Genomic DNA, 121,896 nt, shown 5'->3' with positions numbered 1-121,896 from the left:
AAATTTTTTTTTTAGCATTTTAACCAAATGCTCTCCCCTCTTCATAACCATAAACCCAAGAGAGGCAGCTGATCCATGGTTCTTTTCTTTGTAATGTCTGCTTACAGCATAACCCATGTCTCAAGTCATTGTAGCGTGTTCAGTCAGACAAGAATAGTAGAATTACACTTAGATAGACTTAAGAATACAAAATAATGAATAAAAATAAATCATTAAAATTAATTCAGCTTTACAATGTACATGTATTTAACTGGTGCTTGTATTTTTTGTCAGATAAAATTAATCGTTAGATATTTTAAAATGAAATTTTATGTGCTTTCCTTACAGTATGCATGTGTTCCGCTTGAGTTTATTTTAACGTGCTGCAGGCCTGCTTATCAGTTTCCTACAGCCTTCTCTTGGTCTCATAAACGCTGTTTCACGTTCGGTTGTCGGCTGCCCTCGGTTCTCTCTCGTGTCTCATCGGTATTCCTAACCTATTCTCGGCGCGCGCCCCCAGTCCAGCAGCAGCAGCAGCGGCAGCACGCGCACCTCAGGAGACAGGACAGGGCATCTGCAGAGCTCGAGCGAACCTGGAATGACGCCATGAGCTCACACCGTGTGTGATGGAGGTGATGTTTTGGTAGGAACCGCTATCTCAGGCTGCTGTGGCGTCGCGTGAGGAACCTGAACACCACCATGAAGCTGCTGTTTGTAGTGACATTGTTCTTGCGCGAGGCGTTGTGCGGATCTCCGAGCGTCCAGATCGGTAGGAATTTAATTTCTGTCATTGTAACTATCATTCTTATCTTCACCTCTCTCGTTCATCTGGCCGTCTTAATTATTCTCCCTTGTTGGCTTTTCTCGTGCTCCCATTCATCGCTCCCCGTGTCCTCATCCTCCTGATGTGGGCCTGTCTTATCTCTGTCCTCCTTATTCCGCTCTTCATAAGGAGAGGCCTTCTGACTACACAGCGGCTGCTGCAGTGTTCCAGTTATGTCAACATTTTCATTTATATTTGTGTGTGAGCTTATAGGCGCGTACATCTGAGTAGCAGTGCAGTGTGGCGTGTGTGTGTGTGTGTGTGTGTGTGTGTGCGCGCGCGCGCGAGCACATGCGTGTTTGTCTTGAAGGTGTTAACATGGCACACAGCTCAAGGCAGATAAATTCAACACCATTCAAATCCAGCAGTTCAGACATCTTTCCTGAGCCACATTCCTTGTATGACCATACATGCAAGCACAACTACCCCTGAGAGGATGTGCTGGATTTCAAGCTACAGATCACTGTGTTCAAATACATGAAAACGCTATAATTAGATATACATTAACTAAATATGTTAGAATTATAGTATTGAATTTATTTGGTTATCGAAACAATTTAATCTTACAGATGTGGTGTTTTTTTATGATTTCACATTATCACATTAAGCCTTTCTCTTATTGTCAACAGTTTCATATTAAAAGGCCCAAACCAACAACCAACTGCTGGGAATTGGCTACTCATTATAGAACACAAAGTATATCAATCCACCACTGAAAATAGTCCCCACAAAAATGCACTACAGACTACTACTACTGTTTTAGTAATGTTTGCTGAAAAGCAGTGGCCAACTCATGGGTAGACAGGACTACTGGACACATGGCTAGGGGCCAAAGGAGTCATTCGTCCCTGAAGTCAGAGCTCCAGTGACTGATTTTGTGTTGGAAAGTCACAGGACTCAGTCAAACATATTGGTCATGTTTTTATTCTCCTGATGCTGATCTGAGTTCTTTAATAATGAGTTATCTGCCTTTACCAAGTATAATGTAAGAATTGTAGGCCTGCAGGAGCCCCATTTATAAAATTAAACTGTATATTTGTGCACCTTTTTTTCCCCATTATGAACCAATGGGCTCTGGGCTGAGTGCCACAGACAGGGCTGATAAATATTAAGTTGACTAACACATTGTGGATTTTGGTCTCTTTGTGTGGTTTCTGACTTGAGAAAAATATAGACTAACAGTCTTATCCTTTAATTACACCTCTGAAAACCTAAAATTAAACTGTTGGGGTGGTCCCATAAACTAAGCAAATTATTTTATTCATTTTTTTCTTTTATCACATGTCAGAGAGAGCCAACAGTCTGCAGGGTTTCATCCCAACCAAAGCCTCCACCGACTGATTGGCATTCCTAGTAAAGGGGAAGAACTCAGAAGTAACATCACAGTTGGAATGGAAACGTGAAGACTTTTGGCTCTGACACATGGTTGGTTTGACTTTTCCAAACCCACAGCATTGTTGTTCATTCAAATCCTTGCCACTTGGGCAGTGGAGATCGCTGATGCACCCCGTTTACTACTGACAGTCAACATACTTTTCTTTTAAACCATGACATTGACTGTTCTAAAACCTAGATAGTTTTTTTTTTTGCCTACACCTAACCAAACTTTAACCATGGTGGTAGCGGATAATTAAAACTGTCATAAAAATGTCACATGTAATATTTTTAGAAGACAATGTCAAACAACATATTTTGTCATAAGTTTAGAGGATCTTTTAATTGTGTGGTGTTGTATAGCTGTTTGGATCTAGGGGCTGATGGCTTACCCTTTGTTGGAAGTACACAGAAACCCCTGATGGTCAATATTGTTTCACACACTGGAATCCATATTTCAGGCATCTTACAGGTCTATAGAACCATGTCCACAGCACTCTGTTAAAGAAATGAACATTTTGGAAAATACACTTAACTGCTTCCTTTCTGGGAGTGATATGAGAAGACCGATGTCAGTCACGTGTCTGTGTGTTTAATCATGGTTTGGAGTTTATTTTAATACAATACTCACATGCCATATGTACACTGAGAGAATTATGGGTTGCTGTAATCATTCCTCTAAAATGGCTGTGAAGTGATTCCTTCTAGAACGATTACACTGCGAGAAACTGTTATGTATAAAAATGCATTCTTAAATTAAGCCAAAGCTAATATGTAGCTCCAGCAGTCTCAATTAAGCAAATCAAGTCGATGTCTTCATCCTGGTAATTGCGTGTAGGTAAATCGCAACTAACAAGACATATCCTGTTATGTCACACCTCTGTTCATCTCCCTCCACTTGCTCCCAGTGGTGGCTCGCATCAAGTTCAAAGCTTTGATGCTTGCCTTAAAGGCAACAAATGGAATTGCACCTACCTACACTGAGTCACTCATCAGGCTTTGTCCTCTCCCGATCACTCCGGTCTGCAAATGAACGATGTCTGGTAATATCTTTGCTGCCTGATATGAAATCACCATCCAGACTGTTCTTGTTTATGGTTCCAAGATGGTGGAATGAGCTACACAGCTACATACAGTCTGCTGACTCCCTTGGTGCATTGAAGAAATGCCTCAAAACTCAGCTCTTCCATGAACTCCTCAACACTTGAGCCCCCTAACCTTTTAGCACTTTAATTGTCGCTCTAAATTCATGTTATTTATGGTATTTCTGATGCACTTGTCTACTTCCAGTTGTTTCTTACTTCAATAATTATATATTGAAAATAAACCTGTCAAGCGCTCTTTCTCATTGCACTTGTACCTGGTCAGCTCCTTCAGAATTTCTACCACAGCTCTTTCAAAATAACTGTCCTCTGCTTGATTGTCAAGAAGTGTCTGCCAAATGACAAAATGCAAATGCAAATATCCCAGTAACTTTGGAAGTTACCCTCTAGATTTGCCTCACTCAGACTGCTGAAGCTGTGGCTGAACTTCAGATGCATTTTTACAAAGAAGAGGACTAACAATGATCTTTCATTTCCCTATTGTTTTGATCTGATTTTTAGGTACAATGGTGTTGGAACCCTGTTCTATTTTGTACATGCTACACCTTCTAACAGGCTTCACTTTTGGTTTACCCCATTGAGGTTTCACCTCGGCACCCTGAGACAGAGCTTTGCACTCACCACCCATCAGAAGGTAGCAAACACACTCTATTGACCTTAAACAGCCCACCCATTTTCTGGCCTGTTCCATTTTAAATTTTGTCTCTTAACTTCCTGTTGCTGGCCATAGCAAAAACAAGTAAAAAGTTGCTGTCCTGATCGGCACAGCCTAATATACATTTCTCAAAGTTGGGAACACACATCCACATATTTGAGAAGGTCATATGGCCTGACATGACCACATCCACCAAAGATATTGGATTAAAAAGACAATCTTCGCCACAAATTTATGTTTAAAGTTACCTAGCTTACAGCTAGCTGAGCTAGCTTACTTTGTGTTCTAGCTTGTGAGCATTGTGTGTCTTTTTCACAAAGTAAGTCTATGGGAAAAAGTCTTTTTGGGCCCAATAGCATCATGTAGCATTGTAATAACAAGGTTTGGCCACTTTGTCAAATTGGCTTCAGAGCCCATCGCTCTTCCTGGGGACTTGGCTCTGATGCTAAGGTACAATCATGCAGATTATTTAGTTGTTACCATTATCCGCGTTCTTCACAATCACCTAGCCAGATTGTTTTTTAACTTTATTGGTCTGTTATCTAAAATATCAATATAAATTAAATCATCTTTCCACCCAACTATGTAATATTTTATTGATGATCTAAGTTATAATTAGTTTGTTACATAATAAAAAGCCCATGCCACAGAAAAGTGCACTGTGCGTAATAATGCAACTAACCTAATAAGTTAGCACTGTGCACTTGCTTTGGGAAGAAATATGTACTAACACGTTTTGAACGGCCACACTCACACACCTTTTGTTATATCATATTGTTACAAACATGTATTAAAACAAAAATACCAACACATTCTGACTAGTCACCATGACTATTTTAACAGTAACATGGGCAGCTGATCCCAGTGTTGTGTAGGAGAAATTACCTAATTAGTGGTACTTTTCAATATAGTAATTGATGATTCTCAGACTGCTGTAGAATAAAGTCTCTTTCAGCTCTGTCAATCTCTCAAGCTGTATGTTATTTTATAAAATAGGTAAGATATTTGCTTAAATGTAGGCACAAGGTGACCACAAGCATCAGATGTCAATGTACGCAAAGCAACATATCTCCACTTCCGGTGCAAGCAGGAATTTAACAGGTAAAATTAGAGTCATAGCGCTTCCTTGTTGTAATTTTAAGGTCAATAAAGCCCCAGCGCATCCATTGTTTGTCTCCCTTTTTCACTCAGCTACCTTGAATACAGAATATCCTCTTAAAAGTAGCCCATTTATCGTTACTTATTCAGCCTGCTCGTCCCCTCCACTCTCCCCAGCACTTGGGAAGTGCGGACGGTGGCTAACTAGTTGCGGTACCAGTATGACGACCAAGATGACTGGTGCATCTGTGAGAAGGTTCCCACGTTCCCACTGCCTCTTCCACAAAATATTGTACACTTCTGTTCACTGCTAGGCTACTGCTGCTCTGGATGCATTGTGACTTGCTAGTGCTTGCTATTCGGCTTACCACTAACTAGCAACACTGCTTCCCTGGCCCTCCCTTGGCTGGCTGGCTTGATCTTGGTCAAGGTAGTCACTTTGGTTGATATTTACTGCTTGCAACGTCGCATCTGAAGCAGAGGCCTCATATCGCCCTATATGGGTGGCTTCTCCTCTACTCATCTAATCACAGCCCTATGGCTGAGTTTTTTTTTTACCAAGATTGGTTATACCAGCCCCCATAACTCGGGCAGCCCCGCTCTGCCTTGCTCACCAATCACCCTGCATAAAACTGGCATTTCACATGGATATGAAGCAGCCCTTTCCCTGGTTTGACAAGATGCTGAGAAGGGGGTACGTTCTTCTATTCTAGGAAGGAAATGAGTAAAGGAGCCGTGACTGCACTTCCTCATATGGAGGCGCATAGGGGTTTTTTGTTCCTTAGATTTTTCTGGCTCATATTCATTCTGGGACATACATGGCTGACAGTGGAAAGTGGATCTGCCAAAGCATTTGAACTGCTTTGTCAGGAAACAGGTTTTTGCATTCTGTAACATCTGCTGATGCCCCCACCATACAACTGGATGACTGCCACAGATGTGACAGAAGCATATTTTCATGTCTACTGCTTCATCAAAGGAAAGAATGTTTTCCAAGTGTGTAGAAACTGTGCCTTAACCCTCTGAGAGACAGGAGCATGATGACAGGCTGCCCCATCTCTTCATGAAGCAAAAGCCCACACGTCTCTGGTGGTTCGATGTCAAGTGTCTGGATGCTTTCCAGCCAAGCCAGTGAATTTCTTTTTCTTTCTCATCTTGTTCTCTGCCTGATTCATGCTTTAGGCTGCATTCAGACCGAAAACAGCCCTGTGTTAAAACATTGCAAGGGGCTGCGTTGGTGGGGGCACGTTGTTTAGGTACTGGCGAGACAATGTGCTTGTCATCATCATAGTGGTGGCACCAGAGCGCCCAGGCGCCAGTTAGTCCCCAGACCTGATTCAGATGATGGCAGACAGTGCCTCATGGCTTGGGAGAAGTTGAGTATCTTGTGCCTCCAAGTCACCATAGTTTTCACAGTCCAAAATGCATGGGCCTCCTTGATGTGTGTTCACGGACTGCTGTGGGGGCAGTGCCCTCAACCCGTGTTCATGCCTCCTGCAGGATATATATTCGTTTCTGCAGGGTCTGTAATTTATTTAATTATAAATTACATTTATATTTAGTTTCGTCAGAAAAAGATTAAGAAGCATGTGCTCAATTGTTAAAAATAAATAAATAATATGTGAGGTGAAAGCGGCTTTCTTTCTGAAGGGCGTGAGGTCTGGTTGGTGACACTTCATGTCCGTGACATATTCTACAGATATAGACATTGAAACCATAGTGAAAGGTTGTTGCTGGTATGATGTTAATATGACTACAACAGATCATCTTCTCTATCTATTTTTGCTAAGAATGGCGCGCGTCACGCCGAAAAAATAGCCGAGACCCCCAATCTCTAGTGAGGTGCGCATCTCACGCGGGCTGTGTGGCTGTTCTAATCTGTTAACATGGGAAATGAAAAGCAAGAGGTTCCATGATGCATATGCGCTGCTCACGCAGGCTGTGTGTCTCAGGTGTTAGTCCTTTCCTCTGCCAAAAAATCAGGGGATCTGTGCCTTGTATGTGCACCCCTCATGCATGTTTACAAGGATAGGGGTGCAGTGGAACTGCAATTTAACTCGAAATCATTCATTCATTTTTTTCCACAATAACAGAAATCATAACAATAACAATAACAATAACAGCAGCAATAGCCAGGGAAGGACACCAACAGGACCACGAAGGACCACGAAGGCTTGTCCTGCATCCCAGGGTTTTCTGTGAGATGAGAAAGCACAAAAAACTCTGGGGAAGAAGCCAAGTTAGTAACATTCATTGATGGTACATGAATGCATAAAGATGGAGAGCAGGAGGAGGAGAGAGGAGCTCGCTGCATCATGGGAAGTCCCCCGGTAGTCTAGATCTATAGCAGCATAACTAAGGGCGGATCCAAGGCGAGCCTGGCTGGTCCTAACTATAAACTTTATCAAAAATGAAAGTTTTAAGCCTACTCTTAAACGTAGAGAGGGTGTCTGCACCCTGGACGGAATCCGGTAGATGGTTCCACAGGAGAGGAGTCTGATAGCTGAAGGCTCTGCCTCCCATTCTACTTTTGAAGACTGTAGGAACCACCAGTAAGCCTGCATTCTGGGAGCGCAGTGTTCTAGTGGGGTAATAAGGTACTATGAGCTCTTTAAGATATGATGGTGCCTGACCATTAAGGGCTTTGTAAGTTAGGAGAAGGATTTTAAATTCTATTCTAGATTTTACTGGAAGCCAATGTAGCGAAGCTAAAATGGGAGAAATATGATCTCTTTTTCTAGTTTTTATTAGTACATGTGCAGCTGCATTCTGGACCAGCTGGAGAGTCTTTAGAGACTTGTTAGGGCAACCTGATCGTAAGGAATTGCATTAATCCAGCCTAGAAGTAACAAATGTGTGAACTAGTTTTTCTGCATCTTTTTGGGACAGGATGTGCCTGATTTTTGCAATATTACGTAAGTGAAAAAAGGCAGTCCTTGAGATTTGATTTATGTGGGAGTTAAAGGACATATCCTGGTCAAAGATAACTCCCATATTCCTTAGCTGGAGGCCAGGGTAATGCCATCTAGAGTGGCTATATCATTAAATATTGTGTTTCTAAGGTGTTTAGGGCCAAGCACTATAACTTCAGTTTTATCTGAGTTTAGTAGTAGAAAATTGCAGGTCATCCAGGTCTTAATGTCCTTAAGGCACGCTTAGAGTTTGTTTAACTGATTGGTTTCATCAGGCTTCATTGATAAATATAATTGGGTATCAACTGCATAACAATGAAAATTTATGGAGTGTTTCCTAATAATATCACCTAAAGGAAGCATATATAAGGTGAATGGTAGTGGTCCAAGTACAGAACCTTGTGCCCTCATGGAGGATTCATCATTAATGTGTACAAACTGAAATCGGTCTGATTTAAACCAGCTTAATGCAGTTCCTTTAATGCCAATTAAATGTTCCAGTCTCTGTTATAGGATGTGATGGTCAATTGTGTTGATTGCGGCACTAAGATCTAACAAGAAGAGGCTAAAATGAAGGCTAAAATGCCTGAATCAAGAGAAGGCTTCTTAAGAAGAGGTTTAATTACAGCTACTTTAAAGGATTGTGGTACGTAGCATGTTACTAAAGACAGATTGATCATATGTAGTAAAGAAATGCTAACTAAGGGTAAAACTTCCTTAAGCAGCCTAGTTGGAATGGGGTTTGAGAGACAGAGTGATGGTTTAGCTGAACAAATCATTGAAGTTAGTTCAGGAAAGTCAACTGGAGAAAAACAGTCTAAATATATGTCAGGTTTGACAGCTGTTTCTCAGGTTCCTGTGTTTGGGGATAGATCTGTGCCTGTTTAGGGAAGGAGGTAGTGAATTTTGTGTCTAATAGTTAGAATGTTATCATTAAAGAAGCTCATAAAGTCGTTACTACTGAGAACTATAGAAGTGTCAGCACATAGCCGTAGCTCTGCTGTTTATTGTGCTTTATGTCACCATCATCAGCCCTGTATATTCCACTTCTAGTATGTGCTTTTAGTGGCTACGTGAACCGTATTTCCGTATATAGGCTCTACTTGGGTGGCCAACCCAGGTAGATTAAGTCCTGCTCAGGTAGATAAAATACAAATTCCAATTTTTTTTCAATCAAGACGCCAATTGTCATTTCACCATGCACACAGGCCAGCACACAAATGCTGCCAAGAATAAATATCACAACACTGCTAACTGTAGCCTCAGTTTGTGCCTCTCACAGAGCTGCTGGTACAGTTAGTAAGTCTGATAAGAGACAACAGAGAGGCGACATTGTGCTAATAACCCAAAGGGCTGACGAGTGACAACAGAAGGCTAAACATTAATATGATAAACAGCAGGGCTCCGGCTATGTCCTGACACTCTTCCACAGACAAAGACACACCGGAGAGCCTCTCGTAGAGCCACTAACTAAGCCACAACCAAGATACCACACAGGAACTTTTACAGTGCGCCATGAATGTGCTTCTACTGACTGTCAAAGCTCTAGCGGACTCTCTGTGTTTCCAGCGTGGACAAGGAGAGTATGACAGCAGGAGCTGCTCATGGCTGGTTATTTTACTTGCATTTCTACTTTGTCACCTACAATTTGCTGTCCATCTGACTGTCACCAATCTGTTCAGCGCCTCCATAAGGAGGCAGGGGTAGTGGTGCTCTGGTGGTGGTGAGTCAAAGTAGCTGAATCTGTTCTGAGTGATCCTATATTTTAAAAATATGTATCAATACTTGCAATATTGATCAGCAAAAAAAAAAAAAAAGGGGGGGAGACTTTGCTTTCCATATATTCTGTAAAACACTTACAGCAAAGAACTTTTGCCCATGGTCTTAAATTAAAACAACATTCAAGATGTCCAATGTTTAAAAAAATCTTAAGATATATAACATATTAAAGCTCAATTGTTAAATTAAATTGCAATATGAGGCATGATACCTTTCTCCTTTAAACATGGTAGTGAATGAAACTTCATCAAAACTTGATGATAACTTACAAATATGAACACACGTCTTATCCTGCAGCTTAGCTTGTGGAATGAGCCACCAAACAAACATTCACAAAACATGTTTTGGGCAACATTATTCGGCATGTCACGCCAAGGGCGTACATGGAAACTAAAAAGCTTCGCAATTTAGCATGGCAAACATTAGATGTCACCTACCAAATTTGAAGTCGCTCAGGTGAAATCTCTCTGAGGAGTTTCTTAAAATAACACCTGTCAATGGCTTCACTCAAGTTTTAACCATTTTTTTTACATGTTTCTTAAAATTCAAATTTGGATCCAGTGTCACACCAAGATATTTAAAATCAGTGACTATGTTAAGCCTTTCACCTTTGATGAGAATATCAGCCTTAGGAGGTTGTACCATGGTACCCTTACCAACATACCCTTTGTCTTGTTTACATTTAGACTCAGACATGATTGAGCAAGCCAATGCGTGATCCTTTCCAATGCAATTGTTAGCTTATCAGCAGCTAACTCAGCTGTTTCTGCATGTGTATACACGACAGTGTCATCTGCATACATTTGCAGTTCTACATAATGACACTGTTGAGGGAGATCATTAATATATAGGCTAAATAAAAGTCGACCTAACACTGACCTTTGTGGAACACCCATTGTGCACTTCATGTTACTGGATAGTGCATCACAAACTTTAACACATTGTATCCTATTAGACAAATATGAAGACATCCATGCCAGTGCTCTAGATGAGAAGTTAAATTAAGAGAGTTTCGATATTAAAACATCATGATTGACTGTGTCAAATGCTTTACAGAGATCTAAAAATACAGCACCAACTACTCCTCCTTTATCAAGTTTTAATTTGCTCTATTAAGTGCAACTTTGCAGTTTTGGTGGGATGATGCTCTAAAGCCAAATTGCATACAATATAGACCAAAAATGCCTGTGTTAAGAAATGTTGTCAGTAGTTTAATGACAAATTTTTCAGTAACCTTTGAGAGTACTGGCAGTATACTTATTGGTCTGTGGTTACTGGCTTCAAGGCGGTCTCCAGATTTTAAAATAGGCTTGTCAATGGAACATTTCCTGTCATGAGGAAAGGAGCTGTGTTTAAAAGACAAGTTAATTAAATGAGCAATGGGGGGAGTTGAAATATCTTTGTGTGATTTAACAAACATGGTGTGAAATTGGAAAGCATCTCTACTTTTGGAGCTTTTTAAGGAGCTGATGATTTTGTTTACTTGTAACTCATTAGTCTCTACGTTCTCTGGCCCTAATAAACTTAACATAAACAATAGGTTCCTCGCACTTTCAGCACCAGGGGCTGCTGAATCCTGGCACTTTCTTGCTCAGGCCCTGATACGTTCTGATAAGTTCTCTTTCAAACATTCCAAGATATGAATGGAGTAATGTTCTTGCAACTGCATTTATAACCTTTTTTTTCAGCCATATACTAGTGTGGGCCAGAATTGGATCACAGCCTTTCTCTTTTGATTCATACACTACACATAGCACAACACACTGTTAAAAACCATAAAGAATATACAACATACACTAGTGCAAATGGGCAAGTAGCAACAGATAGGTTATATAAATAAAACAATCTTATAAAATGACAAGTGTTCCCTGATGCACTCATTCTGTGTTCAATACCTGTATGGCATGGGGAATAAAAGACTTCTTGTATATGTTCTGGCTGGTTCTTGGGACCCTGAATCGATGACCAGACAGGAGCAGCTCAAACTCTGAGTGTAGTGGGTGTGAGGTATCTGCAGTTATATGTTTAGCCTTTCTGTGTACAGCACTGTCAAATTTGTTTCAAAGTTGTTTTTGTGACTTGCAAATCACCTTACCTGCAATGTTAACAATTTTGGAGAGCTTGTTTTAGTTTTAGTTCTTTTGTTTTTTGTTCAGGCTCCTGTGTGCCATTTCAAGTATGTGTTGGCTAACGCCAATGCTCCTCAGTTCCCTGATTAAAAACAATCGCTGATTGGCTCTCTTAAAAATGCTCTCTGAGTATGTAGAAGTAAGTCATCTACAGGACGGTTGGCCACATTCATTTCCAGTTAACTTGCCTGTCACCAGTCCTGCAGTACAGTGGCCTGGCTGAAATCAGCCTCCTCATGTACAGCATTGTCTTTCAGGAGAAGACGAACAAGGTCCATATTATCAGCATATTTCAACACCTTGACATTACTTCTGTGAACAGTCATTTCATTGGTGTAAATGGAAAACAGCAGTGGTGACAGCACACAGCTTTGTGGTGCCCCAGTGTTTAAAACAGGCTTGTCTGAGTACACCCCGTATCATCAGAACTCTCTGCGGACAGTTAGAAAGCTTCTAATCCAGTGAATGAGACCACCATTCACGTTCATCTTAAAAAGTTGTTCTGAGAGAGTGTCAATTTGCATAGTGTTAAAAACAGACCTAAAATCAATGAGAAGAACACGAGCAAATGATTTTGATTGTTGAAGGGGTCTAGCTATTTGGTCCACTATAGAGAGAGTCACGTCCTCTGTCCCCCTTTGTGATCTGTCAGCAAATTGTAGGGGGTCAAGTCGACAGAGGACTTAAGATGGATGCTGACTACTTTCTCCATACACTTAGCTAAAAGTGGAGTGAGTGTGAATGGTCTGAAATCTTTAAAAGATGTTGCTGCAGTAGTACTGCAGCCTGTTCTTGGGTCTGTTACATCACACCTTCCATAATAGATGTTAAGGTCATTAACAAATTCACCACAATCTGCCATATTCACATTTTGCTTTTTCCTGTCCCTGCCCATCATTATATTGAGCCCCTCCCATGCTTGCTTTGCATTACCTGTACAGAATCTTTCCTCAGAATCTGTGTCCTCACAGAAATTAATATAGCATGTCATCAGTTTGCATGAATCAGAGCACGAGTTAAAGAATATATGCCAATCCAGGGTTTCAAAACAGTCCTTAAGCTCTCCTCTCTGTCATCCGACTTTCCGAGGGGAAACCGGCTCTCTGCCTTACATATTGCTGCAGAGTTGGAAGGTGAGGTGACAGGTCGCATGTGTTAAAATCCCCCAAAGTGAACACTGATTGATCTGCTGATTGGGAGAGCACAGCATTGAAGCTTTCTGTCATGGTTTCTGCTGATTCCGTATTATTCGGCCCTGGACTGTAGACAAAAATTACGGTGATTTGTCCAACTCCTGTGGAAGGTAGAACAGTCTGAGGGATACAGACAGTAGCTCATAGTGTCTGGTGCCCACCCCCACAAGTATTGTCAATTAAGATAGTCCTCCACCAAAAGATTTGTGAGATGACATTCAATTTTGGAGAGCTTGTTTTTGCTCTTTACATTTAAGTTGCCATACCAAGCTGTTATGTTAAATGATAAAATGCTTTCAACCAGGCTCTATAGTGGTCTGCCCTTATGACTGTATAGCCCTCAATGTCAATATTTGTGCTTTCCTCATGGACCCATGTTTCAGTAAAACAGATCATGTTACTCCTTTAAAAATCCTCATCAAGCCTGAGTCACGCTGTGATCTCGTCCAGTTTATTACTCAGTGATCTGACAGTGACGGACAGTGTGATAACAGGATTGCAGTTGTCTGCTTCCCCACCCTCTCAATCTGTTTCGGTATATATGCCAGATTTGGGCTGAGGACCCAGGTGTATATTGGACCAGAAGAAACCAAAGTATGTGGCCCAAGTATATGCCAGATTCATTTTGCTATCTGGGTTTCTGGCCAAGAGTAAAATGTTCAGATTGATACCATTCTTTGTTAAATCAGAAGCTACCATCAGCAGTCAATTAGATTAGCATAATGAAGAGACTGTAAATATAGGGAAACAGCTGGCCTGGCTCTTTGCAAACATAACTATACCCACCACCAGCACCTCTAAAGCTCACTGATCAACACTTCATATCTCGTCTGTTTAAAAGTGTAAAAACACAACATTGTGGTCGTTTGTGGGTTATGTGACTTGGCTGGGCAGTAACTTCCTGAAGTCTCCGCTGGCAGCCTGGTGACATCACAGTGACAACAAGAACCCTGGCGGATTTTGTTACGCTTGGACAAAGCTCAGACTGTTTCCAGTCTTTGTGATAAACTAAGTTAACCAAGTGCTAGCAGCAGACATGAGAGTGGTATCTATCTTCTCATCCAACTCTTGTCACAAAAGCAAACAGGCAAATTTTCCTAAATGCTGACTACTAAGGTTGAAATAGAAATACAATACATACAACACACATACAATACATACAATACAACTAAATACTGTAATAATGTTTTGGGATATTGGTGTTGTAAAATTACATATTCATAATTATATATATATATATATATATATATATATATATATATATATATATATATATATATATATATATATATATATATATAAAATATTCATAATTAGGGGAAGGCTTTTTTATAAAGTGAAATATGAGGTTCAGCCTGCCTCTCCACAGTCCCTAATTCTATAAAAGGATTGACAACAGGCCACGAGATGAGTAGGAGCCAGTGTGATATCCTGACTAAGTCAATGGCCAATTACTAATACTGGCCTTGTTTCTTATGACAGAAGCTCAGCGAACTTGTTAAGACTTGTCAGTCACAGGAGCTAATAATTCTGCCTCACTGCAAGCAGCCATACTTGCCTGATACAGCCTCAGTATCCCTGCTTGGGGCCAAAGATCGTGTGTGTGGAAAAATGACCTCATTCTGCCAGCTCCACCACAAGTGGTACAGCTGAGCTGACGTTTAATTTTTTAAAGTGACATTGTTTAAAAGAAAATCCATTTGGCATTCCCTGCACGTTTGATATGTTTGAAAAAAAAAGACAAGTAAATATGGTCCACCTGTGAACACATGCTCTCATTTGCACAAAATTCCTAAAAAATATATATCTCAGTCAGTGGTTCTTAAATTAAATAAATATAAAATCAATGTACAGTATAATACATATATATAATAATGGTATAATAGATGACATAAATAAACAAACATTTCTCATCTCCTAGTTTCACTGGCTGATCCAACATGACTGACTGACCTCTGCTACACAGTCTCAAGATGCTGTTACTGGGACGCAGTGGGACTGTGGATGCAGTCAGGCAGGCAGTTTCTTTGGGAAGCTGTTGCAGAGCCAAACCTGGAGGCCAGCTATAGTATGCTCCAACCTGACAGCTTTTAGTTTTTGAAAATATCTCAACAACTATTGGATGGATTGCCATGACATTTGGTATACATATTCATACCCAGCTCAGGATTAATTGTAATGACTTTGGTGATCCTTTAAGTTTTCATCAGGTCAAACTTTAACTTTTGTCCAATATTTTGATTTATGACCAAGTACCTGCTGATAGTGAATCTAGAGCACTGCTGGGACCAAAATGGTATCCAGCCAATTGGACCGCTGCATAGTTGTTGTTTTTTTTGCTCCACTGCATGCATTGTGATACTTTATTTTTCTTTCATTGTTTTATCTTTTTTATTTTCCTGTGTGTTGTATCGCCATCTCTGCCAGATATCTCTCAAATATGGTGTTCATGTTACAGAGTAATCCACCAGGAATGTACACTTGCATGTATGTGATTGGCCAACGCAGTGCCCTGTTGGATGCATTGCAGCAAAAGTTGAGTCTGATTGCCAGACGACTGCTGAGTTTTTTTTGCTGGGCTGTGTGTGGTGGCACCCCTGCTGCGTAAACACACTGTCCCCATTCAAATTAATGTAAAGGCTACGTTTTTTTATGCAGAGCTGATGTCAGTCTGAAAACATTGCTGGATTTTACGGGACACTCAGCAGCCACACATTTCTCTGTTCTCTATTTCTCTGTTTAGCGTCTTCAGGTTAGGCTAACCCATTGTTGCTAATTTGGAGCTAACCCCCTTCATTTTTCCCAGCACCTGGGGAAATAACAGACGTGACTTTTCTTGGTCTTGAAGCTGCAGTATTTATTAACTGTTACACTGTAGTCTGTACTGTACATTTACTGCCAGACTGACAACTTACTGCTAACCTTTCTTCTGCTCCACTCACATTCACCGTCACTTTTCTGCCGCTCGCTCTTTCCCACCTGCTATGCAAACATATTATGTACTGCCCTATTCCTTAATGGAGTTATGTTACCAATAGTTTCCCAGGCAACGACACAGAGGTTGACCCATATATTGGAACAGTGCTGCACAGAGGCTCCCAAATACTATTGATTTCCGAATGAATGGATATTTGGCTTTATTTTAGGCATTAAAAATTTTTTAGGAGAAACACTGATTCAGTAAATGTTCAGTACGTTAAGTAAACATTGAGCACAGTTAAACCTAGCAGTCTCCATTAGGTTGGGCGAGTTCAAAGTTGTGAAAACAACGTGGGTGTTTTGATTATGCCGTTTTCACAGGTAATTTATTACTCTGTTCGTCCCACTGCAGGAAATAATGGATTAATCCTGGAAGGCTATTGATGTAACACTTATGAAAGTAACACAGTGATTATTCGACCAATGAGAATTTGGTCAGATGAGAGCATATCGACCAACTAATCTACCAGGAGACTACAGCCTTACAAAAAACACAGATCATTTAGGCTACAAAATGAACACCATACAAAGATAACAACTGGAAATATAAAACTGGCCACTCAGAATATATTTTATTCTTGTCAATGGATATCAAAATAGCCTTTGTCTTTCTCAGGGTCAGCGCCAGGATGAAGTGACTGAGGATTCTGTTAAAAATTCTGAGGGGATAATTTTTTTCATAAAATAAAATTCACTGATTTAATGCAATTGCCTCAGAAGGCTGAATAACAACAGCATAAGGCCACTGTTTCAAAATCAAAGAATACATTTATTAATCAGAGCAATCACAAAAATCACCCAAAATCAGCAGTGTAGAAACAGCTGTTTGCAGCTACCAGCTCTCTCAAATAAAACTACAGTCATGTGTGCTATTATTATTCATGTACAAAAGAAAGAAAAATACATTTGTCTCCAAACTTATTTGGACTGCGGCTTAGAGCTTTAATAAATGCACTACTATTTGAAAACAGGTTTCCAGGTGGACTGGCTGACAGGACACTAATCCTTGCTTAGCTAACAACATATTAATACAATGGAAAATCCCATAGAAAAATGCAAAGCTAGCAGAGTTAGTAGTCAGAGTTACAAGTTACACTATTTAACTTAAAACAATTATTAGATGTGTACACAAAGCGGTCTTTATGGACCCATAATAGCTTTTAAGATGTAACAGGAACATTACCAAACAAAATACATGACAAGGGAGCCTTTAATTAAGACATGACAAACACACACACAACTAAAACATGTGCAGTGAGCTAAACTACATGAAAGATAGCTTTGACCTTCAGGAAGGCCTAGGGGGATGTTTTTTTGGTCCCACCCACTATAAATCAAAATGTGATTGGTTAATTCACCTTCGTCACTTTCTAAACAAACACGTCTATGGGGGCTTCTGTCCCGATTATGAAGTCCTAATCAGTGAGTGACCCAGCTAACCTTTTCTCTGCCTTGAGCCAACAAAAAAATCTCATTGGATAACTCTGTTTTCATGGTTTAAGGACAGTAACACTTTCATTTCTGAAGCAAACTCGATGGAAAATGAGGCTAAAATTAGAATGAGAGGAGAATAATTATTAAATGACAGAAATATGTTTGGCCTTCTCTGAAGGCCTAGAGGGCCCTAATAGTTCCTCTCTGGCTTCAAGAGGTATAGCTTACATTTCTGTTTACCACAATGACATTCCTGACTATCACCACATGGTGCCAAAGTAAAGAATTTCCAAGCTTTATTTCCAATACTACACACAATGGCCGCAAGATAATCTGCAGATGAGGTTACTGTATTAACTACAAACCTATGCTGCCTGATTGTTGAATGACATTAGCGAGCAGGTGCTCAAGCTCAACCTTGAGGCTGGCATGATTTTATTGCGCTAAAACAGTGACTGTCCTTACTGCAGTGATAAAAGTCTCAGTAGCAAAAACCTCAAAGCCTCTGAGACTTTACATTATTTGATTATGATATATAGTGTAGCAGTATTTACAACTGTCTTATTGAAAAACAAAACATTTTGATTTTCAGGTTGTTTGTGAAAACTGTACTCGTGTTTACTGTGTAACCTGCAATTCTTCTGTTTCTCCTCCTATTTTCCTGTTTTCTTCTCTATCTGACCACGGGCCTGTCTGTCTGTCTGTCTGCCTGTCTCAGGTGGTTTATTCCCCAGGGGTGCAGATCAGGAGTACAGTGCATTCAGAGTTGGCATGGTTCAGTTTGGGATGGCAGATTTCAGACTGACTCCACACATAGATAACCTGGAGGTGGCCAACAGCTTTGCTGTCACCAACTGCTGTAAGTATTTGTCTTCTCTTATACTGAACACAGTTGGATAAACTACAGGTGTTATTGTTGCAGCTGTTGTAGTTATACATAATTTGTGCATACTTTTGTTTTTGACACTGAAGACATTTTATTACTATTAGTAGTTTGAGGCTGTTGCAAGTATCAATACTTTAGAGTTAAATGGTAAGTCAGGTGTTATTCTACACTTAACTATAGTAAACAAAGCTCATGAAAAGATGCAAAGCAGGAATGCGCTAGTCTGTCTCTTGATACTTTTGGACCCTAAGAAATATATAGTTTCATTTTAAAATGAGGCTCAGTAATTACCTAAAACAGCTGGCAAATTTTACTTAGACAGGACATTTTCCCCAAATATTTATTGGGGATCATTTTCAGCAGTGAATTAATACACATTTGGTGCTGTCGGATATTTGGTATATCCGACAGCAGGATGGTGTGTGTGTGGGACACAGACACCAGCAGTTTCTCTGTGATCTGTCTTTAAGGTCCATGGTAAGTTGTTCATTCCCTGAGTGCCAAGCCATACAGCACCAGTAGGTTGTTGAGGCCACTGTATGGTAATTACAGGTGTGGTCAATTTTCCACATTGTTTCTAAATAATACTGTTATCACAAAACACATGTCGAAACTAAGAATAGCAGAGTATAAAGGCCATAATATAGTCCACAAGAGATTTGTCGCATGGATCCTCACAGCTACGCAGACATGGAAATCAATTCTGAGCAGGAGCAGTTAATGTTTTTTACAACAATCAAAGAAATATGTAGAAAATGTATAAATGTTGGCCCACACGGAATCTGTGCCTGCAGAATTCTGATGACGCCTCCACAGATTTTAAACGAATAGAGATGTTGCTTGTAAAACTCAGAAAGTTAACACATCTTCACCCCCTTGAGCATGGGTGGGACAGTGGTGTGTTTGTCTTCAGTTAGCATTTAAGACCCTGTGAAATGAAAAATACATTTTCCCAGTTTTAATCCCATGTCCCTGTGTTAATTGTTCATTTATCTCTTGATAGATAGATAAATAGATAGATAGATAGATAGATAGATAGATAGATAGATAGATAGATAGATAGATAGATAGATAGATAGATAGATAGATAGATTTATTTGACAAAATTTAAAACATACATGACAGGCTGATCACAAAGACAGAGTCCACATAAGATGTTTAAAATTATTGAGGATTAAAATCCACAACAAGGCCCTGGGGCTTATTTGCATTATGGTCCTCTATTGCAGTACGAGATGGCAGCTTGAATAAGAAAGTGTCAAGCAAGATTGACATTAGACTTAAAAAACCCTAACAGACAATAAAACATCGAGCATTTGTATATCTTCAAATTATTTAACAACCATTTCTTAAGAACTAATTTAAAACTCCTCTCAACTGGGTTTAGCTTGAGCAAGATAGGCAGCTTGTTCCACTGACATGAAGCTGTATGTAAAATGTATTTTCCCAAAACATGTTTTAAATCTCACAGGAATAATATTTGTTAGACTGCCTCTAGTGTTGTGGTTGTTCTAGATTAAAATTGTTGGAAAGGTAGGGAGGTGCAGATTTGTAGACAATCTTGTGGGAAATACCCACCTTCATTTGCAACACCCTTTTATCCACAGGGAGAATATTTAATTTTTTGAAATGACCTGCATTGCGATGTGTGCAGAGGGACAGCTTTAAAACAACTCTCATTAACTTATTTTGTGCAGTCTGTAATTTGAAAAAAAAACTCACAGAAAAAGAGAGGAGCTACTGTACCAAAAGGTGGCAGCATAATCAAAGTGGCATAACACCAATGTTCCAGCTAGAGTTATTAAGGTTGGCATATCCAACAATTTGGCTTTGCTAGCCAGAAATTTTGTTCTAATGCTAATTTTGTTCAGAGCTTTTAAAGCCATGTCTTCCCCTGATAAAAAAAAATATCCATAATACATCTTAGGTAATTTACTGAAGATTTTGAAGAGACTGATGTCTGACCAATCTTTAAAGTTTATTATCTGAGAGCCACCTCACAACCTTTTGAATCTCTGTGCTCAACGTATCTTCCACCACTACTTTTTCTTTGTTTGATACTAGTAATGCAGCATCATCAGCGTATAAAAATATAAATTAAGGTCAATGATATATAATAAAAACAATAACAACTCTAAAACACTGCAGGACACCACAAGTAATGAGTTTTGACTGGATAATGGCCCATTGACATCAACCCTTTGATATCTAGAAGTAAGATAGGATTTAACCCACCTAATAGCCATTTCATTAAAGCCCAGAGCTTTTGTACATTAAATGCAATGATCTACCGTGTTGAATGCCTGTTACAGGTCTAACATAACCATTCCGCAGAGTTTACCTGAGTCAGCCTCCTTTCTTATTTTGTCTGTCAGAAACAACAGGCGGGATTCGGTAGAGTGAGATTTTCTAAATCCTGACTGAGGCTGAATAAAATATTATTATTTTGTATGTACTTTTTTTTATTTTTTCCATTATTATTGACACACACATAAACAGAAACTGGTCTATAGTTCCCCTCATCTATCTTACTACTCTTTTTATAGAGGGGGAGAACTTGAGCAGTCTTGAGCTCTGTTGGAACCTTACCCTGTTCTATTGACATATTTGTTATATGGGTAACAGATGGAGCAATAATATCTGCAGTGTCTCTAAGAAACCTGGCTTGAATATTATCCAGACCTGCAGCTTTACTAGTATTGAGTTCCTGAAGTCTCTTTGGGACCTTACCGTCACTCACTTTACTAAAAAAAAAGGATCCTGTCTGAATGCCAAATTGCGAGTAGTGCCTCTAGTGTACCTGCTCCTCATTGAATACATCTGAGTGATCAGGGGTCTGTTTCACAAAGCAGGTTTAGTGAAAACTCAGAGTCTGTTAACCCTGAAATGAGGGAAACTCTGAGTTTTCCGTTTCAAAAAGGGAGGTAACTCAAACCAGAGAAAGAGGGATAACTCTAGCCTGTTTCAGAGAGAGAGGTAACTTAAGCTCTTGGTCAGTTACCGTAGTAACAGACTCTATGAACCTAACCTGGTTGGGACCAGGTTTTTCTCAATGAACCTCGAGTTTCCCTCAGTCTCCGCCCTCTTTCAGAGCCACACACTCCATTTGATTTCCTCATTCATTCAGTCAGCAGGCGAGTTTTGGCGTAGCCTAGTTCTGCCGTCTATCATTTAAAAAAATCATTAAAAAAATCAGAGTCAGTATATTAGAAGTCCATTAGGCACAGTAAGTGGCGACTTTTTCACTAACATGGCATGTCCTTTTGATAACGATCCCGTGGATGAAGGTGCAACATTACTGCGCAGAGAATTAAATATTCGTCAAGAGATGGTTATCAGACCGTGCATAGATGTTCTAGCATTTCCAGACAATTATCTTTTTGGGTGGTACCGTTTCACATCACAGTACATCATCTACATACACAACCTAATCCGTACTTACATTTGCAACATTACCAATCGTAGTCATGCTCTCACATCCCAGCAGATATTATGTGTTGTGCTGCGTTTCTTTGCAAACGGAAGTTTTTTGTACAGTGTCGAAGCCAGCCACTGGCCTTCCTAAATTCTGGCTTAGGGCCAGCTCCTCTGCCTCCGTTAGAGGTGGCGGTGCTGGACCACCACCCGTTTTACGGACATCTGCCTTCTTTCTGTTGGCTGAGTAGAAGTCTGTGTTAATTTAAATAGGATTAATTATTTAACAGAACATGATGTAGATGAGAAGACATTTATGTGTGTGAAACCAGCATTATGTTGGGGATAAAACAACTGCACAGTCAAACAGCCACTTAATATTTACTTTACAATGTAAAAGATGATCAAAGTGAGGTACCCCCATGAGATTATGCCGAGGTCTCACCTGTTTGAACAATGTTTTTATATTTCATCCTAAACTGCGGCCAAGTGCGCTTCTCCCTCGCGGGATTGGACCTAAATGAAATAAATTAATAGGCGACCAATTAAGCAGTTTTCCTCTGTAATATTATTGTGATTGCAAAGGACTACATTTAAACTTACGCATTGACCCGAGCAGCGATGTTCTCCCACGTCGTCTCCCTCTCTTTTGCAGCTGCAGCGGTGTTGCACTTCTTTTTGAAAACGTGTTCAAACTCGCCGTATTATCGCATTAAGATTTCTAGTTCTAGTGGGGTGAAAAACGCCGCCCTCCTCTTCTCCGTTGCCATGGCGACTCGTTGAATCGGGGCTCCATTGATGCTGACTTTTTATAGTTGTGGTGCACGCGCTTAACTCCAGGTGAAACTACTCCGAGTTGAATAAACTGACTCAAATCAGCTGTTCTGGAACCGGAAACTCAGAGTTTCCTATCTCAGAGTAGATCAACTCAGAGTTCAGGACTAGACTCAGAGTTTGTTGAACCTGCTTTGTGAAACGGACCCCAGGGAGCGTAGGTACAAGATTTTTAGCTACTGTAGTAAAATAGGTATTTAAATACGCCAATGTTATATGCCAAATATATGTCATAAAATCAGTGTTTTTTTACATCAAAATCCCCGTCTTTTCTCTTCCTGTAAAACAGTCTCAAATGTTTGATGACTCATCCTGCACTCATGGGTTTTTACAAAAGTTCATCCAATCAAATGTGACTTTGGGCAAGTAGCATAATTCATTCATCTCTCCTTTGTCCTCCTCCTGATCTAACAACAGGTGAGGTAGATGTATGTGGAGCAAGCAGTCTTCTGTAGCTCCATTTCTTTCTGCAGCTCCATATCTCAATTTAATTCAACGGTCATTATTAGCATGAAAGTTTTAAAAACTATGTTGCCAAAGCATCAAAGTATAATTTTTCAAATATTTGGACAGTATAAAATAACAGTAATATGAACATTATCACAACATTAAGATTGATATATATTAATTTTATATATATATAGTAAATCTTATGCATGTTGTTGTTTTGTATTTATTTATTGGGACAGTGTACAGTTTTTAAAAGCAAGATTATTTGTGAAGACCATGAGATCAAATCCAGACTCAGTGACCACAGAACTGAGCAGCCTTCAACAGATTCTTCAACATGGTTGTGACTGCACTGATTGAACTGCAGCTCTTCATATCATCAGGCAGGACATTCCACTGAGTTGTGGCTTTCACAGAGAAAGCTGACTGCCCAAATGCAGTGCGACAAAATGGTATGATACAATCATGTATGGAGGATATTCTGGAGGATCTAATAGAACTTAATGAGCGAGTGTACACAAAGTCACATAGTGGAGGAGGGGCAAAACCATTTAAAATTTTATAAACTAGGCACAAATTTGAGAATAATCTAAAATTCTCAAAGCTCAGTACATTGTATCTCTCCAGTACCCTACAGTGATGGAACTGCATTGGCTCCAAAGAGAGACAGTTTTCAATATATCACACCAAGATATTTAAAATCAGTAACTATATCACTCTTTTCACCTTTTCATGAGAATATCAGTGTTATGAGGTTGTACCATGGTTTTAGAGAGAAACATACCTTTTGTCTTGTTTACATTTAGACTCAGACATGATTGATGAAGCCAATGTGTGATCCTTTCCAATGCAATTGTTAGCTTAGCAGCAGCTAACTCGGCTGTTTTTGCATGCGTGTACACAACAATGTCATCTGCATACATTTGTAGCTCTACATCATGACACTGTTTAGGGAGACCATTAATATATAGGCTAAATAAAAGGGGACCTAACACTGACCCTTGTGGAACACCCATTGTTCACTTTTTGTTATTGGACAGTGTGTCACCAATTTTAACACATTGTATCCTATTAGATAAATATGAAGACATCCATGCCAGTGCTCTAGATGAGAAGTTAAATTAAGAGAGTTTCGATATTAAAACATCATGATTGATTGTGTCGAATGCTTTACGCAGATCCAAAAATACAGCACCAACTACTCTTCCTTTGTCAAGTCTTGATTTAATTTGCTCAATTAAGTGCAAGGTAGCAGTTTCGGTGGAATGATTTGCCCTAAAGCCATATTGCATACAATGTAGACCAAAATTGCTTGTATTAAGAAATGTTGTCAGTTGTTTAATGACAACTTTCTCTTTCTCTTTTTTTTTTTTTTTTTTGCCTTCCTTAGTGCAGCATCTCTAGATTTCATTAGTTTCCATATTTGTGTATGTGTGTATGTGTGTGTGTGTGTGTGCTTATGAAGGGTATATGTTTAGGGAAGGATGAAGGGGTACAGTAGCTATATTGAAATTAATCCCCAGATAAAAGTTGTTATGGATCATATGTAGGAACAGGGTAATCCACTTAATAACCATCTCCCCAGTGACATTTCAACAGATCATATCACACTGTAATGGAGTATTAAAAAATACTACTACTAATAAATAGTAATGGTAATAATAATAGTAATATCTTAATGTCTTTATTAGTTATGAATCTTGTAATATCCTTTCATAAACATAAAAGATACATTTTAATTGGGGCAGTGTAGAGTCATGTTATGTTCAGAAGTCAGTGGTAGTAGAACACTGAGGAGAAGCAAAAAGAATGAGGACTCCATGCATGCAGTTTACTCTGCCTTCATCAGAGCATGATGTAATAATGGCCTGGGGCTCAATGCTCTGCTATTAAAGTGCAGTGTATTGTGATAGCAATGAATGCATGGAGTCCTCTCATTCGACACGCTTGTTTTGCACCTATTAGAAAGATATAAAATGTGCAGATACTGTAACTACCTCATTTACTTCACAAAGACAAAATGCCTACCTTAGATATTAAGAAACTGTTTGGAAGAACAGTTATACTCAGAAATTCCTTTATGTTAAAGTCTCAAATTTTTGGTAAAACATGGTATACAACAGTTGCATTATAATAATAAAATGAGCTACAGTTTAAATAAGGAAGAGACTAGAATAAGATTCTACAGGCATGTTTCAATCAATCAATCAATCAATCAATCAATCTTTATTTATATAGCGCCATATCACAACAGAAGTCATCTCAAGGCACTTTTCACATAGAGCAGGTCAAGACCATACTCTTTAATTTACAGAGACCCAACAGTTCCCCCATGAGCAAGCACTTGGCGACAGCGGTAAGGAAAAACTCCCCTTTAACGGGTAGAAACCTCAAGCAGACCCCGGCTCTTGGTGGGCGGCCATCTGCTTTGACCGGTTGGGTTGAGAGAGAGAAAGAGAGAGGGAAAGGGGGAGGGGGGACAGAAGAAAAGCAATGACAACAACAAACAACAACAAGCACAAGCATCGACAGACAGGGAAGGATGCCATCAGGACTGTGAAGGACCGCGAAGGTTCGGCCCGGGAGTCAGGTTTTTCTGTGAGATGAGAAAGCACAAAAAACTCCGGGGAAGAAGCAAAGTTAGTGACATGCATTGATGTTACATGAATGCATACAGATGGAGAGGAGGAGGAGGAGAGAGGAGCTCAGTGCATCATGGGAAGTCCCCCAGTAGTCTAGGCCTATAGCAGCATAACTAAGGGCTGATCCAAGGCGAGCCTGGTCAGCCCTAACTATAAGCTTTATCAAAAAGGAAAGTTTTAAGCCTACTCTTAAACATAGAGAGGGTGTCTGCACCCCGGACTGAATCCGGTAGATGGTTCCATAGAAGAGGAGCCTGATAGCTGAAGGCTCTGCCTCCCATTCTACTTTTAAAGACTGTAGGGACCACCAGTAAGCCTGCATACTGGGAGCGCAGTGTTCTAGTGGGATAATACGGTATTATGAGCTCTTCAAGATATGATGGTGCCTGACCATTAAGGGCTTTGTAAGTTAGGAGAAGGATTTTAAATTCTATTCTAGATTTTACAGGAAGCCAATGTAGTGAAGCTAAAATGGGAGAAATGTGATCTCTTTTTCTAGTTTTAGTCAATACACGTGCAGCTGCGTTCTGGACCAGCTGGAGAGTCTTTAGAGACTTGTTAGGGCAGCCTGATAATAAGGAATTACAATAATCCAGCCTAGAAGTAACAAATGCGTGAACTAGTTTTTCTGCATCTTTTAGGGACAGGATGTGCCTGATTTTTGAGATATTACGTAAGTGAAAAAAGGCAGTCCTTGAAATTTGATTTATGTGGGAGTTAAAGGACATATCCTGATCAAAGATAACTCCCAGATTCCTTACGGTGGTGCTGGAGGCCAGGGTAATGCCATCCAGAGCAGCTTTATCATTAGATAATGTGTTTCTAAGGTGTTTAGGGCCAAGCACAATAACTTCAGTTTTATCTGAATTTAGTAGTAGAAAATTGCAGGTCATCCAGGTCTTTATGTCGTTAAGGCATGTTTGGAGTTTGTTTAACTGATTGGGTTCATCAGGCTTCATTGATAAATATAATTGGGTATCGTCTGCGTAACAATGAAAATTTATGGAGTGTTTCCTAATAATATTACCTAAAGGAAGCATATATACGGTGAATAGAATTGGTCCAAGTACAGAACCTTGTGGAACTCCGTGTCTAACTTTTGCCTTCACGGAGGATTCATCATTAACATGTACAAACTGAAATCGGTCTGATAAATAGGACTTAAACCAGTTCCTTTAATGCCAATTAAATGTTCCAGTCTCTGCAAAAGGATTTGATGGTCAATTGTGTCAAATGCAGCACTAAGATCTAACAGGACAAGTATAGAGACAAATCCTTTGTCTGATGCAGTTAGGATGTCATTTGTGACTTTCACCAGTGCTGTTTCTGTGCTATGATGCGCTCTAAATCCTGACTGAAAATCCTCAAATAAACTATTGTTATGTAGAAAGTCACATAACTGATTAGAGACTGCTTTCTCAAGGATCTTGGATAGAAATGGAAGGTTAGATATAGGTCTATAATTGGCTAAAACACCTGAATCAAGAGTAGGCTTTTTAAGAAGAGGTTTAATTACAGCTACTTTAAAAGACTGTGGTACATAGCCTGTTACTAAAGACAGATTGATCATATCTAGTAAAGAAGTGCTCACTAAGGGTAAGGCTTCCTTAAGCAGCCTAGTTGGGATGGGATCTAAGAGACAGGTTGATGGTTTAGCTGAACAAATCATTGAAGTTAGTTCAGACAAGTCTACTGGAGAAAAACAGTCCAAATATATGTCAGGATTTACTGCCGTTACCAAGTTTCCTGTGTTTGGGGAGAGAACGGTGCCTGTTGAGGGCAGGAGATGGTTAATTTTGTCTCTAATAGTTAGAATTTTATCATTAAAGAAGCTCATAAAGTCGTTACTACTGAGAGCTATAGGAATACATGGATCAGTAGAGTTATGACTCTTTGTCAGCCTGGCCAAAGTGCTGAAAAGGAACCTAGGGCAGTTTTTATTCTCTTCTATTAATGCTGAGTAATAGGCGGCTCTGGCATTACAGAGGGCCTTCCTATATGTTTTAAGACTATCTTGCCAGACTAAGCGAGAATCTTCTACTTTGGTGGAACGCCAAATCCTTTCCAATTTTCGCGATGTTTGCTTTAATTTGCGGGTTTGGGAGTTATACCATGGAGCTAACCTCTTACGTTTTATTATCTTCTTTTTTAAGGGGGCGATGGAGTCGAGTGTTTGTCTTAGTGAGCCTGCAGCACTATCAATAAGATTATCAATTTGGGAGGGACTAAAGTTAACATAAGAGTCCTCTGTAGTATTGAGACATGGCAGTGAATTCAGTATTGACGGAATTGCTTCCTTAAATTTATCTACAACACTATCAGATAGACATCTAGTGAGGACATTTTTATCTAATGGTGTGTAATCCAGTAATAGGAATGCAGCCCTTTGAGGCTGAACATCAGCAGAGCGATGCATTGAGCTAAACGATGACTACCATTTACGCTTCTATTCCATGTATGCCACAGTGGCCAGACTGGGACTAGTTCAATTAACTCTGAAACTACAGAGCCACTACAGCTAACAACACCATGCTAACATGCTCACAATAAAAATTAGGGGTGGGAATCTTTGGGAATCTCACGATTCGATTCAATTCTTTGGTGTCTGATTCGATTCAGAATCAATTCTCAATTGAATTAATAGAAAAGAGGGGAGGGGCCTATTTTCAGTCTCAGTATACGGTGTGCCGAACCATTTTTAGGTGTCCTTAGTCCACTGAAATACAATATGAAACATAACTAGCAGATAAGAAAAATGGTCCGCAGCCTTTTATTTTAAAAAGTTTACTGCGTTAATTAATGAATTTATCTGAAAGCATCCTTCTTGTATGAGAATAACAAAATGAGGTGGAGGCAGAGTGCTCCACTGTGTTATTAACGTCATGTCTCCAGCAGTGGAGAGCAGCCTCTCTGCTGCATCGTTAGCTCTGGGGAAAGACATCACTGTCCAACATGCTGAGCAGCTGTAGGGTTTTTGAGGTGAAACAGACTGAGCACTAGTGTTGGGCAAGTTACTGAAAATTAGTAATTAGTTACAGTTAATAGTGACTTCTCTCAAAAAGTAATAGAATTACCTTACCAATAACTGTAAATAAAAAGTGTAACTCGTCCTACAATCTCAGAGTTCAATCCACTCAGTAAGGGCTCCCTCCGTTTTTTTTCCCCACAACCCAAAATCAGTTCAGTTTTTTTTCCAGTTTCACAAACATAAAGGAAAGACAACTCAAAAGTGTGCTCTGGGTTTTACAGCCGATCCACAACTCAAACCAGGAATAGCAGGGCCAGTTCAGTAACAGGTATTATTTACAATGTATAACATTATAACTCCAGAGACAAGGCTTATGTTTTACCACAAGTTGGCTACAATGATGTGGACTTTACAACGCAGCTCTGAAACACGGTATGGTCAGATGTTGTTGTGTTTGTGTTGTGTGTGTGTCTGTCTGCTGTCTTCTGCAGCTGTCCACTACATTCAAGTACGTAAGACAAAAGTAACGAGTTACGAGCCCATTTAAATTTCAGTAAGTGTTATTGCGTTATTTAATTTGGAGAAATAATTAGTTACATTACTAATTACCACCAAAAGTAGTTACTTTGTAACGTGTTATTCCCAACACTGCTGAGAACAGAGTTATTTTCTTCACCTCAGAGTTGTTTAAGTTGTTTAATGCTGCAGTGTGTGTTTGTCAACTGGTCTCTTTTGTTACTGCTGGAGTTTGCTGCTCCACTAAACGTAAGTCAAAGTCGTCTTGCATAGGTCAATGTTTACTCATTAAATCAAAAAATGCTTTCAACCACTGGCTTTTGTGAAGATGAATTCTATTGTATGCGTGCTGTAGACTGTCAAGGTGCTGCACTGGCCTCACTTGCCTTTTTGTTCGTTAACGTCACATTATTAACGAACATTTAGAAAATGGCTTTGTGAATCAATGCAGAATCGTCCATGTCTGCATTGGGAAGTTTTCCCCCACCCTTTAATAAAAATGTACATATAATGCAAGTATAATGTTTACCATGTTCACCAATTTAGCGTGTTAGCAAGTACAAAGTACAAAGTGTCATTAGCTTTACAGGTATTTGGTCATAAACCAAAGTAGCGGACAAATTAAAATTCTGATCCAATGATAACACTTGATGAAAGGCGTCATCATCTTGGGACCTTGAATATCTGTCCTGAATCTTATGGTATGTAACTATAGTTACCACAGTGGTTTAACACATTACAAGAGGAAAATGGAAGTCTGAGAGAAACCATGATGGATCTTCAGTACAGATTAATTGTCACTGGTATACCTGAAGTCTTGGCTGAAAATGAGAGCATTTTCCCCAAAAAGTCAACTGATAAAAAGTCTGGGCCGGAGCTAGGCAGTGAACCTTTCGGTGTCTCAGAAAAGTTTCCAGAGACGACAATAGAAAGGCTTAAACTGCTTCTACCAATTTATCACCGAGAAAAAAGAAGAGGCAAAAAAAGAAGTCTGACTGACAATGGGCTGTATGTGAATGATGAACATATTTGTTTCAATAAAGACTTGAAGCTTGAATAAGTGTAGGTTCTCAGTTAGGCAATATCAATTCACTTTGAATAATAAGTTTATTTAATGTAGCACAGAAATAAAATTTACAAAGTGCTTCACAGGAATAAAAGTTGAAATTAAGACCATAGAGACATGCAAACAATAAGAACACATGCCACAAGTTAAATTTAACATAAAAACAAAACACAGGTAACAGGGTACCCCAAAAAGAAACAAACAAATGACCAATCACTTCACATCACACACAACACAAGGTGACACAAAGGCCAATTTAAAAAGATAGGTCTTCAAATGTTTTTTTTAAAAGCAGCTCTGGAGAATGCAAACCGTATGTGTAAAGGATGAGAGTTCCATAGTGTTGGAGCCACAATTGCAAAGGCACGATCACTGTTCGTTTTTAGCCGAGAGCAAGGGACAGCCAGTAGGTCCTGATCAGAAGACCCAAGTGACCTACTGGCGATACAGGGATGGAGAAGATCACTGATGTACTCAGGTGCCTGTCCATGCAGGGCTCTGTAAGTGATAACAAGAGCCTTCAAATGAATCCTAAAACGGATGGGAAGCCAATGTAAAGAACTTAAAATAGGTGTAATGAGAGTCATCCTGCTGGACCTGGTTAACAGCCTTGTAGCAGCATTTTAGACCATTTGTAGACAGTTCAGAGATGACTCGCTGAGACAAGTGAAAATGAAATTACAATAGTCCAGCCATGATATGAAACATGAATAATCATTTCGAGCTCTGGTTGTGAGACGACAGACTTGAGTTTTGTGATATTTTTTAGATGGAAAAAACATGTACAAGTCAATGATTTAATGTGCTGATTGAAATGCATAGCCTGGTCAAATATAACACCAAGATTTCTTAAGTTAGACCGAACAGTAGAGGAAAGGGACCAAATCCACTTAGCAACCTTGGGAGCTATACTGTCAGAAGCAATGATAAGAATCTCTGTCTAGTCAGTATTAAGCTGTAAGAAGTTGTCTGACATCCAGTCCTTAATGGTAGTCAGACAGTTGTGCAACACATATAGTTTGTCAGGTTATCAGGCTTAAAAGAGACATAGAGCTGAAATTGTCAGCGTAACAGTGATAGGAAATATAAATAAGCATATATAAAGCAAACAGAATAGGACCCAAAACAGAACCTTGAGGCACACCACAGGAAAGAGCAGCAGTTTCAGACGTGTGAGGACCAAGTGACACAGAAAAACTCCTATCTGAGGGGTAGGAGGAGAACCAGTCCAAGGCGCTCCCTCTGTGATCCACAGAAAGTTGCACTAAGATTCAGCAGCACTAAAATGGAGCACTCACCCACATTGGAAGACATCATTATGTCATTTGAAACTCTGAGAGGAGCAGTTTCAGTGGAAAGCTTCTGACGGAAAACTGATTGGAATTTATCTAAAATGCTGTGTGCAGTCAAGACAGCAGTGAGCTGTTTGGCAACAACTTTGTCTAAAATTTTAGAAATAAAAGGCAGCTTGGATATAGGCTTGTAATTATCGGGAATGTGTGGATCAAGGTTTGTTTTTTTCAGGAGGGGCTGAACAACTGCATGTTTGAAGTAAGCTGGGACACAACCAGATTGCAGGGAGCTGTTTATAATAGAGACCAGACATGTACCAATACACTCAAGTACATTTTTCAGGACGGAAGTGGGTAAAATGTCAACAGGACAGGAGGGTCTCATACTACCCACCAGATCAGTGACGTCTTGCATGGAAATTGGAGAAAAACAGTCCAGAATTGACGGCCGAACAGCATAAGTAGAGAGGGGAATAAATTAGGAGATAATGCTAGCTCTGACATCTCTAATCTTATCAACAAAGAAGGAGAGAAAATTGCTGCAGTCCTTATTTGACCAAACAGACACATCCGGAGGTGCAGGAGTGACAATGTTGTTAATGATGTCAAACAGGACTTTGGGGTTGCGTGTACTGGTGGAGATGAGATTGGAAAAATAAGAAGCCCTGGGTGAACCTGAGTACATGAATAGCTAACCAGCCAGGGTACTTAGCCTGCTACTTAGCTTATATACAACAAATGAATGTATATAATACTCACAGGCATATATTCTCAAAATTTCACAGAGAGAAAATGCTGAACTGCACACTAGCTCCAGTTATACAGCAACTAAAATGGAGACTGGTGTAACGGACTTTATGTAACTTAACAATGACCACCAGAGGGAGCTCAACACCATGAAATTATACCTGGAATTGGACAAATTATATGAATTACCAGCATACTCTTTCTTTCTTTCAATCAATTCAGTTTATTCTTTTCACACAAAATTTAAGCTGCGACTTGTAATATCATAATAAATATTCCTGGATTGAAGAAGAAGGCAGAAGAAACAATAATGATAATACCTGCCCCCTTTTCAAAATAATCTAGATAGTCTACCAGGACTTTTAACACTCATCTAAGACACATGTGGATGCTCATATTTGACCCAAGACTTAACATGAATATTACTCATTTAGTTCATATTATCCAATTACTCTCTCTCTATACATTTTCTTAAAGTGAATAATAGTTGGAGAACATTTGAAATGATTCTTAAGAGAATTCCACATTCCATTTTGACTGTACACTGAAATACACATCTGCTTCAATGTACTACGTGCATACATGGTTCTAAAATAATATTTCCTTCTGTGATCCTCATCAGCTGATCCCAACACAAACAACCTTTGCAAATTTCCAGGCAACAATCTCAAAGTTTTTGGCTCTGTACATAACTGAGTATTTAATCCCATTGAATCTTTCAGTTTTATCATAGACAGTCTATTAGTATGCTCCCTTGAATCCACCTTATTTATAATTCTTGTTGCTCTTTTCTGTGGTGTATAGAATGGTTTTATATTAGTTCCATATGTGTTACCCTATATTTCTATACACTAACTGAAATATGGTAAAATGAAATAAAAAAAATACAACATTTGAAGTGTTTTGTAGTCCAACATGTACTTTACTTTGTTTAGAACTGACATACTCATGTACACCTTTGTCTTTATATAAGCTATGTGAGGTTTCCAAGAGAGTTTGCGATTGAGTCAGATCAAAGCACGGGCTTATGTTCTGAGCAGAGGATATAAATATATACATGAATGTAGTTTATAATAGGCCTACATTTTAATGCAATATTATACCCAAAGAGATAAAACTGAACTTTTATTTCTAGAGTATAGAACAAGGTCAGTAAAATAGGACAACTAAATATAGCAGCAGACACAGAGACACAAAGGACTTCTCTGTGTCCATGCATTAAGTAGAAAGAGGCAAATGTCCCAACATTACAGCGAACGTTTGCCCCCTTTTATTATACAGTAATAAGATAAATATTTAAGTTGCAAAATAGCCCTCTTTCTCACCTTTTCTCACCTGAGAAATTGGTGAGAATCAGGCAAGCCTTTGTAAAATGTAAAAAATGTTGGTTGTGAAGAAAGGTTGAAAAAGTGATGTAGTCCATGATGGTGGTAGGGGGAGAGGAAGGGGGATGACAGTGTGAAAGGGAAGCAGCTGTAGGGACAGGGAGGCTGTAAGGTCTGTGTAGCTAAGGGAGGAGGAGGGGACAGCTGAGGAAGTTGTGCTGAGCCTGTTAAAAAACATATTCATCTCAGTCAGTGTGTTTACATACATTTCTTAAGTAACCTTGCTTTCTCCAGTAAGCTGAACCTTAAACATTATGTAAATGAGAAACCTACTTACAGCACTCAGTTAGGAGTTTAGAGAAACCTGGTTCCCCACCTAGATCAACGATTGATTCAATTATTAATGGAAATTAATTGATAATTGATCAATAATCAACATTCCTAGTGTATACAAAGCCTCCTAGGGTTCATATGGTAGAAAAAATATTGAATTGGAAATCTGTGCTAAATCATGCAAACAGATTGATAACTTAGACATCTTAACACTATTCAACCTCTCATTACATTTAATAGAAGGCTTATAGTTCCCATGAACACAAACTCACTGAGCGCTCCTCCAAATATTTTTCTTTTTTACAATGTGAAAAAGAAGCTCCATGCAGTGCCTTTATGCTGTAAGTGTTAAATGTGTTGGAGGCTTCTTCTGTTTTGGGTCTTAATAGTGTGTTGGTGTGATTGTCATGTCTTTTCAGTCGTGTCATGTTTCTCCAGACAAACATTAACTTGTCTGTGCTTGTCACTGATCTGTATCCAGTCCAGGACTCCAGTTAGTGTTCATATGTGTTGTTTTAAATTATTATTTTACCTTGTTTCAACCTGGCGCATTTCTCACAAATGTGACTATCGTGACTCTATAGGCCATGCTAACTTTGGGCCTTGGTTACAGGTTTGGCTATCAGCAATAATTAATGATTATCAAAGATGATTACTGATTATTAAAATCAATAGAAATTATTAATAATTAATAATTACAGGGAACGACCCTGGGGTCAGGGAAAAGATAGCCAATCGATTGATTCAGTCTCATAAAATTTACTAAGCTATCAGTTTGGAACTCTGATTTATAATTTACTTAACTATAACCAAAATTACCATATCAATAGGTACTTAAGGTTGAAGGATTTTGGAGTTCTTTGCAGAGCAGAGGTTGGCAAAATTCACTCTTGTGCAACATTAAACAGATTATATATATATATATATATATATATATATATATATATATATATATCTAAAAGCATTTATTTAAAAAGATAACAAAAGTAAAAACACACAATATGTAATCTAGCTAGTGCGACTATATACAGGTGTGTGTGTGTGTGTGTGGTGTGTGTCTGTGTGTGTGTATGTGTGTGTGTGTGTGTGTGTGTGTAGGAAAACAGGTGCAAAAAATAAAGGCAGAACTCAGACCATGTGCTGGCTGAGACAAAGGAAAACTACAAAGATGACGAAATCAAAGATGGTGAAATCAAAGACGGTGAAATCAAAGACAGTGAAATCAAAGATGGCGCTGGAACCACATATTCCATTGTGCTGTGAACAAGGGAGGACAAAAGCAAAAGGGAGTGTGTCTTCTTTGTTCTGCCTCCGTGTGTTGAACACGTGTTAGGTCAGAACAAAAAGTGTGTAAATGTATGTCTATGTTAAAGTCAATTTGTGTAGGATATGATGCCAAGTTAGTAAAGAAGATAGTTAGCTGCATGCAAGGCTTAGTCACTGGATGTAACATGTGTGAAGCATGCTAACATCAATTTAGTGGTGTGACTATACAGTAACCTGACTATAAACAGAAATCACAACAATAGAGCTCAATGAATAACCTTAAATCAAATCAATACATGTACATCGATATTGATTAAATTAAGCGGTTCTGTGCTTTAGCCATGTGCTGGTCTATACTGTGCCCAGTATGTTACCAAGTCCATGGAGAAAGAGATACTTTGTTTTGCTGCTTTGATGAGTCCAGCGGGTGAACCAGGCTGGGGAAGAGCTGTGGCTCTGAGGCTGAATGGTACAGGCTTTGCTGGGCTGTCGGTGATCCAACTGTGCAGGGCCAGAGGGCCCAGGTCACTCCTTTGTTCAGTCCTTACAGAGATAGCGGCAAACTAACTCTGCTTCGTGGCTCCTGTGCTTGTAAAATCAGCCAGCAGACCTGTGTAGTAGCCGCTGGCACTAGATAATTTGGTTACTGAGTCTTAGGCAGGCTCTCACATCTTCTGCCACAAAGAGAGAGCTAAGCAGCTGAACTGCTCCCTTAGCAGCAGTGAGGAGAAAGAGGAAGTGGAGAGGGGGAGCTCTGGTTTTGTTAGCCTGGGTCCATGGGTGGAGTTCACATTTGGGTGCGAACAACCAAGGACTCTGGGAAATTGAGTTTCTTAAGGACTCCCTTTGTTTCTTGTTGAAACATGTGGGTGGCCTGTGAGACCCAGCAACAACGTGTTTTCAGGCAAGCTGCATGAGCCTCCTGAAAATGATGTTAACATGAATTTGACATGAATCATTTCAAACGTTTATCTCTGTGTCAGACTGAGTGTAAACACAGAAACCAGCTGCCTTTAATGGCCATTATGGCCATAATGTAATGTTATTACAAAGAGCTAAAATTTTAGAAGGTAAAAATTTTCATAAAGTGATGAACACAAGGACACCCTTCCTTTTTCACTTGTTTAAATCTAGCTTAACAGCATGAGTTTTGTTCTCTCTGCCAGATGTAATTTATCAATGTTTTATTAAAATATTTCTCTCTGTCCCTCTCCCAGTTTGTTCTCAGTTCTCTCGAGGTGTCTACGCCATTTTTGGTTTTTACGACAAGAAGTCAGTAAACACCATCACATCCTTCTGTGAGACGCTTCATGTCTCTTTCATCACACCTTCATTCCCAGCAGAGGGAATGAATCAGTTTGTTCTCCAGATGAGGCCGGACATCAAAGGACCACTAGTTTCATTAGTGGAGTACTACAAATGGGAAAAGTTTGCCTATCTATACGACAGTGATAGAGGTAATGAGGCCATTAATGAATGGACTGTTAAATAGAAATTTGAGTGTTTTTATTGGATTTTCAGAAGATTTCTGCATCAATGTGATGAAGCACCTTGATTTTTTTCTGGTTTAAAATGTACTATATCCCAATATGTATTGCTAGTGTAATAATGAAATTACATACAGTATATTGTAGGTAATTATTTTATAATTGCAATATGATCTGTAAATTACATATAGTATACTGTATGTAATTATTTTAGAAAAGCAATGTCATCTGTAAATTACATACAGTATACTGTATGTAAGAAGTCAGTAAACACAAATTACATACAGTATACTATACACTCACTGGCCACTTTATTACCTTACCTGTGCAATCTAATGCAATCTAATACAACAGCTCTGTCATAAACTCTACATTTACGAGGCCTATACATTTTCAGTTTTTGTTGACATTCTCAGAAAGGTCATAATTCTACTTTATGTTTATTATTGAGGTCATAGTGAGTGGTGGTGGTGTACTGGGGTGCATTATATTGAATGGTGTTCCTAATATTTTGTCCACTCCATTAACATAAATGAGGAATATTGGGAACACCATTCAATATAATGCACCCCAGTACACCACCACCACTCACTATGACCTCAATAATAAACATGAAGTAGAATTATCACCTTTCTGACAATGTCAACAAAAACTGAAAATGTATAAGCTTTGTAAATGTAGAATTTATGGCAGAGCTGTTGTATTGGATTGCATTAGATTGAGACCTAATGAAGTGACTGGTGAGTGTATATAATCATTTTATAATTGTGATGTCATCTGTAAATAACATATAGTGTACTGTATGTAATTATTTTATAATTGCAATGTCATCTGTAAATTACATACAGTATACTGTGTGTAAGAAGTCAGTAAACACAATTATATACAGTATACTATATATAATTTACCATGTTTTTAAATCAGGTGATGGAGATTTTCCTTTTGGCATCTTCTTTTGAATTAGTTATAGTCAAATGCATTACTTTTATTCCCAGTGTAGTCACATTCTTATCATATGATTATTATTGTTTTGTCTACTTTCAGTGAGTGAAAACTAAAGACAATTTGGTTTAAGTCAGCAGAGCTTAATAAAATTTAATTTTTTTATGGCTGAGGCCCAAGCATTTAAGTTCTATTGGGCCATTCATACATGGAAAATGGTATAGGTCACATGTGAGTTGTTGGTCCAACTGGCTGTCATGTGACATTCATTAGATCATATGAATCAAAGTTTGAATGGTCCTATTTTACATCCACAATATGCCATCTAATTATTTTTTTAACCTCTGTAGACTACAGTTAAACTTAAGTATTATGATTCACTGATTGTGTCTTATGTCTGTGTTTTTGTGTGTAGGTCTTTCTACTCTTCAGGTCATTCTGGACACTGCAGCAGAGAAAAAATGGGTTGTCACAGCAATAAATGTAGGAAACCTGAAAGATGAGAGGAAGGATGAAGCCTACCGCTCCCTGTTTCAGGTATAGATGCTGTATTCATACATGCAATCCACCCTCAGTCACACACACACACACACACACACGCACGCGCGCGCACACACACACACGCACACACACACACACACACACACACACACACACACATACACACATTTATGTTCCCCTCTGGAGAATGAGTTTCAATCATCACTGAGTTTGTTGTTGTACTCATCTATTAAACACTTTATGCATTGAAGTCCTCTACAGTTGCACTAGGTTGAACTTCCTTGCTCATTTATTCTCAGTGCATAATATAACCAGTCCCCACAAACTTTCTTGTAGACAGTAGTTTTCAAACATTTTGGGCTGAATAAGCACTCAGCAGTCACAGCTGTGACCAGAATTGTGAAAAAACAGTAGAAAGGTGAGGCACACATCACTGAAGGTAGAAGTTCCTCATTGCACCTCTTAATCATGCAACAGTGTGGGTGTGTTCGATTTAGGTCACTTAAGCTCCATTTGGAACATTACAGGGGGAGGTGGGGAATGAAATATTCTCTATGCTCCTTGGTAAATTAACTCATGGTTCTGGACAGTATTTTAATCATGGGGAAATCACAGGATCTGGTCTGTAACAGACATGGACATTCAGCAGGACAAAGCTAAAGGAGAAAGCCAAAAGCCTCCCCAGGGGGGCGCCAGAGAGTCGAAGTTGAGGCAAAGATACTGCTTGAGGTGAAGAAGAGTCATAAATCTTACTCCTCTGAGTCATAGCTCAGTCAAATCTGAACACACAGACATGAAACCCATATTGATATCATTCAGTGTGACTTACACCTCCAGAGGATATTCAGGTTATTTATGTTCCATACAAATATAACGTGATGATGGTAAATACACACGCAAGCACGCCCTCAACTCCAGTCATGTAGTAGCCAGTGAATGAAGAAAGCCTACAGGCAACACCATGAAATTAGAATGAAAGTAAGGATCCTGATCCTGTGGATCAACAGGAGACCAATAAATCCTGGCATTCTGAAATAGTCATTGACTTTAAATCCAGATGTTTGCTGGAAATGGTAGCTGTCAAAAATGCCCCACTGTGCTCTGTTAAAACAGTGTTGTTCTGTTAAATTTGTTGATTGATAAATGTTAAATGTTATCCATTACTCATCTGTGATTTTAGGACCTGGAAATTCGTAAGGAGAGACGCATCATCCTAGACTGTGAACAAGACAAAGTCAAAGACATCATGGAACAGGTTGATACCAGTCTTACTACTACTACTACTGCTAATATAGGAATATCATCTTTAATATTGAGTGGACTCTGTTTTCACAAGACCAACAGAGGGGTGAATCTTCTCTGGTGAAACCATCTTCCTAGTAGCAATACATCCTAGCCTTAATTTTCCAATTTAAATTTCATATCTTTCATATTTACATATACAGATAATTCAGGCGTGTTCATTTAATGGGTCTAAATCAGGAACACCAGTATTTGAAACATGTAGCTTGTGATTAAGTACTATCAAACTCCTCTCTGGTGTTTCTCCTTCTCTGTTGGGCTTCAGCAGACCTGCGAGCACCAGTTCCAGGCCTGGTATCTGTTTTTCGCAAGGCTCTCTCTGAACATTTCAAACCAATCACAGTGTCCTCAGGAATCATGAACATGGCAGCCTTCATGACAGGGCTACCTGTGCTATGTTGAATCAAATACTTAATTGATTCATTATCTTTGTGAATAGATTATTTAAATCCATCTATTCCTTAATCCATCTATTCATCCACTGGCAGCTGTTTTCAGGTCAGGGTTGCTGACCCATCAATTTATCTTCTATAAGTATAAGCTTAAAACTGGACAGTTTTTTTAAGTCGTGAAAAATGAACATTTTGGAGATGCGTGATATTCATCAGAGAGCCACAATAGGGTGGCAAATGTTAAAAAAACACAATAATACATGATTTTCATGACTTTTTATAATTGTCCCTTGTTTATTATTAACACAGGTTTTACTCTTTTCTGACCAGGTGATCACTATAGGCAGGCACGTGAAGGGATACCACTACATCATTGCTAATTTGGTGAGTCACTGTCTGTCTGCTTCAACCTGACCAAACACTTTGGCTAGTGGGCTCAGTTCCAGTCTGACCAAATTCTGCTTCTGTGTGGCTGATAAATGAAAGTGATGGTTAAAGGGCCAGATATTGTTAAAAAAACATTTTGCTAGGTCAGGTGTCAAATAACAGGTTTACAGTCAACAACCCCAGGGGGCCAGCCTCCTAGTCTGAGTAATGGGCCCAAACAAAAGTACAAGACAAACAATGACATATATAATGTAATGTAATGTATTAAGAGGCTATGTTTATGTCTCAGGACTTAACTGGAAGAGCAGTGAATTTGTGCCTTCTAGGGGTTTGCCACCATGGCTGTTGGGTTTCTGTGTGCCAACTGTTTTCTGTAACCAGTGCTGTTGTAAAACTGGGTCAAATGGGCCAGCGCCCTTCGAACCATGAGCTACAGTGCACGCCAACTCATTGATAATCAACTGAGAACCAAAATAACCAAGAAAACACCCCATGTGTTGTGTTTACTGTCACAGAAGACAAATTAATCTCATGTTCATGTTCAGTGACGATTAGAGAAAAGTCAAAAAACTGAAAACAGATTTGTGTATCAGAAATTTGCTTTTTCTTCTTTCCTCTCCCATTAATCATCTCACAACCCCTCAGATTTATCCAGTGACCCTTTTGAGGGGCCTGGATGAGGGAGTCCAAGTCCCTCAGGAGGTTCTGGTTGAGCTAATAGAGCTGCCATCACTTGTGTTTTGATAAGTGACTGTTGCTCTGGTGTGGGATTTTTCAATTCACCAAGCAAAGTTGTCAGTTTAGTACCCATGGCAGCCTATTTGGCCAATTCATCTGCAAAATTGTTACCTTTTGCCACCAGAGTGACAGATGTGTTATCGCAACTCCATGAGTTATGGGTGTGCCATCAGCTCTCTGAAAACCGCTTTCTTTCCATATGTTACCAAAAATATGACAGACACCATATGCGTAGGTGGAGTCTGTATAGATGTTAACATTCCTCCCTTCTGCTAGTTTGCAGGCTGCTGTTAAAGCCTTGATCTCTGCTAGCTGTGCTGAACAGGGTTGATCAAGCCCTTTTATCTTAGCTTGAGAAACTGCATCGTCATTCAATTTGGTAATGCCATAGCCAGCATGGCTTAATAATAATTAAGAGATAATTATGGATTATGTCTGGATGGATTTTAAATTATGGATGGTGGATAACAAGCGAGCAGGGCGGCGCTATCTCCCACGCTATCTGGCCATCAGATGTATGGAAAACGTGCGTGATTAGGTGGATGTGTAGGCGTGTGTGTGTGTGTGTGTGTGTGTGTGTGTGTGTGTGTGTGTGTGTTAGTAAAAGAGAGGGGAAAGAGAAGGGGGAAGACCGACTCTCGGTCCCGCGACCGTGAGAGGAGAGCAGTGGTTGCTTTTTCTACAGAAATCGCGCGTACAGATGGTGGTCATTACGCACGTTGTCTGGTTGTGAACTGACAAAACAACTTACTTCTCACTCGCAGTGGTACAAACACAGAAATCTAAATGGGATAACACAAACAGTATAGTGTGGTGAACACAGGCTAAACAGGCAGCAACTTAAAAATACTCCTCGGATTACAGCAGCAAACGGGACTTGGCGGTCCGTTAAAACACACAACAACAGTACAAGCACTAAGCTTATAAACACACAAATCTAATATTATCTCTGCCCAGACGACTTCTCTCTCGTGTCGTTCTCCGGAGCAAGCCGGTGTGCGTGTGTGTGTGTGTGTGTGTGTGTGTGTGTGTGTGTGTGTGTGTGTGTGTGTGTGTGTGTGTGTGAGTCCATCAGTGAAATCCAGCAGCAGGTCCTCCAGTGCATGGTACTGGTGGCGCCGTCCGTGGTTTCTCAAGGTTGACGGCGCTGATTTCTCGGCGAGCAGCGGAGAAACACAGGATGGTCGACTCAGTCGGTAGACAGCGGGGCGTAGAAGTTATCCGCGTCTCCGTGAAGCAAATCTTTTCTTCCTTCTGCAGGTAACACTGAGAGTGCTGGGTTGCAACAGCAACTCTCGCGGATCCCGTAATAGTTTTGTCCAGCGAGGGGAGAAGCTCCAAAAGAAAAGGGGGATAAGCACACGTGTACGATTCCTCTTTGATGGTAATCCAGCTGACCGAAAAAGCGAACCTTCTCCTGATCACAGATACGCTAAAAGAGGACACTATAACAAATAGAACTGGCTGTAAAGTTTTCCAGGTTGGGTGAGAGAGACTAAGAACAAAGCTTTCGAATGACTTATAATTAAATTTATGTCTAAGGTTGATAATTAGGCTTGAGTTGAAAATGGCTGCAACTCAACCTCCTCGGCCAGTGTCTCGAGGAATGTGAGTATTAATATGACTGGGGGGATTGGATTCATTTAGGCTGACATATTCTTCATGACACAGTCAGGTTTCAGTAGACGAAATAAATCAATATGATAATCTGAAATTAAATCGTTTACTAATACGGCTTTACATGATAGTGATCTAATGTTTAAGAGTCCACATTTAATTCTCGTATTTTGTTTTACTATTGCAGTTGTGGTTTTAATTTTTATCAGATTTTTATAAATTAATCCTCCTCTGTTTACTTTAGATTTAATTGATTTAAGTGGTCGGGGGACAGACACAGTCTCTATGTGGTTTTGGGTGGGTAACTGCTCTAATGGAAGCGCAGAGAAGCGTGTAGGACTGCAGCTCTGCCTCCTGGTCTCAACTCTGGGTTGTCATGGTTTTGGTCTACTAATAAACTCAGCCATATTTCTAGACATGAGAGCAGCTCCATCCAAAGTGGGATGTATGGTGTCTCTCCTAATCAGACTAGATCTTCCCCAGAAAGTCTGCCAATTATCTATGAAGCCCACATCGTTTGCTGGACACCACCTCGACAGCCAGCGGTTGAATTGTGACATGCGGCTATACATGTCATCACTGGTCAGATTAGGCAGGGGCCCAGAGAAAACTACGGAGTCCGACATTGTCTTGGCATATGTACACAGCGACTCAACATTAATTCTAGTGACCTCCAATTGGTGTAATTGAGAGTCATTCATGTCCACATGAATAACAATCGTCCCATATTTGCATTTATCCTTAGCCAGCAGTTTTAAATTTGTTACAACACAATCTAACGTAAACAACCCTATCTAACACTGTCTAAGCTTCTTCTTTTTTGAACCTAATCAAACTCTTTCAAAGCACTATTTAAATATTGTCCAAACTGTTTCAAAACATCACACCATAGCAGCTAGCACATATTAAAGCATCAGTTAGCACATAGCAAAGCACACCATAGCACATCCCAAAACATTTACCCAAACATTCCCCAAAACATGCATGCATTACATTAAACTCTTTTCTGCCATTTTTGTTAATCACAGTATTTTATAACATCATTAGCTTCTTTAAAGTAGAGACATTTGTTACCTGTTGCCCGTTCAGATGCAATCTGAAGCCAGAAATAACAATGTTAGCAGATGTGGTAATAGGTTCTGCTTATCTTTATTGGTGGCCACTGTTGCCCTGGTCAACAGATGTTCTGTCCAGGCCGCAGGCTCCCTGTGCCTCTCCTGGCTCGCTCACCAATTTTATGTGGTGGAAAAACTCTTCAGATGGGCCAATAAATTTTCAGGTCTCCCACAACATATTTGTTCCAAGAATCAAGCTGTTCCAAATTCAAAGAAATACAACGAAACTGGCAGCGTTCAATGTAATAAGATTTACTGTGTATCAAGTGCAATACAAATAAACTGAGGCTTGGTCCATGGATCAATGACCTGAAAGACCACAAACATCGTCTTAGATACTCTTCATATCTCCTCCTACGGTGGAGCCTGTCTTATTTGATTTTCTAGAACTCCTCCTTGTTTTACCAAATACTGGAATTTTACACCAGTGTTTCCTAGACTCCCTTGTAAACCCCTCCCCTGGTGATGTCACTTCCAATAAAGCTCCTCCCTGAATGACGTCATTAGTGACTTTGACATTTTGGCCATAATTCAAATATGATTCAGTTTGGAAACAGTGGTGTGTCAAACTTCCCTAAAATTAGAAATAAAAATAAGGCCTGTGGCCTTTAATCAAATATCATAAACAATTAATCAAATACCATGAGCGCTAACCTTTCCTTGACTTTCCTTTAAATAATTACCCATCCTATATACTGTCCCTGCGATGATATGCCACTACTCCCTGCTTACGTCTTCAACTACACTCTCCTCCTGCTCACTCTGTTCCTTGGCTGCCCTGTCACATGCCTGCTCCTCTGCCTGGCAGTGGCCATGGCCAGCCACCTCTCCTCTTCCACCTGTTGCTGCATAATGGTGGGTACTGCTATTGCTGTAGATGTGAAAGCCACTGCTGCAGCCCCTGCAGCAAACCTTTTTGTGATTTTTGCACATTTGGCGGCATTGGCATCTAGATTTTTCAGTTATTTGGCCCACACTTCCTCTGCACCCCCCTTCTTTCATTTTTGCTCATCCATCTTGGCAATTGACAAAGATGCCCTCTTTCATGCACAGATGTTTGGCTCTGAGACAGCATCTGACACAAGAAATGGAGGACTGAGGAGGAGAGGCGGGGCCGGCCCAGTAAGAGATGTGATTGGGCCAGCCTAGTGTCATTGTAGAAAAAGAACCAGTGGGCCACTGTCCCTGCTTTATTTGCCTGTCGTTAGCAATCAAAAAATGAATATTAGAAATTTAAATTATATCGTCCCCAAGGTGCATGGGCCCACTGGGAAAATGCCTGGTATGCCAGATTACCAGTTCAGCACTGCCTCCATCAGATTAGTAGAAATATGACAAACATGCACTAAAAGGTAGTCAGTGTTAAGAAAAAGTCATCAATTTAAATGAACGTTGTCTCTGTGTTCCAGGGTTTTGTTGATGGCGACCTCTCTAAAATCCAGTATGGAGGAGCAAATGTATCTGGGTTTCAGCTAGTAGACTTTGATGATCCCGTGGTGGCAAAGTTTGACCAACGATGGGAGGCTTTGGAAGAAAAGGAGTATCCTGGAGCTGATACACGGATCAGGGTAAGATTTAGACATTCATTAGTTCACACTTAGGTTAGTATGAATTGTTCCAGAAATTTACAGTATGCTGTGTGAGGAGGAGCTGGAACCTGCCTGGTCCAAGGACCAGAGAAGGATTACCAAGCTAATTATAACAATAATAATGCTAATAATAATAATAAGAAGAATAAGAATAGTTTAATAAACAAACCTAATACTACAATTCCTAAAATTATATCGTGAAGCACTGTGATGTCTGCTGTAAAATTATAATTGCTTTACACATGATTTGAACAACTTTTTATTAGGAAACTTCATGATCTTGACTAGAATTTCTGTTGGACTTTTAAATGGTGACTCAGCATATGTAATGATGAGCAGCCAGAGAGAGAAAACGTTTAACAGGTCACAGCACCCACAGTGGATGATGGCTTAAATAACTGAATCAAAGGTTCTAATACATCCTATAAGAACTACTCAGCAGGCAGCACAAGGATGATGTTACAATATCTCTTTCTCTGTTCAGCCATAACATGCAGGGTCTTTGTGTGTTTGCATGTTTCAGTACACCTCAGCCCTTACGTATGATGCCGTCCATGTGATGACTGAGGCCTTCCGCTTCCTCCACAAGCAGAGGATAGACATGAGTCGTCGTGGCAACAGTGGGGACTGTCTGGCCAATCCAGCAGTGCCCTGGGCACAAGGGGTGGAGATTGAACGTGCCCTTAAACAGGTAACTGTGAGGAGAGATAGACTGACCCAGTTTTATGAAAGCTGGTAACTGTACAGCCTTTGGTGATGGTGGTAGGGTGTAAAAAACATGAAAACAGAGTGCGACTGAGTCGAACTGTTGAACTGAAAGTCAAAAGCTTTAACTGCACTACTGGTTCTTATGGTTGATTTAAGTTCATTATGAATGCGCAACACTTGTCGTAATAGACCATTTTCAATTTTCAGTTGATGATTTAATGAGCCATTATTTATTGTTTTTCATTTTTCATAACAAATGACAAAAATGTTATCCTAATTTTAACCCTGACCCGAAAAGTGAGCTACTTTTAGAACTGCAGATTTTGTGTACCATTACATCTCTGGTGGCTGCTAAGGAGTCCAGTGAGGAAGAGTTGTTGTTTCAAACAGTTAGTAGTATTTAGAGAAAAAGAGGTTGAAGTGAGCAACTGCAACAGCCACATGTTTTCTAGAGATACCTATGAGATAAATAAAAAATACAGTTTTTATTGATTTTTTCCTTTGTGTGTGTGTGTGTGTGTGTGTGTTTGTGTGTGTAGGTGCGTGTAGATGGTTTAACAGGGAATATTCAGTTTGACCAGTACGGGAAGAGAGTCAACTACTCAGTGACAGTCATGGAGCTGAAGAACAACGGACCTGTGAAGGTAACTGAAGAATCAATTTGACATCATCATGATAGCATGTAGCCATGTGTAAGATATATGATCTATCTGTGTGTGCATGTATTTTTTTAGATTGGCTATTGGAATGAGGTGGATAAGATGGTGGTGACAAAGTCAGACCTTTACCCTAACGACACCATGGGAATGGAGAACAAGACAGTCATCGTTACAACTATACTGGTAATAAACACCATGACACTAATGGGCCAGATGTAGTGAAAGAATGGCAATGTACAAGTGTACGCTACGGTTGTCTGTGAGTTTGCATCTGCAATCTGCATGTATTTAGCATCAGATTTACTAAGACTGCACTGGGTACAGTCCTCCAGTGAGGGAGAGCTCATTCTGCCAGTGAAGGAAAGCTCATTGGCACAGTTCAGCAGCAGGATTTCTAGGATATTACCACAATCTTACTACAAAATGTATACTTTGGCCACAGTTCAACTCCACTGGAAATAAATTCAAAATAAGACTCTTTAGCATATATCTTAATATTAATGCATTGGAAGGCAATAAACATGTTCATGGGAAACAAAAAGGGGATGATGTGACAGAATAAGACAAAAGACACACAAAATACACATAAGCCATCAGTGAAGAGGGAGAGACAGAGCAGCAGGTCCAGCAGTTCAGAGTGGAGCAGGTGGAGGCAGAGGTGTTTTGATATGGATGTTAATTCTGGGGTAAATGCAGCCAAAAACTCACTTAAATGTCTTAACTAAAGAAAGAAAATATAATTGCAGACTATAGTGATTTTAGAATACATTCATGATCAATTTCAAATTGAAGTTTGATGAAAACAAACCAAAACTTCCCATGCTCATTACAATAATCAGATATTGTGTTCATTAAGAAAAGCACCGGGCTTTAGTTATAAGGCAATATGTAAATGCACATTAGATATAGCCTTGTCTTGGCTCTTGTAAATTCCATCTGTGCTCTGTTTACACCTGCTTTTCAGAGGCAGAAGATCTTCCCCACAAACTGCATGATGTTAGCAGAATACATAATCAACCTCTGTTAACATGTTTTCTCCTATTATTTGTAGGGGATTAATTCAAATTTTATGTTATGTAAATCTATGGTCATGTACAGTAATAAACCTTTTCATGAGGGATTGTCAAAGTCACAAAGATTCTTTCATGAAGAATGTGGTGCAAAAATGATGCAAAGTGATGATATTAATACATGTAACGGCTGTGTTTTCTGTACCTTTAAAACCGAAATGACAAAATTGAGGGTGAGGTAATGTTAGTGTCATGTTGGTTTCATAGAAGACACATCATAATATGTTTGCATCACTGTAAAGCATAAAGCTTCTATTATCGAATTGGTTCAGACGAGTCCAGGCGATACCAGTTGGCCAGGAATGCCATATAGTTAGCAATAACTGATAAAGCAATAGAGATTAATCTGTGTGTGTGTGTGTGTAGGAAGCCCCCTACGTGATGCTCAAAAAGAATGCTGAGCTGTTTCAAGACAATGACCGCTATGAAGGTAGGTGTATATGTATATGTATGTATGTATGTATGTATGTGTGTGTGTGTGTATATATATATATATGTAAATGTGTATACTTTTTTTTTAATATTTTATTTTTTATTTTCAGATTTATTGTCAGCAATTATACAGAACACAGAACATCAAAGAAACCCTAATTCCTTTCCTGTATAAACCCAGTTAAAAAAAAAGTCATGGAGTGAAAAACAAAGAGGCCCTCTGGCTTGCCAGAAGTGATCACATCCCTAAGGTGATGTGCCTATATACTCTAGGAAAGGCTGCCAAATTTTCAGAAAGGTATTGTATCCATATGTAATCTTTTCAAGAGGGATACAGCTGTTCATTTCCAAAGACCATCTATCAATGTTATATATATATATATATATATATATATATATATATATATATATACACACATATGTAGACAGGTGACAAATTAAAGGGAAACTGGCTCTGTAATGCTGTGGGGGGTATTTTGCTGACATGGTTTGGGTTCACTTGTCCCCTTAGAGGGAAGAGTTACTGCACATCAATACAAAGTTGTTCTGTGATCACCTTTATCCTATGATGAAACATTTCTATCCTGATGGGAGTGGTCTCTTCCAGGATGACAATGCCCCAATTTACAGGGCACGAGGAATCACTGAATGGTTTGATGAGTATGAAAATGATGTGAATCATATGCTATGGCCTTTGCAGTCACCAAATCTCAATCCAATTTAACAGCTATGGGAGATTTTGGACTGACGTGTTAGACAGCGCTCTCCACCACCATTATCAAAACACCAAATGAGGGAATGTCTTTTTGAAGAATGGTGTTCCTCAGCCTTAGCACTGGTTCTACAAGTCTCTGGAACTCTTCTGGAGGGACATACAATATACAGAATTTGCTGGCAATATACTTGTTAAAAATTGATGTCACCATCATATCCATAAGTTGTTGGGTGTGGAAATACTTGACACAAAAGATGTCATGATCAAGTTTTTTTGGCCTCCAATGCCGACCTTAGGATCGGCTCAGGAAATCACTACATTGCACACATTCCAGAATGAAGATGATTGTCCCCTGTATAACAGAGTGGGCTTTTTGCTTTGTTGTCCTTTGCTGATTATCTGTCTGTGCAACATTCAAAGTAATCTACCCTGCAGTCTGCAGGACAGTAACTGGACATTCTGGGCAGTTTGTCGAACAATGCTGACGTGTCTCTTTGTGCATGTGGTTTGTTTGTTTGTTTGTTTGTTTGTTTTTTTGGGGGGGGGGTTGACTGATGCAAGGATACTGTGTTGACCTGGCTGCGGAGATTGCAAAGCACTGTGGTATACGCTACCAGCTAAGGATAGTGGGAGATGGCAAATATGGAGCAAGAGATGCAGAAACCAAGATCTGGAATGGGATGGTTGGAGAGCTGGTGTATGGGGTAAGATAAAAATGTATTTTTATTAAACAACTTAACAAGATATACTATACAAGATAGCAAGATAAACCGCAACATGTTACATGTTCTTAATTACAAGTAAAAATAAAACAATGAGTAAAACAAGAAGACAGAAGACAAAGAAGACATCTCTTTGGGGCCACACCAAAAAATGAATCAATGCAGGTTGTTCACACCAAATGCGAAGCAAATTTTCGCCTTGCATTACTCGCGCAAGTTTGACCACGGGATCATTTGTGTTCATTTGCCCCAAACAGCCAGCAAGCACCATTAGACACCAGCTAGTGCCCACCCAGACAATGGGAGCCAGCATGATGATGTTACTGATGTTATATGGTAAATGGTAAATGGACTGTACTTGTATAGTGCCTTTCTAGTCGTTCCACCACTCAAAGCGCTTTTTACACTACGAGTTACATTCACCCATTCACACACACATTCATACACTGAATGGGTACAGGGGCTACCATGCACGGTGAAAAGTGCCTTGAGATGACTTTTGTTGTGATTTGGCGCTATATAAATAAAAATTGATTGATTGATTGATTGCACCTGCCCATCAGAAGAATCTAATCATTCACACACTGAACAGCTGTCAGGACAAATTTGTGGTTCAGTATCTTGCCCAAGGACACTTCGACATGCGGACTGGAGGAGTCGGGAATCAAACTGCCAATCTTCCGATTAGTAGACGACCAGCTCTGCCTCCTGAGATTAGAATAGAATCCGGTGTGACTGGTGTGGTGTTCCGTTGTGTGTTTATTCCTCCAGAAATCAGCAGCAGCACCAACGTGCTCCCCGGCTCTTTCCTCCAGAGCTGGCCAGCTCTCAACAGCTGTCTGTTGGCAAGCTGCAGCTCAATCCCCTGCTCCAGTTCCCCAATACATGCAAACTTTTCATTCAAGTTGAATATTTTCAACTCATGCAAATTTTGCCTATACACCTCATTCACGCTGCGTCTATTCACACTTTGCATTGACTTGTATGTATTCCCCCCGTGCAAAAAATTTGCTTTGCGTTCTGTGTGAACACCATAATGATGTTTTACATATTTTTGATGAAGGGTCAAAGATAGATTTCCAAAAATGGTGTTGTTTTCGATACATTCAGAACATATGTAACAGAATAGCTGGTTCCTGTTTGCATCGGTCATATGTGGGATCAATCACATTTGCTACTTTTTCCCCTTTACAGCTTTCTCCGTCATGATGTGATATTGCATGTCATACTTCTTTTATTTTTATTCATGACATTATTTTTAAAAAAAATCAGTGTAAATCAGTTAGATTTTACTATTTTTTAACACTTTATTTATAGATTTTTTTCCATTTATCGCACAAAAATAAGGAATAACAGAAAGAAACAAAGAACAAAACCAAAAACAACATCTGAAACAGACACATCACAAAAAAAAAAAAAAACATAGTGTATTTAAACATTGATAGGACAGACCAACTGTAGAGGTATGAGTTCATAGTTCCAGGCCAGGTAAACTATTCACGTAGTTTATTAAGGGTCCCAGGGTTTGTAAAATCTCTTAATCGAGTCGTTGAGAGTGCATCTGATTTTTTTAAGCTTGATGTTCTGCATCAAATCTTTGATCCATTGGTCGTGTGATGGAGGGTTATATCCTTCCATTTAAATAGAATTGAGTGTCTAGCTAATAGAGAAGAAAAGGCATTGACTTTCTGTAAGTGAGCAGGGAGATTGGAATCATGTGGAACTGAGAATATACAAAAAAAAGATTTTACTATTTTTAAATGCAGAAATGACTGCTGACATTTTAGGAACAAAATGGTTGCTTATTGAATCTTCATATTGTCACGTACATGTGATCCTGGTAATGATCCACAAATATATTTGGATTTTCAAAATAACACACATTAATATAAAATTTAACCCGAACAATCTCTATCAACATGTTGCACAAAATTTAACCAGTAGATCTGGTGTGAGTAATTGTGCCTTGACAATCTGCAACATTATTCCAATACAGACTGCAGATGAGACAGATACAGTACCTGCTGCCTCAGATGGCTTTAAAGAGAGTCACTAGAGTAAAGAAAAGGCTGTCAGTATAGGATGCTAGCTGTTGTGGATGACAGATGCTGGTAAGACAGGGATTTATGCCATTACAAGAATAAAAACTGTCTGAAAAGTTTAAAGACAAGCAAAATGAGATCTCAAGATGACACTGCAGATGGCTGCCTTGGTGTGTCTATAGAACAGATTTTTACTTATATGGAATAGATTTTTACTCATTCTTTATTGTAAAATTTTATTTAAAATTTATATCACCTGTCTTTTGTGACAGGTGTATTTTTCTTACTCTGTACAGGTACTTGTTTTTTCTCTCTCTTTTTTGATTGTCATGCACAAAGGCAGATTCCTTGTAGTAAAAGACTTCCGAGTTGAAATCAAATGAAGTTGAAATCTTCAGCAAATGCATTTCTCAGTCGTGGTTAGTGTGGCTAGGGACTGGGCTCAGGTCATCAGCGGTACTGTGTGCCCAGGAGGCATTGGATCTAGCACATTATCTCACTGCCATTGCTGTAAACAAAGAAGCAATAAACTTGCCGAAAGGTTTTCATCCAGTGTTTTTTTCCCTCAGAATTGTTTTTATAAGCCAATAAACAATGCTATTGAAACTGTAAGAATAATTTCAGCAGGAGCCTTACAAAAGATATCTTACTGGGATTGCTAGCAACCCTTGTAATAATGTTTAATAAAAAAGACCATTTTGCCACTGTTAAAAGTAACACTGAGGGATGTGGGTTTTGGTGGTCTAAGTTCCCCCACTGGCTGATGCCAAGTCCAAGAGATATTCCATTCAATCTGCATCCTGACATCAATAATCAGATTTAGAACAGATTTGGATGTTTGAATATAACCTTCTTCATAATACCTTAAGTGTATTATCTTCAAATAACAAAAGTCTTGTAATAACGTGGTGTCAATGAGCTCCCTGGAATGCCTTGAGGCAAATTGTGATTGTGATTTTAAGACACTCATGCTGTTTCCATTGTTTATTAACACAGTTAATCAGCAGAGTCAATTTTCTTTAGGAAATTTAGCCTTTTCTAGTTTTTGTTGTTTAGTTTTTCATAGTTAAATTTGTCTAGTAGTGTGTTTTCTTTTTTCTCATCCAAAGAACAGACTGTAGTCCAGGATTAGACCACACAATCTTTCTCTGTCTTTGTGTCTCCAACAGAAAGCAGATATAGCAGTTGCTCCCCTGACGATCACTCTTGTTCGTGAAGAGGTAATAGATTTCTCCAAACCCTTCATGTCTTTGGGAATCTCCATCATGATCAAAAAGCCACAGAAATCCAAGCCAGGAGTTTTCTCCTTTCTGGACCCGCTGGCCTATGAAATCTGGATGTGCATCGTCTTTGCCTATATAGGTGTCAGTGTTGTACTCTTTCTGGTAAGTGGGTCTATTTAGAGATGTGTGTTTGCATGTGTGTTGAGTCTGCTTTGTGTGAACTATAACAAAGTAGGTTAACCCTCTGGTTTTGTTCCCACCAGATTTCTCAAGTATTACTGTATATTGTCACCATGGTTGTCATAGGTTCCTAATGACAAACAAATATTCACTAAAGGAAGCATGGATTTTGGGGCAAGATAAGAAAACATTTAGTAATGGACAGTTATGAAGGAGTGCTTGAACACCATTGCTGAGACATAAAGACGAAAAATCAAGCAAATCCCAATGTTAGCTTCAACAGCAACCAGAAAATCAGAAATATTAGCAGATGATTTACTGACGATTTACCCTTTAACATTTTTATCAACTCTGTTCTCTCATCTGCGCTACAGTAGCTGAGCAGTCGGAGGACACTGTTCAGAGAGATTTTAGTGAGTAAAATCAAACTGATGGCAAGTATTGGTATCAACTAAAATAAAGACCGTCAAATGTTGATCCTTTCATTACTGTGGCCTGCTCTACTCTTACTCAATTAGTTACTGGCAACAAAGTAGCACAGTACAAAAAATATCAGCTAGGGCAGGCATCACCAAATGGTGGACCTCGGTCCGGACCTGGATCAAGTGACGGTTCTATCCGTATGGTTGCAGCTTTAGACAGTGGGCACTGCTAATCCAGTTATCAGTTACCAGGTAATATGGTAATAGCTTTATTCAATTGAGCCAATCAAATCGTTTGTTTACCCTGTGTGGCCAGTTCGCTAGCAAGGGCAAGAGAGAAGTAAAAGTGATGACAGCATGGCTTGCTCCAACATAAGGAAAGTTGATGCAGAAAACCAAACTTTTAAAGATAAATGGATGGCCCAATTTATGTTCATTCTTCTGGCAGCCAGTTCTAAACCAGTGTGTCGCATATGTTCTGAAAATGCAGCATTAATCAAAAGCGGCAATGTGAAGCGCCACTACAAGACAAAGCACAAATCTTTTGAATAAACTTATCCGCTGAAGTCCTAGCTGAGGGCATGCAAAATAACCAAACAACCAAAATAAGGTGTGTCAAAGTCAGAAGGCTAACGTTGGTGTTTATAACTTTCCGTTTGCTAACAATCACCAGCCTCACCAGAAACTATTCATGCTTTTGTTACATACTTTTTGGTATCACAACAGTTACGCTCCCTTCATCTGCCAGTAGATTGGTGATGGAATCATCCATCTGAAACTTTGTCAGAGCTGTTTGTTGTTTTGTCGAGATGTCTGATTTGGGCAGCTACATCTGCTTTGCTCTTGCTTTTAGCCATTGTAGCAGCATGGCCCTAGGGATGGCAGTGATGGTCAGTCGGTCCTCCACTTTGGACCAGACAGAAATTTCTCAACATCTACTGGATGGATTGCCATGAAAATGTGTACAGACATTCATGATTCCTAGAGGATGAATCCTATTGACTTAAGTGATCCTCTAACGTCTAACCTTTAGTAACACCAGTGTGACATAATTGGATTATATCTTGACAACTATTAGATGGATCATGGTACAGACATTCATATCCCCCTCAGGATGAATTGAAATTACTTTGGTGATTCCGCAACCTTTCATCTGTGCCAACATCATAATTTTAATTTGTCCAATACTTTGGTTTATGACTAAATATTTGCAAAACTAATCACATTCCCATCAGCCCTAGCTCTACTTTGTACTTTGAAAAATAAGATGGTGAACATGGTAAACATTTTACCTGCTTAGCAACAGTATGTTCATTGTGTGTTCATTGGTCATTGTGAGCATGTTGGCATGCTGACATTAGCATTTAACTCAAAGCTGCTGTGCTGAAGTACAGCCTCCAAGAAAAGCTAGAATGGCTGTAGACTCTTAACAATGTTTATACAGACTGTATAGCAAGAACAGCACGTTAGCAGAGCAGCAGCAGCCTCAGCCCTCACTGTGTCTACACAGGACGCGTTCAGACACCGTATTGAGTAAGGTAACCCGCATGTGTGTTCAATCACACAAATAAAATGGAAGAAAATAGAATACTTGAAATGTAAAAAATACACATTGGGTCACAATAACGCATGTGTAGTGCAGGTAAAACACAAGCTGTTATGTCATCAGAGTGCAATGTCAGTCAGTCAGTCAGATGTGCATGAGATGGACGACTGAAAAAGGGGTGTGTTTTCATACAGGTACACTGCAACAGGGAAATCAGACCAATAAGTAATATGTATTATTTTGTAGGTATCCAGATTCAGCCCTTATGAGTGGACGCTGGAGGAGCCAGAGGATGGAGCATTGCCGCTGACAACAGAATCAACCAATGAGTTTGGGATCTTCAACTCCCTTTGGTTCTCTTTGGGTGCTTTCATGCGGCAGGGTTGTGACATCTCACCAAGGTTGGTGTAGCTGTTAAAGCATGACTCTTTACCCCAGGTTCCAATAGTATGAATTAATTCATTTCTGATCTTTTCTGTTAGACATGATTTTGCTTCAAAGTTGCTGTTGACACTGTTAGAGGTGTTGAATGAACTCCAAAGTCTTTTCACTGGCAACACCTTGTTCCAGTGCAGGAACTGCGATTACCTTAGAACTTAAAAAGTAATTGATGGTTAGGGTACAAAGCACATGACCTGACACCAGGACTAGGATCCACATCCTATGTCATGTTCAGTATTGACTTTTTAAATGTTTAAACAATATCAGAACATTTCCCCAACATCAACCAAATGTTTTAGTTCCCCAAACATATATGGGGAAAACATATATATGTTTTTACCATGACCAGGATGTTTCAGTGACTTAAACCAAGTTCCTTTAACTACCTAAACAAAATCTAAGAAACAAATGGATATTCAAGGAAATAAACAAACATTCACATGAAGAAAGTAAAAAAAACCTCATTCAAAGTCACACTGACATTTGTAATAACACAAATTACTAAAAATCCTGCCCTAGAACATAACCTTACACAGCAAGTAAAACTAGTAAGTCTTGCGGTTAACTCCATCCCATAAGTAAAGGGTCAGCAACCATAGGCTATTTTTTTTCAGCACTGTTTGTTATCATAATTCCGATGAGTAAGTTAGGGCTAATGGAGTCAAAACATATCGTAGAACATATCTTCTGTGTAACACTGTGAAACGAGAAATATAATTGATAGCCTATCCACACACAATAAACACATAAACCTGCTTATTTTTTGGTTTAAGGTATCTGCTGTTATTGACAAAAATCTGATGTATAATACATTTACCTGTGTTATACATCTTGTAAGTTTATAAGAGGTTACAAGGTCATATTTATTTACAGAATGTTGAATTTACATGAGCCTTGTGTTTACATTGTTATCTACTGTAGATTTATAAAGGAAAAACTTCAGTATTTGTTAGGGGGTCAATATTTTTTGTTGAAGAGACAGATTTGGCCAACAGGCTGCTATTTATCTACCACTGCTGTAATATTTCATTTTTTTGTGGTTTTAACAAACACCATTTCCCAGAGTTTTTAAGTCTGTTGGTCCTGCATCTAGGCAGAATATATCTGCGACCAGATGGAAGCAACTTGTACTCACTGAACAGGGAGTGACTATGGTCAGCCAGGACTGGGCCTTCTTTGTGGCTCTGACTCTGTAGAATAGGAAGAGTTCCTCAAGATTTTGCCAGTGATTTTACTTCACATTCTTACAATGCCTTCCAACCTATTCCCGTTTTTCAGTGTAAATGACCCAAACTAGCAGATAAAAGAAAAGGTTAAAACAAACTGAATGAAAGAAGAATAAAACATTTCCATAAGAGGTGTCAACATCAAAACTTCTGAGCTTTCAATAAAAGTACATACACTGGTGGGCCTTTCCACAGACAGCATCAATGTTTGAGTCAAATGTTAATTTTTGTCAATTACTGTCCCCAGATACTTGTATTGTCAGACAACTTCAACAGCCTGGTCATGAATAAAAGCAGGAGGAATAGGTGGGGGCTTCTTTCTGAAGTCGATTATAATTTCTTTTGTTTGAGACACGTTTATATCCAAGAAAGAGTGCTTACACCAATCACTAAAATCATCTACCACTGGACAATGGTCAATGTCATTGTCACTAAGCAGGGACACAATGACAGAGTCATCTGCAAGCTTAATGATGTGTCTTCCCACATAATGACACTGACACTCATTAGTGTATAAAACAAATAAAAGTGTTGAGAGGACACACCCTTGAGGGGAGCCAATAGAGGATAAAAGGACATTGGATAAGATGCCATTGACTGTCACTTTCTGAGATCTATAAGTTAAAAAGTCAACCAGCCAACATATTAAGCCAGGGTCAATGTTGTGGATGCTGGTAAGTCGATCTGCTAAAATGTGAGGTTGGATACAGTTAAAAGCTGAAGAGAAGTCAATAAAAAGCAGCCATACAAAGTTCTTTGCACCATCCAGATGACCCAGGACCTTGTTAAGTAGGGTGTCTGTGGTATCCTCAACACCCCTACCTACCCTGTAAGCGAATTGGAGTGGGTACAGTTTTACCAGAGTTGTACCCAAAATCTCATCTTTTATAATTTTCTCAAAGTTTTTCATAACCAGAAAAGTAAGTGCCACAGGCCGAAAGTCATTGAGGGACTTTGGTGCTTCAGTCTTGGGCACAGGTACAATTACAAAATCCTTCCAGAGGTGAGGAACCCTATAAAGTTGAAGTGACTTCATGGGGATAGAGGAAAATATGTTAGGAAATGACTCTGCACAGTTCTTAAGAATGCAATCACCAATATTATCTGAGCCAGGACTTTTCCTCTCTTTCACTCCCCTGAAGAGTTTAAAAACCATGTCCCCATCAACATATATCTCCTTTTGTTCTGTGCAAAAATTTCTGTACATAGACAGTTCCTTACTAAAATCATGAATATTAAAACGATTATAAAAGATGTTCAGATCATTAACAAGTTCAGGGTTGGACTTGCCAGCAAAGGAAATGGGACTCTTCATAGACTGCATGCCCATGCAGTCTAAGAAGTAGAAAGAGAGCCTGGGGGAATATGACGGATAAGAATTATTTATAATGACATGTAATAAATACTGCTGTGCTGGTAAACCTTATGTGAGCTGTAGCTGTTTTTTACATTTTCTACCTAATTAAATGTTTATTTTTAAATGATAAAGATTTCACTTTTAATAGCAATTGCTGTAGTAGATGCTCATGTATCTTAGAATGTGTAAAGTAAACCCCAGGAACACCTTTTCATTTTTCAGATAAAAGAAATAATCCTCAAAAGCTAGTGGAGTCTGCACAGAAACAGCCCTTCTGCTGAACTCTGTATATCCCCCTACCTTGCCCATACATTTCTCATCTGACTGCTCAACTAATGAGACTGTAATAACAGCATACCTTGGACTGTTTATGTGTATGTGTTTGCAGGTCTCTGTCAGGTCGCATAGTGGGAGGTGTGTGGTGGTTTTTCACTCTGATCATCATCTCATCGTACACTGCCAACCTGGCTGCCTTCCTGACGGTGGAGAGGATGGTTTCTCCCATTGAGAGTGCTGAAGACCTGGCTAAACAGACAGAGATAGCATATGGAACCTTGGACTCTGGATCCACCAAGGAGTTCTTCAGGGTAAAGACTTCACACAAGAGACTGCAGGTTACCACTAATGCAACCTACAGTCTCAACAGGACACATATAAAAGTGATACAAATTATAGGACAAGCCAACGTGCAATGTGTTAGTAGGGTGTTGTTCCAGCACAAGCCTCCAGAATAGTTTAAGTGCTCCTTTCATAAATTCTCTGACTGTGTGGAACTCCACTGGACAGATGAACAGCATTGTTCCAAAAGATATTCCTAATTTGGTGTGTAAATGATCGTGGTCGAGAGCACTGTCTAATTCAGGTATTTTGCTCTAAAATCTGCCATATAAAAAATTTCTGGGATGTAACTTGCCACTTAACGCTTTAATAGTAAATGAGTAAAATAAAAAAAATATTTTTTGTATTTCATGATACTTGGCACCACTGTTGCGGGTTGAGAGAGACCTATGATCATTCTGTAATATTGTTTGGTTTTGCTCACATGTACAGAATCATTGTATCCACTGCTGACACTTTCTATGAAGCCCATATGTATAATGCATAAACCTATTTTTAAACTTACTTACTTGCATTTTATATTGACTTATAAGGTCATCATAATGCCTCATAATTGTTTGGCACTCACTCACATTTTTCTTTGCAACGTTCATGGTGTATTTATAATTCTCATAGTTGTAATACATTATAATCATTTTATAATAAATTATAATCACTGTTTTGATGCATTATAATGTAATTATAAGTAACTATGTGGTCATTGGGTGCTCTAAGTGAAGTAATGAAATTCCTGAGGTATAGGCAGATATAATACATTACAAGATCCATGGCCATTGTTTGTTTTAAGTAAAGTGAATCAGGACAGTAAATGTAGCAGAGTATGGTTTCCACGCCGTGACTTGAACCCCAGTCTCTCAGACCACAGATGACTGCACCAACCACTCAACCAACAGCTCATCTTACTAGCCAATGGCCTGTGCATGTAATCATCCGAGGTCGTGACTCTCTAGAGCAGTGCTTATTTTTTTTCACGTCAAGGACCCTTAAACTGACACAAATTAGATCACAGACCCCCATTTCATAAGATTTTATTCCAGGGTCCCCCATCTGAAAAGATTTTTGCTATTGGATGTCGTGGAAATCTGAAGACGCTAAACGCACATATAAAATAATACACAAAACACTGCTGGATTGAAGATTAAAATATATTATTACTGTACAATAAGGAGACAGAACACACATGATTTGCATCAGTTCATCTGTCTCACTATAAAAAGCCAAACTGACCTTTTTATAGTCTTTAGAGACAAAGAAATCATCATTGATTGGTCAAATCATACAAATGTATGGATTACAGCCAATGGCAAACAGCCACGAGATATACATTTACATGCACATGTATGTCATACAAGAGTCATATTTCCCCAAGACTCAAGAAACCAAGGGCCCCAAGCCAGATATGGTCCTTTTCCCCGTAGCATGTCTTGCTTATACTAAGACCCAAAATGTTGCTTTATTTGGACCTTATTTGGTCCTCTGGCTTAGGTCTTATTTGGACCTAAGCCAGAAGCAAAGAAAGGTAAGCCCCATCAGGAATAGCAAGGTAACATTCCGTCCCCACTCCCCACCTCCCACCTCTGTGCTTCAGCAGAGGCATGAGGCAATGAGTGCTAATTCAGAAATATTACAATAAATGGAAGTGAATGAGGAGCCTGACACCGTGTGAGAGAGCTTGTAGGCTGAAGCACGGGAATGTGCTTCCCGAAGGAGGGGATAATGTCGTGGTGCAGGCCCGTGCCCTCTAGAGAGTAACAAACACAGATGATTTGATGTGCTGGCCCTTAACTAGCAGAATGAGCTGTTGGTTGAGTGGTTTGCGCAGTTGTCCGTGGTCTGAGAGACCACAGAGACCCGAGGGGTCCGAGAGCATCGTGGGATCCCTCCTCCACTACATTTACTGTCCTGTATATATTTACTGTCCTGTTTCACTTTACTTAAAAACAATGACCACTTATAGTGACTTATAGCCAGCTTGAAATGTATAATATCTGCCTATCCCTCAGGAATTTCATTACTTCACTTAAAGCACCCAATGACCACTTAGAGTAACTTATAATCACATCATAGTGTATTTTAAGAGTGATTATAATTCATTATAAAATGATTATAATGTATTATAATTATAATACACTATGATCTTTGCAAAAAAATGTAAATGCAACTATTAAATATTATGACACTATCTTACAAATCATTATAAAATGCTTTATAATATGTTGATTATTGTTATAAAGCATTATGAATATTTATGAGTGATCATAATTTTTTTATAATTATTATAATAATATAATTATACAGTGCTAAAAGCAGATTATACTGCATTATGAGTATGTTTATAAGGCAATATAGACATGGGCTTCATAGAAAGTGTAACCTATCCACAATCTCTAGTGGCGAAATATAAAACTGCTTTGTGCTTAATGTATTATACAATGCAACAGAAGAGTACATAATGGCTACATATACATGTACATGATGAGGAGAGTCATGATGGGCATTCCTGTGGTTTGACCCTGATCCACTGATCAGCAGTTGGTGGCTGTAGCATCCAAGAAATGGAAAAAGAAGACTGATGGAAATAATATTCCAAAACTCATCTGTGCTAATGTTTTATGAGGAAAGAGATGCACTCACCACATTTATTATGCCTCAGTGGTGCACATTTGTTACAGTATATCTTGTAGTACCCTCTGCTTAAGGTATTACATTGTACTTAAAGGTACCCACATTGTACAAACTAAGTTTAGTATCTAATCTGAGTGTCTTTCTGTCTCTCTTTTTTCAGCGCTCTAAAATTGCCTTGTTTGACAAAATGTGGCAGTACATGAAATCAGCAGAACCTTCTGTCTTCGTCAAGAAAACATCAGAGGGTGTCCTGCGTGTCAGGAAGTCCAAAGGGAAGTATGCCTACCTGCTGGAGTCTACCATGAACGAGTACATTGAGCAGAGGAAACCCTGCGACACCATGAAAGTGGGAGGAAACCTGGACTCCAAAGGCTACGGCATTGCCACGCCTAAAGGATCCCCATTAAGGTGGGTGGATCAGTATAACAATGCTAGCCAACCTGCACTGCCATGTACCATTCACACTACTAACCTGCTGCCTAGCATACTGTCCCCTCTCCCCATTCATAAAGTACATTTCTCAATACTCAAAACTTTTAAAGAACAATTTTTAATTGTCAATGTACAGTGATATGTCGATTCAGAATTTCCCTGAAGCCTAAACCATAATGACCAGAACATACTGACTGATTACCTGATCTAGTAGTTAGTAGGATGTACAAGCTGGTGGTAATTAGCCAGTGTGTGAGCTGTGGCTGTGTTCATATTCAGCCCTGCTCATGAAAAAATAAACCACAGTGGGGAGTGATGTAGTCTGGTCCCAAGCCTTAGTGCTGACTGGGTGGTGCAGTATGCGAGTGTGATGAATGGGGCATGGCGGCTTACTCGTTGTTATAATAATCCACCTACCCTGATGACATCATCTCAGTGGTTTGTATTTTTACCATGGTTACCACCTCTGGCCAATGGCTAGTGGTGGTTGCCGTGACAACTGGGGGAGGGCTGTTTGAGATTTCAGGTCTTAAAGAAATAATTTATCACAAAAAATTTTAATGATATGTTGTATTTGATGTAGAGTTAGAATTACGTAGTCTCTTTTTGTGTCATTTCTGTAAAAAGAGATATCATGATACAGCAATGAATGTGAAATAATCCCAGCCATTCTTTGCTTTATCCATTTTAATTAGTACTGATTTCATATTCTTTCGTGAGAGGAGAATTTGGTTGCAGGTTTACTCAACCATTATGAAACATACTGTCAACATTATTTAGTGATTTCAGAAAACCCCCAAATCTTAATGGGGCTCTTTAAGACCTGGTTCAAGGAGTTGTTGATGTCTATGAGTTTGTGACCTGAACATTTTCTAGTGTGTGTGTGTGCGTGTGTGCGTGCGTGCGTGTGTGTGTTTGTGTGTATGTATTTGTTTTCCATTAGAAATATCCTGTATCTCCTAAAAAAAAACTATCTTTGGTTGCTGCTGTCTCTCAGCATTCAAAGTAGCAAGTCTTTAAGAGGTCTGGTTACAGGGGAAAAGGAGGGTTTATGTAAAATTCCTTGGAATTACATTGTTTATACAGGTCCCACATATTTCTAGAATTTCTAAGGAAGTGGCTTTTGTAACTTTAGTTTCTTATGCAGGGGCCTTGAAAGGACTCAAGCGCGTGTTGCCACAGAGGAAAGAAATTTATGATGAGTAAAAAGATGAAGATGATTTTACTGGAGATGGTTTCACAATAGAAAGATGTCTTTCAGGCTTCCCCTGGAAAGCATCACTGCTAATATTGAGCAATTCTTGCAAGAACATTTCTCTGGAAATCAACTGCTTCTTATAAAACATAACTAATTAAATTCTAAGAACTGTCCCACAATATTTTCTATATTTTCAGTATAACAAGTAACAAATTACAAGTGGGTTTTTTTGATGTTGTTGTTTTTTGCCCGGTAAAAATATGCAGGGAAATGATGAGAAAATTAAAGACCTGTTAAATATTAAAATGAATGACACATGAAGACATTTTTTCATGTGCATCGCACATTCCCATTTGCTTAAAGGGTCAAGAAAAAAAAAACGCATTTTCTTTCTTACTTCCCTCAAATGGTACAGTGTATCTCTCCATGCAAATTAGTTTTGGTTTTATTCTTCCAGATTTGAGATATATCTGTGAGATTTCTGCCTCCTCTCATCTAACCTGAATGCTCTTGATAAATATAAAACCTATAATATAAAAAAGTGAATTTTACACAAACCCTTCAGATATTTTCACAGTTAAAAACAAAACATCCTGTCCCGACCCCATACTGTGCAGTCTGTAAGTGGAAGAACAATGATACATCTTTTGGCTCTGCACTGCAGAACATTGTATGTAAAGTCAACATTTAACTATGAAGTTAACCTATTTACAGTTATATTTAGCTTTAAATTGTATGCAGTCAATAGCAGCCTGAATTTTGAGACATACTGTATAAACATCAGCAGAGTTACTACTACTAGTACTTACAGACACCATACTTCATTTTTTATACCTTATATTGAATAATGATCCAGATACATTATGTTTGTATGTATGTTTGGGCATGTGTGTGTCTGTGCGTGTCGTTGAGCTGCATGCTAGTCACTGAGTTTGTTTCTCACTGTTGTGTCTTTTCAGCACACTACAGATGGCTGTCTGGTTCTGTCTGTGCTGCCTTCCCTCTCTCACTCTTTCTAATGTCTCTCTGTGTTGCTGTCTCTGTCGTTTTGCTCCTAAAAGTGACCTTTCTTCTAATGAATGTTTCTAATGCTTATTGTAGTTCACAGTTAAAATTCACAGTTAAAGCTGCATTAAGCGATTTTTTGAACACCAGAGGTCAGTAGTAATTCAGGAATGAGTCTAGCTAATCAAGGTTTTATAGCTGATCTCTGATCTCAACCTGAACATCCCAAAGAAGTCATTCTTTACCATGGCTGGACTAACCAGGGGGCCTGGGACAATAAGTAGCTGCTGGGTTGCTATTGACCCCTGTTCCTCCCCCTTTGATTGCATTGTGTACAATATTCTTGTGCTAGAATACTACATGCATCCAGATTTGCTGTGTGGCCATTTGATTACACCAAAACTTATTTTGGAACATGCACCATGTAAGCACAATATCAATTAAAATGAAGGTCTTTAAGCTAGAATTTAATATGAAACCAATCTTCAAGACAAGGCATCAAGATCAGATGATTAGCAGCACCCACTTTTAATCATGTCAGCTGATATTCAGTGTTTCAGGAGTGCATATTCTACAACAAGTTACAGTCAGTAACATTGCCACACAGTGAACTAGGAAGCTTTGGAATCCTGTAGAAGTTGCCTGTTTTACCCTGTTGATAATCTGATCTTCCAATCAATCAATTTCAGAATTTCAGTCCTGGGCCTTGTTCCTCATATATGACTTAGTTTTAATTTATTGTAGTTTATTTGGCACAAATCTGCATTTCTTCCTTCTACAAAGCTGGCTTGAAGACTATCAGGAGCTGTTGCTACAGGTTCTTGAGCCCAAACTCGTAAAAGTGCAGCTTATTAACAGTTAGGCGGATCATCACCAAGACATATCAAGTTGAATCTCAAACATTTTCTTTTTCAAATTCAAATGAAACCTTTCATCATTGGTATCTATAAGAAATGAATGATGTAGATACAGTATGTAGAATATTGTTATGTCATCAAAATTTTTCAGTGTCACAATTTAATTTTCATGGTAAAGAGTAAAATATCTATGAATATAGGATTAGGATACTATGAGCTAAAGAAGTATGTCAACTCTGACTTTTGATGCCCTTTTCCAAAGAGTGTGATTTTTAGGGCAGTTCATTAGCACTTTATCCTTTATCTAAAACCTGAACAATACACATACAAGGCAAAATTTAACTTTGCTTAAATTCATTAATAATTCTATTCACTCTGAGGTCAATTCTCTCCAGTTTTCCTGTTGCCATAAGATTGGTGCATTCAATCAACAACACACCTGGCTACATGGAAGAGTAACAACAAAGGCATATCACCTTGTTTTTTATGTTTCAAGTCTGTTAAAACAACACTTATATTGGCACTTTGGACAGTGAAAGGACCAAAGGATTTATTGGCATATAGCGGTGACGTTGCAGATTGCAGCCAATTGAATAGCCCCTCCCCTTCCCCGTCCAAGCATGTACGGTGGCCGTGAAACTCACAAAAAATGTGAAAGGCCCTCTCTAGAGCCAGTGTTTGATTTTTGCTGTTCTGGGCTACTGTAGAAACATGGCAGTGCAACATGGCAGGCTCCCTGGAAGAGAACCTGCTCCTTATGTAGATATAAAGGGCTCATTCTAAGGTAACAAAAACACAACAATTTTTATTTTCTTAGGATTATACGCTAATTAAAACATACTCATGTATATTATATTCCATTTCTGCCGTGTCTGTTCTGCTAGATGCCACTAAATTCTACACACTGCACCTTTAACTGTAAAATATAAACACACGTTCTTGACCAGAGGCATGGTGGCAGTTTTTTCAAGCTTTCAGTTTTACATTAAAACCATCATTCAAAAACTGAAGTTGTCTGCAAATTCAGAATCTGACTTTATTTACCAAGTACATTTATACAAGGAATATGTTTTAGTGCAGGTGTCAGAACAGCAAAATGATGACATGTGATAGCAATAAAATAGAAAATTAAGATTAGATACTTGAAGGACAGACTTTCTCTGGAAAAATTAAATAACTGCTGTTTCAATGACCACTATAAAATCGGCCCAGAATCAATAGATAATATAATATAATAATAATAAAGTGACTGTAGATGTAATTTACTAACTCAAAAAAGTTGATTTAATGTTAAGTTATTCTTTATGATCCTGTTGTGTGGTGGTTTCTAGGAATTTGTGGGACTCCACTCTGTTTACAACAGTTCCATGTATCTCCAGAGGGGGTGGAGGGGTGGGATTGTTTTTTTTGTCTGAATTCAGTGATCATTTCCACAGTTTTCTGTGTCTTCCTCTTCAGCTTCACATCTACCTGTATTGGTTTAAAAAATGTGGAGTTCCAGGCCACAGAACTGTACGAAATAATCAATCATAACTGACATGTTTAATGTGCACATAAGCACAGAGGTATTTGTAATGTTTTGCAACAGTCTGGTGCTGGTTGCACAAAATTTAACCAGTGAATATGTTGTGGATAATTGTGCAGACAGAACAGACACCTAAAGCCTTCAGATGGCTGAAGCGAGTCACCACAGTAAGAAAAGGCTGTCAGTGTAGAATGCTAGCTGTTGTAAATGCCAGATGCAGGTAAGAATTGCTCATTAATATTTATTCAGTCTTCCAAGGATTTAAGAAAAAAAACTGAGTGGAGAGTGGAAAGATGAGCAGAATATGAATAAAGGGGTTTGCGTGACTTCAGAGAGGTTTATATGGGTGTGCCTTCACCAAATAAAGTGGCAAAATAATAGAACATGTGAGTGTGCCAAGGTTTCAACCTGCTCTTAGCAGGTGAGCAGTGGATGGTGCTCATCCTTGGCATGATGAGTTAGGGAATAACCTCAGTGTGAGCAAGCAAAATAACAGTTCCCCAATGCGACCCTATGCATCACACTCTGCACCAACATAAAAACAGGGCCGTTCATTTAAGAGATTAACTATTGTGCAGCTGCTGTAAAAAAGTACTCTGTACCATAATGATACCATTGTGACATGTCAGCCAAACATATGAATGATCAACACTCATCCGATTATGAACACTTACCATGGTTTCAATTATCTTCTCATGTTGCCTTTATTTCAGAATAAGAGTATGCAGTTATCACGATAATTAAGTACATTAGAAAAACTAAGTTAGCTGGATGAGACATAACTTAGCTACCTAACATCATGCTACGCTGGATTAGTTAAACCATGTTTGAAGAACAGGGCCCAAGTTTGAGCCATCAACTCCTGCGAAAAAAATATTTGGATCTCTTTTGCTCTCTAATTGCTTAGCCATTGGTTGACTTTGGCTTTCCCAGAATTTTTTTGTTTTTTTTTCCCCGAGACAGGCATCATCCAATCAACTCATTTGAATTTGTGAGTGAAGAGTGGCTTCTATTGGGTCTGGTTGTTATGGGTCAATAAGAACCATTGGAGTGAACTTGTTAACCAAAGCAGTGAGTTTAGAGAAACTGAATTCTATAGAGCTGCAGATTTGGGTGTTGACTCTCAGTGAGACTGGTGGCACTAGTAACCCTTTCAGATGACTTGACACAATTTTAACACCAAAAATATCGCTTAATGGAGCTTTAAGTCTAACCCTTTGATAGTTCTATTTTATGACTGTTGTACTATAACATGCTAGAACCAGAGACACATTTTTTAATTTCTTCATCTTATAGTCAGGAGAACTCCTAATTTGTGAAGTGAATACCACTTGAATTATTCACTGAATTCCTGCAAACATTATCTTCCAGTTTCTCCATGTCTCTGCTCCTAGCATGATCTTACTGTTGTCATTTAATGTGTTTTCCTTGTTGCTACTATTGAAGTGAAAGTCGATGATTGATGTTATAATGTCCATGGCGGGTTCAGTTCAGAAAACCCAGAAAATTCAAGTTCTCAAAACCCTTTGGCATGTGAAAATCATTATATTCAAATTATGAAACAAAAATATAGCCATGATTACTCAATCAATGACAAATAATTTGCTGGTATATACAGTATTTTCAACCACTCAAATCTGAGGTGAACTGAGCCCAGGCGTGGTTAATGGCCACATTTTCACAACACATAATATACAGGGTGCTTTAGATGTCTTAAAAACATTAGCCTCCATTCATCACTACATGATACATGAAACCTAATACATTGGATTCATTACTGACAAGCTAGCTTGATTTACTGGGGCACAAAATACCAAACATCGTTAGCAACAATTTCACCACCCATTACATCATTATTATTATTTTAAAAGCTCTTCCTGCTGGATTGTCTCCTCTCCTTTTCAAAAGTTAATCAATTAATGTAGGTTCTTTTGTGTCATCTAGCAATTAAAGACGGCATTAGCAGAGGTCACTAATAAGAAATCTAATTAGCAGACTAAATGTGTAGTTATCTAGCATTGAGCTTTGGTTCTATGACAAACAAATTTGGTGATATTAGATAAAAATGTTGTGCAGGGTCCAGATGGCATTCGATTGAGGTTTAGTTGTATTAAAGGATTTGGCTGGCCATTTTCTGTATTTTTCTTATTGTCAACAAATCTCATATGCAGAGCCTGTAGATCTCCATTGTTGTCCAAAGTTTACTAAAAACATGTCAGTGAGCCACTCCGCTGCACTGGGTGACATGTTCCTTCCTTCCTGAAGACAGTGGTTACTGTAACTTGTTTAAAAACATCTTCAAAGAGTAAAAACAGCGATAAGATAGTAACCCTCAGGAGTGAGGTTTCTAGTAAGACAGATGCCATGGCACATGCATGGAATCATGGTTCTGTTTACAGAGCTTCATTAGCTTGTTGTGCTGCATATCACAACCTCTTGACTTTGTTCTACATTGTAAATTTCTCAAAGAACGGTACAAAGTCAAGATGTTGTATTATGTAGTACAACAAGCTAGTTAACATCTGTAAATGGAACCATGGCTTCTGTGCATGTGCAGTGGTGGGTTACTATCTTAACGCTATTTTTACTCTTTGGAGCCGGTTCTAAACAAGCTACACTTTCTTCAGGAACGAAGAAACATGTCACTCAATGCAATGGTGTTTCTCAAGCACAGAGGAATACGATATATCAGACTTTGGATACACACAAAATACTTGTAAGTAGGATGAGTTCAGTGTTGGTTTGGCTGTGCATATGAGATGAAAAATATTGAAAATCACTAGAAGTGAGGAAAAAAAGCTAGCCAAATTCTTTAAATAATAATAACATATCAGGTACATGTGTTCAATTGAGATTTAAGGTGAGTGCAGGGAAACTTTCCTCCTTCAGCAGGTCAATGTGAGAACAAACTCTGGACATACATACATCATTCTGCACACTAAAGGTCACATTCAAATGAAGTAACAATCAGCAAGACACATTTTTGTGTGGAGGGGGACTTTATTCTTGGTAACTAGGGTTCTTTGATAACAGAATGGGGTGTTTCACTGTAGGAATTGCGTTGGCCTGACCAACTATGTAATTTACATCATGTCTGTTAGTAAGAGACTGGTTGAACTGAGCCAAGTCATTCTAAAGCAGTTTCTTTCTGTATGGTAGGAGGGAAGTGATAGTAAAACACCTCTCTCTGTTATCAAAGAACAAGGGTTTACGTTAAATTACCCAAAGTTGTTTTCTAACTATATTGGTGTCTCACTATGGGAGATAGACCACTCTAGGATTGCATAAGCTCTTCCAAAGCCATATAGCATGTTGACCAGGGTAGGGATTGTTATGCAGACCCTGATGTGTGGGCCTCCAGCAATGCAAGTGCCAAAGATGGCTCCGAGACATCTAGCCTGTAAAACCATGGCATAACCCAGCTCGTACTGACCCTCCCTTTAATGAGGCCCAAGAAGTGGCTATGTTCCTGGTGGGTCCTGAACCCTGAGGGGACTGTGAGCACTTACACATATAGACTAGAGCAGGGGTGTTCAAAGTCTGACAAGTCTGACTTTTCTATGATTTCTAAGTGGATTTGTGGACATGTATTCATTCAGTGTCTAAGCATGTGCAACCACCTCCTGGTCTAGTCAAGTGGCACAAAATAGATTAGGTACAAGTTAAGTTTAATTAAAACATATTAGAATTTTAAGCATACAACTCCTATGTAGTTTTCTTAAAAGATACCAATACTGTGACAATGTAGAACCCAAACTGAATAAATTTAATAAGACTGGCAAAGCTACATAAGCCAGAATGCTCCACCACACAGCTAATGATTAACCATCGCTATCATGATCTCAAAACGAAACAGAAAGTGAAAGAGAAAGAGAAAGAAAATGACACATTGTTGAGATTGATGGTTAAATTTGATCACTTCTTGGCTATTAAACTATGAAAGATTGAAAATGCTTATATGAAAACAAATCAAACAAAGATATTGTGAAATACAACACACATTCTAATATGTATTTCTTTATGTATTCATTTACTATGTCATAATTAAATGAAAAAATACAGTATGTTTGAAGGGCAATTAATAAGCTTTTGGTAATTAAAAAAAAGAATTTAGTTGTTTTTCATTGTGACATTTCCATGCCACTTGTTTTTTTGGTTTTTTTTTAATGTGGCATGGAAAATTCATGTCACAATGAAGAACAATTCATTCAGAGTAAAAAGCTAACATGTGTTTTTCATGTATTATGACACAGTAAATGTAAACATAAAAAGGAAATTTATACAAAAAGGACATACATATAATAAGGTGTGATGTATTTGACTTTTAATCTTCCACATTAAACATATGCCATGTAGTTTTCATAGATACAGATGGATACTCAACAATCAATTAATTTATAAAGTCATTTGTAGACAATTAGATTAGGATTCCCCCCAACCAACTGTTAGAATATTCAGACTTTTTTTCAAAACACATTAAATAACTCATTGTAATTTAGATGGCTTTACAAACAATACTAAATACATTTAAAATGGGTCTGTATAAGCAAATTCAGTCAAAATGGATTTTTCACTCATGTGAAAAAGTGAAGCAGAGGTGCCATGATATCATAAGCATGTGGCAAGATTGGCCTCATTTTTTGAAAAAAATATGGTTTCGTTAACAACAAATCTTTTGAATTAATTCAATTACTTATTCAAAAAACATAGATGGACCTTTCATCATAGTGGTGTTTAGTAATTCTCACTTGTAGTTCCTGCACAGTCATTAACTAAAACATTTCCAAATGATATAGTAAACAAGCTTTAGCTAATCGTCATTTAACAGGTCTGTTCACCCATATTATCAAAGAAACATTTTTCTCACTTACTTCTAGTGATATTCAGCCATGCAGATGCTTTAGTATTTCATTTTCTTCATTTTGAGATATGTGTCTCTGGGATGTTTACTTCAAATTCAGTTCGTAGGTGAATGAAATTTAAATTGTGCTGCTCACTGAATTTAAAAATTACGCCAGAAACATTTTTTTTACTGTCACTATTACTCTGAATAACCCAGAGAAACTTTTCATGAAAACTACTGTACATCTGTTTTCTGTTGGTTATCCAAAGTAAGAGGGGTGCTGTTTCTGGAAACATATGACAGTGAGTTCCATTCACCTCTACTGTACTGAAGTGGCAACAGAAATATCTCTAGCCATTCCTTAGATTGATTTGGGTGTCAGAGGAACTTAAAAAAAAAGATTTGCTTTCAATCCATCTGCCTCACCAAAGTGTACATGAACCTGTCACTTTGCTCTTAGAGAACAGTTTGAGTTACTCCTGATGTCATTAACCATCATTCAAAGTGACTGTTACACAAATGTGGAAATACCCATTAAAATGAATGGCCTAATGCCAGCCCATAGCCAAAATCACCCTGCGAGGGATTTACTGAGCTCAAAGCTGTGGATTTCATGTAGATATGGTCCCTGAACAACAGCAGTGAAGTTTTATTTAGAGGAGGATGATTACTGTCGTCAGTGATGTAGGCAAATAGTTAGGCTACTATAGGTACTGGTGAGTTGTTTATATGTCTTTGTTGGGCTTTGATAGCATGTCATGGAATCTGAATCTAAAATTGGATCAACTTATGGAATCTAAATCCTTTATTGAATCTAATCAGAGTCAGTTCAGCATTAGTAAGGAAGTTAAGAAATAACCAAAATTCTGCACTGGAGTTTTGTGTGGGAGCCTAATTAATGCTCACAACAACTGAAAAATATAGTTCTACCTTCTAACATATACCGTCTTATTTACAAGCTACTTGATCCAAACACCAGAAGTCCTGATTCAGAAATATAAATTTGATCAGCGTAAATTGTTAATATTATATGACTGTGAGTCTAAATGAGAGATGTTACAGAGTGGTACTCGTTTTACCTTATAAGTGGCCTTTAGCCAAGTACAGACAGACAGTCCTGTGTCAAAGTCTGTTTCATCATCAATTTGTGTTTTCTTACCCAACACAGCGTTAACACTAAACCCAATCTGTCATCATCTGAGATGCTTGACTTCAACCCAGTGTTAACCCTAACTTAATATTAACTTATAGGAAAACTGTGTTTATTACAACTTGGAATTTTATTTTGTAACATTGGTCATCAGTTCCAACAGTAATACCCACATTGCAACTCAGTGACATCACTAAAAAAAAAGGTCCACAACAGTGGTCAGATGATCAAACCGGTTGTAAACAAACCCCTATATACTCAAAAACTAAGGGGAATGGTAAAACTACTACCCAAACTATCAGTTGTAAAAATCCATTACAGTTTACAGAGCCACTCTGAGTTCAATACTCAGAGTGGCTGAGTTCAGTACATGGTGAAGGTGTACGTGCTTATGGTTTTCCTGACCAGTGAGTGATTATCAGCAACATTTCAGATGTACCAACTTTCACTTTGACCTCCAAATAAAGTGGTGGCTAATCTGAGTCAGCTTGTTTCACCCATGATCATCTTTCCACTTCACTTGTGTTTGTTACTTTATTTAGCGATGTCTCTGCCTTGTGAGATCTCACTTTGTTGAGTCCAGTGTTATTGCAACTGATAGAGCCAGTGCCATTGAAGACACTATTTGAAGGGAAAACAGACTGATACAAAAATGGCTAGCCAAAAGCACATCAATCAAAAAACAGCCATGTCTTATTTTGGCATTTTGGGGAGTAATTGACTTGTAATTGTCAATCATGTTATAAAATATATTCTGCCACTGGTGAGGTTTAATGTTTCAACTGGCAAAAACAACAGTCAGTGGCAGTTAACAATGAGAAGCTGCGACCTGGATGGTTTGTATAGTATTCTTTGCAAATTAAAAATGGAGGAGTGATAGAAGATTCAATAAGAAATTTGTAATTTATAAACCTGCTATCAGAATCCAATCTTATCTGTATGGTTCCACAAAGACATATCAGGTGATTCTGGCTTAGACATATTACCCGACATTCTCCTACAACATTCTTATGTCCATGATTATTCAGCAGGTTGAGCTTAGTGTTTAAGCTAATTCTATCTAATACTGTTAAGTTTGCTGCTAAGAAAAGAGAAGCATTCCAGCTGTGTGTATTCTGTTCATGCTAATGATTAAGAGTTCATGCATACCAGCAGGAGGACTGACTTTGACAACAACTGAACTGCTAACAGCCACTGTGTTCATGTAGAAATGCGGTGAACCTGGCGGTGTTAAAGTTGAACGAGCAGGGGCTGCTGGACAAACTGAAAAACAAGTGGTGGTATGACAAGGGAGAATGCGGCAGCGGAGGAGGGGAGAGCAAGGTTAATACACTCACACACACATACATACACACACATGCACACACTAAAACATGAAGGTAACATTGGGTTATCAGGTGTAAAAAAAAAAGAGAAAGAAAGAAGCAGCACAGTTAAAATGCCACATGTGAACACAAAAATAAGCAACATAAGCAATGTCAAGCTGCTGCCTTTCACATAAATATACAAACAAACAAATACTCCTAGGTGTTACATATAGATACTAAATTTAGCAGTTGCTGATCAGCTTTTCACCAACAGGTGGCATTGTAGTCTGTGCTGCTTCTTCCTGCGATGTGTTGCACCCTGTTTGGTTGAGGTCAGGGTTAGGGCAGGCTTCCGGGGCAAGGATAGGGTCAGGTGACCTCACACCAGATAGCAGCAACAATGCAGGAGAAGGGCTGTTGATAAAGAGTTTGTGCAACCTGGCCAAACTCTATTTATCTATAGCTCTGGCCTGGACGAATACTGCTTTTGAAAAAGCATAAAGGCTTTTCACTGCAGCACCTCTCATTCTCTGTCTCAGGGGCCAAATAGAGGGGCCTGACAACAAAGGACATTTTAAACAGCCTTGTCTAGTTAATCACGGTGATAACAGACTAACTAGATAACTGGATAATTGGAGAGGATCAAATATTTGCACTAAAACTGGTAATCACACATTTTTGCATGCTCTTTAAGTTCAAAGTAATGTGGCAAAAGCTTTTAATGCTGAATCATTCATGACTGATGACATTCCTTTAAATAACAAACTTATTATTAAAATTAGTGGGCCCTGTCTTGGTTGCTAGACCAGAGTGTGAGAACCGCTGCCCCACTAATAACATAAGATAACATTGATAATGATGTTATTTATGTTATTCCCATTGAAGAGTGCCAGTAAACCTTGCCGTATTGAAACTGAATGAGCAAGGGACCCTAGACAAGATGAAAAACAAGTGGTGGTACGATAAAGGAGAGTGTGGCTTCAAGGACTCCACCAATAAGGTTAGTTGTATATGTCTGTGGATCAATCAAACACTGTCTCTTCACACAATTAACGTGCACAGTAAGCATGGTTCTATATGTATCAGGAATAGAAATACGTGAAATATATGTGTAAATCTGAAAAAACAAACATTTCCACTGAATGGTTAACACAGGGCTGCAGTTGAATAGTCTTTTTTGGTTCCTAACTGAGTGAAATGACCCGGAAGTATTTAAGTGGCATCCATGATAAGAGCTAGTTGAATTCTTTAAATACTAAGGAAAGCTGCGTCAATGCTTCCTTTCTAATTTCCTTTAGCATAGGGTACACTTGACCATCTTTTACGAAAGGAAAGGAGATAATTCTGTCCCACAATTCCTTGCGGCAGCAAGCGATGCACCATTCACAAACTCAAACGTACCCTCTGTCCAAAGCTGTGTTCAGCTTGTTTGATAACAGGATAGACAATTATACAAAGCATTATACATTTATGTGTGAATTAGAAAACAGAAATTTACTGCTTTTCCTGTTTTCGTCTTCAAATTGGCAGTTGGAATAGAAATTAAACCGAAACCAGAAAACAACTTGTTTTTCGCTTTTATTGTTATATCTATATTATCCGTCCCCACGGCATCTCTACAAAAACACTGTCATTAACTATGCTCGCTATGGCATAGATAGATAGATAGATAGATAGATAGATAGATAGATAGATAGATAGATAGATAGATAGATAGATAGATAGATAGATAATGAATGAATGAAGTTACGCTTCCGTGCCTCGTGGGTAAATGAACAAAGCATCTGTCTTAATGGGGAAACGCACTTATCTTTTCAGCTGCAGGGTGGGGGGATGATCGCTGCACGTGTTTGATAATCCTTCCACTGTAGCTCAACCAGGACACACTGTCAATAAACATGAATTAATATTAGATCCTAACGGGTCCTGTTGGCGTGTCTGGAGAGTGTACGCAGTGGACGGATCATAACAAAATGAGGGAATTTGGCACTAAAACGACTGTAATGTTGCTTGACTTTATTAAATACTTGCAGGGATCACCCATGTGAAGAGAGACACTGTGCGCATTTACACACCAGGCACAGCAGCATAACTGCATTATTTAAATAACCAGACATGCCGTTTCTTCACATGAAAAATGGCAACAAAATAATGCTTTGTATATTTGTTTATCATGTTATCAAACGAGTGGAACAGAGCTTTCGACAGAGGGGAAATGGACCCACAGCCTCTATCAACCATAACAACCTTAAAGCACAATCAAGTCAACATTTCAAGGTGTTTGAGTTTGTATGTGGTGGTTGTTAAGCTGTTATATGCATTATAGGCCAAGTCTTTCAAGAGAAAGGTATATGAGACATTTTTAGTTAGATGATGTTTTAAGTCATCATGTTTGAAACTTAAGAATGATGATATGTAAAGTAGTAACATGTTCTGCCTATCTTTCATACATTTAACTTTTATTTTCATACAATAAATGGGATTCAGCAGGGCATTCTCAATGTGATAATGTCATCTCAGTTTTGTGACTGGTAGCCTATATTCCTTTTTTAAATCCAATTCTGACCTTGGTAAGGCAGTGATATTTTTCACCATGTTGTACACGTTTATAGTCTGTAGTAGTAGTAGTAGTCTGTTTGTAGTCTGTCGTCAGAACACTGTAGTTTCACCACAGCAGACCCACGTTAATAATATCCACCATTGCATAATTACGTAGCCCAGTGTAAGTGCAGTCAGATTCTCACCACAGTTGTCTTTTCCCAGGTCCTTATGAATTCTCCTTCACATCTTTCCTTGACCTTGTGATGTTTTCCATCGAGGTCAAGGAAAAGTGGTTAGGTGGTACTTTTTGACTGCAGCCCAGGTGTTTGTAATTTTAAGGACAACCCCAGTAAGGTAGAACCCTGGACGTTCAAACATTAGTAATTAAAATGCTGATAAGATAAACAAGTAGTGTCTTGAAAACAAAGAATATAACGTCTTAAGATAAAAAGTCATTAAATCCACTGTGTATTAGCAATTAGACTCAATGAAATGTTTGTTGCTGTCTGTTGAATATGTAGTAGGTTATTCTGTCTGTTTTAACTTTTAAGTAAGATTTTGTGTGTCTGTCTGAAACACTATTTAGACAGGATGAGTTTTCAGGGTAACGTCTGTAAAGACATTGGAAATGGATTGTCAAATGGTTACAATGATCACACATTAATAGACAGAGAGATATGAAGAAGTAATGAGTTGTCAATGAGGCAACTGAGTCAAGACAACCTGGTTTTGCAAGCAATGGTGACATTTCAGAAAAATTTGTTCATTTCAATGGAATCGGCACCATCGGGGGATTCACTCCCAGCAGCAAAGTAACTCTGGAGCTTTCACATGCAATTCAAATTTGTGGAACTTTGACTCAACAGATTGTGCCAATGACCAAATGCAAATGGTATGACAGCGCTGGGTAGCTCACCAGCAAGAGTAGCTTGCCAACTAGCCCCATAAATATATAAAAGTAGCTATGTCACCAAGCATCCAGCACAATTTTACAAAGATTTGCAAATTAATTTAAATGTTCCACTCAACTGGTTTGAGAAGACATGTAAGACTGACTCTCTGCTAATAACCAGTAACAGAAGAGAAATGACTGAACTGCATGAGTAGGAAAATTTGAATAGATTGATTAAACATACCTGATTTAGTGATGCTGGATTTAGAATCCTACTATGTAAAGAAGTGAGAAAGATATTTTTATGAGTATTGTAAGACCTTGGAATGCTCAGTTAGCATAATATGATGCATAGATGCATACCTGCAATGGCATATGGTGAAGGGTGTCAGCAGGAAGTTGACAGCTGTATGGTCTGCTGCTGCCTTTTGGACTCCTAAGCCAGAAAGACTGCATACAAAGAGCTCAGTGGCACCTTAACGATTTCAGCAGGTGTTAAATCAATTGAGGTTCTCAGTCAGACAAACCTTGGCTAGTATGTAAAAAAACTTATATAAAATGTATGTAGCCAACATAATCTAAGCTCAAAGGTCCATTTACCTGCTTTCACGTCATTCAGTTGCATCTCATGCTCTTCCTCTTCAAATGGAAATGGCTTGTGTTATCACGTAACTTAAGTGCTGAACATCAACTTCATTTCCACTCAGGTCACATGATAACAATAAAGCCAGCCCCATTCACTGATGAAGTCTGTGAGATGCCGTCGACGGGCCTGAAAGTTTGTAAATTGACTTCTGAGACCTTTGAGCTTAATTATAAGGATAAGAGACAAATTATGTCATTCTTAGAATTTTGACACACTTTAGAACACAGTTCTTCTCTGAGTAGCTTTTTGCATATTGGCCCTCATTCATTCATGAATGTCTAGATGGCGTAAGGGAAAGCCTCTAATAAGCAAGTGGTGTGAGCACAGAAGTAAAAAACCATAGACACTGTATTGGTGTCCTGAATGAGAGGCTTTACTGTAATTAAAGTTTGGATCCTACTTCCAATGTTAATTACATTCATTGTGTCAAGTGTGGGCTGGAGGCTAACCCAGCATGGTTGAAGGTAAAAGCCCTGGCCGTACTGTTACTATTGGCAATAAGTTTATGTTTACCTAGGTTGCAGGCTATGTGCTCCTGATCACAGTGATATAGCACATGATAAGACAGCTAGATACATGATTGATTCATTTGAATGGAAAAGTGGTCTCTGACTTTTGGACCCTAGAACATGTCACAATAACATAATAGACAACAGCTATAAACAAACACAAATAAACATGCTACAAAGTGTGTCAGAACCTCCAATCACTTGGGGCTGTCCACGGTAACAAGGAATGGGACACAAATACTTGAGAGGTTTTCCAAGAAAATGATTCTCTCATGAACCTTAATTTTTTCAGCTATATGATTGAAATGATTGAACCATTTCCCCATCCACCTTTGAAAATATGGGGGTGAGGAAAATTTCCAGTGTGTTAAAATTTGTCTTTTGGTTGTGATCAACCTGAGCATCAAAGATTGTTATATGGCTGCAGTGTAGATTCAAAACAGAAGAAAACTTCAATTCAAGTTCAACCTTAAAGGGGACATATTATGCTTTTTGTAATTTTCTGTTATTTATATACTGATGTTGGATGTCTACGTTAAACATGGTCAAAGTTCCAAAACTTGAGGTTTAAGTATGTAGAAATGCTTTCTGCACGGGCTTCAACCTGCTCTGAACATTTTTTTTACCTTTCCAATGAGCTGTGCATGCCCATAAATGGCTGTCCATTTTATAGCCTTGGTCGCTAAGGTTTTTCCATGTGTTGTTTGCATTGTCCACTCTTATATTTCAGATCGGATTCGGGTTTGAACATGTATGGATGCATTCGAGAAGTTGACATTTTGAGTAAAAAACGAGAAATAGTTCAATCCTACTACTATAGTTTGTTGCTTTTTTTTAACTTAACCCCTAGAGCTGGAGGAAGTCCCCTGAAGGGTGGCTTCAAAGAGTTGGCCAATCAGATTAGAGTGGGCTGTTCAGGAGGGGGGCCTTAGAGAGACAGGAGCTGAAACGGTCTGTTTCATGCAGAGGCTGAACTGAGCTGGTGCATAAAGGTCCAGTATAAGATAAATAAGGAGTTTTTAACTGTAAATCATGCAAAGATATTCCAGTAGAGCCACAAGATTAAAAGTGTCTTAATGTCTTTGCCGTACAACTTAGAATTCCAGGCAAAAATGTCGACTAGTTAGAATTGTGCTCCTGTGTAATAAGGGATTATTACTGACATTTCAGCTGAGCTCTCCTGCTTTTTGTTTCTCATATTTTTGCTTAAAATAATCCAGCTCCTGTTGGCTTGTTTACAAACTCTCTGACTGTTGGACTACTCGTGTTAGTTGCCCATGTTTATCTTGGACCTATTTTTAGTGATGTAACCTTATTCCAAGATCTCAGCTTTTATTTTGTTGAGTATGAGATAATACCTGATAGAAACGATGGCCAGAGCTATGAACATAAAACCGATGTGGAAGATGCTTGTAGAGGAAACTTGACAGTCTCATTAGGTGGTATTGAGGAATTTATTATCTTTTCCACGGTGATCATTAACTGCAAAAACATACATGCAATACATACAAACAAAAAGGGTATACACATGTTTGTTTTCCAATAATGACTTACACAAAGAAAAATTGATAAAGGGCAAGAATGTTTTGAATTGGTTTAAATGTGTGCAGCTCAGGTTCAGTCCAATTGCCTGTGACTCTGTGTTGTCCAAATGTTGCATCTGGTCATTAAGATCAGATGCAACATTTGTGTGTATATATCCCTTTAAGACGAGGTGCTACATTTGCGTGCTTTTCTGTTACAACCGGATGCGATGTGAGCATGTTTTAGACGTGAGCATCGTTTTCAAGACAGATGAAATACACTGATGAAATACATCATGCTTCGCTGAAATACACGTGGAGAAGACAAAATGCATCATGAGATATTTTTTTTGTTTTGTTTCCGTGTTGACAATTTTGTCAAGTTTTTCATGAAACCCTCATTTCTTAGGAGGTTGTTTTTAAACAATGCCTTAAGTTCTAGAATTTTTTTAGAGGGTGCCTTAGGTCATAATGGGTTAAGGAGACAATGAAACATTCACAGGTGGTGTGTCAGTCATTAAAATTCACTGTTAACATAAACACCCCACTAACAATTTTCTCTGGGTGGCTGCCTTCTTTTTTTTGTGTGTGTGTGTGTGTGTGTGTGTGTACTAGGAGAAGACCAGTGCTCTTTCTCTCAGTAACGTAGCAGGAGTCTTCTACATCCTGGTCGGAGGTCTGGGTCTGGCCATGATGGTAGCGCTGGTAGAGTTCTGCTACAAGAGCCATGCTGAAGCCAAAAAAATGAAGGTACGTTATCTTTTCAAACACTAATTTAAATTCACTTTCGATCTTAACTATAATTAGTGTTGCAGTAATATTATTAGTACTAAATCTGCTACATATAGGGTTCTCATTAAAAATAACTATCTTAATAATAACTCTTAATCTGAGTTTGTGTGACGCTTAATGTTGCAAGACAAACTGACAAATATCTTCCTGTTAGAAAAGCATATATAGTATAAGAAAATGCAGGCCAGTGTTTTTCATGATAATAACCATATGGGTAAGGTAATAAATAAACTTATTTGATTTTATAGGTACAGCTTTGTGGATATTAGTATTATAAATATTCCAAAAAGATCACATTTTTGAGGGGCTAAAGGTGCTTGAAAACTCACAAAAACTTTGCACATGCGTCAGACGTGGTGAAAAATTATATATTTTATGGGTCGTGGGCATGGGTGTGGCAAAATGGCTCCATAGCGCCCCTACAAAATTTCAAAGTCAGAGCCCCCACCATTAAATTTGATGTAGTTGAACAAAATTTGGTAGGCACATGTATCATGTCCAGACTTACAAAGAAGCTGCTTGGAGCCATACCCTCAGTCCAACAGGAAGTCAGCCATTTTGAATTTACTGTGCAAATTTTTCCATTTGCAGGTGTTGTACTTTAACAAACTCCTCCTAGAGAATTAACCAGAGGGTCTTCAAATTTGGTTGGTGTCATCTAAAGACCTTTATCAAAATCTTGAGTCTTCATGGAACGCCCTTGACCAGTCAATTAGCATATTTCGCCATGAAACCATATTATGGACAGAGGAAGTTATATTTAACTCCGTGCAATATCCGATATTCATGAAAATTCATATGCATGTCAAGCCACATCCAATAAATTTATTGCTTTATTAATGAGCCACTTATGTAGCACTGCCTACAACAGGAAGCAAGCCTTGTGCTAAAAAGTTCCTTTGATTTACATGAAATTTAAAGTGTGTGGTCTACATTTGATATGCAGCAACATAATGTACATTTACTGTGTGTTTCTAGTAAAGTGGACACAGGAAGTGATAGTTATCTCCTACATGCAATGTCCAATATTCATGAAAATGTATATCCCTGTCAGTTGCCCTCTGGTAAATGAAATGCTGCTTTGTGTTGCTCCGCAATAACAGCACTTTGACTGCGGTGCGCCTTGACATGCACAAAGGTGCGAGGGCCCGATCATTGCTGCTTGCAGCTTCAATTTGAGGTTATAGCTGTTTAATTTTGCATTACTTAATACTAATAAGTGTTTCTTATCTGAGTCTACCCTATTTAAATCACAAGGGTATACAAAATTTTAGAAACACCTCTCAGCAAAACAATACAATTCAACAGCAGCACAAACTACAGCCTCCAAAAATGACCATAAAGTTGAATCAATACCTCTCTAAAGGCCTGGAGCGTCAAATGAGGACCCAGCGACGAAAATTGTTTTCTCTGCAGCCGAAAAAGAGAGAAATAGCGCAAGCCAGCTGAGCACGGGCGAGCAAGCGAGAGAGAGAGACAGCGCAGCGGTGGTCGAGGAAGGAGAGCGAGCGGTAGTGAGAACAAAACCTCTGAATGAGAGAAGTAAAACGTTATATTCTGATTATTTCACGGCAGTCACGGTTTAACGCACAAATAAATAACCATCAAACAGTCAACAAATGATTCACTGTGGACACAGACGCTCTTAGTTTCAGTTTCATTTTCCTCCTCTGCATTTCTCCTTTTCATTCATTCATTACATCCAACTAGTGGTTAATACAAGGACAAAATGACAAATTTGTGTTGGTTCAAAATGGCTGAAAATCTATCTAGGCGCAAATGGGCATGGTTTATATGGTTACATTTGTCTGAACCCACAGAATCCAGGAAAAAAAGAATTTTGTGTATGAGACTTGTGGTTCACAAGTTATAGGCCAAAACATGAAGTTTGTTGTTATAGCGCCACCATCTGGCCAATTGGTAAAAATTTTTTGTCTGAGTAGTGGGTGAGATTTCCAACCAATCTGCCAAGTCTGGGAACTGTCACTGTTACGGTTTCTTAGACCCAGATACTTTAAGGGTGAGAAGAAAAATAAAAATAAAAATAATTATATAATAAATAATTCTAACAGATACAATAGGGTTCCAGCAGCTTCGCTGCTTGGACCCCTAATAATCCTAACAGATACAGTAGGGTTTTGTGACCAAACTCTTCATAATGAAGGAACACCCAGTAGAGCGGTGTGGCTCATTGACTTATTTTTAATAGTTTTTGGACAACAATGGCTTTGGTTTAAGCTTTGGATATGCATAAGCATGTGGACTTAACCAAGCAACCCCCATTTGTATTACTTAAATGGACTGTACTTTTATAGCACCTTTCTAGTCTTCCGACCACTCAAAGCACTTTTACACTGCAAATCACATTCACCCATTCACACACATTCATATGCTGAATGGGTACAGGGGCTACCATGTAAGGTCCCAACCTGCCCATCAGAGGAAACTAACCATTCACACACACATCGGCATGTGGACTGGGGGAACCGGGAATCGAACCGCCAATCTTCCGATTAGTGGACGACCCGCTCTACCTCCTGAGCCACAGCCATATGTAGAGAGATGTTAACATTGGAAAATAAAAGCTGCAAAGCTGTCCATTATCTTATTAGTTTGAGCAGATGAAGGGCAGATCTATTTTTTTTTACCTGTTTTTCCTGTTCTACAACAAAGCGTTCCTCACAGTCATTCATTCTTCCATCAGTGTAGATGAGTAGATTTTCTTAGCAGATGTAGAGGTGTGTTTTAAAAACACCAAATTACTTCTTACTACATGAGCTGTGTTGTCTTTATCTGTATCATACACTTGTGCCTAGCCTGGATTCCACATTCTGGTTCTGTATATCCAAATAAAAGTTTTCATCTTCTATGCTCGCTTCAGTCGGTATGGTCAGCTTTATTGTACTCAGTCTGTGTGATAAATGGTGGATATACAGGTTGTTTTAGAGGAGCAGACCGAGTGTCAGAGCTGTGGCTCTGTGCTCTGATTTAAAATAACTCTCTGATCAGAGTCACTGTCAACTCATTGCAGACCGTATTGGATAAAACACGTCCAGCTGGTTTTAGCCTGTTGTTTGATTTGTGGTGGATGTACATGTTTCAGCTGTTTCACAGTCAACATGCAGCTCTGCATTTCCTTCTTTTGACTGCAGACTCTGATGCTACTGGCTGTTTGCAAAGTATGTGTCTCTGCTGCACTTGGTTTTTACATTGAACAAAATGTTGAATTGCCACTCTTTTAGCATTTACCTTTTATCTATCTGGTGTTTCTAATGCTCCTTATGCTCCTTCATACATCACCTTACTGCTTGTTCTTCATGAAATTAGGAACAACACTATTACTCTGGTTAGGACCAGATGGCATGTTGAGCCCCTTTCAGACATGCAGCCCTTTATGTTAAGCTGATGGCAATTTAACATGCTGGTCTCATGACTGAATAAGCACCCTGGTCACTTTTATGTAAAAGTCACAACGGCAATCATACTAGGTAGGACCCACAGCACAAGTCTGAGTTGAATATTCTCAGATTAATGTAAAGGCTGAGGAGCACAAGATAAAACTTTATCTTTATCATACACTTGTGCCTAGCCTGGATTTCACATTTACAAAGAGAGAAATGCACATCAACATCACTGTAATAAATTCAATATCTCAATCATCATATTTTATGCACAAAATTTGTTTAATGAACTATGAAACACTGAAAGAACCCATTTTAAGGCACTGAGGAGATCTATCTTCTCATATCAGATCAGTCAATAAAACTATTTTTCCCTCTATGTTTTCAGTTTCATTCATGCAAACTGCTGACTAGATTAATACCCACATACTCAAAGCCTGTGAACAACCCAAAAAAAGTCTCCTTCCTTGCTGTCATAACATTTTAACTCTCTCTCTGCTTCCTCTCGTGCACCAGCTTCCAAATATCACTCAAGCATTCTCTCTTTCCATTAATGTCTTGTAATGCCTGAATGAAGCCATGACACAGAACATGTAAAAGTCACCTGTCTGAATGACAAAAAGTAACCACTTTAACAGATGAAGCCAGGAATGTTTGATATTCCATGTCTAAAAAGGGCTGAACAATCACCCCAGCACCCTGTAATCCTGCAGTTCCCACAAGACACCCTGAGGGACAGTCAGAACTCTTCTCCAAATCTGCAAACCACATGTATTCTGCATGGGCCCATGACCCATCTACTGTCTTTGCAATAGTAAAGAGTGGTTCCACTCTTTCATGACCAGTATGGAACCCCAACACTCTTCCTGTGTTCAAGATTAGACAATCAGCCTGAGTTTACTTGCCAGCATCATGGTGCAGGCTTATGCAGTGTGATACCCTTATAAGTGGAGCTCATGCTATATTCATGTTTTTAAAGTGGGAACCATCACCCCTGTCTGCCCATCTGAAGGTATCATCGCACACCAACATGCAACAATTGACAGCTCTGCTTCATCCTACACCAGACTTTCATAAGCTTATGGCCACACATCTGATCATACAAAGTTCATCACCGATCATTGGTTTAATGTGCTCTGGTGCCAGGTACACATATCAACTGCCCAAGGATTTTGTGTACCCAGGTGATCCTGGAAGATGTGTTGTTTGAGCAATACCCAGCTGCTGGTCCAGACTAAAAACAATTCAAACACTTAAATGGATAGGTATCTTTGGAATACATCAACCTTACCCAGAATATGCTAGAGCATGCCTGCAGGGGGAGCTCTCTGGTTCATAGCTCACACTCGGGATAACCCACCTGGGGCCTCTCCCATGTGGGCCAAGGTCTGGTGTGCTGACACTCTGGTGGCAGGCAAACAATTCTGACCCCAGGCTGCAAAAATTGACTCCTGGCATCTTGGAATCAAGCAAGAAGTAATTTGAAACTCTTTTCTATTTATTATACTTAGTCTTAATGCAAGGGGTTAACAGGAGAGATTTTGATTTATAGTTGAGCATTGAATTTCACCTGTTGATGTCATTACTGCAATGGATTGAAGTGTACATTATCAGGCCATATCATGCTTTAATTATATTCCCCATAGTAACAGTGTTTACATTCTTGTATTTACTTTGTGATACATAGCAACAGTGAGCTACACATATACTGCAAACATACCCATTTAGAGGTAACTTGTAACATTATTTTGCCATGTCTCATTATTGAATATAAGACTATTGCCACAGAAGCAGTGCAGTGTAAAGGCTTTGCTAGATGTGTGTTACTGAAAAGAAGACTACTGTGAGTCTTTCTTCAACTTCCTTAACCCACAAGAACCCGGACCCATTTCTCCTTAAAGGAAAACTATGGGGAATATAAAACAGACCAAATGGACCACAAGGAACACATTTCAGAATTTTTTTTTTAAATTCTACTTCAGTGTCAAAGATCTGTAATGTAACATATATGTCATAACGATATTTCCTTGTTTTATATCAATTTGTTCAAGAAATGTGGTCAGAACAGGTTAAATGTAATACAGGACATCTTATTAAAGCATCAGAATTGTTAAATGAGTTGAAACCTACCTTTAGTAACAAATTTTAGAAGTGATGTCATGGGTACACAGATTCACACATTGTCACATGACTGCACCATGTTCAATAGATGTCACTTAGGGACTTCATGAGTCAAAATCAAGGAGAAAGCTGTATAAGGAATTTTCCAGAACATTGAAAGGGTTGGTGACACCTGTGTCACCATGGGTTCTTATGGGTTAATGTTACCTACGCTCTAAACAATCTCCACCAGCATTGGAAACTTGAAGGAACGAATACAAGCTCGTTCCTATTCACAGTTCTTGCAGTCCCCACAGGGTATCTCCATAGCCTATGACATAACCTCAGAGCCTCTGCACATAGCCATCAAGCTATGGCAGAGGTATACACCCTTAATTCAATGCAAGTATAAATTCCTAATAATTCTGGAAGGGAAACCAGAGGTTGATATTGTGACAATAGGGCTGCAACTTTTTATAGATTATTTTCTTGATTAATCATTTGGTCTATAAATCATTGGGGAACACAGAAAAATGCCCTCCAAATGCCAGTGAAAAAAATTCTAGTGCTCAAGGTGATGTCATTCGTTCTTTCCTTTGGTGTTAGTGTTGTGATCTTAGAATTATAAGGTTCTATCTGCATTCCCAGTGGTTTTGAGATATTGAGGTTCCAAGTTTTGACATCCTTCTGACTGTCATATAGTTCAGTTCTCTTTTGTTTGTCAAAATCCTATCACATTTCCAAATAGAACCCTCTAACTCTGAGAACTCACTTTTTGTTCGGAAAAAGGTTTTATCTTTTGAGGTTTCACATGAAGCACTTACTTTGTTGCAACAAAGGAGACAGATTAGTCTTAACTTGTTTTAATACACATAATCAATGTATGTACTGCTGAAGGAAGTTAAGTTCTGATTTAAGATATTTGGGCAGAGATAACAATTTAGCTGCATGTTTTAAATTTAGACATAACAAGGCAACATTTGGTTTTCAGTGACAGATTAGAACTGATAATACAGTTCATAAACAAACAAAATTGAAGACAATTAGAACATTCAAAAATGTTTTTTCTTTTTTTAAGGTCTTTTTTTATATTTTCAACATGACATTTGGACCTTGGAGTACACACACATACTGTTGCTATTTACTGTAAACAAGTAAATTTTACTACGTTTTGATTTAATGCGTAGACGTACCTTGAAAGGCCACAGCTCCCCTGTAATGCAAACCTATGTCTTATGCAATTATCTACTATTGGTGCGTCATCATTGTTCCACAAGCACAATCAGTATATTAATAACAATGACTTTATTTGTGTTATGAAGGTGGCAGCCAACACCTTGTCGTCCCCCCAGCACACAGGAAACTACACACACACTCTGTCCTCTCCTCAACATGCCCCCAACTTCAACCTGCTGTCCCCCAGCCACCAGCCAAACTACGCCACCTATAAAGAGGGCTACAACGTTTACGGCATTGAGAGCGTCAAGATCTAACACGGGTAGGAGAGTGATGATTGATGGCTAAAACCTTCCGCACTTCACAGTCATAGACAATGTTTAGACCATGGATTTGCTCGAACAAACAAAGCTGCATGAAACTGCATCCATATTATGGTGATGCATAGCAGCTTCAATGGCAAACTGCACTTTCAATGGCCCTAATTGATTTGATTTAATCTGAAAAATTCACTGTTGGACAACATTACTTTTTTAAACTTCATGCTTCCAATTTTACTTTTTTTGATTACTGTTAATTACTGAAATTAACCATTTCCAGCACAGATGTTTCACATTAAAGTCCTCCAGTACCTAAAGGGCATAATTCTTCTCTTTTCTGGTGAGCTTTTAATATGAAACATTTGTAGGTGCTGGAGGTAATGTCAAAGTGATTGAAGATCACATCTCTTAACAAGAGAAAGTGAAAGCAGCAGAGTGGTGAGTGTGACATGTCTCTGTCATACTTGCAACACCATTAATTAGAGCTGTATAGAGTGACATATACATTCTGCTGAATTCACAGTGTTAGCCATTATAGTACGGGTCTTTTTTGTCCAGCTTTAATCAGCTGACTTTTATGTATAGACAGAAATACAAGTAGGATGCAAATCAATAGTATGACTTGACAATAGTATGACTTGTTATGAAATGACAAACCACAAGTGAACATGTCACATCATAGTTTTCAACAGTATAATTTCATTAATATCCATGTACATGTAATTGTTTGCTAATCAAAAAACAACAACAAAAAAAACAAACAAACAAACAAAAAAAACCCAATGAGATAAAAGTTGCCATTGATGTTGGCTGGCATTGCTAAATGGTATCATTTACTGTATATTTAGTGCATGATGTGAATGCAGCTATTGTTCTTGATAATCAATAGTATCATTGAGAAGTAATAAAGTTTAGCTTAACACTGCATATAAGGTTCTGGTCAAAACTGTCTATGGCTGTGATTTTTACTTTTCTTTGTTATCTCATTTCCCAACAGCTTGATCACCTCCTCTAACCCTTTTTTCTCTCCTCACCTTGTCCTTTCCTCCTTACTTGTCCTACCTTCTCTGTACTCCACTGTCTTCCACTCCTTCCTTCTTGCCTCTCCTTTCCTCCTTCTTATAAACTTCCACTTTCCCCATTTGAGCTTTTTCCTTCCCTGATCCTCAATGTTTTCCTTGTTTCTCCTATTCCTCTCTTTCTTTATTTCTTTCTAGCCAATCATCCTCTTTAATGGACTGCCTCATTGACCAATCATTACCATCTGTCTTAATGTCAGCTTTTCATTATGCTGCCCCATGAATTCATTTAAAAGATGGGATGATTCGGACTGGTAGCATCATCAAGCACATACATTTGCTCTACAAAGGTGTCCATACCCTGTTAAAATACCACTGTTCCCTTTCAGTTTATTTTGTATAACACATACCATATGGAATAGCATGCCCCCATGTGGCCTAATGACACCTCTATTTACGCCAAAAAGACAAATAGCCGGTGGGGACATTTGTGAGGCCCAATCTACATATTTATACTTCTGTCACCACAGGATTTGCTCAGTTCTTGTACTCTTCTCCTAACTAAGAACAGCAGACTCTACAGAGTTAAGTAGCCACACCTAGTTGGAAATGGACCAGCACAAAGTCCCATCTGCCTGTGGACTGGGGGTTGGCTGAGCCCAGGTCTCAGCTCCAGCACTGAACCCTGTAATGGTGGGTCACATTTGTGGCCTTTTGCTCTGTCCTTGGATCACAGAGTCCACTGACAGCCAAGTCAAGATCAGATAACCATAGACTACATCCCCTACCACAGTCTCCTAAGACTCCTAAGAATTCCCCTTCTTGCACACTAATGCACTGCACTGTTGTCCCAGGTTGTAGACCTTGGTTTGAATTTTTACGGTTTTTCAGGTGACCAAACCGGTTGTTTCCAGGGCTTATAAATTGTGCTTTTTTGTGCTCAGAACATTGCAGGTAAAATAAACCAAATCAATAAATGTATATCAGAAGTAAGGAGCCTTTCCCCCAATGGTGCTATAGATCATTCGGGTTGTGGTCAGTTCCTGGAGTGGTGCACATAGAGAGAACAGTTGCAATTGGTTATTGTTTACAGTTTCGGGTATGACATCCGTTCATTGTTAATGTCCATAATCAACACGGTTGTTGGGGACGAGGCTGAACAGGACAGTCATACAGGTGGTTCTCCCTTCAGAGGCAAACAAAGGTTGTTACAACCACAATTTCATCATTCCATTTTAGACCTGCAAGTGTCTGAGAACTCACAAGTTCAGAATGCTCACACTGAGGAGTTATTGAGTGCAGTAGGTCTGGGTTTGTGATTGGTTTGCAACAATCAATATCGGAGATGATTATTTTCAGACAGCACTACATCTGAGCTACAGGCAATCTCTAAAGTTTGGATTGGTGGACCATAATCCAAATAACCTGGTATTCTATTCTAAAACTATATGCTACCTGTACTGGGGGTTCACGGTAACCCCTAGCATATAGGCTATACTCAGTTTTTGAGAACCTGGCTCACTCTGCCAGGACACTCCCAGAACTATAGTCGTTTGGAAAGGTGTCATCTGATGCCTCCCTTCAGGTGTGGTGGGCTCTGTGCAACAGTGACATTTTTGGACACACAATACAGCAGTGGTGTCATACATAAACAGACCATGGGGGGTGGGGGGGGGTGGGGGGGGCACTCGCATACTTCCCCTGTCTCATTCTCTATTGCTGTGGTCCAGTCTTCCTTTTCTGTTACTAAAGGTCCTTTGTGGTTTCTTTCATATAAGACTGCACTGCTCTTTGCTTTGTCTTCCACAATGTGAGTGGATGATCTCCATGTTTTGTGCATCCCTCTTGCATCCAGTTAGCTTTAAATACTTTGAAGGTTACATTACACCTGAATGCACCTTATGTACCTAAGGTTACTGTAATTGTACAGTGTATCATTGCTTTTAAGCACATGGGTGTTTACCCTCTTCCTTTTGCATCTGAGGAGCAGAGGAGGTTGCTCACCTTATGAGTACTACATGCCTACAAAGACTGCACTCAAAGTTTGCATTTATGTGTCCAATTATTCATCTGTTTTGCCAATCTGGGTAAAGCCTATGCAGTGACTTTCCCTGGCTAGCAAAGGTCGTCCATAACCCACTCAACAGGGTGGCATGAGAGCGTCATGGAAGTTGGTAAAAGGGGTATTGAGTGATATTTGTGCAGTAGCCAGTTGTTCTCAATTCCAATGGCTCTATTTTGGCTCTTGAATGAAACAGCCCCCCAAGTGGCGGTTCCATGTTTCTACAATTCACTGTATTGCAGATTTGTCTCTAGAGAGGTGGCTTCTCTGTTGGGCGAGTATATACAGTATGTTCCGGATTATATGGGCTGTACCAAGTGACTATAACAAGACTATAACATCTATTTCCTGAGAGGAAGAAGAGGAATGAGGTACAATACCATACTACCTTGCAGCACAACTGGGCTCGCTGAATATGAAGAAGTCTGATAGTGTTGAATGGAACTTGAGATGATGGAATTAAAGTCTGAGAGTACTGACTGAAAATCCAAGAATATGGAATAAAACATTCACTCAAACCTAATGATGGCATCACACTGTGTTTCAGACATTTAATGTAAGTCTGAGCCACACAGGTCATTGCACAGTGTATCGGAATTAATAAGTCAATGGGAAATCTGGTGGCAACAATCCAGTAAGGAAATAATGAACACTTTGGTTGGTGCTTGTATATTCCAGAGCAATACTAAAATAAACCAAAGTATAATAAAGTGAGCATTATAGTGCACAGACTTCTGAAGGGGGCAGTGCTTCAATGAAAGCATTTTTTAGGCTTATAAAGATGTAATGGTTTATTAAAATTAAAAAGACAAATATATCTGATTGACAAGAGCTGTGACACTGTTTACATAGACACTGTTTACATAGTAAACAGTGTCAGTTGGTAAAGGTGAGGACTGCCCATGCACCTCAAGGTGTAATTATCAGTCTTTACAGTTTGAGCACCTGGTGTGGAAGTTAGTATGCACACAGACTATCTCAGTGGGCTTTTCAGTGTCAACCTGTCCCTTTATTTCATGATGAAATATACCAAAATAATAAAGAAAAAGGAGATGATCGTTTATATGATGTTAAAGAGGAACTCCAGATGCCAGGTTTTGACATGGTACAAAAGTGTGTGGGGAAAAAAGAATCTCTAGTTCTACTGCATGGATTCTTTGTCCATTGTGAGTCTGACAATGTTATAGGAGTGTAATGCTAAATCTGTGGAGGACTTTCGTTAACTTTCATTCAATATGCTCAAGTATCATTGGATTCATTCCATACATTCTCAAAGGTCATCAAAATGAATTACATTCCTATTCTACATTACAATCTTGCACCACATGACTCATTTATCATCACGTGATTGATAATTATGTAAAGGAATTGTTCGCATCTGTGTGTGAAGTACAGAGATGTAGTCAGGATATGGTTAGCATAGCTCAGCATAAAGACTGGTAACAGGGGGAAACTGCTTGCCTACCAACACCTCTAAAGCTCATTAATAAATATGTCGTATCCTATTTGTTTAATCTTAGAACAGACAAACTGTTGTCGTGACTTGGCATGTTGGGATGTATGTTCAGAGCATGTAGCCAGTTTGACTGGTTTAGTGAGTAGAAACATATGAAACACTAGACCCCCTCCTGAAATCACTATCCCACATCTATGACCTATGATGGAAACTGTATCATTTATTTATTTACTGTTTGCCACATATTGTTTTGAATCTCTTGTTTGCTTACACTCTTCACCTGTTTGTATGGACTGTATGTGGCAAACTGTGTTGTAACCAGAGAAGCTGCGCAGTAGTGCTGGGTGGATGTATACACTGTAAACTCTCAACTATACACTCAAGAAATAGTCACAGCTTGTACTGTAACTCTACACTACAAATTGTAGATTTTACACTTCTGCCTTCAGTCTTTATGCTAAGCTAGGCTAACCACACTGTGAATGCAGCTCTATACTTAACAGACAGACATTAAATTGATATCTTTCTCTAACATATTTTTCCTTTACACAGATGAAATTCACAGATGCTATGCGCTCCAAAGCTCGTCTGTCCATCACAGGATCGACTAGTGAGAATGGTCGTGTCCCAGTGGCTTACCTCCGTCCAGGATTACCCATGAGCCTCAGCATGACTGATCTCTCCTGACCATGCCCGAGCCAGTGCCTTACAGCCAATCAACACACATCCTCCCTTCCCCTCTGAAAGTGAATGGAAATACTTGTTATCTTCTTCGTAGACCAATCACCACTCACCGTGGGTCATCTGCCCTGATTCTCAATCTGGAGTTTAGCCAATCATATCTCTCTGAGGACTCCTGATCTCACTTTCTAACATCTAACCTGGAGAGACTGGAAAGCTGTTGTCCTTCTACCACTTGGCTGTCAAGCTTCAGCAAAGACCTGCCCACCTACGAAGCGAATCATGTGGCCAACAGCAAGAAAGATGGCTGGTCACTCACAAATTCATGAAAAACAATCAAGCACAGTTGACAGTTTTCTAAACTAAACACACATTGTTTCATAGATTTTTGCCATGAAGACTCCTCTTGTATAGAAAATAAGGACAATAGTGATGCTGGCAATAATAACATTAATCAGGGATGTGATCAGGAATTGTGGGTAGAATCTTGGTTAAAATGAGTGCAAGTGCTTTGAACAAAAACTGATGTCCTGAAAAATCACATCCATGAAATAATAGTAATTGTGTTAACAGATAATGATGTTATTGTTGCTAATTGCTTCCCTTATTTCTGCCTGAAAATCCCTAATTAGTAGAGACTTTTACCAGACCCAAGAGATGCATGGACTGGCACACACACACACACACACACACACACACACACACACACACACAAACACGTACATACATACATACATACCATGATACACAGGGATGGGCAAAAACAAGTCATAATGTACATTGATACAAAATAATTATAATTGAGAATATGAGAGAATGAATGGGGTGAAAGCAGCACATTAACTGTATCAATTTTCACTGGGATTTATTAATTTTTCAATAACAAAAACTTAAGCCAACAGCATAATTTGAAAAACTCGTAGGTGTTTAAATAAAATGTGCTACACCACCCATTGATAGATTTAATGATCAAACAAAAGCCTTTATATGCACAATTATTCAGACACATGCCTATATATACTGCTTCATTTGATAAGGTCAGTTAGTATTTGGATCTTGGTGGTCTCATGCTTACAAGTTATGCAGTATCCTTATTAAGTTTTGTAGGGTTTTAACTGAAGTATTATTGGAAATGACTTACTAGTTTACATTTTGCACTTCTTTATGAGTAATAGCTTAAGATTCAAAGTTGTTGTGTTGGCTGTGTGAAACACACAACTCCTCTACCATATAATTGTCAGATAGCATGTAGGAAAAGGGTGTGATGACCATTATAAATTATCAGTTAAATCAGTCAGTTAAACTACTTTTGCTTTTAGTGTTAACAAAAGCTACAGTTAATGCATTGTTTTTATAGGATATTAACCAGGGTAGGCTCACCCACAGCAGAAAAACGCTGGAGTTAGTCCCCACGAGTGAACACAAGGGCCAGCTGGGGATTAAATCATGGTAACTGCACAAGTGATTCTGAGTGGTTGATAAATGAAGTTTCACTTGTAGGTGAAAAGAAGGAGCTGGTGACTTAGTGTGTGTAGGTAGAAGCAAGCTGTAGTACAAGCTGTCTAGGTCAACAGAGGGAGTCAACATTCACAGGCACGTTGTCTAAATTGGAGCTTGAATCAAACTTGCAAGTAGAAATGAACTTTGGCAATATCATCATGCTAACCTGGTAAGGGTTATATGAAATTTCAAATGACATTGCATTTGTCGTAAGTTGAGTTCTGCTACCTCATCTGAACATGATGGGTCCCACCAGTGTATCTGGCTTGTCATGGGTTGAAAGGAGACACATGATGCCCGGCGGGAAGAGGTCAAGACAGATCTTTAAGACATAGTACAAGCCGGTTGTTTGTCTCTGGGTTTTGTCATGACATGTAGTACATCAGTTGCTGTATTGGCAGCACTCACAGCCCAGTCACTGTAGTTATGCACATAAGTCAAAGGAAAATAGTGCAGTATTAATTAAAATAGAAGCTATCAGACGTGCATGAGTTGGACAACTGAAAAATGTGCCTGAAACGTGTCTGTTGTAGTCAGTATTTTCAACCAGTGACTATTAGCCTAGATATAAATTATTGTTCTCTCATTGAGAAAATGCAGGTTATGTGAAGATATTTTCACTTGCACAATGATGAAAAGGGAGAGGACAGAAATTGTGGATAAGTGGCAAACAATGAATGCAATGTTTTTTGTCCCAAAAAACAAACACAATATGGCCACTATCATTATATATCGAACATGGATTTGCAAATATCAGTACTTTTGTATTCCAAGGACATGACATGTTACAGATCTCCATTTATTTTTTAGGCAAGTGACTGAGTGTGTTTGACTTACAACCAGTAGTGTGTTTGATAAAGAATGTTGCTGGATGCTACTGCACTACCTAAACACATATTGATATTGAACGCACATCATCTGGGTTATTTCCTCAGACTGGACAAAGCTCCCCCAGAGCCACAGAAGACATTATACAACTGTTTTCACAAGCTAAGGAGGACTAAATTGGTGGGGTGCCCCTTTCAAATACATATGAGGAGTACTCATATGTCAGCCCATCCCTGTCTATAGGTCAACATACCAATACAACACAACAACATATAGACAAATATACCATATCAGCACAAACTGACATATTCATACATTATCACATGATACACACGTCTACACTAACATTTGCACGCACACATGCACATAACCTTGTCACATGAGTTCTGAAGCCAACTGGATTATGTGCCAAACAGACTTAGAACCAATCAGAGCTCTCCATGCTCAGCAAATGGCAGCTGCTGATACTGAAACCTGAGCCAATAGGAGCTCTCATTGCTGTGAGGTGGACAAACAACTGTGAACAAAAACCTTCCTTTTAATTAATATACTGCACTGATCATGGCAATGAAGATGAGGAGGACGACGAGAGTGCGAAGAGAACGTTTGCATGTCACTTTGAGTTTTTTCTTTCAGATGAACTGGACAGCCTGAAGCGTTGTGCCTGGCTGCATTTTAGTGTTTAATAGTAATAAGAATAATATTAACAATATTAATTGCAGTATTAATGTGGTTCTTGTTATGTATAGTGTATGCTTTTAAGAACTCAAGTCTGCTATTTTCTTTCACCAGGAAGCTGTTATTTGTGCTGCTAGTTAGAGGCTAGCTGGTTAGCTGAAAAAGCTTCTTCCACAACATGAGAAATGGCCAAGATGTGATAAATGCCAGGTAAAGTGGAGCTGAAAATGTCAAGGTTTCCACTTCCATTTCTTCTCATGGACTCCATATCATTTTTGCAATGACCACATGTGATAATTATTGTGAGAATTTCCTGGTGTTATCAAAAAGTGTCAATGGCTTATCACAGAATGGCTCTCAAACATTTCAACCATGGAGAGAAATGTGAAAATGGCAGTTGAGGAATGACTCACTTTTGACTTTGCCTCTGGTTTAACTTCATTTTCTATTAAACTCATCAATTTTGACCAAAATCTTGTAAATTGCTTTTCAACAGAGCAAATTAAGTCTTGAATATAAATGGAAATGCCAAACATCTACCACAACAGATGTGACCTGACCAGTTTCAGTATATATAAAACATGGTTGCCACAAAACACTGTTGTTGAAAAAACACAACACATGCAGAGAAAGCGACATGACATAGACTGGTGTGTCCTCTGATGAAAAACAATATTTGGAATAAATTTTGTAGAACAACCTATGTTTGTGTTTTCAAGACAATGGCCATTAGTGAATTATGACTTGTCTGTCAGGAGTAATTGCTCAACAAAGCTTGTGACTTTGACATGGGAGACCGCTGTTCATTTAGCATTTCCCACTGGCAGTGTTGGCTTATTTTAACCATGACCACAATCATTCCCCAACCTTAGTTTAGTTATTTAGTTAGTTATAGTTTATTAGTTTGCAGAGGGTAGTGTGTAGAATGAAGAGCAGTACATAACAATGTGTTTACACAGAAAGTGTTTCAGAGTTGTGGGAAATCAGAGGTGCACAAATTAATTCTTCCTCCATTCTGCTCTACTGTAAAATTGTCCCTGTCATTACATGTAACACCTCCAGTCAGCAGTGATGGAAGAAGGAAGCGGTACTCAGGTCTTTTACTTTAATTTAGCTTTAGTAAAAGTAACAACACCACAGCGTAAAAGTAAAAGTACGACACAGGTCGTAAAAGTACGAGCAAGTATTAGCATTAAAATATACTTAAAGTATAAAAAGTACTGTGCTGCTGAAGGGCCCCTTTCAGAATAGTATGTATCATGTTATTGGGTTGTACTGTAATTATAGATGCATTAATGTGTAAGCATTACTTCAATGTTGCAACTGGTAAAGGTGGGGCTAATTCTAAAGTCTTTATATACTGCTTGGTAGTTTAATCTACAATAATAATAATAATAATAATAATAATAATAATGATAATAACTTACTTATTGATTATATTCTGTATTAATAATTTGAATAAAAGTAACTAATAACTCTTGTTCAAATACATGTAGTGAAGAAAAAATGACAATATTAGTAGTATCAAATGGAAATATTCAAATAAAGTTCAAGTACCTCAAAATTGTACTTGAGTACAGTGCTTGAATAAATGTACTTATTTACTTTCCATCACTGCCAGTCAATGCCAGAATCAGTGTATAGTTCTGTTTTGTATAGTTCTGTTTTGAACTAGTGGATGGGCTTGTGGCACAACTGACTTTTTTAAATATCTATGAGAAAGAGTTTTTGAAATGCTTTGACCTGCATTTTTTACAACAGTGTTTACTAGTTTGCAGTCCTCGTCTTTACTGTATTTGCATCTCTTTGGACATAACAGCCACCTGTAGATCAGTAGAATAGTGTAAACCCTGCAAATTTTTTTGATCACTATTAGCGCTGTGGGCAATTTTTTACAAGTGGGTCTCTGTTTTGTTTGCTCTAGTGGACAAGGGTTTCTGCCAATGGTTTCAAGATTCCTGACTGGCTACCTTTTTAAGTTCACTTTTTAAATTAACCACAAGCTTTACCTTAAAGAGTAACTACACACCTTTTTTTGCACTACACACATAACTATGTTGGCATATAATGACATGATTTTTACAGCAATACACATAATGTGTTTAAAAACTACTTTTTTCTGAATTCTCTAATCATGATGTAATAGGCAAGATGAGTAATATTTCATATCACCTGCCACAAAGTATAAATATAAAAACACTAGCTAACCGTATCCTCAGTTTGTGCCTCTCACTCACACAGAGCTGCTGGTAGTATTAGCAAGTCTGATAAGAGAGGGCAAGAGAGACAACATCATACTACTCAGCGAATTGTGGCTATGGAAATAAGCCAAAGATTTATTAATTTTCGGTGGCAGTAAACACAACACATGGGTCTGCCGATAACTAACTGTGCTACATTAAGAGCTTTTCAAGATACTTAGGGCTGACAATGGTAATGTTAAGCACAATAAACAGCAGGGCTACAGCTACGTACACTCTCCCAAAAACACACACACACACACACCAGAGAACCTCTCGTAGTGGAGCAACTAGCTCACCTACAACACAGGCACCACACAGAAACTAACTGACAGTGCTGCTCATGGCTGGCTACACACTTGCCACACTTCCGTTTTTCATGGGTTTCTCATGTAATTTCACCCCATCTCCTGTTTTGTTGCTTCTCCCGGGAAACTCCTGTAATTTGCATGGCCCTCAACCTTTATTATGAATAATCATCATATACACAGATCCAAGTTATGTATGTTTGTCTGATGTTACCCACATTGCCAGATTATCTATGACAGTCTACACACACAGTCCACACATGACATACAATGTCTACACACACAGTCCACACACGGCATACAATGTCAACCCATCTGTCACCACAACCTGATTTAAGGGGTGTGTGCACAACTGCTCTCTGTCCAACTCCCTCTGCTGCTGATGTGATTCACTGCCTGCAGGCACCACTGGTAGAGAGGAGGGGCTAGTTAGTAGTTCAGTCAGCAGCAAAGTTTACAAGAATTTGCCAAATTTGAATACATGGCAAACTCAGATAAACAGTTAGGCTACATACAGGCAACTTTCATGTTATTAGCTTAACCAGCATGCTGTGATTGTGTAAAACATATCGGTGGTTGATGGGACACTGAGGGCAGCTTGAAAATAGTGCTTTTCTACAAGTTTATGCTTGTTGAACAGGTGGTTCGGCCATATATATGGGTTTGACAAAGTACTTATTGGCCTTTTACTCGCAACGGTTTTACGTAATTTCGAACTCAAGTTCATACTAATGCCTTATGCTGTCTCCAGACAGCACCACTGAATAAAGCGATACCCCTTTCCACCCAACCAAGTGTCTGCTCTTGGACATGACAGGCTTTGATTGGGCCCCTCTGGCCTACATCACTGCACCTGTCCTGCAGTATAAATCTATCACAGACTGTACAACCATCCTGTAGGAGAACCAGTAAAACCCTCTTAGTTTCATGCAATCTCTATAAGAGCCCAAAGAAGTTTTGGGCTTGATCAACGACAACCTCTAGCCTCAAGGATATGCATGTATATTCAACTTCGAAGAACTGCTACAGTGTTTATCAACTCAAGTTTCAGACGATACCAGTTTAAAGGACCTTTCCTTGGAAAAATGCAGAGAGACTGTTTTTTTGCTTGATGAGTTAGGACAACTCTATCTATTTCAAATCCTTTTTTCACTTTCTAATTTCATACATACACACACACCCACATTCCAAAGCATATCCCCCCCTGTTGTTTTTCACTCTGGTGTGGCTTCAGATAAAGATAGGATTATTGCAATTCCTTATTATCAGGCTGCCCTAACAAGTCTCTAAAGACTCTCCAGCTGGTCCAGAATGCAGCTGCACGTATACTGACAAAAACTATAAAAAGAGATCATATTTCTCCCATTTTAGCTTTACTGCTTTGGCTTCCTGGAAAATCCAGAATTGAATTTAAAATCCTAATCTTCACCTACAAAGCTCTTAATGGTCTGGCACCATCATATCTTAAAGAGCTCATGGTACCCTATTATCCCACTAGAACACTGCGCTCCCAGAGTGCAGGATTACTGGTGGTTCCCACAGTCTCCAAAAGTCGAATGGGAGCCAGAGCCTTCAGCTATCAGGCTCCTCTCCTGTGGAACCATCTTCTAGATTCAGTCCAGGGGACAGACACCCTCTCTATGTTTAAGAGTAGGCTTAAAACTTTCCTTTTTGATAAAACTTATAGTTAGGGCCGGCCAGGGCTCACCTTGGATCAGCCCTTAGTTATGCTGCCATAGGTCTAGACTGCCAGGGGACTTCCCATGATGCACTGAGCTCCTCTCTTCTCCTCCTCCTCCTCTCCATTTGTATGCATTCATTTACCATTAATGCTTGCTACTTGGCAACTTGGCTTCTTCCCTGGAGTTTTTTGTGCTTTCTCATCTCGCAAGAAACCCCGGAATCTGGGCTGAGCCTTTGCGGCCCTGTTGGTGTCCCTCTCCAGCTATTGCTGCTGTTTGTTGTTGCTAGTCACATCTCTATTACTATTATTGTTGTTATTCTGCTTCTCTGTTGAGAGTATTTGGACCCATTTCAGACAGGCAGAAGTAGACTTATTTGCTTCACAAGACACAGCTCACTGTCCACTCTTCTCCATTCAGAACGACAACCCCCCCATGGGTCATGACACCCTAGCTCACTGCTGGACAAAGAGTCAGCTATATGTGTTCCTTATCTTTCCTGTTACAACAGGTGTTGGACAAAATGAGGGAGGAAAAGGCACAGGTAATCCTGGTAGGCCCAAACTGGCCAAAGCAAACATGGTTTGTGGACCTGAAGTCTCTTGTGTTAGGTACGCCATGGCCACTGCCACTGTAACCCGACCTGCTGACTCAGGTGAAAGGAGAAATCTTCCATCCAGCTCCTTGATGATGGAAGCTAGTTGCTTGGCCCCTGAGGAGGAGCATTTGTTGGGCGAAGGTAATACAAAATGCCAGAGCTCCCTCCACCAGGACTCTATACTCATATAAGTGGAAAGTATCTGAGTGCTGGTACTGCCATCTCAGCTTGCCATGTTGGGATAGATAGCAAACCACCAGGCAGCCATGTTCTGGCTTCACAGTTTATGCAGGGTGTCTGTCAGTTGCACACTCCTGGGACTTAGTTACAGTCCTGGATGCTATGACAAGGGCCCCATATCAGCCTCTCCAAGATGTGGGACTAAAATGTTTTATCGCTAAAAGCAGCCCTATTAGTGGCAGTAGTTTAGGTGGGAAATTTGGCAGCTTTGTCTATACATCAGTCTTTCCTTACATTCTCCCTTGACAATAGGAGAGTGACTGCGTTATTAAGGCTGGGTTCAAGTCTACTGTCATTGATCTGTCTGCATTTTGCCTTCCTCCCTTTAAGTCAAAGGAAGATGAGAGTTTACATACTTTTTGTCCAGTTCATGCCCTCTCCATCTATGTGGAGCACACCAGGGTGTTTTGGTGCTCCAATCAACAGTTTGTTTGGATCCCAGACAGCAGGCAAAGCCCTGTCTAAAGAGCATTTGTCAAACTGGATAGTGGAGGCTATCACCTTAGCTTACTCCGTCACAGGACAGATACCCCCAGATATATATATATATATATATATATATACACATGTATGTCTCCGTCATCAACGCCTGGCTCGTCCCGCTGTGGTCTGTCTGCTTCCTCGTCCCAGCTGCACCTTTTCTCCGGTGTATCCACGCTGCTTCAACGAGTAGTCTCCATCCTCAGGTTCCCACGACCAACTGCAACCGATTTTCTGTGGAGCGAACCCTCTCACATCCGTCGCTCCCCGTGTCTCCAAGTTTCTCCTCTCTGCCCTTCCTTCTCCACCTGCGTTCACCTCTCACACCAAAAATCAAGGAACTCAGTCCAGTCCGCCAATCCTGAGTGAAGGGGGGTGTGTTATCCAATCACTCACCGGTGTTCTCACTTAGTCCATCACTTGATCAGAGTTCAATGCACTCAGTCCAAGTCAAAACACAATATCAGAAAATATAAAACCATATAAAAAAGCATGCAGGGCAACTCACTAAAACCAGATGCATATAATCAAAATAAGACATAATAAGATCAAGTAGTACTACAATTATGTCTCACTTTGACAGTTACATCAAATAAAACAACATAACAGCTCAGATAACTACACAATGTTAAGACAATGATTAGATATCAGCATCCATAACAACCACCAACAATAGAAAGCCTGGAAAAATCTTCATAATAACTGACAAACTAAACACAATATACATTTACTGAACAAAGACTTTTATGTGTGCTTTGACTTTTGACTTGGCCTTTCAGCCTGTGCCAGGTTGCCAGCACACCTAAAATTTCTTCAGAAATTTTGTTTCTCTAATTGTTTTTTTTTTGTTGTTGTTTTTAATTTTACTTATCTTTATTTTGCACACTATGTCTTGTTGATATTCAGGTTTTATTGGTGCCATGTCCCAACCCTATGTTGTACAAAACCAATAGAAACTTAAATGCCAGTTAAAAAAAAATCTGATTGTTGTGAACTATTGCACTGTTTACACAAAAAAGTAAACTAAAAGTAAAAAAGTAAAAGGGCTCAAGAGAATTTTATTCATTCAATAATTTAACTAATTCATTAATTCAAACAGATCTAAAACAAGTAGTGATGTATAAGTAATTAAATCAATAATCAAGATTCATTGTCATTGTTTTATTTTTAATTGTTTAATTGAAGCAAAAGTTTGTTAAATGTGCCAATTAATTATGATGAATATGGCATATAGATATATAGATAATAACCATATGACTATCAAGATGGATTGCCAAAGGGTTTCATATTCAATATGAATATATGTGCATATTTACATATTTATTCAGAATACTAGACCATTTTACTTCATGTCCAAATAATTGTATTATTTACAGATGTATTCAGTCATTTACACACTCACACTTTTCAAAAAAGATTGTTTTTAGCATTTTTGCCTTTATTTGAAAGTCAAGGAAACAGGTAGAAAGGAGTATGACATGCAACACAGCTGGAACTGAACTGCAGACGTGGTTAGGCAACTGGGCAGTCCCTACACATTCAAACTTTTATTTCAGACTTTATTCATCCATTTAATAAAAAAAAATACATCAGCATTTGCTTATTTTACAGCATGTTCTTATATTTATTTATTGAGCGCTACAATTTGACTTCACAGTCCAATACGACATACTAATACTATACATTATAATATACACTGTACATGCTCCCACTTAGTCACATCATTCACAGGCATGACATCCAATTCCACTTTTATACAGATAACACACACATGTACAGTACCAGTCACAAGTTTGGACACACCCTCCCATTCACTTGAATGAGAAAATGTGTCCCAACTTTGGACTGGTACTGTATATACTGGTGAAGTCTGACAATCCATGAAGTCCAAAACATTTCCACCTTAAAAACCTGTATAGCAGATATAAAAGATTGGACATCTGCAAACCTTTAACTAAATTCAGACAAAACAGAAATTCTCATCATTGGCCCCAACATCTATATCCACAAATCCAGTGATCACTTGGTCCACTAACGGTAAATCAACTATCTTCAGCCTTCTGTCAGAAACCTCAGTGTGATGTTCGACTCCAGCCTCAACTGTGAAATAACTATCAGCAAAGTATTCAAGTCTTGCTTCTACCATCTCAGGAACAATGCCAGAAGTTCAGATACTGAATCCATCATACATGCTTTCATTTCCTCGCAATTAGATTACTGGAATAGTCTCTTCATGGCATAAATCAGAAATCAATTCACAGACTCCAAATTGTTCAAAATGCAGCAGCCAAACTTCTAAGGCAGACCATATTACTGCTCTTTTAATGTCCTTACACCGGCTATCAGTTGGTTTTAGAATTGATTTTAAGATCCTACTCGTTACATTTAAAGCACTTGACACACCAGTTTCAGGTCCTCAGGCAGGAAGCTCTTCGATATGTGAATAATGCATGTAAATGACCACTTTGTACAAACAGGAAATGATACAAGACAGACAGGTGTCAATCAAGCTGGGACTCTAAAGAGCTACTTCCAATTTCAAATTTGAAACGCAAAATGTGTTTGCTAAGATTTCAAACTTGGGTAGTTTTTTTAAGAAATGTTCCATCCATACGTTGTTTCAGGTGTAAAGGAACAAGATGAAAATCATTCATTAACATTTATAACTGCTAACTATAATAGACTTATTATTTTCATTAAGGACTTAAGTATAACTTCAGACCTGATGACTTAGAACATGTGAAAAACTAACCCTTTTTGGAATGGTAAGCCTGACTTGGCTCTAACTATACTGATGGTCTACTTGGTTGTTTTTTCAGGAACAAATACTAAAAGCCTATCCAGTGTGAATGCAGTCTCAGCATTTTGCAACTTGTTCAAGAAACTCTTTGAAAAGTCTTTGTTTTACTTTATCCCACTGAAACATTCAATGTGCTATTTTGCCTTCTTGTCTTCTAGCTTCAGCTAAAAGAAGATTTAGTAATAAGTTCTTAGGTGTTGTAAACAGTAAATAGTTGCTTGATAATCACAGTCACTGATAAGTCATCAGTCCTGCAGTTATAAATGATTATGAATAATTAATAAAGTGTTAAATGTTTCACACACATGACTTTATCGTAAATTATCTTGTGTGCACAAGATCCTATAACTTGTGCACACAAGATAAAGTATCACCTTTTGGTACTTTAGGGGTTCCGTAATATACAGTCAGTAATAGTAGTATTTTGTTTTCTGAATATACAATACCAATATCCTATTACATTTTTAAATGAGGTTTTCTAAATCAGATACATTTCAGATAGAACCTTCTGGGTTTTTTTGTTTGGAATTACAATGTTTTGTCTGCTAAAACTTTACACAAAGCAATGATTTTATTACTTTGTTTAATGACTGAAGACATTTGGTCACAGACAATTTAGCTACAAGTTTTAAATCTAGACACAAAACTATCAAATTTTCACGGACAGATCTGAAATGAAAATACAGTTCATGAAGTTTTACTAACAATACAACTCAAAAAAAAAACCCCAAAACAGTTTCCTCTCTTTGTTCTTTTTTGTGTTTGCTGCTGTCCTTCCCTCTGCTGTTTTCTTTTCTGTCCCAAATTTACTTTTTACAAGATTGGGTCATCATTGTCAGTGTCTGACAGTAAATAATCAATTTTGAGGTTTAAATTGGTTTAACGAGTAGTCTCCATTTTTTTAAAGAAAAAAAAAGGTTTAAAGACTGAGCAACATTTAATGATCTTTCCAGCTTCTTTAACCTCAGTCACAGAATAGTGTGACGTTATAACCTTTTCTTTTTTCAAGTTGTAGGTCCACTAATGTGTAAAGGTCAAAATAAACGTATACAAAGTCTTTATGACTTGTCAAAGAATATTGTCACATGAACTGAATTTTAAGAAAAAACATGTAATTCTAAGGTCAGTAAATGTATTTTGACAACACCAAGCAACACAAAGACATTTCTGAACGTTAATATATTGGGTGGCAGCTACTGATGACAGGCATCTCAGAACTGGGCAGACAAGTCTCCATGACTACATATGAGTAGGGTGAAGTGGTATCACATCTTTTTAGAATCTGGATGAACTAATCCCACCACTGATTCCACAGAAATTCTGCATTTTACTCGGATACACTGAGAGAACAGGAAGGATTACGAGATACAAGTTGGTTTCTGATTGTTATTGTTGAGACAGCACACATTTTACAATCAATCGAATACATAAAGAAGACCAAAACGATTGAGAATTCATTAATAACACCACTAAATATACACACTCTCTATGTTTTCATCTAAAATAAAAATTGAATAAACACAAAAGCAAAGCCATCTTTCTCCAGCTTGAATCTCTACCTTGTAACAGTGGACAAATGTCCATGCCTCAATGATGAGTGATGCTCCAATGAGTGTGAGAATGAGAATAAAAGATAAAGAAAGGTCACTGTGCTCAGTCCTGGACTCCCAGCCAGGTGCTCACAGATGAGTCCTGAATCTAGAATCATGAGTGACTTTGTGGTCTGAGCAAGATACTTTGCAAACAAATATTAGCATGAGCTGTTTGATTAACATTAGCAAGCTAGGAGCTAGCATACTATAGCAGTTAATGATTAAAAATCAGCTTTTCTCAAAAATCAAACAGGCCTGAATATCACCACTGATCTCCTGATTCAATTCCATTTCATTCCATTTCACTTCTTGATGCAGTTACATCAGATAGATACTAATACTACATAAAGCTCTTCTCAATTTATCAAAGGAATTACATTTCCTCTACATTCAACAAGTGAGCACCACTGTATGTTTCCCTGAACACTACAGGCTGCACCATAGACTGAAATTATTCACATCACAGTTGCAGGACTGTCATGACTCAAGGTGGCCAATATAGCCTCCTTTCAAATCAACATTACTTTTTTTTCTTGCTTTTTGTGCAGGTTGCAATAACTTAATTTCCACAAAGCAGATTTTACACATCATGCAGCCCTAACTGAACCACTTAGAACAAGTAACCACCACAAACACAACAACATTTAGAGCTGATGTACAATTGTTAACTGAGAAATGGTGCAAATGCAAAGATCAATCTCTGGATTTTAAGAGTCGATATTGGATCATTCAAATACAAATTAATTAAGCAGATTTTTTTTTTATCTAGCCCTAATTAAACAGGATAAAATGACTCAACACACTTGGTCTTTTGTAATAGTGTCATTCACAAATGTCTTTTATAAAGTCATCATTTTGAAGGTTTCTTTAATGTCTGACACTCTGTGCCACCTCACTATCTTTCCAGCTCCTATAATCTCAGTTAGAGAGTAGAGAAGATACAAACAGGATTTTTCCATTAGCCCGGTCGGTCTGCTTTGGCCTAACCATACAAAACCAACCTGTGATGAAATGTGTTTCCACTAAAGCCTCACGGCAGGGGATAGCTGTGCCAAGCCATGCTGCTGCAGTCGTGCTTACTAGCAGGGCTAACTGCGGCCAACTTGCCACGAAAGCCCCTGTCTGGTGCTGTATTCTATATTTTCTCAGAGTCAAACAATCCCATGGAAAGATCAAAGCCAACGATGAACTGATCTACTAACAAGTATTGTGTGTGTACCCAGAGTCTGAGATATCTTATTCCTCTGAGCACCACTATTGACCAAAAGCTATTAAAAACATGTTAGTGAGCCACACCACTGCACTGGGTGACATGTTTGCTATGAACATACACACTGTAGTTTATTTTGTTGTTGGTTCTGTTGGTGAGCAGCTCTCTTGTGCTTCTTCGCTGAACACAGTCGAACTCTCTTCAACTGTTTCAACGCAGCGGTGTTTCTTCAAGGACTGCGATCGAGTAAACAGTTTCTTACAATGTGAACACCAATATGGTTTCTCTCCGGTGTGGACACGCAGGTGTCGGCTGTAACTGTGCGCATGATTGAAACATTTCCCACACTCGTCACACTTGTATGGTTGCTCTCCAGTGTGGATACGGAGATGGCGGATGTAGTTACTTAATCGACCAAAGCCTTTACCACATTCTTTACACTGGTACGGTTTCTCTCCGGTGTGAGTGCGAATGTGTTGTTTGTAGGTTTTAGAGATAGAGAAACAGTTCCCACAGATCTCACAGCGGTATGGCTTTTCTCCGGTGTGGATACGCAGATGTGATTTGTAATTCCCCAACTGAGAGAAACTCCTCCCACACTGATCACAGCAGTAGGGTTTCTCTCCTGTGTGCACACGCAAGTGTATACGGTAACCACTCAAATCACTGAAACTCTTATCACATTGGTCACACTCGTATGGTTTCTCTCCAGTGTGGTTACGCAGATGCAGACTGAAATGCCCTGACTGAGTGAAACTCTTTCCACAGAAGTCACACTGGTACGGCTTCTCACCACTGTGGCTAAGCTGGTGTCGCTTGTATGAACTTAGAAAACTAAAACTCTTTGGGCACAAGTCACAGCAGTATGGTTTTTCTTTAGTGTGCACACGCATGTGTATCTTGTAAATACTGAAATAAATAAAAGTCTTTGGACATTGTTCACACTGGTATGGTCCAGTGTGCTCACGCTGGTGTTTTCTGTATGAAGTCTGGTCACTAAATTCCTTCCCACATTGGTCGCAGCAGTATGGTATTTCTTCAGTGTGGGTATGTAGGTGTAGCTTGTATTCATGTAATTGGCTGAAGCTGATGTCACATTGTTCACAGTGGTACAATTTCTCTTCGGTGTGAGTGATTTCATGTCGTCTTAGACTACAAATCCGACTGAAAGATATCCCACACTGTTGACACTGATGAGGTCTACTCCTGTCTGTGTCTGACTGTTTCACCTGAGGAGAAAAGACAGAAATAAAGGTCAGAGTAGAGGACTCATAAAACGCTGCTAACCAGTAATCAGTCCCTCCAGGAGTTTCTTTTTTTGTGATTATTGCAGCCAAAAATGCTTGATTTTGCTGTAGCTTTTCTAAAAAAATTGTGATACAATTTGCAATGTTTTATATGTTCTTACTGCAGTTAATTATTAGTTATTTTAAAAACTACTACCAAAGAAGAGTCATATGTAATGACATGAGAAATGATAATGATAAAAAGCAAACTGAATATCACAGAAACATTTATATTTCAGTGCTAATTTTGTAATTTATTTTCTGAACATGAACATGGGCTGAAAATTATATAAAAAAGAAAATACTGTACTTGAGTTCCATTGACAAGCCTTTATTGAATAAACTTTCACCTCAACATTAGTACCATATAAAATCAGTCAATAATGCCATTAAAATAAACTAGGACAGTGCCCATTCAAAACGTGCCTGTTCGGAATGGCCGATTGCTTATTATTTCTCGAGAACTGCATATGTATGTATCAATGACAAATGTATCAATTAAAACAATAATAAATTAATCAATTAAATGGTTTAAATCCAGATAGAAACTTCACCAGTGAGACTAAACTGAAGTTGAACCGTAGAAGTAGTTCACAGCCCTCCATTGGTTGATTCTGCTGCCAGTCAAATGTGTCTGTGCTCCTATTAGCTAGTTTTACTGCCTCTGCTTTTTTCTCCTGTGTATGCTCATTCTTCTCTCTCAGGCAGTTCAACTGAGCAGGGTGTGTGTCTTTGTCCCGCTCAGCAAGGCCCCACCCTGATGTGATGTGACTGTGTTAATATCAAACAGCCCCCGCTGCAGTCAGACATGGAGCTGAGCGGCTTGCTGTTCGCTTGTTTCTAAAAAAAAAACGCTCATCACAACTTCACACTCAACACAGCATTTCCTTGGGTCCCCAGCAATACATCCGCCAGGTATGAAGTAGATTGGGTGAATGGTTTTTGAGATATGTGAAGGACAAACATACATACAGACAGAGACTCCTTGCTTTATATAGAGAGATCAATTAATGTAAAAATATAGTTTAATTTCCAAAGTGCCCATTTTTATGTTTGAGGTAGATTATGTCCATCTTTGCTGTCTGAACAACATCAACTTGTATTCTTCTGACTAACTGAATGCAAACCTCATTTGGGAAGACATGGGAATTGTTTTGCTCTGTCTATGGCATCATTTTTGTTGGCAGGTGAGAGTCCTTCCTGACTGCATGCTGCAATGACATAATGACATGAAATGCAACAATTGATCTAAATCACAAGCGGTCTGAGGATTTGGCCATTTCATGTGGAAAAGTTGCAGTAATTTAACATAACTGCAAGCTCTTGCAAATAATGCAGAGATTTCTTGAATTTGTGTTAATTATTGCGATCGCAAAATCACAATATCCTGGAGGGACTGAGTAATTCTTAGATTACTCATTACTTATTGACTACTTTATGTGCCTCAACTGCAGAGAGAACCGGGCCTTTATTTTCAATTTCCCTTGTTTAAATTCATTCATTAAATGAAATGCTTCCAAATGATTAACATATATATTGTTATGAAACCTTAGTATGATAGGTTGTGTTTCTTTCCAATTCTATGATGGATGCTAATATATCTTTGATATTAAAGGAGGGTAACCCCTACAAAAAATGTTAATCATACAAATACATTAGCTTCTAATTTGGAAGCGTAGATGCCCAAACACGTGTATTTTTAAAAGGGAAGAAGATTTACTTACTACATTACAGGACTTAATATCATTATGCACTCAAAGCTTTGACTTCTCTAATGATCTCCATTAACCCTGAAAAAGCATTTGACCAGCCACCTCTGAAAATTGCTGTCAAGGACAACTTTATTAAATTTGATGTAACTTGCACAGCGACGGTCATTACTAAGGGTGAGCAATCTCCAAAGTTTAGTTTAGGGTGTAGTACTTGACAGGGCAAATTGATCAGATGAAATGTTGATATATGAATCAAAGTTTAACTGAGAGATCCCCTCTAGTCATGTTTTAAGATGTGTAAAAATACTCTGCTTGGAATAATAAATAATGAATCACAATTGGAACCAAACTAGGTGTAACGTCAAAAATCTGGAACATAGGTACATGCCTTAAAGGTTCAATGTGTAAGAATTGGCCCACTGATCCAAAAAATAGGGGGTTGCATATCAAACACATCACCCCACCATCATTATAACTCACCAAATATATTAGAAAGCTTACTGTTTACAGTGAATCTGTGCTATGACATATGAAAATGCTACTGAGACATAACAGAAAATGATAAATTACAAAAGAGCTGCACAGATCAGAAAGCAGTTGCACCCAGGGTTTACATGTAGTTGGCCAGCAGATGAAAATATCAACATCCAAAATGTCCAGTGGGAAAATGTTGATTGCTAAATAAATAAATGAATTCATTAATAGCATATATAGCAAATAGCCTAATATTGTGTGATATCGTGTACTATAGTATGTTGCAGAGACAACTTAAATCATGCAAAGGTTTGGTTTTTGCCTCCGCTGTTAAGACATTAAAAGATTAACTGAGTTTTTGGTCATGTGACTAAGCGTGGCACGAGTCAAAACTGGCGCTCTCTCCAGCAACAGCCCTGCACTTTGGCTCAACAGCAAAGTCTTACTGTTTTCTCTCAGGTAATGAACATTACATCATCGGCACAGTGAAAGAAACGGATCAACCCAGAGCTTCACAGTTAAATAACATGTAATTGATCAGTAGAAGGTTTAACTTTTCCCATGGCCACATATTGGGAATCTACGTGGTTACTTTCTCACCTGAAAAAATACTAAAACTCAATAAAGTGACATATTAACAGTTCTAGAGCAAAATTCAGCCTGGCGTTGCCATTACTACAGCAGCACCACTTGTTCCTCTCATGTTGGACTGAGGACAAACTGGACGCTACAGTGACCCACTATTGCCCCTGAGGTACAAAGTGGTATTACGAGACAGTATGGGCTGGACAGGGCCGGGGCTAGCTGGTTACCATGCTAACTTCAGTAGGTATCTCTGCAACACAATACATATAGGTCTTTGACATAGCATCATGACTGTTATTTCTTCACATTCTGTAATAATCTTATTTTCAAAAATACTTTCTGAATATAACTTACATCATAATATAGTTAAATACTCACACACTCTCCTCTTGGAAGTTGCCAAAAATTATTTTCTCCGGCAGTAACTGTGTCATAAAATGGTCTTAAAATGACAATAATATCATTTATTGCAATTATTTCTGGGACAATATATTAGCCAACAAAAGTATTATTGTGACAGGCCTATGTGTGGCAGCGCTGTTGGAGGTGGCGACTGTGGTAGCTCTTTAAAAAAAGCACTGGATAATGTTAATAATGATCTCACCTCTTCTGAAGAACTCATTTCACGTCTTATTGGTGAATAAGTTAACGTCCTCCAAATGTTTTTCTTCTCGTCAGCACGTTTCAGCTCTGAAATGATCAAATACAGACAGACTTGTCAGAACAGGAACAGATTTTCAAGAATCAAGTTACAGGAAATGTAACTGTAGCCCACTTAAAGATTCATTCACATTTTCAGACAGAGCAGCTTTGGCCCTAGCATCTGCTGATTTTGTGTATGTGGTGTATTTTTATTTACTCACCAATATTCCTGTTATTGAGTGCTTTGCATTTCACTTCATGAAAGATTTAACTTGTTCAACTTTGAACCTGAGCTGAGCTGACCTTTGTGAGCGCAGCCAATGGCTATAGACTATCCCTGACTGTACTGCAATTGAGGATAAAGGAGAAATGAATAATGCATTTACTGAACTACATATTAATACATTTTATAAAGACCAAACTCAAAAAATGTTTGTTTGAGAAGAACATCAGCCTCCAGATGTGACTACTACTTTGCTAAAAAAACACTATAAATGAAGACCTATAAACACTAGGGATATACAGAGAGCCCAGTATTTGTATTGACATCAATATTTGTTGAGGCAGCAAAATTATTTGTACTTGTATTTGAATAAAAGTGGAAAGAGGCTTAAAATCCTGTTTTTGTTTTTGTTACATTTTTAATTTTAGAAAATTAAAGTATTAAAGTAAGTGTTCATGAATAAACTACCTTGCGAAAGAGGTCCCCACACCGAGTCTTGAACTGGAGTCTCCCAGATCATAGATGACTGCGCTGACTACTGAGCTAAAATTTTATTCATCGCCTCATTGCAGACAGACCTCTACCTATTTATACACCCATAACACAGAGACAGTAACATGTAGGGAGGAACTTCAAAGGCAATTCTTGCTTTGTACTTTTCATTCATTGCCAATTTTTTACAACCTAACTTTGTGGAAAGGAGAAGGGGAACAACAGGTTATGGAGAGTTCCTTGGGAGCACTTTGTGTGTGTCAGTAGCTCAGAGGAACACCCCCAACTCCGGGATTGATGTCCAAATTAGGAGATGTGTGTCATGTAGCAGGTGGATGTGACTCCCCTCATTGAGACCTGCTGATTGAAATAACAGCAGAGCAGAGGAGAGGGACAGAGATTGCCATGTAACTGACCTGAAAACAAATAATTTAAAAAATATTTGTATGAAACAAATATTCATATAAAACAAAAAAACAAACATTGTTTGTGCTTTGCCAAATAATGCATTTGTATTCGGGCACACACCTAATAAACACTTTTAAAGTTCTTTGTTAGTTCACCGGGTAATTAGTCTGGAGGAATACACATGAAAAATTTGCAAATAGAATTCTCAGTATCCATCCAGATTCTGGTGCATATCATCTCATGATCATGATCTATTTATTTAGTAGCTAATGATGATAGCTGCAGTCAGTAAATATGGGCTGTTACTACGTGAAATAGTCCACCTGGTCTTTTCCTCTGAAGGTGTATACATTTCTGGGGCATTCTGATGACCTATGGGTTACGGTGGGGACAATGAACTAGCCAGGGACCTTTACTACATATTGCTCACTGTCTCTGTCCACTCATTTCTTGTCATCTCTCTACAATCAGCTGTCCAATAAAAGCATTAAATGCCTATAAAAATAATAAAAATAATTATTTAAAAATCATATACATATTTTTTGATGTTCAGTTGAGTTGGTCAGCTTTTCAGGAGAAGTGACCGGCTTCTGCTAGAAAACCCTGCCTTTATTTATTCTTACTCACATTAAATGTACAGACCAACAGTACAAGCTTCTTTTCAACTATGTAGAACCAGCCTAAATACATTATGTGGGCCTATGGTACCAAGTCGGGCTGGATTTGAAAAAAACTGTTTTTCCGATTAACTGCAAATTTTATTTGAATGATCCAATATCAACTCTTGAAATCCAGAGATCAATCTTTGCATTTGTGCCTTTTCTCATTAAACAATTGTATATCAGCCCTTAATGTTGTGTGTATACAGTGGTTACTAAGTAAGTAAGTAGTTCAGTTAGGGCTGCATGATGTGTAAAAAATCTACCTTGTGGAAATCTAGCACAAAAGAGCTTATTTTAAGTTAAAAAGTTACATAAACGATAGGAGGCTATATTAGCCACCTTCAGTCAAGATAGTCCCATAAACTGTGGCAAGAATTGTTTCAGCCTGAAGATCCGCCGCAGTTTCTGGGACTGCTGTGACTCAGGATGGTTCACTGACCAGATCTAGAGACAGTCCATGCAGAGCTTTATGGGATAGCTTTTTTTTCTTTTAAATATGCATAATAATGAAGCCCTTGCAGGTGGTGCAGGTCTTTTATCATTCTTGCTCAACTGTTTTGCACATGTAGGCTTAAAAAATATAGATGTGTCATGTTTTTATATGCACCCCAGAAAAAAATCTATGGTCCATTTATAACCACGAAATGTGTTGACAGTCCATGTTCAAGCACTGTTCAAGGACAAAAGTGTTGCTCACTTGTTGAATGTAGAAGAAATATAAGTTCCCAGGATGAATTCAGAAGGGTTTTATGCAATATTTGTATTTATTTGATGTAACTGACTCAAGATTTGAATCAAAATGAATTGATTCCAGACTATCGGAGGCCATATTCAGCCCTACCACAAAGCAAGCTGCTCTCTTTGTCTTCACTGAGCCCAATATTGGTGACCCTGATAATTGCTGTTATGAGGCTGGTTATCAACTGACTCTGCTCACTCTGGTTTACTTATCCAGTTATACACGTATTCATGTGAATGAGGCTGAGCTGTTTACTAAAGCAACATCATCAGAACCATGAGTGGAGTAATTCATATGATATAAGATGATTCTCGCTGGGAAATTCATTTACAATGACAGCAGAAAGTGATATTTTGTATTACATATAATCACGCTGTAGATACACTAGAAATAATTTCCAATTATTCAAGGTAAGGCTAAGGCTATAAATAAATGTATTATTATTATTATTATTATATTTGTGTATAATGGAAAATATTTAACAGTGTGTGGATTATTTTTCTAATAAAAAGACAATAGTTGGTTACTTTTTATTTCTAATAATTATCACATAGTTGCCTCATGTTATTCTGCCCTGCAGTGATGGAATCAGAGTGCAAAAAGCATCAACACTGTCAGCAATCCTTCTGGTAATGAAAGAAACTTTGTGCAGTAAAAATCCAGCTATAATCACCATTCTGTATGTATGGTGGTAAACTATCCCTCTGACTGTTAGAAGCTCTGTTGACTGACACATGGAAAGTCTGGAACAGTAAAGTGATTCTACTGACCTGTAAAAATATCTGTTGCTCTTTATTACTTGCCACTTAATTGTAACCTCTGGACCTCACCTGAACACAACTCGGCTCGTCATATTAATGACTGATTTTTCTGTATTTAACTCTGCATCAACTTGAGAAAAAAATAAAATGAGAACTTCTCCTTGCTGAAAGTGCGTCTAGGAAGCATCACATGGCAGTCTGGGCTGGAGGATTCTTAGCCCTAGTTTCATTTTGAGCAGGACTGTACTGATAAATACTTCACGTTTACGATCAAAAAGAATCCTCCTCCCCACCCCAAAGTACATACAGAGATACAAATACTGCTTGATTTCCCAGAGTGCATAAGGAATATAGTGAAGTTGCCATGAAAGAGTCATACCTCCTTATTCAGATCTTGCCAGTGTTCTTGTTGGTGGTCTTTTTTAATGGTGTGGTTGTTAAAACTGTCTGGTGAAGATAATGAGAAAAAGGAGCCAAACTGGACTGAGGAAGAGAACTTTTGTTGTCAGATGAATCTGCCAAAAGAAAACAGATCATTGTTTAAGTATCTGAAGCAAGCAAAGAGTCGATAAGTGACAGACAAGATAAGATCTTTAGTCATTCTGTTCATCAATGAGAAAACTCCACCATCTCTTTAGTGGAGATAAGTCACTGTGGAAGCTTCCTTAAGAGCTTTCTCTTAATATGGAAAATACACTGGAATGAATTCCTGAGAACCTTACACTGAACTAAAACTTATTTATTTAGGATTCAAAGATTTGCCGAGGACATGATTGAAGTTCAGTTTTTTTCAGCTCATGTTTTGGTAAGGAAATACTTGCTGCGCTCCATTTGGCCGTGCCAAATGTATATTTGTTATGTAGCGGCGAGGGCTGAGAAATCCTCTTAAATAGATTGCAGGCGGTTGATATCATAGGATTAACCAGATGTCAATCTCAACAATGCTATTCTACCAGCTCTGTGAGTTGGCCACACTTATCCTTTCACATTACACAACTTCATGCAAGAACCACTTGTACAAATAAACCTCACAAAAAAGTATGATTTTTAGGACAAGAATATGAAAATGTTCTTGCATGAGGCCCATTGTCTCTGCTTTTGTACACAAAAGGAAAACATTAAAGCTCAGTGACTGAATTGCTGTCTGCTATTCTCTCAGATCCCACGCGTTATTTTGTTGACTTGCCACACAAACTGTCGATTCAGGTCAGCACAAGCAGCATGTGCTGTTTTGTGTGCTGAATTTAATGGAGCGGAAAACACTACCATCTGGCCAGCGCTTTATATTTTTTACTTTACATCTTTCCACCAGAGTTGGTGTGTTGTTACTATTTGATTCTTTTTTAATTATGCAAGATGCAAAAGGCAGCCAGTATTGCTTGTAAAACTACATGATATTATTCTATAGTATTATCTTGTTTGGCTATATTATATAATACCACAATTCACTCTAGCTTGCCAATACCTAGTACGATGACCAAGTTCATGCAAATGATTTTAAAAGTATTCTGGTTTTATTATTGTAAAGCATCTACTAATTTTAATGTCTCAATCAGAACTGAGACTCGTGGTTTCCTGTCTCTCCTGTTGCCTCAATATCTCAGTGGCATACTTTAAAGCATCATTGGTGATATGTTATAACATTCAGCAGTCCAGTGGTTCAATTCCAGCAGGGGTAGTTTTTTTTTTTTAACTGCGTTTCCACCGCAGCAACTTTCCCCAGGGATTAAGAACCTTTTGAGGAACTCAGTTCGTCTACTTGCATTTCCATCGGAGGCACCAGGGTCTAAGTTAAGGGAGATTGTTTTACCCCCCAAAAAGTCCCTGCTGCAGGGGTAGTGCTTTCCAAAAGTACAGGAACTTTGGCGGCGGGGTTTGCAGGGATGACTGTTGCTGATTGGTCAAACACAGACAGCTTGGCTGCTTCAACTTGTGTGCTGCTTCATTCATAAAACAAGGAAGTGTTCTAGTATTCTTGTATCTAGTATGATTTAGTATGATTTAGGACCAGTTTAGGACATGGGAAGGACATTTCTCTTTGTTTGTTAACATTAAAAGTAAAGTTAGACTTTGCTGTCGGCTTCCCCATTTGTTTTGAAAAAGATGAGAGAAAAAGAGAGAGACAGCACGAGCAAGCTAGAGAGTGAATAAAGAGAGCGAGCAGCGGTAGTGAGAACAAAGCAGTGAATGACAGTAATAAAACGTTAGTTTCTAATTATTTTGCAGCATTTACGTTCTTAAGCACAAACAAATAACCATCAAACTCTCAGCTGATGATTCACTGAGGAGACAAGTGCTCTTAGCTTCATTTTCCTCCTCTGCATTTCTCCTCTTCATTCATTCATTCATTAAATCCAACTCATGTAGCAGTAAATACAAAGAACAAGACAAATCTGTGTTTGTTTGTTTTTTTCTCATGTGTGAATGGTGTGTTTCAATCACGGTTGTAATTTTTTAAATTTCTCATGGATCTAATTCGCATGATCTACCTGGCTCCTCAGATATAGTGGAAAGGCAAACAGGACTGTGCAACAGTTCCATGTTTAGTTCCAGAGATTAGTTCCTCTGGGTCCAAAGTACATGGAACATTTGGTCGAAATGGGGCTTTAGTTTTGTAATGAGAACTTCTAATGTTTCCATGTATTTTTGTTGAGACTAACATTAATATTCCAGTAAGCCATTTCAATGTTTCAAGAGACACCAACAAGAGAATGTGATAGAGAAACAAAGGAATCAGAGCGTTTATTTCCTTGCTAGTTGACAATGTGTCCTCACAAGCCACACCTATGACACATCTGTCTCATGCACGCGAGTATCACTTGTTAACCTATTTCATCATCTATTTCTATTGTTAATCTATGTTTCGAGTAAGGGGGCAGGTAATAGGCTATAAGATTTTCTTCTCCCTGCTCCTTTTCGGTCATGAAATGTGTACAAGGAAATTGAACTGTATTTAGTTTATGAATCGCATCTTGTTCTGGAATTGTGCATTAGCAGAAAAAATGAATCAATGAAATGAAATAAAATGCCAGTTAAACTGGAGCATCAGTCGGGTTTTGGAGTACACCCATTACAACAGCACTGAGGAACATTTATTCAAAAGCTTCATGTAACTACTGTTGTGTTTACTGTCAGTGGGATTTCTCATCTTGCAGAAGCAGTCTGTGTGTGAAGTGTTGCTAATAGTGAAAAGCTGATGGATTATCAGGCCAGAGCATCCAGACAGATATCTGAACTGATGCCCAGAGGTTTTCAACAGGATAGTAAAATGCAGTCCAACAGTTTTTACTTTCAGTCCAAACTCTCTCAGTAAATGCACATGTATGTGTGACACATCCCATCCAGAAGACTGAGCCAGTAACAGAGCATATTACCTGTTGCAATTCAAATAGAGAAACTTTTTATTTTTAATTTTTATAAATGAAATATTTCATTTGTTTTTTCAGTGTGATCATTTGAATTTATTTTGGACAGCTATGAAACACTTTATAAATAGAAAAATGGGTACTATTGTAGCTATTTATATTTGATGATGTTATATTTTGTGTTCAGTGGGTTGGATAGTAATATTAACTATTTAATTCAGCTTCTGATCATTCTTGGTAAATTCCACATCCACAGATCGAAATGGTCTGGCTCCAAACTCCAAGAGTATGACACCTCAATCGAAAATGTGAAGAACAAAAAAGGTTCGAAGACTCTCAATGTTTTAAAGGAAGTAAATTTTATTTGAACTCCAAAATCACTCACAATGAATGGACTTTTGACTCCTCTGGCTTGTAAAAAGTTGTTTTTTTTACTGTTTTAGTATGATAACTGTTATCATACCTATTTGTTGTAAAAGAGTAAAGTTTTGAAAAAAATAAAACAGAGCGTATTACATCTATTTACCTTTAACTCGCGCTCCCTAATTAACACAACAACTATATTGATCATGTGTTTAATCTTTGTCGAAGATAACAAAATGCTAACAGGTTTAACCCGAAGTAACGTTATACACAGGTATCATAACACACAACAAGCAGAACATGTACCACAGAGCTAACAGTTAATTTAACATAGTAGCGGCCTAGCATAAGGTTAGCATCGATGTGGTGGAAAAAAGCCGCAACATTTACATAGACTGCTTCCAGCTTTAAACACAGTGTTATCAATAAGCATTTACGCAGACAAACCAAGACAACAAAGCGGAACAGATACCTTTATCTCTCCACAGTCTCTCTTCTGCTATGATGTTTTCAGGAAAGAATCACGACATCTTGGAAATTGACGGCACAATGACGTAGTTGCGCGAAGCATTGTGGGATGGTTTCGAAACAAAAAAAGAGAAAAGGAAAAGAAATAAGGACTTTATATAAAATTGAAAAGATGAATGGAATTACTAATGCTATAAACAGGCTGGCATCAAATATTTGATCATTATACTGAGATGGAGATTCACAAAACAATTAAACACCAGACATTATTTAAAAAATATACATGTTTATTTGTATCAAGGCACCATGAGTTGGTCATATCAAAAAGCAGCATACCCATACAGCATACATCACTGTGAGCCAATACAGAAGTTACACAAGATAAAAATATTTTAGAAAATATTCTAATTGTGTATGATTCAATGTCTTAAATGAAGATAGAAATATATATTTTATACTATATAATATAAATATTTTATTTTGGCGGCTTTTTAACATTTTCCACATACTGTGTATTAGACATATTTAAAAATATTTTTATCTGATATATTTACATGTAGTCATTGCTAATATGTGAACGTATTATTGATTTATGATGCTTTTTGCATTTATATAGACATTTAAATATGTTTTATATGTGTGTGTGTGTGTGTGTGTGTGTGTGTGTTTATACCTACTTTATGTAACAGTCAAAAGTTTGGGCACACTTTCTGGTGTGCCCAAACTTTTGACTGTTACTGTACATGTATAAATTTCTTATTTCACTCCCTGTATCACTCCCCGGAATTAATTCTTCATATATGTTATATGTCTATGGCTGGACTCCCTGTGGTCTATACCTGAGCCAGACCCATATACATTTTGGTAAAATACATTAGAGCGCTAATGTTTACCAGATTTAAAATCATGTTAGGCTAAAGAGCCACTAAAAAAGACTTTTAAAACTGTTATTTGACGATTTCACACTCACCTTAGACAAATAAAGCAACTGAATTATCTGATCTCATCATGCTCTAGCTCACATGCTATACCACAGTTTACAGTGTCCTGTAGATATTGCTCTGCACTCATGTTGTAGAGGTCTTAATTCTGGTGGTTAAAGGCGTGAGGGAGTGATGAAAACACCAGAGCAAGCTACTCATTCAACAGTGTGACCTCTTTTCATTGTTCTCAGGTTAGTAAACTGGTAAAAGCTGATAAATGTGCACTGATAGGGTGCAAAATGTAATTCAAGAACAATGGGCCTCATCCACCAACTTACCAAAGCCACTTACGCAAAGATTCTGACATTCTGACACATACTCAAAAGTAGCTATATCATTAAATAATGTGTTTCTAAGGTGTTTAGGGCCAAGCACAATAACTTCAGTTTTATCAGAGTTTAGTAGCAGAAAATTGCAGGTCATCCAGGTCTTTATGTCCTTAAGGCATGCTTAAAGTTTGTTTAACTAATTGGTTTCATGAGAAAATCTAAATTCAGGTTAATTGATTTGCTTCAAACTGTTTGTTGGACATGTATTAAGTAAATGTTACAATGATTCACAGTAACATTGTCCAGATTTCTGCAAGTCTCAACAAAATCTAGTGTTGCAAATAACCACAAAACGTTGAACCATTTTAAGCTTTGAAGTTAGTATAAATGAATAAATGAATGTGCTTTAATGATGATGACTTTTTTAGATGCTCCATGAACCAGCTTGGGTTACGTGTACTCTGTTTGAATTTACAGTAAATCTATTTCTATATCAAATGCATCGAGATCGATGTGTTTTCTTTCCTCTTTGAATCTGAGCAGTGTGGTGAAGACCTGAAAACATCTGGCACAGCTGAAGGTTTTCTCCCACAGGGTGACGTCACGGTGGCGAAGTCCTTATTTTTTACAGTCTGTATTTCTGCCTCCACCTCTCTGCTAATGCAGCTGCAATGAGGAAAAAGAAATCCTCCTATCTGTCTTTTCTCTACACATTTGTCATCTGTGCAATTGTTAGTCAGCCGTTTTGGATAGAATGAAACCTTGCTAGTTCCGCTATCCTCAATGGAAATAGGACTTCCACCACTCGATTTGCTTCTTAATGACCTCGCAGATGAATGTTTAATAGAGTTAACAGCTTGTCTGGGGTTGCTGGGTGATTTTCCTGTTGTTTTGCCCAACCATTGCCTTAGCACTCACCACAGTATCCCTAAAATGATGCTTTTTAATTTTCATCATTTCTACCTGATTCAAGGTTAAGCTTTGCTGTGGACTGATTAATCCCTATAGTTACATTCACAGTGAAGCATTAGACACAACATGCAGACACACATGCAGACTGGCTTGCAGCGACATGCACATGCATATCGGTTAATCCTATTGCAGCATCCAAAACTCTCCGCTCTCTTCTAGTCTGATTTATTTTTTACATCAGTGGTGTCAATTTGAGAATATCCATTTATTTATTCCTAATAAATGAATCCATGTACATGATTTATCATGGCCTCTAAAGCTATAAGCATTCAGAACCTCCTTTTCTTGTGGACATAGACTCTCACTGCAGATTTCAATTACACTAAAATAAGCCCACCACCTACTCAGAACATGTTCCTGAGGGTGTAATTCCACTGATGTGAATTTTGTCAATTTTATCTGTGTCAGATTGCAACCCGAAGTTAGATTGTTAAATTAAATTGCAATATGAGGCTTGATACTTTCCTCTTTTAAACATGGCAGTGAATGAAACAACAGCCTGTTTCCACATCATCAAAACTTGATAATAACTTACAAACATGAACACACGTCTTGTCCTGCAGCTTAGTTTGTTGAACAAGCCACCAAACAAACATTCACCAGCGAAAAGTGCACCGCTAACATCAGTTAGCAGCTAGATAGCTAATT

At 38.6% G+C, this 121,896-nt stretch overlaps 2 protein-coding genes across 6 annotated transcripts; one reads left to right on the top strand and one right to left on the bottom strand.

The window, feature by feature from the left end:
* Positions 1 to 294: 294 nt before the first annotated feature.
* Positions 295 to 97,048, top strand: LOC122979346 (glutamate receptor 2-like). 3 transcript variants are annotated; one of them, XM_044346709.1, is made up of 20 exons: positions 295 to 748; positions 18,177 to 18,317; positions 36,415 to 36,654; positions 38,042 to 38,163; positions 39,308 to 39,382; positions 40,152 to 40,205; positions 45,088 to 45,246; positions 45,791 to 45,958; positions 46,515 to 46,619; positions 46,710 to 46,817; positions 48,071 to 48,134; positions 49,413 to 49,555; positions 52,785 to 53,000; positions 55,233 to 55,387; positions 58,399 to 58,597; positions 61,414 to 61,661; positions 73,472 to 73,586; positions 80,297 to 80,431; positions 87,297 to 87,472; positions 92,560 to 92,643. In XM_044346709.1, exons 1-19 carry the CDS (start codon positions 679 to 681, stop codon positions 87,465 to 87,467), a joined length of 2,688 nt encoding a protein of 895 aa, XP_044202644.1. In that variant the 5' UTR covers positions 295 to 678; the 3' UTR covers positions 87,468 to 87,472; positions 92,560 to 92,643. The 3 variants fall into 3 exon arrangements, with proteins under 3 accessions (XP_044202644.1, XP_044202645.1, XP_044202646.1); XM_044346710.1 differs by lacking the exon at positions 87,297 to 87,472 and having other exon boundaries at positions 296 to 748; positions 92,560 to 97,048; XM_044346711.1 differs by lacking the exons at positions 73,472 to 73,586; positions 87,297 to 87,472 and adding an exon at positions 74,456 to 74,570 and having other exon boundaries at positions 622 to 748; positions 92,560 to 97,048.
* A 9,866-nt stretch (positions 97,049 to 106,914) lies between these two features.
* LOC122979353 (zinc finger protein 239-like) lies at positions 106,915 to 119,114 on the bottom strand. 3 transcript variants are annotated; one of them, XM_044346723.1, is made up of 4 exons: positions 119,029 to 119,114; positions 115,208 to 115,343; positions 111,506 to 111,591; positions 106,915 to 108,073 (listed from the first exon to the last, which is right to left on the bottom strand). In XM_044346723.1, exons 3-4 carry the CDS (start codon positions 111,521 to 111,523, stop codon positions 106,976 to 106,978), a joined length of 1,116 nt encoding a protein of 371 aa, XP_044202658.1. In that variant the 5' UTR covers positions 111,524 to 111,591; positions 115,208 to 115,343; positions 119,029 to 119,114; the 3' UTR covers positions 106,915 to 106,975. The 3 variants fall into 3 exon arrangements, 2 of the variants coding, with proteins under 2 accessions (XP_044202658.1, XP_044202659.1); XM_044346724.1 differs by lacking the exons at positions 115,208 to 115,343; positions 119,029 to 119,114 and adding an exon at positions 111,765 to 112,138; XR_006402843.1 differs by lacking the exons at positions 106,915 to 108,073; positions 111,506 to 111,591 and adding an exon at positions 112,578 to 112,615.
* Between the last annotated feature and the right edge of the window lie 2,782 nt (positions 119,115 to 121,896).

This window comes from Thunnus albacares, chromosome 3 (genome assembly GCF_914725855.1).
Source record: "Thunnus albacares chromosome 3, fThuAlb1.1, whole genome shotgun sequence".
Lineage (NCBI taxonomy): Eukaryota > Metazoa > Chordata > Actinopteri > Scombriformes > Scombridae > Thunnus > Thunnus albacares.
This window is presented reverse-complemented; position numbering and strand designations above follow the sequence as displayed.

What these genes read in the sequence shown, in the direction of transcription:
- LOC122979346 (XM_044346709.1), top strand. Translation starts at nt 679, where the DNA reads ATGAAGCTGCTGTTTGTAGTGACATTGTTCTTGCGCGAGGCGTTGTGC. An exon ending in TCAAAGACATCATGGAACAG is followed by an intron (nt 39,383 to 40,151) that starts GTTGATACCAGT and finishes TTTTCTGACCAG; the next exon opens with GTGATCACTATAGGCAGGCA. An exon ending in TTGGAGAGCTGGTGTATGGG is followed by an intron (nt 49,556 to 52,784) that starts GTAAGATAAAAA and finishes TGTCTCCAACAG; the next exon opens with AAAGCAGATATAGCAGTTGC.